General features: G+C 43.2%; 1 protein-coding gene across 2 annotated transcripts; it reads right to left on the bottom strand.

Annotated features, from left to right (window-relative positions):
* Positions 1-74570: 74570 nt before the first annotated feature.
* Positions 74571-143493, bottom strand: JAG2 (jagged canonical Notch ligand 2). Of its 2 annotated transcripts, XM_053946568.1 has the most exons (26): positions 143149-143493; positions 142542-142865; positions 117381-117435; positions 110500-110754; positions 109478-109538; positions 98734-98864; positions 98226-98345; positions 96205-96318; positions 95291-95404; positions 94621-94734; positions 94047-94093; positions 93611-93784; positions 91106-91256; positions 90658-90822; positions 90002-90115; positions 88874-88987; positions 88385-88498; positions 87331-87447; positions 86610-86637; positions 85658-85743; positions 83356-83469; positions 83046-83161; positions 81525-81770; positions 80960-81091; positions 79788-79944; positions 74571-76877 (listed from the first exon to the last, which is right to left on the bottom strand). In XM_053946568.1, the coding sequence occupies exons 1-26, from the start codon at positions 143491-143493 to the stop codon at positions 76405-76407; spliced, it is 3981 nt and encodes a 1326-aa protein (XP_053802543.1). In that variant the 3' UTR covers positions 74571-76404. The 2 variants fall into 2 exon arrangements, with proteins under 2 accessions (XP_053802543.1, XP_053802544.1); XM_053946569.1 differs by lacking the exon at positions 94621-94734 and having other exon boundaries at positions 143149-143281.
* Between the last annotated feature and the right edge of the window lie 686 nt (positions 143494-144179).

Below are 144179 nucleotides of genomic sequence, written 5' to 3'. Positions count from 1 at the left end.
TGTCCTAACACCTATATCCTTTTGAATGTGCCCTGGAGGTGTCCTAATCAACTACTGATTGAGTAAACTCCTTATCCAAGGGCAGTGCAGGATTTAGCAACAGCCTACAGTGCAGCTGGCAGCACCCAGCAGTGCTCCCCAGTGCATGGCAGCCCCTTGGTTTATGCTGCCTGGTCCCTGGCACTTGCTGCCATCAAAGGGTTTGCAGAAATCCAGATGGGAGGTGGTTGATGACACAGATCAGCAGTGCCAGGACTGATGTGCAGAAAGGCTGTCTTGGGCTCAGGCTGGCTGGAGTTCAGAAGAGATGTGCGAGTGAAAGAAGTGGGTCTCGCTGATGTGGTTTGTAACTCCTGGGCTGTGGGCTGAATTTCTCATGTTGGCATCTGATGTGTACCTAGTGAGGCTTAAAAACAAGTAACTCCAAGAACAAAGAGGGAGAGCTGAGCTGCCTGGGGTTGTGTGTCTTGTGACTGGAGACTCCAGAGTCCAATAAAACACGAGATGCAGCTGTGGCAGGGCTGTTACAACATCTGTGGGCACCCTTTGTGCCTGCTGTGGTTGAGGTCCTTTTGCTACTTTTCCCTGCAAGCTAATGAGGTTTCTCTCTCCTTAAAGCAGAGACAGGAATTCACAGAAATAATTGGAGTGCAGCATATCTGAGTGCCGTCCCCTTTGCCAAGTGTTGCAAGCAGCCAAAATGATCAAAAGTTGACCTGGAGGGGAAAAGAATGATACAGACATATTTGCAAATCCTGACTAAAGACACTGCATGAAGAAAGGCTACAAAATTGTAGCTTCTTTTTACTTAAGTAGAGTTTTAGTGAGGAGCGGCATGTATTGTGGCTAGCACATACAGAATTTGGATGTATTAAATATTTCTAAAATTATATGGCACTCTGTTGTGTGTTATTACAGGTCTATTTGGGGTTTTTACCTGCAACAGCTCTAACAATTAAGTCTGTATAATTCTTGCTAAACCATCCTGCAAGGTCAGAATTGTGGTCTGTGCTTAAGCAAAGAGAAGAGCTAAGGTTTGTGAAGAACAACTTGCCAGGCTGGAAAACATGTAGCACCTGCATTCTCCCATCACACATGGGAACACAGACACTGGTTTTCCCCACCAGAACCTTTCCTGGGCTGAAGTATCTGTACTGAATACTGTCAGCCTGTGGAAGGAGGTAACAATGTCACAGGCACTGAAGTAATTTCTAATAGCAATGGAAAGTGTCCGAAAATGGCTTCCTGCAAACACAATCTAAGTTCACCATTTCTGCTCCTGATGAGCAACATCTTAGGCAGTTCTGGATGTCTTCTTGATTTTTAAATGTGACTTGGAGTGTGTTAATGTTAATTACAAGTACCAAGAGCTTTGCAGGTTCAGCTCATTTGGATGGAAAAGCAAAGTATATCCTGTCTTGTTTCATGATTCAGCCCTGTAATTGGTAGTTTCAGTTCTGATGGCAAAAATCACCATGGTAGTAGAGATGCAAAAATAGTAAGCTGCTGTTCAGATTCCCAGCCTGATCTTTACTGTCAGAGTTGTAAATCTGAAACTTGTACAAAATAAAAGCTGTATCATCTTTCTTAGCAGACAGGGAATTTATAGGGCACGATATATAATTACCCTACAACATATATTTCTTTCTTTAGTAAGTCTGTCACTAGAACTTTCCACTAAATATGGAAAATTTACTGTAAATGTATTTAACACTTGCTAGAGAAAAACATTAGCAACTATATACCCATATATGTATATGTATACATATGTGTGTGCTTATATATATATATATATATATATATATATATATATATATATATATATATATATATTTGCCATGTATATACATATATACATACCTAAAAGCACATATACATTTTTTCATAGGTTGGCCATTTCTCACTGCAAGAATCTTCTGTTAGTGCTGGATTCAGGTATTTACCTCCTAAATATATATATATATATATATATATATATATATATATATATATATGATGTTTAGGTAATGGTTCTTATCAGTCCTGCCTGCCCATGACTGCAACTCCCCAAGTATTGCTGAGCTTTTACAACCTGCTCGAATAGCTGAAAATAAAGATCTCAGTTATGAAAAGTCAACCTGACCTGCTTGATCTTAGGCACCTTTCTTCCTGTTTTCAACCTGAAATCAGCTTTCTATCAGGCAGGGAGGAAAATCCAGGGAAAAACTGGTAAAGGATGAGGAATGCACTCAATACAGAGACCCGAAGAGAAATAAAGGCAGAGCTTGTGTTTCATCTTTAGGCATGAGGTAAGAGCATGGCCACGAAATACCTCAAATAGAGACATTATCAAAACATGAACCTTGCTTTATCTTATAACAGCCTTTGCTCAGGGAACCTGACAGAAAGGTCTAGAAATGAAAGTGATGCTGAGTAGATCCAAAAAGGGCTTTTTATATCTATAGACTCAATGCACACGATGGACAGTGAACACATACACCTGTTGGACAGCTGTAGATGTAAAAATGTTGTCAGATTTTGCACAGGTGCAATAGTGAACCATAGAAATGAGCAGGGAGTTGCCCAAGAAGCCTGTTTGGTTTCACTCAAAGAAGACTATGTGGACAATTGGTAAGTAGGCACATTTCCAGGGAAATGACGTATTCCTGCAGAGGTTTGGAGCCAGGAGGGGCTCAGGCACAGGGTGATGTAACCCCACCAGCTCGGATCAGGAAGCTGCACTGGTCCAGCACATCCAATTTCTGTGTGTGACCCCATTGCAGCACGTGTGGTTTGATCTGCACCCACGTTTACCAGTGAGAGTGTTCATTCACTGAACAAACTGGGCAGGGAGCTGCTGGTATCTGCCTCTTTGGTCTAGCTGGAAGCTTTGCTGCAGCCTCAACGTAAAGTTATAGGGCTCAGCTCAGGGCTCACTGGAAGAAACACCGTGACCTGCAGCATTCAGGAGGCTGGCCTAGGTGACCTAAGTGTCCCCTTTGGCCTTAAGCTCTATGAATACTCCTGCAAGACCAACTGCCTTAATCCCTTGCCTGAGAGGTGGGGGGATACTGATCTTCTCTCGTAAGACTTTCCATCTCTATTATGGCACACAGTCTTAAGCAGCTCACGTTCACCCATATGGCCAAGCACATACTTTGCATTTGTCTTCTGCTCTGGTGTTAATGATCCTACCAGATGCATTCACAAATTCACCCAGCACGTGCAGTCCTTTTGGAATTGTGCATCGGGTAAGAGACACCAGCTCCCAGGAGCTGAGCATGGGGAGCTCGTGTTGACTCATTCCAGCAATTTGTGGAGAACAAAAGAAATAGGTAAATTCCCTTCTTCCTCACAACGTCTCCTGCCACTGACACAAGTGTTTCTTCAAAAAAAAAAAAAAAAAAAAATTCCCCCTCCTCAGATGTTCTCAGACACTGAATTTGCAGTATCTGATAACACACATTTCCATAGCAACAAATAGTGATGACCCAAACACAGGATTATGTGACTTCACTCAGAGTTGAGCAGAATATTAACAAGGATACTGATAGCTAATACTTTCCACTCTGTGGCACCTCCCTGCAGGGGATTTCAGGGAGCTTTACGTACATCGTCCCAATTTGCAGATGGAGAAATGAAGAGAAGAAATAAGTGATCTATTCTAAGACCAAGAAAAGAAGCTGGGCTCTGAGTACCCAGAAGGGAGGGAGGGAGGAGAAGAGTCACAAAGACCAGGTCTTCTGGACTCCAAGCACCAGTGGAGCTGTCAAAGTCCTGCTCTGCCCAATTCCTGAAAGCTGCTTTCTTTGGGATAACACAACCACCTGGCTGCTTCCCATCCCCTCTCTCTGTTCTCTCTGAGGTTTCTCTGTGGTAAAATAGCATCAGTAAGTCCAGCTGCCTTCTGTTAGTATTCAGTGGGCTGGTGTTACCCCTCCCTAACAAGCCCCAAAAGCTTGGAGGTTTCCTTCACTCAAAGGGATTTTCTTCAGGTGATGGGAAGGCAGAGGCTGTTTACAAACACAGGGTGCCTCAGACCTGAAATACATGAAATGCAGCTCCAGGAGTTTAAACTTCAGCAAAGGGACATTAAAGAAGCAACTGGATGAGCAAGCATCATGCAATGCTCTGCTGGAGTCAAGGGAGGAGGGAGAGATCCCACTGTCTGAACTTGCACAACACATCGTGGAAAACAACCTGTATCTCACTGACGGCGAGTTGAAAAGACTGTTGCATCTTCAGAAACTCAAGGAGCCTTTTAATTTCAAAAGAAATTTAATGAAAATGATAAAAGGAAGTGCATCCCTATCTCTCCTCCCTCAGATAATTGGGTGTAAATACCAGCTTCTTTTCATGCATCAAACCTTTTATCTGTAATTAGAATTGGCTTCATCCAGATCCACTGGTATCCCATGCTAAGAGAGTTCTGGTGGTGGAATAAAGTGCCATGTGATTATTTATTTACTCTTACAATACGTGTCAGAACAACTTCAGGAGATTTGTCTGGGTTTGGAAATAGAGCTCTCAATGGATGCCCTAGCTGAAGCCAAGGGAGAGATCCCTCAGCCCTTCTCTTTGACACCGTGCTGCCATGGTTTTCTCTCTGTGTTAAAAGAACAGGGGGAATTCATTCAATGAAGCACTTGGGCATGAGTTTATGTCCAAGTATTGTAGAAAGTACCTTTAGAGACCAGGGGAAGTTAACCCCATGCTTAAACCATGTTTGAAAAACCTGAGGTTTTTTGGTTTGCTGTGTGTTTCGGGAAACCAATAATGCTTTAAAAAAGCAGACCAAGTAAAACATTGTTTTTCAGTTCTAGTTTTCTGTTTCACCTGGGACTACTTGAAGACTTCTTTTACTGGAAAATACAATGATAGTTCAGAGGGAAAAGGACTAGTTTTGAAGATGGTTTTGGATGTGTGGGTAGGATAGGGAGGCAGGGACTGGATGCTACCTGTATGCCACAGCCCAGTGAGTGGGATGCCCACCTACTGCATGGGAATCCCCTTTTGCTGTACTGAAGGAACCATATAAACCTTGGTTCTTCCTTCCATCCCTCTGGGCGAGTGCCCAAGCACCATTTTGCAGAGCACTGGTTGCATGAAGCCTGTTTTTCATGGTCCCTCTCAGAAGGCTGTAGCTTGCAGGGAAGTTGTCAGCTATCCATGTGATAAATGGTTTCTTAGTATTAGTAATGCTGAGCCAGATAAAATGCAAGAACTTTTCAGATCTGCAGATGTGTTGTATAGTATGAGAGCACAGAAAAAGGTGTCCTGTACTCAGTCTGCACCTTCTCACCACAAATAAGCCTCCCATCACTTTTTCTACCTCACATTTCAGAGGAGTTTGTTTTCTTTTTTTTTAAAAAGTACTTTTTGACTCTCAGGGCCTTTTAGAGGGAACTAATAATACTCTGTGACAAAAGACCTGACTGGGTTTAGGGTGGAATTTCTGAGTAGCAGACCTTGCCGAGGATTTGAGGCAATCCCATATCCAGTTGCTGTCCTGGTTCACAAAATGCTATGTATAACACAAAAAGGTGCAGGGTAAACCAGCCGAGTGTTAAAGCTCTAAGCAAGCTCATAAATTAACATCCACTATGAAAGAAAATACGTGTGTGTTACTGCACAGTTATTACACATCTCTGCTGGAGAACAGCTGCAAAATCCCTGAGCAGCTACTGGAGCCGCGGGCCACGCTGCACAACTCAGAGAGATTTTAGCTATGGCTCATGTACCCTCTAGGGAGACAGACTGGGCTTTGGGAAAAAAACTGAAACCAAACCAAACCCACAGTAAACCAGTCTTACTCTGGGCTTTCTGCATGTGACATGAGCAGTCAGCCTGTCAAATGAGAATTCCTTTAGGTTATAACTCCAAAACACATTTTCTTGTGGTTCATTCTAAAGAAGAGACATTTGCAATTCTTGAATAACATAGGGTGCTGATGATAGAATTTGCAGAACTTTTGTCCCCGTGGCTGGATAAAGTCAACAAAAAGTGCTGTGTCCAACAGGATCATGTCACATTTCTACCTGGATGCTAAAATGTCTCCAAATCTTCAAGTTAATTCAGGGAGAGAAGTATTTTGCATGGCGATCCTTTTCCTATCACCTGACACATTTTTCCTAATAGTGCCAGCCTAGAAAAAAATTAGGAATAGGGGATTTTGTATCAGTCAATGAGATGCTTAAAAACTGTAGAGCAAAGCAGAACATCTTCCCAATAAATTCAAGCCAGCAGTTAGAAGTGACTTGGAAGGCAAAGCACATTAGTTTGATGCCAAAAGCAAGCTGCAGTGCATCCTGCTGAAGTCCAGAGGGATCATCACACCCTGAGCTGACTGCAATGGCCTTGCAAACACCCACCACCAGCAGCAGATGTGTTACAAGGAAGAAGCCTGTCTGGAAATTCAAATGCATCTCTGTGTCCTCTGATACATCCAGATAAGTGGACCAAAGAAGCCATCTGAATTCCTTAACAGATGTCACCCGCATCCCCATGAATTCCACTGGGGTCTCACAGCAATCTCCATGCGTTAGGACCATGTTGGCAGACCTGTCTCTAATTGTTTTCTTCAAGTAAAAAGCAGGATATGACAGGCTGAATTTTGCCCTGAATTCTGTGGATAGGATGACTCAGAGACTGGGATATTTCAGGGGCAAAATAGATCAGTGCTTGCTGGGCAAAGGGAGGTCTTTGCAACAAGGAAGCTGATGCAATTAGCCCTTGCCTTTAGGGAGCTGACACTCAGCTGTGGTGGCAGCCACAGACTTCTCCTCACCATGTCACTGCAGACATTGCTTGAGTTAATTTGGTGAAGAAACATTGCAGGGGAAGTGACTTTGATGTTTTCTGCAGGAAAATATATATAGACCAGCCAGTGCCTTGTGCTTTACACACCTGGCCAGGTCAGGGTGGATTTCACACTCAAACACGCAAGAGTTGTAGCATAATGGACCTGTGTGTGAGGGAGGGAGGGACCAGATGCTCAGATGCTTCTTTCCCCACCCTGACCCAGTAGTGGCATGCACATATCTTGCTTCTTCTTCCTAAAGACTGTGGTAATTCCCAGCTCCATGCAGCACTTCCCAAGGGCTCAGCTCCAGGCTGCCTACCACCAGGATTCATTTCCACCACTTACATTACATAGCATATTTCTTGTTACTAGTTGTTTTGGGTTTTTTGTGTGTGTTTTTGTTTTTTTTTTTTTTTTTTTTTTTTTCAATGAGATGGAAGAAGAATTAACTTGGACCACTTAGATCTTCTGCAAAGAAAGTGCTTAATTTCTTTGCAAGTTGCTTAAGCCCTTAAGAAAAACTTAGGAGGAGTGGACTATGAAAAGAGGCTGAAAATGGAGTGAAAAGAGGGTACTTCCAAATGAAACAAATTCAAAATCTTGTTTGGCCTTTTCATCATCATCTTCAACCTCTACACCACATCCCTACACAGAATGTGTTTGCATTCAGCTGAGCCAAAACTCTGGGTAAATTCCACCTGTTTGCCTTAATAGAAACAGAAACCCCATTCAGCTCTAACACTTCAGTCAGCAGGAAGCTATAGGTACATTTTTCTTTCCTAAAGTGATTATTAAAACATTTCCCCATCAAATCCTCCCAGGAGTAGAGACTAAGGAAAGGCTCAAACATGGGCTGAGCTGTAATATCATTATTGCTCAGTGGGGAGGCTTGTCCCCAAGGTAACTTGCACTGGTAAAGTTTGTTTGCCATAAAAGTAAACAGTGCTATAGTAACCTACCCTGTGCAGAATGGCCCGTGCCAGTAAATCTAGTAATTCCTTGCATTCACAGAAGTAACTGCAGGGCAGATGCACCCAAACTGCCTTTAAATGACTCACTTTTGAGCAGCACATTGTTCAGTGCACGCTCTTGTTGGAGGCTTATGCCACTGTCTGCAGTTCTTGCCTGCACTCTGCCCCAAACAATCCCAGCAGCTCCTCTCCCAGCTCCTCATCTGGGTGTTTATGTCTTCCTCATGTTTCCCACTATTTCCTGACCTAGTAGGCAATGAAGCCCACTTTCATGCTTTTTGGAGCCTTCACCAAGACTCTGTGTTTTTCTTGCCTTGTGGTCAGTGTCAGTCTCACTGGCTTCTGCCTTGTAGCAGGGCTCTCCCTCTGACCTGCTTTGCCTCTTCATCTCTTTCTGCCACTTTACTGCCTGTTCCATCTGCCTGAACCAAGCCCTCACCATCTCCTCAGCCTCTAGAAAGGACATCTTTGCCCTGTCCCATCCCCCAGCCCTCTCTGCCAAGGGCTCCCTGCCTCTTTTCCCCATCAATCCTCTCCTCACACAGTTCTTGAGAGTCCCTGCAGCAGGGTGTTGGAGAGTTCAGACATCTCCACAAAGTCACTGCCAGATCACAACACAAGAAATTATTGAGGGCTATGTGGGTACAAGTCCTGGCCTGGGAGGTAGGAGTGCCGTATAATCCCAGAGGAAAGCAATATTCCAGAAACATGTGCATCTGCCATACTTTTGTCTTTTTACAAGCACCACAACCAGTAGGTCAAGGCCAAGAATGAGATTTCAGAGCAAGATGTGTCTGATGACTGAATTGGTAGGACATTTCTCATGTTTTGATGAATTTGTCCTCCACATTTTCCATTCCAGAGCGAACTCTCAACCCCCTGCACTCACATCAGTTGTCCACCATGTCCAGCTGAAAAGAAAAGGAACAGATCAAGCAAGTTCAACCACTGGAAAATGTTGAGGCTGCTATCAGTCTGGAGGAGGTCAGCTTGCCAAGACCTCTCCTTGGTGGGCTCATTCTTCTGTCCCAAGCACTAGTGAGAGCAGTTTTGTCCACGCTGCTGTTCCTGTCCTTGTGCTCTCCTGGTTTAGGAGGTCACTGGCATTTCCCCTTCCACTGGTCTCTCCATCTGCCACAAATTCCTACAGCACCTGCTCAGAGGGACTGAGATCTTTTGGACTCTCTCCTCCTGATTCCAGAACCACCTTTGCTGTCTTTTAGGCATCTCTAAGAAGCAGATGAGCTCTGGGGAAAGCTGTAGGATCTGTGAATGTCCTCAGTAGTGGACACTTTACTTTTACTGACCATCTTGCACAGCCCAGGTTTGTATAGCTTTTAAGACATCCCTCCACACATTTCTATAAACACAATCCTGAGCCATTGAAATTAGGAGTCATGGAGAGGCAACCAATTCCCTCCCTACCTCATGCACACAAAAAGTATCACTACGTTAGGACACCTCATAAATAAAACATATGTCAGAAGTTTTCCTTGCATCAAACACTGTAAACAAATGCATTCAGTCCTGTTTGAGTGAGGAGACATTTGTGACAAGCAGTGCTGCAGGAAATCATGTTTATACCTGCATAGAAATTGCTCAAGATCATTATGTCCTTGAGAAACTATTACATCTGTCCCCTCCCTCTCCCCCACCCTCACCACAGCCAAGGTCTGGGATAGCCAAGGCTCTTTGGGCACAGGATTGAAACTATGCAAGTGCAGCCTGCCTGGATGCCACTGGTCTGTTTGCTCAGTGACTCAGAGCACTCTTCTCATTCCTCCTTCTTCCCAGTTATTCTTGTCTCCTCTCATTTTTTCCCCATGCCCAGATTGCAGTAGGAGCCTCTTCTTCCTCGGAAAGCCTGGAGAACGCTCCAGGAGCAGAACACGGCCTTTGGGAGAGGGCAGGGAGCTGCACTCCACTCCCACCTAGCAGCTGTGTTCCTGCTGTGAGCAGCCATCACAAGAAATGTATGGAAAGGGCTGAGGAAAACACCAGGATCAGCAGTTGATCATCTTATAAAGTATCAGCAGAGAAATCCTGTCCAAACCATGTATGTTTTGGTGTACTAACCTACAGCTGCCTGAAGCAGGACCCAGTTTAAAAGCTCAGGATTTCAGTGACTGATAACAATGTCTGGGAAGTGGTAAAGATGGATGTGACAGAGAGAGACATTTGACTTCTCTCTCTTATTTCATTTTTTAGGAAATATAGCTGCCTTAATTATTTTTTTTGTTTGGGTTGGGGAGGTTTTTTTGGTTTGTTTGTTTTTGTTTTGTTTAGTTTTTTGGTCCTGATCTGAATTTGGCCATCCACAGTGAAGTATGAGTGAGACTGAGCATCATCATTTCTCCTCTGCCTCTGATTCATTGCTGAGCAACTGCTTTGCAACAAAACTTTCAGAGCAGAGACATTATAATCAGGACCTTTTTGTACCCAGAAGACACTTGTCCATGTGCACAGGAGAGCTGGAGCCAAGCCAAATCTTTGGAAAGTCTAGCAAATCAGGGGATGTGTCTCTGGAAAGAGGACACTTTGCCCAAGTGGTGCAGGTGATCAAATACTGAAGAGTCCATGAAAATGAAGAGGATGCTTTCATTATTATTTGGGAGGGAGCAGTGATGATAATCACTTCCCCTGTTCTTTTCATGGCAGAGAGCAAACGTTCATCACCAATTTATCACTTGCATAGAAACAGAGGCCAGTGTGAAGTGGGAGGACATCCATCACCTTTCCCTGGACTGCCTGTGGGAATAGTGTGAGCTGTCACAACACCTCTTTAAGTTCATATTCCAGTTGCCACTCCAGTTCCAGCTGCTGAACCCTTGCTGTGTTTAGTAGCCCCACTTGCAATTCTTGGGTAATTAAGCTGATCCATAGAATGTGTATAAGTAACACAGCTGAGTAAATGAAAAACACAGCTTGCAGGCAGCCTGTGCTGAATCTGTGAGGGAGGCTTCTGACACAGAGCTGCTAGTCAGATGGGGAACAGGTAAACAGCACATCCCTGCACACATCCCCTTTTACTGAACTCAGAACTGAACCAAAATCAATGCCTGATAAAGGGCCAGAAAGAGCTTTCTGATCATTTCCACAGGGCATGCAATTTCACTTCACTGTTCCTGAATCTGCCCTCATAATTTTTAGCTGATTTAAAGCAAGTCTTTCAAAAATTATCTGATCATGATTTACCAAATTCAAGCTTTAGGGAGTCTGTGGCACCCATTGGCAATGTCCAACAGTGAGAATTTTCCTTCTCTGATCGAGAGAAAAACTGTAGTTAACTTAGAAGCAGGATTTGTTTACTGGGAGCTGCTGGCCATCAGGTATGTATTTTGCTCTCTAATTATTTAATATTTTAAAGTTGGGCTAGGCAATTGGAAAAAAAATGGAAATAAGACAAATTCTTTCTATTAAAATCTGGAAAATTTGTAAAATCAAGCAGAAAAGTTGTTGAAACATCCTATCCCACCTTTTGAGAATAAAGTACTTTTCAATTTCCACCATAGAACAACTTCTCATTTTTATATCCTACTGTAACATGGATCATAATGTAAGAAAGTAGTTATAAAATCTAGTGCAAAATGGAAACATTGGAAAATAAAAATTAATCACATCAAAAGACTGACTTTAAATTAAACAACCTCACGTCTGTTTGTATTCTTTCCCCCAAAGGTTTCCCTTACAGGAATTTTGAAGTTTCAGGTTTTCAGTACTTCTCTGAACAAACTCTGGAAATCTTCCTGAGCCAGACCATCAACATTCAGTAGGACCTTCCAAGATTTATGTTGCTGACCCGGCTTGCATTACCAGAGGACACAGCATAGCTGTATCAGATAGAGATCCCACCATAGGTGTGTACACAGCCACATCTGGGGTCTCTGCCAGCACAGCCTCTGAAGGAGAAACTCAGCTTCCATCGCTGCTTATCCTGCCTGCTCCTGTTTAGCTTCATAGCTCCACACTGGCTTTAAAATGTCCATTTATCTAAAATAAAGTTGGAGCTTTGGATTTTACTTGGCTCGTGAAGTTTGGTCCTACCCACTTTTATTTTGTTTGATTTTTTTTTATATACACATATACATGCATATATATACATGTGCATTCACACATATACAAAAAACATATAATGGTAAAGACAGAATACAGGCTTTTTTTAATGTTTTCCAAGTGGTTTTCGGGCCCAACAGCTGAGACTCTTTTTTTTTTTTCCTTCTAAAGTACTAAGAGGATAAATATTGCCATTTAAAAAATAAACTTCCTCAAAATTGTCCTTTCTGTTCTGAAAGACCGTCTTGTTCTTTAGGTGATTTATGATATCAATCTGTAACTACACGTGTATTGTTCAGAGTGTTCAGCAAACAAGACGTGAGTGTTTGAAATACTTCAGGGCAGGAAGACGCACAAAACATTAAAACAGCCTCCCAGTTCTAGTAGGGCCACTTGAAATCCAGTGTCTTCTTTCCCGTTAATGCATCTCATGCTGTCATTGCCTCTTCATTTCCACATAAGAGAAAGGTAAGCCAGGCATTTGCTGTGCAGAGACCAAAACCAGATTAAGCTGAGTACATTCCTACTTTTTAAACACTCTTTAAAGTGTTAGACCATTGGCCAGCTAGGCCAAAATATTCTGGTTTTTTTTTTTTTTTTTTTGGTGAACAATTACTTGATGCCCAGACAAAATTTTAATGTAGGAACGTGGGCCGAGTAAAATGCAGCAGCATGATGAATGTTAGGAGATTGATGTGCCATGACCATGGAAACCACCATTTGGTAGCAGGGTTGGGCCAGCCCCTTCTCTGGCCAGTTAAATCCCAGAGGTTCCCGCCATGGACCTGCTGCCTGAGGAAACCAATTTCTGTTTCAAGGGGCTGGGATGGGATGGGATGGGATGGGAAGGTCTCCAGAGAGAAGAGCAAAAAAGTTAGCCTTAAAAGACCTGAGCCCTGAGAGTATTATGGGAATCCTAAAGTCTACAGCCTGAGGGTTTCTGGGCAAGAGGGGAGACCCATCCCCCTGCAAAACCATCCGTGTTAGGGAGAAAGCAAGACAGTGGGGGAGAGAGGGAAGAAAGAGAGGAGTAAAAAGAAGATCTGGTAATTTGCTTAGAGAACCAAGGAATAATTTAAGCTAGGAGGCACTTCTGGGACAACTCAGTCCAACTTTGAGTTGGATCAAGATCAAATTGCTCAGGGACTTGTTCAGTCCAGCCTTCAACAGCTCAGAGGATGGGAAATCCCACAGCCGCTCTGGGTGACTTGCGCTATATTTGACCACTGTCATGGTAAAAAATTTTTTGGCCTTATATCTAACTGGAATTTTCCATGTTCCAACTTGTGACATTAGAGGGCACATCCCTGCTTGCACCTTTTGTTTATGAATTTGTGTAATCCCTGGCTCTGCTGGCACTCCTTGTCTCCACAGCCTTCTAAAGCAACAAACTCCCCAACCTGAGTACCAGCTGTGCAAGGAAGGCTAATCCTCGTGGTCTAAACCAAGAATGACCTTGGGGTTGTGGCAGGGAGATGGACAACAGATACATACACCTTCATACACTTTCTTCCTGTTAAAACCCCTTGTCCCATCATAACCTATTTTCTACACTGGGGCTCTGGGACCAACAGTTCCACAAGCACTTGATTTGCCTAAAGAATATTGCAAAGGTTATGAATTTAATCAGTGACTGATTTGCATAAATTTGTTCAGCCAGCACTACAATAGCTCTTTCTGGCCAAGTCTGAATGAGTTACACATCTAATATTTTATATCTCACAAACGTTATATGTGTATTACCTACGTGCACATGTACTCACGCATACATTCATCACCTCGATACATCCTTTCATGTCAGGTATGTGAATTATTTTGTTTATAAGAAACAAAGTTCCCTCCCTGTGCCAGGATTAAGAAGGCCTGCGTTCCTTTCCTGCCTCTCCTTGGGATCCCATGTGATCTGGCCAAGTCATTTCATGTCTTTGTGCCTCTGCCTCCCGTCTGGGGAGCAGGGGCAGTGCTTGAGAAGGAACCGTGCGGTTCGCGCTCCTCGGGGCTGCATCCCAGCGATGCCGAGCGGGAAGAGCGGGGATGTGTCATTCTCTGCAGAACAATGGCAGTTCTGACATTCCTAATGCCATGGCAATATGAATATTCGAAATAGCAGAGCCTTTGTTAGAGATCCTGATGAATCAGTGATTAATATCGCTGTCATTTCCTTAGAATAACGTGTGCTATGCTCTTATCTGGAGAAAAGGGAAAGAGAGAGGGCGGAAAGATAGTGCCTGAGTGTACCGGTACGTGGACTTCAGCCCTGTCAGACAAAGCCTGGAGACTCAATTAAGAACAAACACTGGTTCCCAAACCAATCCCTATTCCTGTGACATTTACGCTGCTCAGGTTCATGTACTTAACACTCAGCTCCAGGAACCCTCTCTGATTCCCAAGTGCTGCTGGTGTAAAGTGTCAAACCCACCAAACTCCAGGATGACAATTAGACACTGCAGCTATTTTCATCTTTCTCTTGTGGACATGCCGTGCCCTCGCCTGATCCAGCTTGGCAAAACTCTCCTCTGAGCCACAGAGTACACAAAAAATCACCTTATACCTTGTTATAATATTGGTCCCTAATTAAGTTGTTTCAACAAGAGGGCATCTTTGAAGGACACGCATATTTTAGTGGAAAATTAAATTATTAAGCACTGTATTTGGGATGTTTCTATTTCACTGGAACATCTGAAGATAACTTTACCATCAAAGCAACCATATCACGTAATTGCACTCAAGCTGCTGGCCACAGTACATCTCCAGAACACCTTCTCACTCCATTATGTGGCTCAGACAGAAGAATTTTGCCCTCAGATTCTTGTTATGCACGCATATAGTGCATATTTTCCTACTAGACAAAGCTTAACTGTATACAATTCCTCTTCAATGAATTACTTCTCTAGATTTAACTACAAAGACCCATTTGGAAACCATAAATGTGGCATCGACCCCAAAGGACAAATCCTACACTTTCATCAAGGCAAAAGATAGAAACCACATAACTGTGGCAAAACATGGGCCAGAGCACTAGCAACATCTCTTCAGAAGGAGTCTCCATTTGACAGGCAGAAATATCTACTTCAACCAAGGAGCTAAGAAAAGAGTCTAGTTCAGGATCTGGAATAATTGAATGGGGTGTAAATTTCATTCATACCTAAGCTCTGTAAATTAAGAGGGATATGAAGGTGTGTGTTTCTAAGAGGACACTTAAGCAAAGATAAGGGTTTAAGTGCTCACAGCTTTGCTTGTGTCAGTGTTATCTGGAGATACTCTTTTTCCATAACATTTGGAGTGACTTTTTAATGTATAGATAATATGTTCCTTAAATGCAGCCCATATGCATGCACTGTGAATGGCACCGCCATTAATAATGTAAATTTTGCCATTTAATAAAAATATTAGCCCTTCCAGGCTTCTTCTTTCTGGTTTTGTTTGATGAAGCCTCTTTTAACATGCTGAATGTAGGATTTCAGCAATGACTTTTCCATCACTGCTGCACCAGACTGCCCTGTCTGCTGAGAAAGGTGGTGGCTCTGTTTTGGTAGCAGGGAGGGAAGTTTCTTGCCAGAAGTCTCACACTTGTAATTCTTAGAAAGGTCAGAGATGGGGACTAAATCTTAAACAGATGCAGACTTTGCTTTTCCCTGTTAAAAACAGCTAGATCCTTCTGGGTTCTCCAGGCCAGGAATGTCCTGTGGTCTGAGGGAAATTCTGATGTCCTGGTTGCTCATGTTTTTCTTTGTGAGGAATCACTATCAGCAATGGCCAAAGTTAAAGTCCCCGTTTTCACTCCCAGTCCACTCTTTTTCCATCTTCCTCCACCACACTTGGCAAAATATCCATCTACCCTGTTCTTAGTGCTCTCCTGACTGTGTTTCCTTAACTTTTACTGTAAGATCCCCTCTCTGCCAGTCACTTTTCTGTAAATTCATCCTTCAAGCCCATCCCTGCTCCATGTTCACCAGCACTGACTATTTTCTCCTTACCTGATCCTAGTTGAATGGCTCTTGCAAGCAAGGGCTAAACAAACATACATGTATTTATATCATGCACAAATAATCTTAAGTATTGCAGCAACAAAAGCAACAGTAGCATTTTTATTTCTTCATTTAATCACAGTGCTTCTAGCATCTGAAAAGTTGAACAACACCTGCAGCAAGCCCTGTATGAAGATGAGTAGATAGAGAGATATGTACCAGTTTAAGAAATTTACAAAGTACAGAAGGAGGAAAATGCACACTGCAGTGATGGGAAACTGAGAAATGGAAGAAGCACAGGCACTTATCAAGGTCACACGGGTAGCTTGTGGCAGAGCATGGCATAGACTGCACAATACTCAGGCACCAGCCCAGGCCTTTGCCAAGCAACTCTCCAGCTTTTTAAAATATTCATGGAAGAAAGACAGGCTTGTGCAACGCTCCACAAATAGAAGAAATGACAAGTCATTACCCTGTAGAAGGGCAGACTGCAGAAACTGAATCTGAGGGGTTATTATCTGCTGGTAGAAGGTTGTAGATATTGCCAAATGCTAATTTAATTTTTTTTCTGGTTTGCAGTGCTTAGGAACTGAGAGGTTTTATTCTCAGCCTTAAGCACTGCAGCAAATGCTGTCCAGTGGAGTTAAACTGGCCATGTTAGCAATCCAGAATTTATATGTCACTGTTTTATCAGATTTCCAGAGACATATAATGTCTCTTTCTCCTGCCAGTAAAACCAGATGCAGAAGTATCCTTGTGTGTTTATTTAGCCCAGGATTGTTAATGGCTGGGAGTAGCACACACTGGGGTGTGGCTTCCATGTCTTGCACAGCGAAGTCAGTGCTAAGAGACCAGAATTAAAACAGACTGAAGCAGAAGTGCAACTGACTGACCTTGGCGCCAGCAGAGTGGGAAAAACATTATGAAAATCTGGACTCAGCATCCAGGTCAAGGCTGATTTTTACCCCTTGAAATTCAAAGGTACTTGATACAAAGCATTAATATAAGTAAATTCTTTGCTTTCCGTTTCCTTAAGGAAGCAAACTTTCAGGCTGTAGGCAATCCTTTTCATCTCAGCTTGAAGGGAAGAAAGAAAATGCTTGGTTGGTCTTTTCAGCGAAGGACTTTTTGCATTATTTCATTAAGAAAAAACAAGATGGCATTGTAGATTAAAGTAAAGACTTCTGTTAAGCAGGAGGTTAAACAAGTCTGTAAACACAGCTCTTGCTTCATGTGCTAATCCTGATTTCATGACAGTTCAGTGGTATAATCTTTTCCTCTGGCTCTATTTGGCTCAGCTTGAATCTGAGCGTCCCTGTTTGAAAACAAGTCTGGCATCTGCAGTGATAACTTCAAGCAAAAAGGGGGTTCTGCTCCAATTTTGGTGAGAAAATTATGGTGTTAGTGGAGTTATCTCCTCTTTCACCCTCACCAAGTTCTTCATCAACAAAAGGCAAAGCACCCTGAGCTGTCCTGCAGCACACAGGGAGCACAGAGGACCAGTAGGAAGGCAGCCAAATTCTTTGGTAGGAAGAAACGGTGTTGTTGTTCTTAACACAACTGCACAACAATTCCAGCTTTGCTGAGAACCCAGACAGGGGTTAAAGTAAAGGTGAGGGCTGAAAAAACAGTTCCAGAGAAGGGGTAAGGCAGGGGAGCAGCTGGCCCGTCAAGGGCAGCTTTGGGTTAAAAAACCCAAACCCAAAAACTCCTGTGCACAGAAAATGCCCGTGTCCAACCAAGGCAGCATCCTTACCAGTGTTAAAGTCACATTTAAAGCAATAAAAGTCCTCACTCTGCCTCTGAAGAAGCAGCAGCAGAAATCTCTGATGAGTGGGAAGAGAGGAGAAGAGCATTTTACATTCTCATGGTTCCTTGGCTCACTCCAGCACTGTTTGATTAACTGGGAGCAAGATTTATGTGCTATAAAGTGCTCTGGGGAGGTTGCTGGTGCCAAACCTCTGCACCTGGGTTTTGAAAGCCTCTCTAAAGTTATGAGAATATCTGTATATTCTCATCTAGGAAAAGAAAGCCCCTCTGAAAACCAAAAGTAACTACTGCTTTTTGGCAAAACAGCAGAGTGCAATTTCACCTAGGAGAGAGATTTGCAAGGATACTGACAACCACTAAATGGCCTGGTCCCACAGAAACTGGATGTGAGCAAGCATTTCATGGCCATTTACCCCTGGGGAGAGGTGTCCCCTTACCCTTGATTAGTTTGGATTCTTCCATACAAGAAAGATTAAAGGAATATCCCATTAAATTATTTCAGGATTGTTATTGTTTTTCAATCTTAAATTATTCTACCCATGGGATTATTCTAGTGTAATCCCATGGAAACTTGCTTCAGAAGACAAAGGAGCGCAGTGTCTCTTAATGGTTAGTGGAGTCACATTCTTGTGTGACATCTGCCTCTAATATGATTACTTGGGAGTGAGCAGTGCAACCAGGGATGTTATCAGCCTCTCAACTGACTTGGAAATTGATTTTCATCAACTATTGTTTAAAACTATTGTGCTGAACGTTGAAATTGGCCGGTTTTACGAATAATTATGCTGTGCTGATGATGTTTTCAACCCCTTTTAGAAGCCATCAACAGTCTGCAATATTTGGGTATTGTGCAGGCTTTGTCTGGAAATGGCATCCAGCCTTCAGCAAGCTCTGACCAGGTGGAAGCTGGTCAAGGGGACCTGTCAACACCAATTTCCACCAAGCAAGGTTTCTTTCAGAAATGTGCTTCTGTTTATCACCAGTTGTTGCCACACGTGTTCAGAGCCCTCATTTGATTTGATTCTTGTTTTAGGGTTGAATGTCGTGAACTGGGACAAACTTTACAGCCTGCAAGAGCTGTGGTGCCTTCAGACCATCCATGAACAGGATGGGAGAAGAGAGAAGGTGTCCGCACTTCCAATAAAGGCGGAGAAGCAGCAGAAGCAAAACAGCCTTGAGGAGGGGAAGCTGAGGCAAACTGGATGCTCAGAGACCAAGATTTTGACAAATCTTGGAGGTAAGTGGCCTTGGGCAGAGAGAGGGAAGGGGGGAGATAATTTAAAGGAAAAGATGCAGCCCAAGGAACTTCTTTGGTCTCATGCCTCCCCACCAGTGTTCAGTGGTGCAGCTGTAGAGGCCCATGCCTGGATGGCCATGGAGCAGAGCTGAACAGGGCTCTGAGTCTCATCCTCATGCACTCCAGGAGTGAGGGTGGCAGCCAAGAAGGTGGTGGTTGAGTGGCAAAATACTGGGAGAGGAAGAGGGTTTGGAGTGTGAGAAGATGTCTTGGGAGAAGCTGAAGGCTTTGAGATTGAGGTGGGAAAAAATTGCTTTTTCAAAATCAGTTGGGGTCTCACTTCTGCCGCACAGTGAGGAACCTGCAGTGTTGGAGGCAATCCCTGCATCATTACAAAAAAAAACCTGAATAGCAACTAGCAGGACTTTTATCTTCTAGCCTTTTTGTGGCTAAGTGCTGCCATTACTTGCTGCTGATCCCTCAGACAGGCAGGCAGCAGTGCCCCCTGCACCTCCCACCTCTGTACTCACGCCAAGCCCTTCAACCACACAAAGTACAAGAACAAAATTTGCATTTAGCCTTTGAAGCAAAAGCGGTATCTCCAGGGCTTCACGTGGATTAGGTCATTAGATCTCTCCTGTTGGACAGGAGCTCCCTGAAGGAATGCAAGGAAGTAAGCACTATTTTGCCTTTGAAAGAAGTCGAGAGCCATGGATTTAACTCCCACTTGATCATTCCCATTATGCAACCTGGTTCAAATCTAGAGAGGACTCAAGGAAAAGAGACGCTATGGTTCTGTATGCAATTTGAAGACACTCTCAGTTCAAATTAAGTGGTATTTGACTCTGACAACAAGCTGGTCTGCAGGCACCCATGCTGCCTGACTTGTTTCTGGGTATCCAGGCTCCCTGGGACTTGATGTTCATGTGAACAATAAGTGCATAAATTATCCAAATGTCAGGCACTTCCTGGCACTTACATGTGCTGCATGCCCTGTACTCTCTGTTCAGTGCACAGAGCTCCCTGCTAGATGATGCTGATGCCATTGGAAATGACTGCAGCCGTCTCCAGCCTGTTCCTAAAGGCCTTGTGGTCACCTCACGTGTCATCTGAAAGCTTTTCTTGGCATGCAGGAGGAGAAAGGCAAACCAGGTTTACCTGCATTTTCTCCAGACCTTTGCAAGTTCTCCTCACAGGAGCAGAGCTAATTGGCAGCAGGATCACAAGTGCTGGTAGACCCCTGGGAAAAAATCACTCTTGCTGGCACAGGCATCTGCTTTGTTTTCTTTCCAAAGGGGTGCAGAGCACAGAGTTTGTTCAGCAGGTCTGGAAGCATCAGCCGTCCTCTTTCTGAGGCTGAAGAAAAGCTGATTTTTTAAATCTCTTATGGTGCTGCAGGTAAGCCTCAAGACCAGTTTTACAGATAAGTGGTCCATCTCATTTTGAAATGCAAAAGAGGTAACTGTACATGCTGAGGAACTTTTCCAGCTAAACAAGTAACCAGCTGATATGTTGGAGTGAAACAATCCAACACTATCCCATAACCATGAAGTGTGAGGAGTTAAATGAGCTTTAAGAGATGAATCTAGAAAAGAGATATTTCAGATGATGAGGTGATGGAGCCAGTAGTGCAGTCTGGGCCTGTGACAATCCTTTTAACATGATAGCTATAAAATTGCACCCACATCCATACACACATTTATGTATATGTGTGTATATTAATCTCCTAATTGGCATGTAAATGAGATGTTGGTATTATCTAAAAATGAGATATAGCGCACAGTAAGTAATGCCAGGATTTTATATGTGGACTTCTTTGCAAAATGCTGACATTTAAATACAATGCACTTCTAATTTTTTGTAGTCTGGATGCCCGGGTGGGGAAAAGTTGTGGTGGTGCTGCTGATGAGCTCCAGCAGCACAGATCAGCAGAGGACCCAACCCATGCAGAACAGCAGGAACATCAGTTCCTCCTGTTTCCTTGTGAAAACTGGTGTGACTCCTCTTGCTGATGAAGTGGCAAACCCGTCTTCCAGGATTCCAGCTGGCATGGTGTCAGTCTGCACACTGTTCTCCATTGATGGTAATTTATGGAATATTAACAAGAGGGGGTTTAACTGGTGCTAGAGTGCTCGATTTCTTGAACCTCAGACTGAATGTATGCAGAGAAGTCCAGCTATAAATAATTCCTGTGCTGTTTTATAAACTATTCTAAGTACCAAATATCATCTGTTAACCTTATTTGCAATTGGTACATGCAGCTAAAGGAAACAAATGAACTGCTGCTGAATTAATTCGCAGCCCATCCAGAAACTTTTTTGCACTTTGTCTGGAAAGTTTCCAGGCAGCAGAGCATCTGGCATGCAAAAAGTGGGTGGCTTCCTAGGAAAGGGGGCTGGCTTTTTTTTTTTTTTCTTATTTAATACAATTTGTTTACAAAAATATCCACCTTTGGCCAGATTTAATCCTGCCAACCTGCCTGGGAGTAGCCCATTTTAAAGAGAGTGTGTTGGTTCAGACAGGCCTTTGTTATTGATAGGAGAAGCTATAAGCCAGTGAGAAGACACAGCCCCTTCCTCTCAATAATCCTCTTAGGGTGAGAAAACCTCCTGGTGGTGTCCTCCTCTCTCCTCTGCCACAGATGGGACCAAAACAGCTCCTCTAAATGAAGCACTGAGGTTTTTCATGATCCCTGGGAGGGCAGGAAGACGGTGTGATGGTTTTGAGGGCTGCTGGTGCCTGAAGGTAAAGGAGCTCTCAGTGTGTGCCTCTCACATGGGTTAGCAGGCAGATCTCCACTGGGCTGCAGGCAGCTCCTGTCTAGGCAAGAGCTTTATAAATAATCCCTCTCTTCTAGGAACGTGCCCAATTTCTTATGTCAGTTGCCCCACTGTATTTGCAGTGAGAGAGAAACAATAAAAGGAATTTTAAAAATGCTCCTTCTCAAGAAAAAACACTTGTCCCAGAAATGCAGCTACAAAAATTCTCCTTCATCTCTTCTGCACAAGGTGGTTTTTTTTTTTTTTTGCTGTTGCATGTGTAGGTCAGGCCTCCCATGGTGTGTGCTGCTGCAGGATGTGCAGGATGTGGCCCAGAGCCCTCCTGCTTCCATGGCCCTGAGCTCACGCTTGTTCCAGCGGTAATAACAACACTGCTAATAAGGATAATGACTGCAGAGCTGGAAGAGAATATCTGATGTTTTCACAGGTGATGTAACTTTTCTTGATATGGAGATGCCTCTCAAACCCCTTCAGCTATACTTTTTATTACACTCCATTTTCTTTTATCCTTTGTTTTTTTCATCGAATACACTTTTGATTCTGGTATAAAACAGCTGATGCACTCATAGACAGGCAAGTTCCCACAAGCAATTAAATTTTGGGTGCAGACATTGGCGTCCTATAAATGACATTTCTTTTGAGGGAGGGAGGAAACACAATGAAAAATAAACTATTTTAACTTTAGAAACAACAACAATAAAAACTTGAAATAATTTCCTAGAAGATAAAATAATTTAGAGCCGAATCACTGCTTTAATTACAATATGAAGCCTTTGTCAGTAATAAAAAAATCTACCAAAATGTCTTGAAAACGCTGTAAGGCTGAAGAGACCCTTAGCTGTGGGGCTGAAGGTGGCACTGGAGGGAAGAAGGCACACTTGCCTGGTCCTCTCCCAGTGGCAAAGGACACAGTGGTGCTGCTGTTGAGGCTGTTTGGAAAAGTTTTAAGCCAAAGTGTGATCTCAGTTACTGTGTCTGGAGCAGCTCCACTAACTTCATCTCGAAATGCTACTCCGAACTGTGTCATACTTGTGGATGGTGGGAGTTTGGTCCATTTTCCCTGGAGTCACCCTGCAGGCGTGCCTTCCCCTTCCCTGCAGGAGCAGGCCCTGCACATCACCTGCTGCTGCTACAGGAGCGAGGGGAAAATTGCACTTGTAATTAATGCCCGAAGTTTTTATGGATGTTCATAAGACATCACTTTCTGTGACCACAGGAATTCAAAGCTTAGTCAAGCTATTAGATCTGAAATGTTTTCACTGAGATATTTTGCTTTTGAAAACAGAAACAAAGCAAAATCTTTATTCTTTCATCTGCTCCAAGAATTATGCTCCTGAGGAGCTACAGGAGGGTGTAAAACAGAGCAGTTCCCAGGTTCCCTTCCCATTCCAACCCAGGAGCAATGCTGAAGTTGCCGCTCTGGGGTGGCTCCTTGTCATCCTGGGATGAAGGAGAGGCTGTTTGGAGTTGCAACATGCCAAGATGTCCACCGGGAAGGCTGCCCTTGGGTACACACCTCTGGGCCTCCTCAGGGACATACCATGGAGCTTTCCAGAGCTCGCAGGGCATGTCTCCCTCTGCTTGGCTCCATTGTTAGTGCTTGCAGGAAGCACTCGAGACAGCGTGGGCAACGTGGGCTGGCACCGGAGGGAAGGCATGGCCACCATGAATGAGGCTGGAAGTTGCCCTGGCAGGCCAGGCCTGGGCACGCTGCTGGGCTGGGGCTCACTGGGGGCCATGGGGCTGGCTGGGAAAATCCATGGCAAGTGTACAACATCACATCAGGATGGACCAAAGCAGCCCCACATTCAGCCCCCACCTCAGCTTGGAGGGGGACATCCAACAGCTTCACTTAGTGCTGCGCCCACCTACCAAAGCCTGGCTTTTTGCCCAGCTCATCTGGGGCAGGGCAGCAATTACAAGTGAAGAGAAGCCACGTCCCTGCCTTGCTGCAGGACCCCCTCCCTTGGCCATCATGCCAACCCTCAGCAGCATGTGGGTGAGCATTGCTTGGATTTCACCCAGAGTAGCCAAATCTGTGCCCTGAGGGAGCCCATTGCTCCTGCCCCAGCGCTCCAGCCAGCTGAGTAACCCTGCAGGAATCAGGCACCGCGATGTCGGCCGAGCTGCCGGGCACGGGCCGCTGCCCCACCAGCACCGTGGTGTGCAGGGCCTCTCCCATCACCCAGGAGCCATGGAGAGTGTATTCCTGCCGGAGCCAAGAGCGAATACCACAGGCATGAATCCTGCCCTAACAGCTCATGGTTTGCAGAGCTAAATTAAAATGATAAAGGGCTGCAAGGCCGGGCAGGCTCGCTGGCACAGGGCTGGCGGCAGCGGCGGGGCCGTCAGCTCCGCTGGGTTCTCGCCACCGAGGCACTTGAGCCGGGCAAGGGCTGATCGCGCCCACTCCTCTGCTGCTCCTGCTGTCTTGGGAACGTGTTACCTGCCAGGACAGAGAGGAATTCACCTGGTGCTCAGGTCCCACCCCTGCCCTGAGCTCGGCTGAGCAGCTGTGGTGGGTTGAGCCCTGTTTCTGTACACACACTCATACACACACATTTGGAAGACCCACTGTGGTCTGCACCAAGGGACACCATTGCCATTTTTCTCTTCATCTTACCTTTCTCTTCAGCTTTTGATGTTGAAGGTTCAGGCTGTTTTTGTGAAGGGCAAAGCATTTGAGAGATTTGCCTTTTTCCAACACCCACCACTGCACTGACTGGAGAAATTCAGCTCATCCTTCCTTGGTCTAGGAAAGCTTCAAGATTCACCTCTTCCCTTCACCCTAACCCAATTTCAACCCATGCAGAGGTCCTACCCTTAGACACTGGTCCTCCAGGAGAGACCCTTTCCCTTCCCTTGGCTTCCACAGCCAGAGGCAGTTCTTATGAAATTTGATTATTTTCCTACATCCCAACTTAAACTGGGTTGCTGCATGTGCAAATACTTGTGTCCACACAAAATTTCCTCAAAGTAGTCCCAGGGATAAAAAACCTTTCATAGATCTGGTTATACCTCACCACCAGTGCTCCTCTTCCATCTTTCCCACAAGAGTTCCCCTCCCCTCTTGCCATCCACACCCATTTGTGGGTTGAGGTAATCAGGAGTAAATGCCATAGGAAGCATGTTCATATGGTTGGAATATCCCTATGATCCCTGAACAACTTCTCTCTTTGCTGCCTATCTGTAGGAATAAATTAATAAATGCTATTAAAATGCGAGTGGTTTTCAAAGGGCCTGAATTTTTACTCATTTTGTATCAGGATCCTTTGCTATTCTTATAATTTTTTTGCATTTCCAACATCCAGCAAGATGTCACAGGAACCACAAAAGCCTAAGATACACACATTTGTGTTTCCTGGAGCTCACTGACTGTTACAGTGCCCTGAGACATTCTCCCTGCTCTTCCTCCTCAGGGACATAGCTGAGCTGCTTCAAGGACAAATATTCCAATTATAGACGAAGCAGGGAGCTCTCAGAGGCAGGTGTTAACATTCAGCTTACTGCTCCAGCTTCTCCAGTGCCTCTTTTGAGGTTTCCAGGTGGCAAATGCAATCCCCTCTGCTTCCCTTTCTGTCCACAGCTCTTGCTGTTCTCTGAGTTCACATCACTGTTGTCTCCTGGAAAAATGGGAAACATCTGAATGGCACCTCTGCAAGAGCAGAGCAGGGATGGAGACATGAAGGTTTGTGGAGCACCCTGAGTTCACGGGAGAGCATGAGTGGTCACCCCAAAACCCACCACCAGATGAACAAAGGGGTAGGGTTGCAAAGCTGATGGCTGAGGGGAGCGGCCAAGGGACTTGGGGGTGCTGTAGACAGCACCCAGCTGGGTATGCTGGAGACATCCCTGCATCACCCACCACAGAGGAGTTGGAATAGCATGGATATATCACTTGTACCCACAGGACAGCAGTGGGATCTGTATCAAGCACTCTTGCAATGAATTCCCATCCCATCTTCTTCTATCCTAAACTACATTTCTCAGTGGAAGAAGAGAGAAAATAAAAATGGTGTCAAAGAAAACCAACCTTTTTTTCATGGACCATGGAATCCTGAGGATTAGTTCCTCTGTAATGACTGCTCCTGTAAAGGTACCAGGTAAAAATCCCCTATCATTCATTGGTAATATTCTGTTCTGCCGTATTTTTCAGTTAACTTTTTCCATCACCAGGGATAGCAGTGTCAGAACTGAATGGACAAAATACCTGACAGGGAATGGGGCATGAGGAAAAATAAATCCCAGTTTTAATGCTGCGACTTCAGGCAAATCTCTTATCTGCCCCACTGTTTATGCTTGCACACTTCGTGTGTCTTTTCTGTCCAGACTACAGGTGCTTTGGGACAGACACCATCTCCCAAGATTTGTTTGCAACAATTCCCCTGCGAGGGCAAAGAAGAACATAATAAGTGCTTAGTGTACCATAAAATTATTTAGTAAATAATAGGCATTTGTGAGTCACTGCCCTGTAACTCCATGTCTGGTTGTTGGTGAGTATTTTTATACACAACTAAGAGACATAAGGACTTATACCCTGTCTTCAAAAGGAGGAACCTAAGGGTCTTGACTCACATGAAGTTAAAAATGCAATGGCTGAGGCAGGCAGATGTCCTGCCTCTCTGAATGGGGAACCTGAAGAGGACAGCTGGGACCAGTCCCTGACTTCAGCTGTCCCCCTGTGTAGTGGCAACCATGAGTCCCTGAGCTCCCATTACCTCAATCGTTTTAGTCCCTTCTGAAAACAGCTTCATTTCTTGACACTTAAAATCTTACTGGTCTTTTGGCATGAAAATATCTGTTTATTTTGTTGTGTTTGTTTTGCCTTGGTTATCTTTTCTGGCCTTTGAGCAGGATTTTGTCAGCTGAATGATATAGTTTCATGATACAGAAAGGTTTGTTGAGGAGCAGCTGTGAATGAGTCTGCAGAGGACTTGAGAAGCATCCAGCTGTGTGGACAGTTTAATCTGTGGTCAAAGATGTGTCCCACTGCCCCTTCCTTTCCTCACCCATTGTTCAACTTCATTCAGACTTTGTGACAGATTGGTGAAAAATATTGGGTAATCATGGCAAATGCATCCCACAGGTAGTGAGTGTTTTTTACCCAAGAGCCATTTCCACACCTGATAATGTTGGTGGGTCTCAAGCTCATGTTTGCAGGTCTCTTCCAGTGGCTGTTTCAGCAGTGCAAGTAAAACTGCTGCCAGGTGGGCTGGTAACCTGAGATGGGATAAGGTGGGTTTGTCTTGGTGAACATGAAGATCTAGTGAGTGTGACAGCTGGATCAGCCAGATGTTTCACCAGGTTCTGAGGACTGTTTGAAGAAGTGAGATGTGGAACCAGCATGTTCTTTCTCTCATCAAAAAGCTTTGCATGCATCCCCACAGATAAGGGAGCAATCTGAAGCGTTTTCGTGTGATAATCTTGTCTGACCAATGAAACTGACCTCCAGATTTTGTGTCCTGTATCAAAATGAGAACATCTGTGCAATGGTGCCAGAAGGACAAATTAGAAATTGGAAATGCACAGAAACATATGTTTCCCCCAGAAAAAGTGGGGGATATTCAGGAGGGAGCTGTGTCCAGGAGAAAGCAAGTGCTTCCCAGGTCAGACCCATTCTTTATCCTCCACATATCCATGCCACCAAAGCAGCATCACAACCTGACTGGCAGGGCTGTGCTTCTATGTTGTCACCCCACAAAAACCCTTTGCAGACGAAACTAGAGGTCCCAGGCCATCAAGTGCATTTCATTCAGGCAAAAATGACAGGGCTGTTCATCCTGGGTCCCAGTGCATTCCTCCTGCCACTTCTCCTTAAAAGGCATCACCCACCTGGCCCGATTATGAACATGAACTCAGCAGCCCCACACTCACCCTTGCATAGCAACTGCTGGATAGTGACAGATTTTCAGGGAATTGGTGGTTATCTGATACATAGTTGAGCAGCCACGTTCAAGGCTATAATTGATCCTTGCTCTCTTTTCTTTGTCACAAGCCCACCTGCTAACTGCAGCTCTTTCCATCAGGTTGTCCTCTAAAAAAACCAAGGGCTTAATCTTGTGGCGTAGCTCAAATTACACAGGAGTTATTTGGCAGAATAATATCTGTGCACTGAGCTAAAGAACCAACCTGGGAGTAAAAAAATCAAACAAGGCTGTTCTCTTAATGTTAAAAACCTAGAGAGATGGTGTAACAGGCAACACAGAGGGCAGATTTGCATTTTTATTTTAATTTTGAAGGGGTTCTCTTGTGCTGTGACATGTGCTCCGGGCTAATACTGCTTTACCTTAAACTGCTCCCCTCGGGTGAATTCTAACAGCTAACAGCTCTCATGTTATTCCAGCTGTAGGCAGAATGTGTGGCACTGTGCTTTTTATTTGAAAAAGAAAGTCACACTGGTGCAAATAAACGAGACTGGAATCACTGATACTACAGATTATTTGCAGCTTGGGAAGTACATGAGGTTGAAAAAATACCTCATTTATGGGCAGGTCACTATGGAGGTTAAGACCTGAAATGGAGTCATTAGCCATGTTCTATAGCTATGTTTGGTAATGTTTCTTAAATTATTCTTTCTACAGAGATAAAATCACTGCTTTCTTTTCTCCCTTTTCTGGTTTTATGATCACAGAATGCATTAACATATATTCATTTTTTTGCACTTTTATAGTTGCCTTCAGATGTTTATGAACACAAATGAATTTAGCACAGAGGACACAGACAACGTTTCACCAGCTTAAAGGTGAGGAAAAAGACCTGGGGCTAAATAGCAGGGAAGCAGAAAGTGCCTGGAGGCAGCTGAGAATGCCAAGGAGAATCCAACATGCTTCACAAAACTGCCACCCGGATCTGCTGGTCACCAGCACGTGACCCTGAACTCGGACATCAGCACAGGGGAAATTCCTTTGGGAAGAAAGGACCATGGAAGCATAGCCTGGGAGTTGTAATTACTGCTTGACTGCCAGTTCTGCCAAACTCCGATGTCAGGACAACACAATGAAGGGAAAATCCCCCCTGGCCATGCTGCCACCTCGTGCCTCTGTCTCCCCATGTGTAGAATCCCTTTTTTCACAGGTCTCTCCAAGCATCTCAGGGAATACTCATAGGGGGAACAAGCCTGCAATAACGGTGACCCATCTATGTCACAGGGACAGTGCTTTTAGAAGAAGAAAGTGCTTTTTTTCTGACAGCCCTCCCAACAAATTCACTGCCAAAAGAGCTGTTTGTTGGACAGGAGGCTGCAAACATTAAAGCCTGACCTCAGCCACAATTACATGGGACACTGCTGCAGTTGGTGTCACCTCAGCTCATGGCAACTGGGAGGTAAATTAAACCTCTGTTTGCAGAAGGGGCTGTGCATTCATATGCCCCTATAAGCCAGGGACATATCGATTTTCCAGCTGGGGTAATTTCCAGTTTAATGAATTACTACTAAAGTGAGAAGAAAGAAGGTTTCTCCCACTCATTGCAATCACACAGGAACGCTGGGGCTCAGCTGGCCAGCCAGAATCTGTGAGATGCTGTTAAACAGAGCAGATTTCCAGTTATACAGGGAAGGTCTCCAGATTTTGAGCATTATTGCAGGTCAGCTCTTCTCAGGACAAAGCAGAAAGGTGCATGGCCTGAAAACCCAGACTGGGCACCTTATCAAACCACCTCCAGTCCACACCTCCCTGCAATGGCACATGAGCTGTGCACAGAGCTCCTTGGAAGGGGCAGAGTGACTGGACAGGCTTTAGGCAGCAGAGCACCCCCATGGCATCAAAATCCACATGGCATTAATTCCTTAGCCATAATGTGTGAATTATTTGGGGTTTATCTATGCCCATGTTCTTCCCTTCCCCCCATCCCCTAAGTTTATGAAGTAATTTATACATGTGCAGAGAGATTGACATTTAATAGGATGTTGGAAAAATGGAATTAAAAATTTCAGGAAGGAAAATCAGCTGGAAAATTACATTTGATCTTTTAATTGAGACAAATAGGGAGAAATGAAGAGATGTCAAGGGATGATATGGGGCTGACAGGGAAGTAGAGATAGAAGCACTTAAATATCACATGAAGTTCTACAGATTTGTTTTACTTTGAAAAAGAAGAAAGTACTGGAACTTTCGTCAAGTTTTAAGTAATTTTCTGATAGATTTAATACCTGATTTGGCTTTGTGATTTTTTGTAGACAATGCACCAAGGCTCCAGATAAAATATGGTCCTGATCCATGTGTTGGGTTCCCCTGTTGTCACTGCAACATCTGTCAGATCACAGAACACATCTGCTCCCTGGTCAATGACACATCTGCTCATAGCTGCTAGAAGATTGTTCTTGCTTAAAACATCCTCTCACCATTCATGAAGTATTCAAATACATGCTGGGGAGGTTTAGAGAAATAATGTCTGTAATTTTACTAAACCTGGTTTCTATTTTTTTGCTTAAAATGCCCTTTTTGCCCTAAATTTGGAATATATGTGAAAAGTTTTGGATTTTCCTAAACGTAACATTTCTTAAAAAAAAAATATCCTTTTCTGACAAGTGAAGAATTTTGATTTTTCTACTTTTTTTCCTTTCAAATTTTGGCACGTCTTTGTTTTATTCCTCCTTTTGTCCTTATAAGCCCAGTAATATGCAGTTATTGGAAAGTCACAGATGACAGGGCTTGTCACCCTCTTTCTCTGTCTCAGATTTAGATGTCCAGTGAAAGCTAAGCTCAGCCTTTTGGCCCTTCCTAGAGAGCGTGGGATAAACTGCCAGCTGGGTCTCCCTCTGCCCGCTGTAAATCGAGCCCAGAAGATGAGCCTGGGTGAGTACCTGCCTCTCAAATGGCTGAAATTGCGTCAGATGATTTGCACCCAGAGTGACTGAAGAGAAACGAGACACGGGCAAACAGATGATTGCAAGAAAGCTGAAAGAAAATGCAGATTATCACAAAATCTATGTGACGCTGAGTGACAAGTGAGGAACAAAGGGAACTGGAATGAAGACTAAAAGAGGAAAGATAAGGAAGAGAATTTCAATTTCAAGTGCTTTAATAGATCAATACCAATAGCTTAAATTATTGATGTTTTTGGGTAAAAAATTCATGATTTCTCACAAGTCTACCTTCATCATTATAGGATTTGTTTCTAGTTTTTCCCAATTTCTGATATACGTTGCAAAATAAATGAAACCCCTGCATCTACCAAAATAGATTCTGGCATTACTAACAGCTTCCTCTGTCTTTCTCTGCTTCTCCTTTCCAGCTTCAGCTGTTGTCATCTGCCTTCACACACGCTTTGTGCTGCTTTCCCTGGTTCCAGATGGCCAGAGAGAAGACAGTTAGACAGATATTACAGGCACTATGGAGGAGCAGCCCCAGCAGCCTGGAGAAGAGACAATCCATTTTTCCCTTTCTGGAATCATCCTTTTGTATGTTTCCTGACTATGAAGGATGTGGTATAGCTGATAGACTGGCCCTTATATAAGTGATTATATGGACAAGACCATCCAGCTGCTTATTCCTGCAGCATGGAGTGTGGCCCTGTGTGTTTCCATCTTCCCAGAGCTTTTCTTCAGGGCACACAGTGCAAACCCTCCATTTCAACCATTCTGACTGGTGGTAGGATGGCCTCAGTGTTGTTTTCAGCTGCAATAATAGGTACAAAATATTTGTGTTGGAGGGACCTCTCATGGGGCCCAATGAGGACCTGCTCCCAAATACTATGGAGCATGGATACAGTCAATTTTTGTCATTTGGTGCCCGCATCTCATCACTCTCACAGCCAAGAATTTCTTCCCAATGTCTAATCTGAAGCTGTCCTCTGTCAGTTTCAAGCCATTATCCCTTGTCCTATCACAACACACCCTGTAAAAAGTCCCTCTCCAGCCTTCTTGTAGCCCCCTTTAGGCACTGTAAGGCTGCTGTCACTGTAACCACTGCTTCACTGGTTCCCATTCTAGGTTTTCCTAAGGCTGTAGTAGATTTTCAGGACGTTGCATCATTTGAAAGGGTCACTGGATGGAAGGTTCAACTTGTAGATGCATATTCAAATCTGGAAGACTAAGTGCAAAGTAGACCCCTAGACCTGTAAGGGAAATGTGAGCAAGATATATATGATTTCAGGCTGCAACAAAAAATCCAATCCCTATCAGCATTATGACATGCCATCCTTGATAGTACTATGAATTTGGAAGCTGAAAGAAAAATGGGGAACTTTGGAAGTCACTAGTAGCTATTACGGGAAGTGGTATAGCTGTAGTCAAATAAATGTGTCCCACTTCCAACATTCTAATATATTTTGTCATTTTTCTGGAAGAGGCGAGAGAATATAATGGAAATTAGGTTTCATTTTCCATTATTCATTTCTAGCAGTTCTAGTAATATCTACAGAAAACCTGCTAATCCCAGCTACACACCCACAGGGAGACTCATATTAGAAGCATGTCTTAAAATATTTCAAGCCAACCCACAGGTTATATTAGCATTATGATACCTCCTACAGATGCTAAGATTGGGCACATTGGGGTAGTCCTTGAACAAGCATATGCTTAGAAACAGTGCTTGTGGCACACGACTGGCAGACCCAGCACCCAGGAGAGTGTAAAGGTGGGCAAGGATTAAGAAGCAGTGCCCAAACTGGAGTCAGACTCCTTCGAGTTCAAAGTAAAATGCATTCTAAATGCACTTTTGCTCTGGCATACTGGGCCAAGTTGCCTACTCTCTTACATTCATAAATGCTTTACGTCAGTCAGCCATAAAGCGCTTTACCCATATTTTCTTCCCTTTGAAATGGATATAAACCCAAATACCAGCGGATCCCTGCAAAGGCTCTTTGGCCATTTCTGCTGGCTTTGTGACTTCTGATGTCCCACTGAGATCAGCCATGACCAATTTGATTTGGTGCTAACATGCAGCGTTGCCATGACTCTTCCTTTTGCAAACTCTTTTCTTCTTTTCTCAAAGTCAAATATGGAAAAGCTGTGACAGCAGCATGAGCAAAAGGATATTGGAAATAATCCTCTTCATTCAGCCTGCATGCAAGATTTAGTGGTGCAGTAGCATTGCAAGGATGATTTCCACGCATCTGATAACACTGTGACACCCTATAATAAAACATATACCTTCTGTTTCATTTTATCCATTTAAGCCCTTTGAGCAACCAGCAGTTGTTGAGTTCCCCACTCCTGCTATTAATAGTCGGGGCAGACCACTCTGCCTACTTAGATTTATTACATTTTAACTAATCTTGATTGAAGTCTTCGCATGTAAGGGCTCCAGGGCAGTCACTCACCAGGGTTACACACAAAACACACACACACACAGAGTTTGCCCTAAATTAGCTCATTAGATGTCACATAATAACCATTTAATGCGAAAAAAGCAGGTTTTGGTTTCCACTTTTTCATATGAAACCTGGACAAGTAAACAGAAGGATCCCTTCTTTCACCATGATGGATGTATTCTGGACTTTTACCCATGCAAAAATCCCTCTGAAGTCTGTGGGGAGATTTCCCTGAGCCAAGAAACTTGTGCAACTCCACAAGTTTTGCCTGCAATGGATAGCCATGATTCAAAAGATATCACACACAGGGAAGCAGAGAATTTCCTCCCCAGTACTCCATATTTTTTGCTGAATATTTTCTATGATTGAGTTTGTGTTGTGGGATTTGTTAATGACATGTGAAAACCCACTCAGGGGAAAATTTGTGGTGCAGTTTCTCAGCTGCAAGATGAGATCAAACAAGCCCCATGTACATATTGTACAAGGATGATAAAAAGGGTGATGCTTTCCCCATGGCAAAGGGGGTTTGGAGGCTGCCATGTCCCTCCTTCTTCCCTCAGGACAGCATGAGCAAGCTGAGTGCCTGGCTGAGAAAGGACTTCTGAAGACACACTGAACACTTTGCTTTAAATGCAGCTTTGCAGTTCCTGTAGACAAAACATTTTGTTGAATGTCCATGTTTCGGTTTCTATTACTGTAGAAAAGTAAAAAGTCATTCATGCTCTTTTTCTATGTGATATATCAGTTTTAAATGTTTCTCTAAGATGCATCTGAAACCTTAAAGTAAAAAAAAAAAAAAACAAACAAAAAAACCCAAAAAACAACAACTTCCCATTCTGGGCAGGAACATCACCATTCTTAGATTCAAACCACCACTAGTGTTTCCAGGAATTGAATTTGCTGGTGGAAAAGCAGCACACCAGCAATGCACCCTGACTGCTCACAGCCCTCTCTAGGTGAGCTAGGCAACCTTGGGAGCTCCTGCTCCAGGAGAATAGGCTGTCATCCTTTAAAAACCCTCAAGATGCAGCTTATTTTGCCTGAAGCTGATTTTCTCTGGTGCAGGCATAGATGCCGCGGCGTCGAGGCTGGGTTAGTAAATGCTCCTATTGCAAGGATAGGATAAATCTCTTGGGTTTTTAAAGACTGGCTTCAAAGTGCCTGCAGCTGGTGATCTGCAGCTCAGACAGGGCAGTGGGTTTGTCCCAGCTGAGAACATGCAGTTGTCTGGGCAAGGTGCAGTGGGTATGGGCTGGGAAATTGCACAGTGCAGGGAGGTACAGCAGCGGGGCTGGATGCAGTCAGCTCCTGGAAAAGGCACTGTGCAGGAAATCTGATGGGTTCAGAACACATGGAACTTCCTGACCACACAGAAACCTCTTCACCACTTGTGCAGGTCTGAGGCATCCAGGGTGTATTCAATGTGTTCACCATGTGCTGCATGTACACTTGAAGGTGACCAAGGTTGGCCTGTGGGATTTGGGGGTGCTGTCAGCACTCTGCAGGCTCCTGTGAGAGTGTGCACGTGAACTGCAGAGACCTCCCCATGTGCTCCTGGAAGCTGTGAAGAAACTTGGCTATTGCCAAAATTCTGCATTTCGGGGAGGGGCAGCAAGAGGCTGATAAGAAACTGTTCTCTTGACAGTTCAGCAAAAATCCCAGGGGCAAAGATAACCAGGGAAGGGATTGTTCTGTCTGAGGTTTGGCAAGGAGTTTTGGGTCAAGCTCAAAATCCATTGGTTTGACTTTCAACCTATAAAGCCCTCCTACTGTGTGGGCCCAGCACAGAGGTGACATCTTGTTTCCTCTTGCTTTCTTCCTCTGGCACACTGGAGTTTCTGGCTTTTCACTGGAAATTTTAGATGTTGGGCACAGCCCTGATCCTGCACTGCATGGTGGTGACATGCAGGGGCAACACTGGAGAGCTGAGTGATGCTCACAGGATTGGTGGGGCTGGACTGGATGGCCCCAAAGGTCTTCCCACCCTACTTTGGGTGGTATCTTCTGCTTTGAAGAACTGCTTTGACCCACAAGTTGAAAGATGATCATTCGTGCTGCTCTGATGTGGGAAACAGGTACAAATTTCACCCTTTTACGGATCTTTCTGTCCCTGGTTGTGCAACATGCCTCTGCCTGCCTGGCCAGAGAAGGAGCCTTTCATGGAGAGCTGGTAACTGGTGGGATTTGTTGTCAAGAGCAAAGCCAAAGGGAGATGTGGGAGTCAGTGTTAGGTGTGGAAAGGTGATGTGGACACTGCTTCAATGCTTGCATGGTTGCTTTAAATAGAGCAAAGCGTGTGTGTCAGTGATGTCTGTCGGGAGTAGCACAGTGTGTTTGGTTTGTGACACTGGCACACACCACACATAGCTAAAGGGACCTCTGCATACCCACTTGAATCATAAAAACATCAGCTGCAGGGGATTTGCATCTAATGTCTTTCTTGGCACAAACAGGACCTCCCCACCCCCAGCATCCAAATAATCCATCCCCTATCAGCTTTTGCCATAATATGTAATGCAGATCAGCATTCCCATCAGGGAAACCTGAATGCTTTTATAAGCAATTTCATAAAGAGGTGCTTCTCTGTGCCCACATAATGCAGAATCTGGAACAAGAGAGACAACACAGTGATGAGTCCATCCATCCATCCATCGGCAGCAATGTGTTTGGGAAATTTTATGTCTTTTTCTGTCTCACCTATTGCAAAACTCTGTATCTTATCAGTTGCTCTAAATGGTGTCCAGATTTCCTTTGTAAATAATTTTTAATTCACAGCCATCACTTTGTGACTGTTAATGACACTATTCACAAGATATTTTTACAGTTACCAGCAGCTTGATATATGTATATATTCCAGTGAAGAAAATAGTTGAGCAGCCAAGCAAAGCACAAAGATTAAAATGTTGTTTTAAGACTATTGAGGCACAGCAGGAATGGCAGAAAGTTTTGGTGGGAGAAAGAGAGAAATCTCAGTTGATATTTTGGAGCAAAGACTTGGGGCCATGACTGTGATTTCTGCTGATTTCTGCCAGCTGGGAAACCCTCTCCTTTTCTCTGGGTGCAGATTTTCCTTAAAGATTGTGACTGCAATGTGTTTTCCCAGGGTTTTGCCTAGAAGGCACGAGCCCATGGAGCAGTGCTGGGGAGGCAGCTGCTGTTGCTGCACCCTTCCCCAGCTGATGGGGTGCCCTGGTCTGGGATGGAGCACTTACCCCCATCCCAGCCTGCAGGGACTTGCCAGCAGTGCTCAACCCACAGGAAAACCAGACCTTGCTAAGGGTTGAGTGCCGCAAGTTCATTCCTGGGCTGACCTCAGCATGAAGTTGGCCCATAGCAAGGAAATGTGTGTGGGAGAGCAGGCAGGGAAGGGAAGCATAGCTGTGAGGAAGGGGAGAGGCTGGGATGGAATATCCATGATCATCCAAAGCCCAAAGGAAAAGCTCCAGGGGTAAGCAGTGGGTACTGGGGCAGGACTGAATCCTCCAAATGCTGGGGGAAGGCTTTTGCAGTCCAGGAGAAAGAGCAATCAAGACCTGGCAGAAGTGTTTGTTCAAGCCGTACTTCTTTGATGCTGCTGTGGCCAAAGTACATTGAAAAGAAAAACCCTGATTAAAAGAAAATAAAGGGCTTAACAGAGCATATCAATTATATAATGACAATACTTATAAAACCATCTGCTGGTGTCCAAATCCTTACTTAGTCATGAGCAATTACTTGGTGCATTTTACTTTCTAAAGAGCAAGAAGTTCCCTGCAGAAAGCAAACTCAGAGCTGTTTCTTGGGAGAAGTTTCTGCGGAGTGAAGCAACATCCCAGTTGTTGAAACCCCTGCTTAAGCCAGGAAGGAAAAGGAAAAAGCATTTTACTCAGCTTTTCGTCCTGGAAAACATTTTGGAGGAAGCCTTCACCATGAAGCCAGAGTGTGCCCCCAGCTCTGTCCCACTCTTTTTAAACATCACCCCAGGCTTTGCAGCAGGCTTGGGTAGGCTCAGCCAAGCTTGGCATGACAGGAATTCCTTAAAAAATGATCTGCATGCTCCCCTTGAGCCTTCTCATGCTTGTGCTCCCCCCGCCCTGGGGAGGCAGGAGGACTTTGTGAGGCTGCCGTGGTCCAGACAGACTTGAAGCAGCCCCACAGGGGTGATTGATGGGCACTGTGGTGGTGAGAGCACTGAAAATAATCCCAACACATGTTTCCCAGCACCTGGCAGCCAACCAGAAGACAGCACTAGCATTTCCTAAATACTGGAAAAATGACTGTCACTGCAGATGCCTCGCTAAATATATCCTGGGTGATGTGGCAGCCTGTGAAAGGCTGGAGAGGGGTAGCTACCCAGGACATGGTCCAGCTCTGGTCCCATCTGAGCCCTGGCTGCCATCCCTGCACTGCAGGATCTCCAGCACTGCTCCTGGAACAGGCTTTGAAGGCACAGAGCTGATGAGGAAGTGTCACTCAAGCTGTAGGTGCCAATAAGATACTGGAAATTAGAAAGACAGAGCTATCTGAGCAAAGCACTGTCCGTGGGTGGGAGAGATGATTTAGAGTGTCTCTCCATGTTCTGGTCTCTCTGGGAAGGAAGGGTTTTTCCTCCTGTGAGGCCAGGCACTTGGGACCATGGGGTCCTCCATGGTGCCTGCACAGGACTCAGGCAAGGCTCTACAAGCTGAGAGCTGGGCAGTTTGCACACCTAAAATTTCCTGGCTCTTGTGAGTGTTGTCACAGAGCAAAGCGCAGAGCACTACCCAGTGCTGGAGTGGTGGAACACAGTGTTTGATTGTTAAAGGAGGTGGGGGTTATCCTCCTCAGTGAGCTCCTCTCCCCTTTGCCCCCTGGCCTCACCACAAGGATTGCTTTACCAGCAGAGTCCAGTGGTTCCTTGGGTGACTGCCAAGCATCAGCGCTGGGAGCTGCTCTGTACTGTGTTACAGGACAGGCCAAGGGGTAGTGCTGCCAGGGTTTGCTTTAGCAGCTTGCTGGGCCACCAGATGCATCCAAACACATGGTTCTGACTCTGATACCTGGGTCTCATTTTCCTAAGCTGGTTTTTGTAGGAGGGAGTAGAGTTGAGGGGACCTCTTGGGTCATTCATGAAATCTGGGCTCTGGGACAAGCCCTGGTCAAGGTGTTTCATGCTTCTGAGACTCAGAAGTATCACTTTAACAGCCAAAATGTTAAATAATATGCCTAGGTTTGTGCTTCTACGACAGAAGAGTTTGTTTGCAGAAGCTTCGTTTGCTCTCCAGCCTGCTGTCATCCCCCAGCAAGAAGTGTCAGCCCTGGGCTGCTCAGCTGCAGACACAGCCCTAAGGAGCTGTGTCATGAACCCTAGGTGAGAGCAGAAATCAGAGTTTTAAATGAATGGTATTTTTCTTTGCTGCTTACTCCCTCCATGGGACTCAGGAGTGACAAGAAAGGTGGTGGAGGAGAGCCTTCCAGTGTGGGAGCACAGCAAGCCCCAGTAAAGAGGAGTTTCTAGCCAAGAGCTGAAAGACTGGGTGAGGCTGCAGAGCAAGGTGGTCACTGCAAAATGTCCCATCTGCCATCATCTACCTCAGAGGAGCAATGGGGCCCTGACAGCATCCTGACCCTGCTTTCACCTGACTTGGGTCCCCAGCAGGGTTGTTCTCCTGTTACCTGTGCTTGATAAAGCATATGTCATGACATCCTTCTAGAGATGTGCTGGCAGTGTTCTAACATGTGGAAAATGCCACAAACAAGATAAAAAAATCTAAAAGTATTTTCCTGGTTTTGTACTCTAGGAAATTATGGAAATGTCTTTTGGCCTCAGTTTAATTTCAGCAATGCAGAAGGAACATCTCAGTGGGAGATCTGTTCTTCTGGATTTGGCCTTGTCACAGAATCACAGAATCTGAGCTGTGTGAGGCTGCAAGTCACCTTTTCACAGCTCTTATTCGTGAGCAAAATTAAAAAAAAAAAAAAAAAAAAAAAGAGCAGAATAGAATGAAAATGTAAACTCTGGGCTATGTCCTTTCTATCTGTTTGCAGAGTGCCTGCTAGAGCAACCTCAAGGATCCTGAAAACTTATCATCAGACAGTTAACAAAGGACAGCAAGTGAAGAAGTCCATCTCAAATCCATCACCTAATATATTGGCAGAGGGTGATTTTGGATATCACTATCTGAAGCTGCCATCTTTTAGATGCAGCACCCCATATGCAGTTCCGACCACTCTTTGGAAATTCTCACTTGTCCCCTTTTTGAAATGATTCAGGCTTCAGCCCATAGAGATGAACAATTAATTTCCAACCCAAGGGACACAGGGTTTGAGACTTGCAGGTGCTCTCTCTAATAGGAGCTGTCATAGGAACGGTTCCTACAGCAGAGTAGGTAAACAAACGGATATAGAACACAGTCCTCCAAAGGACAGCTGGCGAGAAAAGCTGTAAGGGCAGAAGTGTCATTTAAACAAAAATAGCTAATTTGGGATCTCCTGTACAGGATCCTTATGAGTTGCCAGTGTTTGACCATATTTGAGCATATGGTTATGGCTGATCCATTTTTGTCTCCAGCATTATCTGTACAATCCAGAATGCAGCGTGTGAATTTTTTGATGCAATGAAATGGGCAAAAGCAATGTCAGTACACAGATGTGCAACTTCATAAGCACCTCCTGAACTTTTGGATTTCCTTTTTTTGCCATGTGCTTCCCTCCAGCCTGGCTGGCTGTGCCCACCTGTTGCCTCTGCTCTTATGTTTCGATTGTAAGTGCTTCGGGATGGGAAGAGTTATCTTCATGTGGGGCACTTGTGCAGGGTTTTAAAGCACTGACCTTCTATGTAATGCTCTCCTATAGCACTATGGGAAGATTTAGGAGCTTTCTGGATTGATAAATCTGAAAAGCTCTGTCTGTAGGTATGTAGAAAGTTCTGCGCTCACACACAGGTGCAGACTGCCTGGTGTGGCATTTTGTGACCCCTGGAAGATGGGAAGCCTTGGGGTGTGACCAGCAGGCATGGAGCTGGATGTGGGGGCTGCTGAGCCACCTGCATCCCAGCTGGGGGAAGGGACACATCCTGTCCACACTATCATCTCCTGCCTGTCCCAGGGCTCAGCTGTGTGTCCATCCCTGGAGCTTGGTATGGTGCTCCTGGGCAGGGTCTCATGGTATGGGGCAGCAAGGGGCTGTGGGGTATGGAGCCAGCAGCTCCTGATCCAGAGGGGAGAGTAGGGCTTTTGGGAGTGAAGAACTCAGCTGAACTGTGAGTGATGAAATTCTGTCCTCTTCCCATCATTCCATAGGGTAAATCACCCTCTCAGGGCCTTGCTCCCACACTTCACGTTTGTCCTGCCATCCTCCACCTCATCTCCTGCCTGTCTGAGTCCTGCAGAGCTATTTGTGTTTCACACCCCTGTTTATGGCATGTGGTGGAGTTGGACTCGATCCTTGCAGGTCCCTTTCCACTCAGGAGACTCTGTAGTGGAGCAGTGAGCACAGAAATGGGTTCCTCAGCCCATCTTTCTGGTTCCTCCCTGCCTCCTGCACAGCTGTCCTGCAGGCAATGGCAATGGGAACAAAAGTCTCCTGGCAAATCAGCTGATCTGGGCTCTTTGAGACTTCATCACTGCAAATCTCATATCCTATAAGAAGATTTCCCAGGATTCTCCCTCCCTCACTTCAGCATGCTTGAGGATGCTCTCAAGTGGTTTTGATGAGCAACCCTCCATGACTGAGACTCACAGTTCTGGGTCCCTCTGCTTCAGCTTCCCTCCAGTGGGATGCTGGCTCCCGAGAGGCATTAGAGGGCATGAAGCAAAATCAGCTGACAAAAAAGCTCCCTTTATCTTCATACTCATGCTCTTTATGAAGGCCATTCTGTGTCTTCCCTTGCATTCAGTTTTTAGCGAAGTTAACAGGCACCTCAGGAGCCATTAGGATTTTAATATTCATCTACTTTCCTAATTGTTCGCTTCCCAGTGCCTTCTCTTCCTGCCAGGAGATGGAAATGTTCCTTGCCTAGAGCCAGATTCCTCCAGCTCCTGACTAATTTTCCTACAAATTTTGCAGCCAAAGCAGTTGACTTGTAGACTTGTTCAACACTTTAATTGTACCTAGGGTGAAATTCATCTCCCTAGCTCCAGGTGCCTCCATCTATCTGGTTACCATCTTAACCTGCTGTTGTCTTTCTAGAACCAATGGCTTCAAGAAGGATCTATCTCATGCTGAAATAGGTGCCCAAAATAATTACAGCCATCCTTTAGTCTGTGTTACATGGCTGTGGAGGGAGCTCTGAGAAGACAGCAGTGGTGTGAACATCTAAAACGCTGTGAGGTGGATCCTACTCTCGTGCCACAAGTGCTCTTCTCTGGTAATTAAAACTGCCTAAAAAGAACATAAGGAATTATGGAAAATCCCCAGCTGCACTGAGAAAAGTCATCAAAAGACTTGTCTTCTTTCTCATTGCTCTGATTGAAGAGTTTCTATTTCCTCCTAATTCCAAACATCCTCTTGAACCTCCCAATTCCACTGGCAGCCCCAAGAAATTTATGGAGTTTCTGTATCCATTTTCTGGGTGTATGCACACAGATTGTTATCTTATCTGTAATGAAGTGTCCCTTTCTCTAGCAGAACTGCAGGATTGGATGCCTGAAACAGCAGTTTTGGGGTCTGTAGCCGTGAATTTAGGGCAGGCTGATAAGCTTTGCACACCCATCTCCATACCAGGACAAACACAGGCAGAAAGGGCATCAAAGAATCACAGAATGCTTTGGGTTGAAAGGAACCTTAAAGTTCATCTAGCTCCAACACCCCTGCCATGGGCAGGGACACCTTCCACCAGACCAGATTGCTCAAAACCCCATCCAGCCTGGCCTTGAGCACTTCCATGGATGGGGTAGCCACAGCTGCTCTGGACAACCTGTGCCAGTGCTTCACCACCCTCACAGGGAAGAATTTCTTTCTAATATCTAATCTAAACCTGCCCTGTGTCAGCTTAGGGCCATTCTCCCTCGTCCCCCTTTTCCTACCACTCCATACCCTAGTTTCTCCTGAAAGCCTCCAGGTGGGGAGGAGAGAAAACTTCAGTCGTGAATCCTGCATTTTCAGTCTTCTCTGTGTCTATAAAACCTTATTGAGTCTTTAACTTAGTGGGACTTTGGCACATGTTAAAAGACAGCCACCTAGTGAACCTCCCTCCTGAATGAGACACTAAACACCCTGGGTCCTTTGAATGGAGCATTAGTGTTTATTTTAGGTTTTCAGGTTATGCTCTTGCTATTTGGCTGTCCAATGGACTGCTGACTGTGAGTCTGCAGATGCACATGTGCACAGACACACAACTGGACCCCAAACTATCAATTACAGCACTAAAAAAGAAAGTTTGATATCTGCTAGGACACCCAGCTGAAGAGGAAAAAAAATAAAAGAAAGAAAAAGGAAAAAAAAAAAGAAAAAACAAAAAGAAAATAAAAAGAATTTTTTAAAAAGCAAGCACAGAAGTGGCTAGAGAACTGTCCAGAAGTAATAAGTGAAGTTTTTAAGCTAAGTTTGAAGACTAGCTGCAACTTGCCACACAGGAAAAAACAGAAGACAAAAGCGCCATTATGCTTTCTTAAAAATGTAAGAGTACAGCACACACATTCCCTGACAAGGTCATTAAACATGGGTTCAGAGACCCACAGCAGCATATGCCCGGGTACAATGGGTGTTTACTCTCTGACTGAGCGAGGTGCTGGTATGCATGGGGGTTACTGTCACCTGAAGAATATAGTTTTTGGCCCCATGTGGATCATAACTGCTTGGTTTGGTTAGTGCACAGAAATGCAGCTAAACCCTCCCCTTCAGATATCTAATTTGTTTGGAATGACAGGCATGTCCTGACTAAAAATTAATTCTGCCAGGTGATATAACTTGTTTGAATTCGCAGGAATTTGCCATTTGGAAAAAGGAAAAAGGAAAGACATTTAATTAGGAATGGAGCTAAAGCAGCTAATTTGATCTTTCTATGGAAAAAAAAAATCCCAACTAAATTACAGGTTAAATATGAAGATTGTGCTCTGGGTGAAGCATGCTCCCTGCTTTAAGGTATGCTTTGATGAGGCTTCTCCAGCTAAGAAACACAGCACACGTTTCTGTGAAGTAATAACTTTATCTTGCTGTTTGTTGTCTTCCTGCCTCTGACTCTGAGCAGATGGCCCAGCCATGCCAGGTGTTTATCCAGGGGGCTTCACTCTGGCATTGGGTTCTTTGTGGCATGTGGCACAGCACCCACAAGGAGGGGAAAGGCAAAGCTGGCTGCCGTGGCAAGAGGAGCCCACCTGCCTCTCCAGAGCTTCCCACCCCTTGCACTGCCTCAGCTCAGCCTGTCCCCTCACCTTCCCAGGGGAAGAAGACTCCCTGCTCCCCTTCCCTGGAGCTGGGCAATCCCTTTTACCCACAGTGTTTTATCACCCCAAAACCCTGTGGCACAGCTCCTGTGACAGAAACGGTGTGGTGGGGAGTTAGAGGCAGGTGGGCACAGTGCCACCACGGTCAGGGCTGGCCCAAGCTTGGCCATGAGACCACTGCCCACAGCTTTGCTGTGCCCTGGAGAGCCCCAGGACAGCCTTGAAGGAGCATCTGTGTTTGCCACATCCTCAAGGACATCTCAGCCCCTGCTCAGATGCAGAATGAGCCTTGCAGATTGGTTTGACCTCCTGCCCACAGAAACCCAGGAAAATTTCCTGTTGACTTCCAGCACCACAGATCATTAATAGCACCAAGGACATATCCCAGCGGGAGTGGCTTTTGGGCTTCTTCCTCCTCAGGAAGGTCTAGGACTCCATTGCTCCTTCTGCCTCCCCTGGGACACCCAGTCCAGGAGCATGATTCAAGAGAGCTTCATCACCCGCCACATCGGAGTGCTTCAAACACAGATGGGCTCAGACTCACCCTTCCCCTGGCCATGAGAAAAGGGTCTAGACCACTAAAACCACATTTTCTGGAAGCAAGTTCTCAGATGGAGTCACTTCCTGACAGGGCTCTTTGTCTTTTATCAGGCAGAGTGAAATCAGGAAAAAAACTAATTATTTACTGGAGGGAGATTTTTTTTGTTTAAATATTTTCTCTTTTCTTATTAGTGTCCTTCCAGTTTATTACTCATCTGTGGCTTTTATACAAGTTGTCTTTCAGGTGAGGCGCAGTGAAGTGGTGTTACATTCCATACATGTAGGGGCTTAGCTGCAGTTTCATTGTGTATTCAACCCTGTAATTAAGACTCAGATGGAAGACTTTATGCCTCTAAAGCAAAGAAATTCTAGGTTTCTTGGCAAAACATTTGGCTGAATACATAGAGAGCGCCTTAAGTACTTAAATGGTCTCTACGTGAGGAAACCTGATGCCAGAAATGATGTACCTTAAAGGCAAGCTGTTGGGAAAAGGCAAACAAACCAGCGCTAAAACGCTTGATGTCTCAAGGTACATTCTTCCTGAGTATTATTTTTTTCTTGGAAGATGCTCTGTGAGAGGAATTGTATTCTCAAAAATGGCTTGTTGCTGGCACCGGATTAATGCGAGCCACAGAAGGTGTGGGAGTCAGCAAAAAGCACCCGGCTGGTTCTCAATAAATTATGAGGGACTCGACCGTCGCCTTCAAGAAAATCAATACAGCGCTGCTGTGGAGTGCCAGCAGCCAGGAACACCCCGTGGGAGGAAGCCAGCATCTTCCTTAGGGCATGTCCACGCATGGCTGCAGTGCCTGGTCCCTTCAAGGGGAAGGAGGAGGGCTGTGGGACTGCAGGATGAGCTGCATGGCAGGGGGGGCTGTTTCAGCGAGTGTGGGGCGTTGGCACAGGAGGGCTTTACCCAGAGAAAACCCCCAGAGGGAAAAGGGGAAGTGTGTCTCCTTCAGCCCAAAGCTCTGCATGGGACAGCCAAGGGCTGTGCTCCTGCCTGGGGACAGGCTGGGGCAGTCACAGAGGGGAGGAGACGCTCTGTATACAGTGGTGTTTTCTACCTGGGTGTGCACTCATCATCTTCCCCTGTCTCTCCTCTCTGTGTGCCACCCTACAGCTTTCCTGCATCCCCCAGGGCCTGCTGATGTGCAAACCACTGCTAGAAGAAAGGCTTTGGAGATGGGGGTCAGCACAGCAGCCCTGTAACCCATCTCTCCAATTAACCTGCTCTTTTATTTGCTGTCTCCTGCTGGAAGGCAGTGCCACTCTGTGCAGACTGAGAAGCTGCAATTGTTAGGTAGAAAGAAGGGCACAGTCATTAGACTCAGGAGTATCAGCCACCTTGTGCTCAGACTCCTGGGTAGAGCAATATGGGCTCACAGCCTTAGAAGCCACCACTGGGGTAATAAAAGGCAGCAAGAATATTAATGCTAACGCTAATGGTGTCTGATTCACACAGATCTTCCAGCAGTTGGTCTCAAAATACTACAAAAAGCGATCAATAACTTTTTTTTAATAGATGGAGAAACAGTGGCACAGAGCAGTGACCTTGTCACTGCCATCCAGCTGGCTGCCACAGAGCCAGAAGCAGAATTAAATTTTTAGCCCATGCTTTCCTCAGCCTAAAACCAACTCTGCTTTGCCAATTTGACTTTTCACAGTTCCATTCTAAAATTTGGCAGAGAAAGGTCCATGTATCCTCCACTCACCTCCCCTGTGTTTGGAGCCTATAAAATGCTAAATGAAACAGCAAAACCAGAGCAATAAAGATTTCTATCAATGGGGACCTCCCACTGCACAAGGAATGTATCTAGTTCGACCTTCACAAGTAAGCATTTTGTTAAAAGTCTGCCTGAGTTTTTTAGGGGTATCTGTGCTTTCAAGGAGATGGTCTGCATATCAGATGAGCCAGAATTTTTTGGGATGTGCAAATTACCAGAGCTTTTTTTTTTTTTTTTTATTAGGCATCAGAGTAAATAAGTATAAGCCCTACATGGAGCATCTTGTTGGGGCATACAATGTATATGCTCCAGGGCACAAATATTTTACACACCCTCCCCTTTGATTTTTTTTTTAATGGAATATGCAAATCGTGCATGTTTCAGCTGGGATTGTCTCTCTTTGATCTGACTGTTCTCCATCCTGGAAATTCTCACAGCAGGGATAAACTGAACTGAGATATGCAGCTACAGGGAATTTCACCCTGCACTTTCTCCAAGCCTATCGGGAGCAGCAAACTCACTACAGAGACCTTGGAGGGTGGCAAGAGGTTCAAAATAAAGTCTCTGCAAAGGAAAGGCCAGAGAGCACTGCTCCAGACCATTGCAAAGGATGAGCAAAAGGGCCTGGGTACCATCCATGTGAGGATTCACCAACAAATGGGGCAGTCACATGACAAAAAGCTATGATTTCCTTTGAATTGCAATACCTGTTGGCAGCATGAGGTGGTAGAGGCACTGATAGCAGGTCACGATGTGTGGAGAGCAGCATTTGACTCTTCTGCCCAAGCCAAGACCTACACCAGTCAAATCCCCGTCAGCACCTGCTCTCAGTGCTGTTATAAGTGTGTTATGTTTATGGCTGCTCAGTTTGCTGCCTTTGCCCAGACTTGGCCCCACAGGGTCTTAAAAATAATTCAGGGTGTGAACTGTCCCATGACAGCACCTTCAGGTGTCCTGCTAAGCAGGACAGGAGCTGCTCCATCCACAAGTGAGTCACAGGAAAATGGTTTTAGGAAGCACAGCAGGGGGAAAGGCTGGGGTGAGAGCCACCTGCACCCAGCCAGGAGGGCGGGCAGGGCCGCAGAGGAGAGGTCAGCTGGAGCAAGGAGCAGTGCCTTGGCTACGCTGCCAAAACAGCTCCCGCCAGGGCTTGAATTACCGCCTTTGTGCAAACACCACGCGGCCACCGCCACCAGCTCCCGTCTCTGATGGAGCAGATAGGGCTGAAAGGAAAACAGAACAAGCAGAGAAAGCAACATATGGCGATATGGGGAGATTTGCTGGGTGAAACGTGCTCCTGCTCCCGCTGCAGCCTGGGGAAGTTTTGCTTCTGACCACAGCGACAGCAAAAGTGGAGCTCAGGGGACTGGGCTGGACTGGACTGGAGTGGACTGGAAGAGTGTTTTGGCACACAACAGAAATGTGTGGTGAAGGGACATATTCATGGCCAGGATAACTATCCACCTGTATTCCAGGCTGTGCTGCAATGAAGCAAGCAGGAATATCGAAGTTTTCAGAGATAACCATTTGAGTTGTCTGCAGAAAAATCTACTTATACTGGGGAAATGAGGGAGGGAGGGAAGGAGGAAGGGAAGGAGGGAGGATGCCCTTCCTGAATTTGGAAAGCATTCCTGTTTATTTCTGCTTGCCTGTGGGGGAGAGGGAAGCTCAATGAATCATCCCAGCCACGTAAAGAGCACAACTAAGATTTTACCTGAGCGAGAAGAAAGCTTTTTCATGGCTCATAAAGGCTTATTGATTTGTCCTTTTCTATTTATGTGCCTCTGCATTTCCAGGAGCACAAGCAGAAAGAAAACATCCCTGAAAAAACTCACAACACTATTGGCAGAGGTCTGACCCTCAGCCCCTTGACAGAGATGTAGCTCCTTGCCTCCAGCGAAGGGTTTGGTCCATCCTTTGCTGACAAAAACAAACCAGCCCTGTCATGTGGAGTCCCTGGCGTGTGGAGCTCCTGGCCTGCAGCAGTGCCCTGTGCTCCCCACTGTCTTTCCCCTGCACACATTTGCCTTTCAGGCAAGCGCAGGACACTGCCAGGGGTCAGCTGGGGGGTAGCCAAGAGTTTGGCCCGCAGTGTCTTGGGGCTTATCAATGGGCTGTTGTTCAGCTTGGGATTCCTGAGCTCCTTAGTCACATCTTTGCAGGTAACTATAAATCGCCTTCTGCAAAACCTGGGGTTTTGCAATACTTGGCCCTCTGCAATTTTGCCTCTTCTGCAAATAATTTTTGCTCTGCTTCAGACAGGCCTTCTAGTTACAGACTCTGGGTTCACAAAGAATTAGCTGGGCTGATTCTGCTTCCTTGCTGAAGTTATTAAATTTCATTAAAAGCAGCTAGAAATACATTAAGTTTCTCTATGCTCTTGTTTTTCCATATAAGGAATAGTTGCCAGTGGGCTGGAAAATTGGCAAAAGCATCCATAAAAACATCACTAAACAGGCTCAGGGAAAGACTGGGATGAGATTGCATACCTGCCCAAATGTACGTGTCTGGTCCAGGCCTTTCCCCTCAGGTAGGCTCAGTGGTGGTTGCTGCTTGAGGCCCTCCAGAAGCCCCCAGTGCTGTGGCACTGATCAGTGCTGCAGAAGCAGGTGACTTCTGGGGTCTCCCTTTCACCCCACATCAGATCCCATCCACATCTACGGGTGATGGATTCCCAAAGGGCAAACCCTGCATCCACCCTCTTCCTCTGTACTTCACGCTGTGCAGTTCCACAGGGCAGCAGTTTGGCTGGCAGCAGGGCTGCACAGTTAATGTGTGTCCCAGGCAGCTTCAGCAGATGGTTTAGGAGCGCTGCAGCCATGGCAGGGCTCTGCCAGGGACAGGGGCCCTGCCACCATTCCCACGTGTGCTTCAAGACCAAGGGGATGTGCCAACCAACCATGGTGTCCAGCAGCCTTGGGTGACAGCAGTGCCACCCCATGTCTGTGGGGTTTGGCTCTGGGGCAGCTCCCCAATGGCAAAGTATTCCCACTCCCTCAGCACTGAGCAAATTAGGACAGAAACAAGTGCATTGCAGACTTTAACATTTACTGCCTCATTTTTCACACAGGCTCCTTCCCTGTCTACAAATTGGCTAAAACCATGGAAAAACCCCACGCTACTGCAGCAAACCATCAGCATGGCTGTCATGTCTCTGTGCCTGCTCTGCTCTGCCCATGGGAGCAGCTGCCGCATCGGCTGCCGAGGCTGCTCAGGGCTGGATTTATTTTTAAATTTATTTTTTATTACGGGGATAGTTTTGACTTTTCCACTTTTCGGGTTCACTCACCCTCTTGTCGGGTGTCTCTCCCTCTCTGAGCTCACTTAATAATGCATGACAAGGGCTTGCTGTGCCACAGCAGCAATAATGCAGCGCGTCCCCGCTCTGTGCGGGGTCAGGTTTCTGCCGCTCGGGAATTCGACAGATGGAAACGCTGGGATTCTTTCCATGGCCCTCCTGCCTCCCAGGCCCCCAGGATAGCAGAAGATTATCGAGGGCATATCCCAGCACAGTCACAGGCATGGGAGAGGGAGGACCCATGGCGAGGGTGGTGGGGAGGAAGAGTGGGTATGAGTCATTATCTTAATGAAACCGGTGAAGATGAGAACCTTTCCTATGCCTGGGAAGGCAGTGCACTCATAATCATATTGCTAATTAAATCAGTTTGGCTTCCTTAAACTGATTTTCTTTCACTCTCATGACTCAACTAATTAAAAAACTCAGACACAAGGCCCCCTCACCTCCATCCCCAAAATGATGGTTTCCTTTGTTTTTCCATCATCACATCAGAAGCAGTCCTCTCTTCCAAGGGAGTGTGAAGATGATGTCCAATGCCTCACCCAGCAGGGCTGAGGCCATTATTAGAAGCTCTAGTGCTTCTGCAGAACATTGTGCTGCCACCCCTGAGTCACTTCTGCTTTTAGACATCCACTCCTAGAGATGCAGGGACTGGTCCAAATGATCAGGTTCTTCCCCTGTCTATGCAGGGGATGCTGCTTTCACATCAGTCCTTTTTTTGTGCCAGTTGCCCCACACGTGCCAGCCTGATGCAGTAGAGGAGGAAAGGGAATTTCAGAGGCTGATCTGATGGTAGAGCAATGTGTACCTCATTTCCCAACCTATAATCTGTGTTGACTGTGAGAGCTGGGGTCTTCAGATGATCAAAGATAGGACAGAAAAAGGTGGATTAGGAAAAGCAAAAATGAACATGAGGTCACTGTAAAGAGGAGCAATTGGGAGGATGTCACAGCCAAAGCTAAAAAAGATCAAAAAAGACAGCTCATCTGAACAGGTTTGTCATACAAAAAGCAAAGCAATAATGGTAATTTTCTGTGTCATATGTCTTTGTTTCTTTACACTGAGAAGTACGGGTGGGAGCAGCAGCATGCAGAGAGCAGGGATATTGGGATTTAAGGATAAAGTATCAGCACATGCTTGAGTACGCACAGGTGAGGCCATCCTGAAACATGGGTTGAAACCACACTCATCCTTCAGCCCTGAGGCTGCCTCCCATCACTTCTCACTTTCATTGATATTGGGGCATGATAGTTTCTGACTTCAGCCCCAGTGCTTTCTATATGTGGAAAGAGCTGGGCTTCTTTATCCCCAGAAGTCATTTTTCCTTCCAAAAAACCAAAATCCCAACTACCTTCCAGATTTCATCCCAGATTGAATAGCTGCTTGTTTCAGCAAGAGTCATCTGGACAGTAACAAAAATACTCATCTCCATTTTAGAGCAGGAAACATTGCAAAAGCCAAAGCTGATTATACTTTATGGTTATGTCAGCTGGCTGAAGCAGTCTCACAAAAATAATGTTGCTGTCAGAAATGATTGCTGGGATATGGAAACACCAGTGCATCAGAGAGTGGAGTTTTGGGGACCATTCCATTACTTCTGCAGATGCTTTCAGTGGAGAAAGTGTTGAACAGGAACTCATTACTCAATGCCATGCAGTGCCTGTGCCTGCCTGGGATGCCCAGTCATGGCTGTGTGAGCACAAGGACAGCAGGTTGCTGCCTAGGCTGGGTGCATCCCCTCAGCCTTCTGCAGCTGCAGCTCACATTTTACCACCCAATTCTGCCCCACACAGCAACAAAGCTGCTGAACATGGAACTTAGATACGTCCACAGTGTGAATTCATTCGTTTTGGTCTTGGCCAGGACACGCACAATGCTCTGGCAGCTGTGGGAGCTGAGCATGAAGGAGCAGGAGCAGTGATGCTGTGGACACTGGCGTAGCCATGGTGCTCCATGGCCAGCAAAGCTGGGAGGAGAAGGAGGATATGTGCTGAACTTTTGCATCTTCAGGTCCCAGTCAGTACTCAGGGTGGCAGGGAGGATGTGGTGTGGCACAGCAGGGCTGTTTCAGTGCCTCTGGCTGGAGAGGGACAGCTGGCTGCTGGCAGGGACATCACCACAGGCACAGCGACCCTCCCCTCAGCTCCCGGGAGGAGAGGCAGGGTGTAAACGTAGAACATCAGGCAGCCATATCATTTGACTTTGTCCCTTTATGAGGCCACTTTGTGGTCTCTGTCAATCCTGGATGACAAGATGTGTAGATGGAAGCCAGCATTTGCTCCGTGTCTCAGTTTGCCTGCTCCAGCCAGGCTTAAAGTGCCTTGAGAACAGGGACAGAGACAGGTCCTGCACCAAAATATGTCACTGCTGGCTGACGCAATCCAGGCAAGAGACAAGGGGACTTAAGACAGCTCATGAAAAATATGCCATGAGACTCTCCTTTAAACCTTGCCTTTAGGCTTTTGGACTTAAAAATAACACACACACCGTTGGCCATTTATGTTTAGCTCACTGGGGGCTTTCTTTCCTACAGGAATGCAAGGATTAGATGGTCTCCTCTGCTTGTGCAGTGACTCCAGCAGCATCCCATGAAGTGATCATGTTCTCCTCTCCTAAAGCCCGGGCTGGATTGGCAGCAGCGGTGCAACAGCAGATGCATGAATGAGATTCCAGCGCTCCCAGTCCCGTCCCGGCGGGAAGGAGGGCACTGCTGTGCAGGACAGGCTCCAGGCCGGGCTGGAGCAGGGCCTGCGAGCCAAGGGAAGATCCAAGAGGAATGTGGGTGACATTCAGGTCTGTTTTGTAGGCAACGACCCCTCCTGATTGCAATGCTCCAATTTCTGAGGGTCAGAGCCAGCTGCCTGGCTGAAATTGGTGATGAGTTGCCAGCAGGTTAAAGTGGGAATGAAGGCAGGAAGTGGCTGCAGAGTTTTGATCATCAAGGAAGTGTTAGATAGGCAGGTTTGATTAACTGGATGCAACAAAGTCATCGGAGTAGAGAGTGTAACACTGGCTGGAATGTTGGCTGTGGCAGGGGGATGCTGGGGGCTCATAAAGCTCAGTCTGCCCTCAGAGATGAGCTCTCTTCAATACATCAAAACAGTATGTGGGGTAAAACAAGCAATGGGTCCAGTGCTGCTCCAGTTTCCTTGATTAAGCACATTTTTGGTCATGTAACAATTTGGGGGTAGTGGGGAAGATAGAAATAAAAGAGGAGTTTTAGTAGGAGAGGCCTAGAATGAGCATCCACACAACCTAAAAGCAGGTTTACATCTCAGAGCACACCCGAGATGTGGGCTCTGCATCACAGCAGAAGACAACTTGGTCACAGGGAGACACACTTGTGTTTCTATCCCTCAGATGGAAACAGATGAGTGATGCAGCAGTGTACCAGAGCAAGCCTGCCTTACCCGGAGATTGTCTTGCAAATACAGGGAGGCAAATCTTGTTCAGAAGGAATTTCATTATCAGGGGCAGTGAGGTTGGACCAGGTGCTGGCTGCCACTCTGGTTGTTGATGTGCTTTCCCTGGGTGGTACCAGCCCTGCATCCTCCCTCAGGAGCAGTCCAGCCATCCAGCCAGAGGGATGTGGCAGCAGACACTGCTGAGCTCTGGGCTGTGCCCTTCAGAAAATGATTCAGAGGACCTGGGGAAGTGGTTTAAGCCCAGGTAACAGAACACTTCCCCATCCCCCCACATCAGCTCAGGGAATCAGTGCTGCCTTTCAGGGGCTGCTGAGATTGCCATGACTTTCTCCTGTAGTTTTGGGCCTTCCTAGTGCCTCCTTCTTGTGTCAGCTCACTCATTTTGTGGTCTAGTCAAAACTCCTTCATGCTAGTGCCTCAACACATTTCACCTCCAACAGAGGTAAGAGGTGCTGCTGTTCCTTTGGGTCACAGGCCTCCTAAGGCACTGCTTTTGGAGGCTCTGTCACAGTATCACTACTACACATGGGGAATAGCCTCCTCCAGCTCACTGGACTGCTTTGAGATAAGCAGCCTTCCTCCAAACTGCTCCAGCCTCCTATGATCTTTATGGAGCAATTTGTTATGTCAAGTGTAGGACGTAGCATGGGACACCAGGGCAGTGGTCCTTAAAATGTGCTTGTTGGAGAAGGAACACTTTGCGAAGGTGAACTTGAGGTGAGAGGAACACATAGCTCAGATGTCAGATGCCATGCTGAAGAAGTGCTTGGTGATGAAATAAAGATTGGTAAACTCTGTTGTGGTGGCTGGTTCAAGAGATCAAGTATCGCCTTCAGGCTAACTGCAAAAATGTGGAGAATCTAAAGGCACATGGGGCTGGCGAAAGAGAAAAGTGGTAGATGATCATTCATGCCAATCTAATAATGCTGGAAATAATTTGAAACTAATTAGAGGAGGAAAACAAAGAGTCAAATTAAAAAAAAAACGAAGATAGGAAAGAGCAACCTGTAGGTATGGCTGATATTTCTTGTCCTGCATGAGAGAAAAATTTTCCTTGTGGATAATTGGACTCTCCAGCCAAGTAAGAATGTGTAATTGTAATTCATGTGGAGAAGAAATTGTTGGTTGTCATCATTAGTGATAATATATTAGTACTGGATGTTCTGATGAGGGCCTTCTGCAGTCAAGTAAACATGCCTGCAAGGCTTAGCAAGAGTCCCTTCCTCTGAGGGAGCACTTAATTACATCTAGAGAGACCTATTGCACCTTCAAACATGATAAATTACCATTGCTAAGCTTCTGACACTAGAGTTGCCTATCTGCTGAGCAGTGGTTGGGATCAGGAAACTCGGTAGGTGGTTCCTCAGTAAAGTAGAAATCACTGCCACCATCAGAGTCTTTCCTGAATGTGTTTTACTTTCACACACCTCCTCATCTCCTGGGTCTGAGCAGGCCAAATGACACACACAATTTTCTTCTCTTCTGACCTCCCAGCCCCTTGCCAAGGTGCAATTCCCAAGAGACAAAACACCAGGAGAAGGTCTACCACAATTTCTGACCCAGCTCTCAGGATGAAAGGAGGTGCCTCACCCAGCAGGTGTTCACAGGACTGAAGCAACCCATGGAGATTCCTGAAAAAGCCTGTGTTCAACCATTTCACCTCAGAACAGCTGCAGGGGTATTTACCAGAGAACTTTCACTGCTTCTGAGGGCAAGAGATTGTCTCTGCCTCATGAGTCCCTTGCAGAAGTCAGCTTGAAGAACAGCAGAAACCCCTATTGATCCCTCTGTATGCAAATTAGCTCTTAATGGAGGAAAAAATAACTTCAGAGTCTTTTTTCTGGTCATCTTTCTGACTTGCAAAGTGGTCCCTATTAAAACATTCCTGGGGAGCCATTGGGGTGGCACTGCTCAGGCAGGCCAGGAAGAATTCAGAGGAGGAAACCAGCTCTCCAATGCAAACGAGCCCTCTGAGATAGCTGGAAAGCTCTTTCTTGTGGGCTTTGCTAAATACCATGGTCTAATGGGCCCTTGTGTGCTCCTTTGTCCTGGCTGCACGTGCTGGATGCACACCCTGGTGTGACGCAGTGCTGTTTGTCCAGGTTGCAGGTTGGGCGCCCAAATTAAATCAGCACAGACTCACTGAGCCTGTGAAAACAAGAGGTTCATAAACCACCAGCTGAACACCGAGTCATGGGTCTTGCTTACACTCTATTTGCCTTGGTTTCATAAAGTCGTAAAATCATTAAAGCTGGGAAAAACTTTTAAGACCATCAAGTCCAACCATTAATCCAGCACTGCTAAGGCCACCACTAAAATGTCCCCAGCTGCCACATCTACATGTATTCTAAATTCCTTCTGGGATGGTGACTCCACCAGTTCCCTGGGCAGCCTGTTCCAATGCTTGAGCTCTCTTTAAGTGAAGAAATTTTCCCTAATATCCAATCTAAACTACCCCTGTGCAATTTTGAGGCCATGTCCTCTCACCCTATCACTTGTTAAATGGGAGAAGAACATTCATCTACTACATTTCAGGTTTTTGTAGGGAGCAATAATCTCCCCCTTTAGGCCTCTTTTCTTCAGGTTGACCAACCCCAGGTTCTGCAGCTGCTCCTCATCAGACTTGTGCTCTGAGTTCCTGCCTGGCTTAACCCTGATGGCTTCACTGCCATATAAACATGATAAGGATCCCAAGGTAAGAGTCTGTGTGATTACTTGAATATATAACAGTGGCACAAGAGGTCTGCTCCTAAAATCAGAGCTTTTTTCCTTCAAGTAACTGTACAGAAAAAAACAGAGAGGCACAGTCCTGAGCAGGTCTGGGGCTCTCTGCTTTAGTCTGCTGCTGGGACAGCAGCTAAGCATGCTATGAAGTACAGAAGCCCCTGTGATCACTTAAAAGGAGAGTGATGTTTTCCCTCAATGACTCAAGGGAAATTAGGCTGGTGAAACCCTGTGAGTGAGATCCAAATTCATCAAAGTCTTTCCCCACAGGTCAGCGTATGGTCTACCCTAAAATAGTAGTATCAGCCTGATAATGATGTATCTAATGTTGAGTAAGAGCATTTTCCCAGCTCAGTGCCCATGCAAATGGACAGTCCATCTCTGAGAATTCCCCAGCTTTGCTTGTCCTGAGACAGCAGGGACTGCAGTGACAGAGCTTGATACGGTTTGCCAGGCAGGTTTTTTTCCCTGGCAGCCAAAGCCCACAGCGCACATGCAAAGCTGCAGAGAGCTTTCCTGGTGGTCAGGCCATAATGGTTTGGAGCTACTTAGAGTGTGCTGGACCTCCCCAGTGGTGCAGTCATGGATTCCCGGAGGAGCTGGGGAGAGCTGATGGAGTGAAGAACGTTTGCATTGCTGTGAGCCTCAGCTCCCCTGTGGCACCCAACTACAAACTGCCGCTAGGCAAAGAGAAACTGCTGCTGTGTAATCTTAGCTGCTTTTTGTCATACTTTCCACACTGGTTCACATCCTGTTCTCTTTTCACTGTAGCTCTCCTCTCCCTGTCTCTTCCAAGCCTGATGCCCTGCCAGGATATTTCCACTGGAGACTCCCTGCCCGAGTCCCTGAGTCTGCACCCTGCCTGGGATGAGGGTACACCGTGACGTTTATTTGCCATGGGGCATCAGGGCTTGCAGCTCTGCTTTGCTCCTGCTTGCCTGCACATTCCCTCCTGGGATAACAGTATTGTCTCAAGGAGCGGCTGGCGTAGGTATGGGATCAGGAAACTTGTTTGGTCATGCTGTAATCAGAGCAGGAACTCTCTTATCTGCTCTTATCACGCAGCGCTGCCGTGCAGCTTCCCTAACACAGCGGATCCTCGGGGACCCTGCCAGCGTGGGACCAGGGACTCCGGCCCAGCATCACTACCCAGAAATGGATCAGGCTCTCCTCCCTGTGCTGACAGTCGTGTCCTGCTTCCCTGAGAATCCCATAAAAGCATGGAGAGAAGGGAGAAGTGCCAGGGAAAATCTGTGCATTCATTGCAGCTCCAAATCTGAGGCCAGGTGCTCCCTTCAAGCAGCACAGCATACAAAAACTGGACCTGGTCATGTTGCAAACCCCAGGGAAGGGGGTTTTGGCTACCCATGAGCCTGCTCAGGGAGCACCAAAATGCCTTGGTATGGTGCATTTTAGAGAGCACTCATCAGCCAGGATCTGCCTGTGTTGCCTTATCCTACAGCCAGCCTTCCTGTGCTCATGTCATCTGCTTAGGAGTGATCTTGGAGAAAGCTGAGCCAAAGTTTTGGACTGCTTTAGGAATCCAAGATAAGATACAAACTTCACCACAGTGTTTTCCACCCCTCCAAATCCTGCCTGGTGCTGCCTGCCCAGTTCCTGATCAGGAGTGAAGGCAAGTGCCGGGTCTGCTCTGTACTCAGCCCTTGTCACAGAGGGTGGCCAGTTCCAAGCACTGGCAACCAGACCTGTTCCAACCATCTGGCAGCTAATTAACCCTGGCCGTATTTGAAATAATGGCTATTCAAAACAGAGCCACCCAAGCTGGTTAATGCATGCCCCACTTTGTGGTCAGTTGTCTCCTGGTGCTCCTGGGCAGCCAGGGTTTGGTGGTGCTTCATCTGGACCTCTCATTTTCCATCTGGAGGGGTTGTGAAGGTGGAAACTCCCACTATAAGATATGCCCAGTGCTTCCCTGCTGTCAGCTCCATGCACGTGTGACATGATGAAGCAAGAAAATTAAAGAGGAGTGGGAATTTCTGATGGCATTTGAGCAGAAGGAGAGGTTGGTCTTTAGAAACCCTGGGTTCAGGCTTGTTTCTGCACAGCCTCTTCAGAAGAAATGTTTCCAGATTTTTCCAAGCCTCTTAGAAAAAAAGCTGTTGAGCTCAGCAAATGCATTTCAGTGTTTTGCCTCAGACCTTTCTCACCGTGAAATTCAAAAATACAGGGACAAGCCAGCAGTTGCAAGCTTTGTGCTCGGTCCAAGTATGGGTGAACTGACCTGGGACTGCTGCTGTCACAGCACCAATTGTATCTTCCTCCCTTTGGTACCCCTGGGGCTGCCATGGCTGACAGCATCTTTATGGACCTCCCCCAAATCCAAGAACAAACAGAGTTTTCCATCATGTGAGGACTGCTGTTATTTATTGCAGAATAATCTATTGAAAACGGGTGGAAGGACTGTCAGGATGGGGAGAGGGGGACACAATGTCCTGGACAGGGGCTGAAAACAAATGGGGCAGGAGGCTTTAGGGCAGAGCTGGGACATTGGAACAGTACAGATGCCAGGAATAAGCCTTAGGTTCAGCAGAGCAAGCTGCTGGTTTGGGCTGCAGGACTGAATCCAGTAAAATGAGCAAAATATTGCAGAGGAGCAGGCAAAGGCTGTCATGGAAAGGGAAGCACCACTGCTTGTTTGCTGTCTCTCAGTGTGCTGCAAGGACCATCAACAGCTAAGCTGCATCTCATGGGCTGGTCCTGCATCTGGGGCATTGCCAGCATCCACAGGTCCATCTTGTCTACTATTTTACAATAAATCACACTGCTCTTCCCCTGGAAACTCTCTGTTTGTTCTTGGATTTAGGGGCAGAGGCATGCTGGGGGCTGGCCGGGCCGAGATTGAATGTGTTTGCACAGTCCCTCCCCTCGTGGGATTGAATCCCTGTCAGCCCAGTGATGGATGCACTGCTGAGCCAGTGTATCTGATAACCACAATCATTAACTAAGTTGTTGGAGGGTCAGGGGTTGGAGGGCCAAACACTGTCCCCGCTCCAGCTTTTATAAGATTCCTTTGTGGCATTGTGTGTGAGCACAAGCCATGTGGGCAGGGAAAGCCACTGCCAAGCCCTGCCATCGTGGCTGAGCCACAGGAGGACATGGTGAGCAAGGGACAAGCTGTTTGCACAAAGATGGGGAGAAAATTGCAGGGCTTGAGTCGCTCAGGCACTGGATCTGCCCTATCTTTGGGAATGGATGCAGGGTTTCCCCCCACTCACAGCTTCGTTTGCCTTTCCTTTCTGCAGGAGAAAGGGCACTGTGGTTGAACTGGCTTCCACTCCTCTTCTTCACTGCCCTCCCCCTCCTCCTTCTCTGGAAAAGGTCACTCATGGGCCTCTCTTCTCGCTTCATCAGGGCCTCCCTGCAATTTCTTTCTCTCACACACATGCCCAGGATCTTTTCTGGAGAATTGCCTTCCACTGACTTACATCTGATGCACAAACACGTGCAGAGCCCAGGGAGGCAGTTACTTTCCCAGACAGATGTCTCCAAGTGTTAAAAAAATAATCAGCTGCAAGCTGGGATGCTCCTATTCATCCTGGAGGGCAAACCACAGCGGAAAGAAAGGGATGTGACTGTCCCCTGGCTCTTTATGGAGGGTCTGTTTCTTAAGAGGCTATTGAACCTGATTCAATGCACCACTGAGGCATCTAAGAGGGGATTTAGGGACTTAAAATTTGCCTGTGGGCACCAATACACACTTTGTGAACAAATGGCTGGGATCCTGAAAAGGTTATCAGGCTGACAAAAGAGGGGGAAGAAGCAATCAACTCACATTGGGGCAGAAAAGAGAGAATGAGAATAGAACAATATGGCAGCAGGATGCTCAGGTGGGCCCAAGACTGAGAGAAAAAGCCCTGTGATGAAATTCCTGAGCAGAGACATGTGCTGCCCAGCAGCTTTGGGAAATACACTGGAAAAAGTGTAGAGGGAAAATGTGTGATATTAAGTACATCCACTTCAGTGACTAAAAATACTTTTGCTCATTCTTCAGTGTCACAAGAAGACATTTTTGTCATAGCTTATTTAGACAGCTGCCTGCAAATAATCAGGTTGAGTCCTATTCTGTCAGTAACATTAAAAAAAAAAAAAAAAAAGAAAGAAAAAAAATAAGGGAAAAGAAAATGCCATTCCTTAAATAAATTCAAACTTTCTGTGGGAACATGTAGCTTTCAACCAAAAGTGACTTTGCAGGAAGTTACACTGGCTCTTTCTTGCCAAGATCAGGATATTATCTTAGCCTTTTTTAAGAGCCTTCTTATTTTCTTTTTTCTGTTTTTTTTTAAACAACTTTTCATTAATTTTTAATGCATATTCTATTATCAACAGCAGTGTACTTCAGAAAACACTAAGCCTAGAATAAGGAGCATTGATTGTATTGATGGAAAATGTTCTTCTGACATCTGAAGTCCCACTTGTACCTTTCCAAGGAGATTTCAAACTTTTTTTTTTTTAATTATGCCTTGGTTTGGAAACAATATTTCCAACTCAGATAGGTTTCAAAACCATGTAAATCTGTGTCCCTCTGCACCATCAGCAAAGGAAATTCTCGTCCTGTGTAATTTTACTCAATTCTCCCACAGACCTAGGAAATGTGTCATCACCAGCTCTGCTGCGAGGCAGAGGGACAAGGAGTGGCAGAGCTGGCAGGAGCCACTTTTGGGCCGGGAGGAATGGGAAAGCCTGAGAGAAAAAAACAAGAATCACCCACCCCCTTCATGGACATTCTTAAACTAAAAAGCCACAGGTATCCACACTGAGGACACAGGGCTCTTGTCCCTGCTGCAAATATGTCAATATCCATGTGACTTATTGTCAATGTGATTGCAGAGGGAATTCCTTGGGGAACATGTGTGAGAAGAGTGGAAGGCAGCAGGGTGCAGAGACCCTATGAGCATCCCTTGGTGAAGGGGGTGCTGCAAGCTTCTCCAAGTTTCCCCAAACAGTGCCCCAAACAGGCTGTTTGTGGTCTGGGCTCTGGCTCAGGAGGGCTGTGCTACAGGTCTGGGGCTGTATTAACCCTGCTGCTTGGGGACCTCTGACAGGAGACAACTTGGCTGCCATCCCTGGGGAGGTGCAGGCAGAAATGAAAGCAGGAGATTGCTGGAGAGTGACCCAGGGGATATCAATTTTCATGGCACAACACAACAGGGAGAAAAGAACTCCTGAAAAGCAGAATATTCAGAGATGCTTTTCTTCAGTTGCTCCTGGAGTGGCTCCACTCCCAGAAATGTCAGATTGGCACTGGGAAGTCTCACTGTAGGCTGTCCAGCACAAATTGGAAGAGAGGAGACTCTGCAGAGAGGATAACAGCTGAAGGACCAGGGCAAGCACACAGGGGAGATCAGATTAGAGGGGATCCAAATTGCTGGGCCATGGAACACTTGCCAGACAGATTCTCTCATTTGCACTTCCAAAATTTGAGGGCTTTCCATGAATATGGTGTCTGCACACAACAATGTTTGTGGAAAGCGATGCCCATGCCCAGGGCTGGCCCACGTCAGCAGCGCAGAGCTGGGGTGCTGGGCATGCTCTGAGGTCAGAGGCAGGCTGACCATCCCTCCCTCACAGCTGTCTCCAGACCCAAACACGAGCCCAGGCCTAGGGAGCAAGCCTGGGAATGTTTCTGTGTATGGGCAGACGCCAAGCAGGTGCTCTCAGAAGTTCTTATTAATTCCCTATGAAGAACTCAGCTTCTGGATAGAATGGGGAAGGCAGAAGAAAGAAGCTTCACTGCAAGCTGGCCTTATGGAGTAAGTTTTTAACACATGCTCCTCTCCTGTGCCCTTCTGTCCTGCACAGAGAGCCCTTTAGCCCTGACTCGACAGCTGGACGGTGTCCCAGTCCCACTGCAGATGTGTAGGCTCCAAATCCTCTGCACTTGACTCCCATTTGGGAAACCACTCTGAGGTCACTTGGGAAACTTGGCACCAGGAGGTTTCAAAACTGTGTCTGACTCAGAGGTGCAGAGCTGCTGCCATGAGCTTGGTTTGTGAGATGATTACACACAACATCTCTGACATGAGAGCTGATTAATGCCACCCAGGCCATTGCTGAAGTGTTTGCTGAATCATCTCTCTCCTTTACCCAAGATAGGTATTTTTTTATTATTTATTACTCATAAGGAAGACAATTTTGTCATGTTTGTAAGCTATGGGCTGTTCTATGGCATCCAAACAGCTTTGCAGGAGAAGGCTTCTTGGTCTTCTGTCTAGATTGAAAGCAACAAATATTAAATGTTTCTTCTTCTGAAGACCAAAGGATTCACACCAAGGTTAAGTGTGAGTATTCCTGTGCAAAGACTTTATATTTTAAAAGGGGAATGATTTGATAACCCAACAGATCCCACACAATGCCCCCTTTCAGTGACACTATTTTGTGGATTGGTGGATGAAATGGTGAAATGTTCTTCACTGTTCAGCCAGCTCTAAGCAGAGGATTCTTAAATTGTCACCTGAGACCCAACACTGCACAGAGGGAAACAAAACACTTCCAACCAAGCTAATAATTCCCAGGAAGGAATTTGTTTGGTGAATGTGAGCAAGGTCTCTCAGAATTCCTTGGAGTTATTGACTATGGCCTTGGGCTTTTCTTGGCAAGTTATGGGTGGAGAGATTCGTTGGGGCATTAAAAAAAAAAATTGTTTGTTTATTTTCAGAATTTCAGGTGCATTCTGATGAGAAATGCAGGATGTAGCCTAAGTGTGAACTGAAAAAAACTTCACAAAGGACCTTCATTGACACAGGACTTTCTGTAGGAGGAAGGACAATTCAGTGAGGATCAATAATTGTGTCCAGGGAATAGAAATGGGAGATGAACTGAGCTGCTAATTGTTCTGTCATAGTAGATACCAGGCCAGGCACTAGCTGGCCAGGGAACAAGGGGGCTTTTCTCCCTGTCCCTGATGCAAACCACCAGTGTTCCTGTCTCTTCTCCACCCTGGGCAAAGCCAAAGGCACAGTGAGGTGGGTGTAGCACTTGGGTTTTGCTTGGGATGGAGGGGAGCTGGAAGGTGTCTGCCCACTCTGCACACCAAACTGAACACAGAATGAAGGCTGCATGGGGGGCTTCCTTTTGGTGTTGAGCTAAGAAACACATGGAAAGGAGACCTCTTTCTCCAGTGAGCAGCACTGGCTGTCAAGTCCTACATCTTTAACTTTCTCACACCAGTCTTCCCTCAGAGATTTAGATCCTAAAAACACTGATATAACTGTGCACAAATAGTCAGATTCTAGATGGCGAGACATTGTTCCTCCAGCATTCAGGTGCTGTTGGTGTTTTTATCCTTTTCATTTTTAATGGCATTAGAAAAGCCCCTACACTAATGCTCCACCTTCAGTATTGAGTCAATACCCCTCCTTCCAGCATGGACTCAAAACACCACAGACTGCTCCCCACAGCACTGTCATCAAACCTGTCCTGGCTGGCCAGGGATAACGTCTGAGATGCCAACACCCATATCCAGAGCAGTATGGGGCCCTGAGTTGTTTCTCTGCCCCCATGTTGTATTTTCATCACATTTATCAAGTCATGCCATCTCCAAACAGCACATGGGTATTTTGTTAGGTTCCACATAGATAAAAAACTATCTTTTCTTTCCATCTTTTAAAACCCGTTGTTTGTTCTTTATTCATTTCCTTTTGCTGATTTAATCTGCTACAGAAATGAGCCCTTGCAAGGTGGATCCTCTGAGCTCCTGGAGGAACCCTGCACTTGGGTACCATCCCACAGAAACCATCAGCTCCTTGTTCAGGGTGGCCACCTCCCCTGGAGATGCTTGCCCAGCACCTGCTGCTCACAGGATCTCAGCCACAGGAGGGTCTTATCCCAAAGTTTGGTCACAGGCTCTTTCCAGAGCCTGAGGAAAGGATGAAATATCCTGAGTTTTGGAAATCATTTGGAAACCAGGTTTCTGATGCTGGTTGGCAGGGATATATGCTATCATCATGGATGTAAGAGGCAGGGGAGAAAGGCAGACCTTAGAGGCTCAGAGCCTCCTTAATTTAGCAAAGAGGATTGTGAGACAGCCTGATACATATGCTTTGAAGAGGTGAATATATTCAGTTCTTCTGGGATCTGCAACATTACCAAGGCAGAGAAGGACAAGGATTTTTGAACCAGAAGGAAAGCACATGAGTGAACAACAATGATGACCAGTTTGTGGGACAAAGAGAAAGAGGTGCCCCATCTCCCACTGGCTTCAGAGCAACAAGTGAAACAAGCTACTGGGTTCGAGTGACTGAGCTCAGTGATGTGTGTAAATCCAGATTTAGCAATTCCTTCTGGCCATAAACACTACGACCCTGCTGGTTCTCACAGTTTACCAGTGGGAAAGGGCCGAATTTGGCAAACTCAGACATACATGTCACGTGCTATATTTATACAAACCAGTGCAGCTCTCTCCTTGTAGGGGAGCAGCCTTGTCCCCATGTGGCAGCAGTCACTCATCAAAGGCCAGCAGCAAGTCTGGGATGGGGGGACAATCCCTGGGAGCGTGGCTGGAAGCTGTCCACAGCTGTCTGGTTGTAGTGGTGGTGCTGGCATCCCAGACTGGCCTCTCCACTCCCAAGGAAGCTCAGAGGCTGAGAGGGAGGGTTCTGTGCTCCCAGAAAGGCACTTGCAAGAGGTCCAGTGTTTTCAGCATCCTGGAGCACCCAGGCAGGAGCCTAACACAGAGTGCTGTTTCTGAAGACAGTAGATAAACAGCATTCACATGGCTCTGACCAGATCTGATGTTGCTCTGCGTCATCTCACATTCATATAAATGCAGTTCTTAGAAAACCCAGAGAGACCTAAGCTTTACCAGCCCACTGATCCCTGAAATAACAAAAAAATCCAAATGAGGTAAAACCCTGCAAGAAATATAAACTTTGTAACTCCCTAAACCCACTTCGATTCCAGACTGTTGCTCTCGCAAGACAGAAGAGAATTTCCAGGTTTTGTCTGGAATTCAGGTTCACCTCCTGTGCAGCAATCCCGGGCACCAGCCCGCTCTCTGATCCCTGCAGGTGCAGCCAGAAATGCTGCTAACTCACCTGAGCTCCGGCACCAGTTTTTGTGAGACTCATGGTATTAACCAGACCTCCTCTGAAGGGATCTCGATTGTGGAGGGCAATGCAGGAGCAGTGTGAAACCCATCGGGGAGAGTAACCAGAGCAGCAGCATCACTATGGCGATGGAGATAAGGGGCAGCTCTCACACCACAGCTGATGAGTGACATGATTTCTAGACCTTTCAATGCCTTGAAGTGTTTTCCTCCTTGACTCAAACTAGAAGTACCACAACTTAAAAACCATGTCCCCTTGGAGGAAAAAAAAAAAAAAAAAAAAGAAAAAGTGACAATTTTTCTTTCTATTTTTAAGTCTCACTTCACCACAATAGCTCCAATATTTCACTCCTGACTCAAAGGCAAAATCTGAGGGAGCAGGATATGCTGTAGGGTATCTCTCTTGCCACACTATTCGTGTTATTTTCAAGTTCCTCTCTCCAGGGTTGATCTTGGCAGCAGATCACAGCGCCGGCGCAGCACAATGTAAACTGGAGCCATTGTTACTCCATCTCCCGCTCCTCATCGCTGCAACAACATTTCCCCACACGCCTCCCTGCAAATTGTTGCATGTCCCGTCCTGCTTCCCACCCCCCTCCAAAATCCATTAGGCTGCTGCAGTTCAGCTATTCATCTAGCCCTCTCGGAGGCACTGAAATAAAGTGGTTTCTCTTTGCTGGCTGACATGGTGCAGGGTTTTGAGAACTGGTCTCAGTGACAGCAGTGAGTGGCTGTGCTGCTGGGCTGCCCAATGTTTCACGTCTTGTGCACCAAGCAGGCAGAAGAGGGTGGTAGGGAAGTGAGCAGCTGTCAAAATGGCCTTAAATTGATTCATTTTCTCCCATCACCTGCTGAAGGCACAGTTGTGGGTCTGGCAGGGGGCCGAGGAGGTGACCCCTCTGCATGGGATCAGCCTATGTTGCTGTCTGAGGAGAGTACCAGGGTTTGTTTTAATAGCCAGGTGGCTTTGCCTGATGGAGCCAGAACTGAGGCAACTGAGTTGCAATATCAATGAAGAGCTCAGGGCCTCAATTTTCATCACTGGGGACTGCTATATGGCAGCTGTTTCTGGGACTTTTTGGGACTCAAACTGTATATCAGTTTGAGGCCCTGATATACATAAATATGATGTAAATACATTTGTGCATCTGTGCTCACTCTGCCAACAGCACAAAGCCAAAGGGCACAGAATCAGCACGATGCTGAACCTCAGCTGACCCACATTGCTTCATGTGGGTGCTTGATACCCTGGCCCCAGCAGCTGCAGCAGAAGGAGGCTCCACCAGCAAACCCAGCCCCATCCCCAAGATGCTCTGCACAGCCACGCTCTGCCCACACTCTGCCCAGGCTGCTGGTGGATGGCACCCAAGATGGGCTGGGAGCAGTGATAAAAGTGACATCCAAGGGAGTTCACCGCCAGCTTCAGTGAAACAGGATCAAGTCTTCAGTCACTTGGCAACCTGCTTTATCAACTTGAACTTGTATCTCTCTCTGCTGCTGTTTTTTCAAGGGCTATTCATGGTTCAAAGCTGTAGACAATGCTGTTCCTTTCTTCACTCACTGCCACCTAGTTATCTCTGGCAGAGTGTTACTCTGGAGAGAAGCAATTTGAGAGAGGAAATACATTGGAGATGGAAATAGCATGGAAGATACAACAAGGACTTGACTTTCTTGTTTCTATCTTATTCAAGATTATGTTTCCTGACTGAATCCCTGAAGACATTCAAGTTGTTCTAAAAATTATGAAAGGAACAAAAGCAATTTTTTCATGCACATTGCGGAAAATCCAGAATGATTCTGCTGATTTCCAAAGTGTAGAAATGGGAAATTGGGGTTGGCATTTGGCCTTTGGCTGAAGCATGAAATATAGGGAAGGCCCAGGGGCCTGGAGTAAACAAATGTGTGTCCCAATCAGATACATACATGGGAACATTTGTTTCAGCATCCTGTTCCATAGCCCTTTGAAAAATTCATCTTGGTCTCTGCAAACATTCCATTTCATAAAAATTCAGTAGGTGGACAAAAAGTTACAGAAAGGGATAATTCTACAAATAATACTGTGACAGAACAGGGTTTTGTTGAAAGAAATGACTGATGAAACCCAAAGCCATAGGTTCCAAACCTTGGGTATGCTCCTGTTCCTTGGAAGCTTGCTGGACCAGCTCATCTGCACGCTGAGGAAATTTGTCTTCTGGTCCTGGGCTTGCCCTGAGTTTCCTAACTTTACACCGGAATTTGGCTCAGGAGCTCTCACACACTTCATTCATATAAAGGTGCAGTTAAACAAGTGCACACACCCAATACAATTTTTATAGCAAGGCTTTTGCAATCAGGACAAAACTTTCCTTAAAAGACTAAAGTTATCCTCCCATGGGTGAATCTGATTGGATTGATTTGATATTCTGAAAAAAGGTATATGTAGACACCAGTTATATGATAAGTTTGCAATGAATTAACAAAATTAATTAATTAATAATGAATAATGAACAGAATAAAAAAATTACAGAAAAGTTTTAAAAGAAATAACCTGGAGGAAAAAAATTTAAAATCCTATTTTTCCTTACTTAGCTGACCTGCAGAAATTAAGGCTAAAAGGTCACATACACCCACGTGGGATGGTGCAGTGGCTCTGCTTGGAGCAGTTCCCTGAGGATGGAGGGTGCTCAGGGAAGCATCCCATGGGCAGAGCTCCTGCCCTGCCCCACCTCCTGGGACACTTGCACTGGCCAGGACACTGGGGTACAAAGTGACACCAGGACATGAACTTATCCCCTTCATACCACCGGGGCTGTGTGTTGGAAAGCCTCACTGAGAGTTGCTCTGAAGAGATCCAGAGCTGCCAAAATGCCCAAACTGAAACTTTCTGTCTATTTTAATCTAATCCAGCATGATTGCAAAGCTTTTTCCTGCCTGATCCCAAGCGGATTTTCAGGCAGAGAAATTTATGAGAAGTAAACATCTAGAGTTAAATAAACACTTGCAGGCCTCTGGCTATCCTGGCAGGCCACTAAAAAAAAAAAAAAAAAAAAAAAAGAAACCTGACAGCAAATATTAGCAACAGATTTTTAACAGGTGGAGGAATTATCATATGTATCTAGGAAAGAAAACAAAACAGGCACTCCTAAATCACCAGCACCGATTTAAACACGAGCTTTTAAATATAGTGTGTGAGCAGCAAATGATTCTAATTGAGGAGAGCTTGTAAACAAACAGCAGCTTTCATCTGCAGCATCACGCGTGATGCGGGCCCTGAGCTGGGGCTGGACCGTGCTGCCACAGCCCAGGCCTGGCAGTGGAGATGGGAATGAGCTCTGATCTCCTTAAGGAATGTCAAGGCATCCTGGAGCAATGAGGAACAACAAACCTGGACTCAACACTTCTCAAGGTCTGGATGGGCAAAAGCAGCAATACCAGGTCAGTGGACCAGGCATGCACCAGGATCCTGATGCTGCTCCTTGTCCAGCTGCTGCAGGGACCCAGAACAACATTTGGGAGCCTGCCACGCCATGAGGGTCACTTTTCAAAGCCACCTTTGAGACACCTCATTTGTCTTGCAATAAGAGAGGTGAGGGCCCTTTCCAGCAGCTGTGTGGGCATCTGATCCGTGCCACAGTCACTCAACATCTCCTGCTCTGGAGAAAAACTGCTTCAAGATCTATCAAACACCATGAAGAGTCTGAGGAGAAATCTGGGGGCTGGCCAAAGGAGGGGACGTGGCTGGGAGCAAACCTGTGAGAGACAGCTGTGGCTGTGGTCAGAAAGGAAAGGTCTGCTGCAGCAAAGCATGCACAGTTAACACTCAGCCGGTGATGCAAGAGCGGGGCAGATGCAGCATGTCAGGAAACATCCACGCAGTGCAGATACAATCAGGCTGAAAACACACAGAGCATGCCAAGGAAGTAACCTTGAATGTCTGCTGGTATTTTTCTCTGGAAAGCAACAACAGGATATTACAAAGGGACAGAAGCATGGACATGGTTGCCAGTTCTTACCAAGATACATAAATTACCTGCCCTGGAAATGAGCATGAAAGGGAAAAGTGTTTATGCCCAGTCCCAGACCAGGGCTCCTTAAAAGGCCAGCCCTGGCTCCACTTGTAGCAGTGCCCCACTGAGCTGTCACAGTCAGCTGGAGATTTTGACAGCAGGGTGGGCACATTCAGCATTAGAACTCAGCCTTTCCACTGGGTGTGCAGGGAACAGGCCTTGGAAAACGCTCCCACTGCAAGAGGGGTGTCCTGCACCAGACACACTGTGTGTGCCAGGCATCTGCTGCTGGGAAGAAGCAGCTAGCCATATTCTGATTTTATTTCTATAAGTTTTAATCTCTCTCTGCTCCGAAAAATGATTAATTGCTCAGATGAGCTGAACCAGAAACTGGCAAATCAAAGCCACCCTTGTTTTGAAAACACATTGCCCACAAACCCCAGATTAGCACCGTGCCCCACAGCAGGAGAAACACAAACCCCAGCAGAATATAGCACCCGCAGCTCCCAACCTTTAGTACCCAAATTTAGGCATGTAGATAGAGCAGCTTAACCCCGAGGGTTGCTGGGACCCATATAGACCACCAGAGTCAATGGAGGCAGCAGGTGCTTGGAAACACTGCGAATCAAAGCACTCGTTTAGGGCACTAAATATAGAGCAAAATTCAAACACCCAGGCTGGAAAATGTCGGCCATGTGCTCCCTCCACTGCCCTGTGCTGTGGGTCCCACACACCCAAGCTGCTGCCACGCAATGCCCGTAGAAGGTGCTGGGTCTCTGCTCCCACCACCACTGCCCATTAACAGGTTTTTATCCAGGGTGACACGGTGCAAAGAGGGTTCTCCTCCTCACTTTTTCAGAGGATATTGCTGCACTTGAGATAACCTCACTGGCTTATCTGCTCTGAAAGTGATGTCAGCAGACTGTCAGAACCTCCCTGGGGACCTGCCCTGTCCGTGGAGACTTGGGACCATGCATGAGGGCTGTCCCTGTGCCACCAAGCCAGGGAGCCTCACCAGGCTGAGGGTGGCACCTGGGCACATCCCAGTGGCCCAGGGAACCCAGGCAGCACCCTTGCACTTCTGAGAGAGCAGAGCTCTTCACTGTTGAATTTTTCTCTTCTTTCTTTTTTTGGTTATAATTTAATTAAAAAAAAAAAAAAAAAAAAAAAAAAAAGACTGAAGAGAAATAGAGAGGAGAGCCTGCTGCTCCACACTCACCTTTTAACTTGCCCAAGTGTTCAACTTCAGCAGTTTCATCTCCCATTGAGAAGCTGCTGCACTCACTGTTTCTGCTTTCTTTTGGGAAGAGGGGATGAGAAAAGGCTGCAGCAGTTAAGCCTGCGGTGCCCTGTGGAGGGCCCAGCCCTGTCTGGGGGAGTTTTAGCCCCAGAGAAGGCAGAGCAGGTCAGGGATATCACCTCAGCCAGAAAAAGGGCTGGTTGGCACATTCCCTGTATGGGCTGACTGGGGGGTTCAGCACTGAACAGCCCTTTCTCCAGCCCTTTGCACTTCCTTGTAAGTAACACATGAAGGATTTTGGAGTGGAGCCCAGTCATGCAGACACACATCAGTGAGGGGACCACCAAAGAGGGAAGCACTTAGATAAGCCACATGGCAAAAGGAGAAACAGATACAAACTGTCCCATAATTTCTAACCCATGGAGAGGTGAGGCCCTGGGCCCACAGCTGGAAAGGGTACAAAAGGAGGGACAGCCCCCTTCTCCCCAACAGCTATCATACACTATTTTGAAATGATGCTACACCTACATGCGTATTTGAAACTCTCCTAGATACACAAAAGTAATTTTGAGTTGCTTTTGCAGCACTTGCAGCTATCAGGACCTATAAAAGCCCTGCAGAAGATTTCTTCTGCACCTAAAACAATGAGCTGTCTGAAGCAGTTGTCAGACACGGGTAAGCTTTTCGTAAGAGGCAGCCCAGTGATGGATCAGAGCTGATGCTGATAGACAGTGGTGGGGAGAAGGCTCCTGGGCTGCTCTCCTCACAGCTTGAGCAGCCACAGTTCTGCCCAGGGCTGGGCCCAGGGCAGTGGCCACCAGCCACCCACCCCTTCCTCCTTCTCCCTTCTGCCTCTCCAGCAGCAAACCACACGTGTGGTGGTGCAGCATTAACGTGGCCCTTTCGGCCTCGCCTGGAAGAGTGCAGGGCTCTGGGTTCACTGCTTTGGAGACAGGCTGTGCCAGCTGTGACGTGTGGCACAGCTCTTCAGCAGCAGAGAAATTGAAGAGGGGTGAACCAGTGCAACGTGGTACCTACGTAACCCTCACCTCTAGATCTTACTGATGTAGCATTCCCCAAAACACAGTCTTCCTCCACACTCACTGATACCCACATCCTTTTCAGCCTCCTTGCTGCTGGGAAGGCTGCAGGGCTCGTTCCTGAACTGCCTGGTGTGCACAAATCATTGTCATTGGCATATGCAACCCCTCCAACCTGTCCCCAAATAAGCAGGATCACAATGCTCAGGCAGGCCCACTGTGGACCCCCACACCCCAGTGCTGCTCCTTGCAGTCAGTCGTGGTATAGTGAGCTTCTTGAGGGATCCCAGCACTCAGAACAGTGGGATTCAGACAGCTTTGCTCTAACAGGAGCATGCAGAGCCAAGGCATGAAACAACCATCTCTTCTTCCTCATCAGTCTTGAAGCCAACTTGGGTCAAAAAGAAACCAGTGCACCAAGGAGGGTCAAGAAAGGATCTGAACAGAGTATAAAGCAGTGCTGGCCTTTGTGGGGTGCCCACGCATTAGATGCTGTTCAGTTTGGTCAGGCTGACTGCAAAGGGACAGAGAATAATTTGGAAGGGCACAGAGGTCATATAGGAAAACCAGCTGGAGACCTGGAACAGGCCTGCTAGTGGAAAAAGACTGTGACTTTGAACTCCAGGACTTAGAAAGTGGTGTCTGCACTGTAAATCCCAAATGTTGTCGAGATGGAGAGGGAACAACTGCTTGCTGTTTTTACATCACCTTATTGAGGAGCAGGTTCACAACAAACAGAATGAAGTGCTTTTCGTCCCAATTCATGGTGCAGTTGTGGAACTCATTGTCACATGATGTTGTGGAGGCCTAAAGCATAAAAAGGATGATATGATGCTACAGAGAAGAGGTGCCTATCAAATATGACCCTAAACTGCTGACTGAATGAGCTGGATGGATGTGAGAAGGGTTCATGCTGCAATTTGCTGCTGTCTTACACTTCCTGTAAGCATTTTCCACCGGCCACTGCAGGACAGAGGATGCTACAGTAGATGGACCTTTGATCTGCACCAGTACAGCTGTTGGCTGAGGAACTTCCACCCACAGGTGGGGCTTCAGTAATGAATAGGTGGGGTTATGCCCAGAGTTATGCCTGCAGGCAGATGGCCAAGCCTTCAAAGGGCCTTCTGGAGGCCGCTGCCACAGCAGTTTCCAAACCTGCTCCACAGCTCCCTGCCCAACCTCCTTTCACAGCCTATCAGCACAGCAAATCTGCCACAGGGAGAAGTCCCCTCCAACCCAAGCCTCCTTCAGATAGGTGGGAGAAAAGATAGGATAGCAGCTGAGAAAGACCCACAAGTTAACAAGTCTCTCCCTGCCCAACGGGGCTGAAGGACTTGCATTTGGTTGGCTGATTCTTTTTTTTTTTTTGCCAGAATATGTGAAAGCAACAGCCTCTACTGGGAACCCAAAGGTCAGAAAACATCGTGCCTCCCTAATCATGGTCTAGCATCCTTACAGAATGTCACATTTACACCTGCAAAGTGATTCTTCTGCCTTATCCACCACTGGAAACCAAGAAATCTTAGTTTGACTTCAGCAAAGCACATTCTTTCCTTGTGTCTCAGTGGTTATAGAGTAATATAGCTGGAGTACATTAATATGAGTGAAAACATGGCATCTCCTCAATATTGCATAAGTTTTCAATGTTGTTTTTTTTCCCATCTAGAAAAAAATTGAAGCAGCTTTGTTGCCAGGGAAAAAATTAAATAGAGCTTTTCTTCTGACCTTCTAAAGACTGGCTCATTGGTCCCTCAAGGTAGTTGATTTATGTACTCCTTTCATGAAGACAGTGCAAAGTATCCTTTGAGAAGGATTTCTACAAAATCATGCTGGATGTCTGCAGAAAACCCCAGATTATTAACTTTGAAGAAGGACAGGTGGGTCTCTGTTCAGCTCATTTGTAACGTACACTGCCTTGTACATTGTCTGTTTCTTCTTGCTCTAGAAATAGTAAATACAATATATAAAGGAGATTCATAGAAACCATCCAGATTTCCTAGATGGATGCAATCTAGCTTTTCCAAGGGAAAAGGTGACCCAATGAACCATGAAACGTAATGATTCTCATAAAAAACCCAAAACTTCTGACTTTGGAATATTACCTATGACATTCATTTGTAAACTTTTGATTGCAAGCACATGTTTGCAATCAAGTGGTTGAAGAAGAGACATTTTTGTACTTAGTCTAAGTCCCTGTCACACTGAAAAAATATACAGAGCATATTTATACAGAGAAAAAGCAGAGTTCCACATATTCATACAGAAGCAACAATGGACTTGAGAAGGATTTAGTCATCTGTCACTCTCAAGGGGACCTTTTGCTCCTTTACTGTTTTATAAGCCCATTCTTTACCTCACCACCTGATGAAACAACAACACAGGGCTAGTCAGGGACTGCTTTGCAGCACTGAACAGAGCAAGTCAGGGAGTCACGTAATTTTTTCTCAGTAAGAGCAATATTCTAAGCTTGATACAAGCACCAGCCTTAATGTTGAGAATGGAGGAAGAGCAAAGACAACCTTTACTCCCCATCCAAAGGACTGGGACAGCCCACCAGCACTCAATAATAATGAGACAGCTCAATTCAGTCACACATATAGTATCTCTAACACAAATTTCTCTGCAAATTTGTTACACCTCAACCCCATCCCTTTTGTCCAAGTTTCCTCACATCTAGAACTGCAGCTGATGTCCTCTGCAGCTTTCAAGGCAGTGACTGAAATGCCTTTCAACCCTCAGGTTGTTCTAGAAAAGGTATGGGCAGAGTGACTTATTTTGCTGGATACCTTCACTTGCTGTCCAAGCACAGTCTGATCTGAAGAGGAATAATTACATGGCCTGCTGGAGAACAAACCAGACAACAGTAAATGGCCAAAAAAACCCCTGAGCTCAGCAGGTGTTTCAGGTTAACATCAGGTCTTGGAAAGAGCATCAGGGAAGAAAAATTAACTCAGAACTACTCATCGCTTAGAAAAATCACAAGAGTCCATTTATTAGTTTGCTTTGTTATGTAGTTCTTGTAACAGAGAGATTCTGGCAGCACCATAATGCTTAGCACATGTGCATCAGCAAGGAGCTGAGATGCAAGAGTTCAACATCTCCTGTAAAAATAAATCAAGAGGAAACAAAACTACTGAATAAGGTGAGATGAGGCATGTGGAGACATACAAGCAATTTAAGAGCAACACAGAATAAGGCCTGCAAAAAATCGATCAAGGTTAATTTGTGCAAGTTAGAAAGTTTACTTTTTGTTTATCCTCCTAACCTTATTAATCTTGTTTCATGTATCTCAGTGTACATAACTCACTCATCACATGAAGGAGGCATCAAATAATTCTTGGTTTTGGCAGGGAAAGAGCACTATAAAATTGAACATTTGCCTGTGGTGGTTTTGTGAATCCACAGGGGAACAACTCCTGGACACAGGATCAGTCCCTTTGTTTAAACAGTGGGTGATGACCACTGGTGTGCCCCCCTTGCTACTTCAGTACTGGGAAGAAGCAAAATTAGCACCTTTGGGAGCAGTGAGCCAGCTCATAACTACAAGACAGAACAGAAGTGAACTATTCCAAACATATATAAACCTCTTATTCTCCTTTTGAGAAAGATAACAGAATTAGATTTTGAGGACTGACTCAGCTGAGAGTTGTTTCTGTCACAATGAGGACAAGCAAATACTCCAAGAAAAAGAATAAAAAAGTAGCTGTATGATGACTGGAGTAAAACCTCTGCTAGAATCTACAATTCTGCCTCAGATGCTGACAGCTACTAGCAAAAATTCAACTTTTATATTCCATATTATCTTACAGGAATTCATCTTTTACTACATAAAATATCATATACAAAGGAACTGTTACAGAAACAGGAATAGACGTCAACTGAGGTTGGAGCATGGCATGTAAAAGCTGTGAATGGCTGCACAGTAGAGAAAGGTATTGCTTCAGAATCCATCTCAATTGGGAAAGGACACCTCCTCAGGCCTCTGCCAACCCTCTTCTCACCCCAGGAAGCCAAACTCCGCTCAGAGAAGGCTTCACTGAGCCGCCAGGAGAACCACTGCAGAACAGACACGTGGAACACACCGAACATCCTGAGCTGGATGGGACCCCACAGGGATCATCCATCCAACTGCTGGCAGCTAAACACAGCCCTGGTGCTCTGCAGGGAGAGCTGGAGGTGTCTCTAAGGCACGTGGGGACAGCACCTCCTCCGCAGGCTGCCCGCGGCTCAGGAAGCGTCGGCGCTCGGTGCTGCACGCTCGGGTTACGGGAAGTAGCGGGAATTAAACCTGGACTTTCACTCCTCCTCTCTTTAGCCTGGTCACATCCGAGCTCCAAGCGCTTTGAAAGCAAACAACAATCTGAAGTATCTTACACACAATGAGGGAATCATTTTATTAGATTATGGAAGACAGCAGCATTACAGTACAAAAAGTTACAAGAGTAGCAGAAAAAAAGTGTTTTTGGTTTAAATACTCAGGATTATACTGGGGAACATGAGAAGGATAGTACCCTTTTCTAAACTAACTCCTAACCAGGTTATCAAAATAAGTTTTGAATATTTAGCACAAGTAAAAAAGTTACAACAAACATCATTATAAAATGCTTTAATAAATAGTTTCTTTTCTGAAAGGTTTTTTTTTTTAAGAACATGTCAAAAAAATGTACTAAAACAGATGATCCTGCAAAGCAAATCCTGCATTCCTGTATAAAATAACTGGTTTCAAAACATTCATGTTTACATTGTTCATGGGCCAGAGTTTACACTCTCAGACATCCATTCCTCTCAGTGGTAGGGTTAACTAGGTGTATGTAGTGTTATGCTTCTTCAGTAATTAAAATAAACTTATAGTCTGCCCAGTTAACAGCAATAATAAAAGCCTTAAAAAAAAAAAAAAAAAGAAAAAGCATAAGCCTTCCATGACATTTAACCATTTCTACTGAGGTACTCCCATCCTCTGAGCTTGCCAGCCTTTTTCCTTTAGAGCGAAAGATGAATAAAGCACAACAGAAACAAGACTGAGGAAAATATTGTTCCCTTCATTAGGCCTGTATTTAAACGCAAAAAAAAGTAATACCACATGTAATTAACATATTCACAAAAGAAAAAACAATGCCTCTCTATGTTGGTACTGTACAGTAGATGCACCCGTTAGTGTTCTTGAGATGGGCTGAACATGGGGATAAACAAACATTTCTGGATCTATTTACACGTAAGTGGTTATGTTCCTATGTAAATACAAATGACCAACAGATTCCTAACATTGATTGTATTAACATCATTTTCTAATCTGGACATAATACCAAAAAAAGTCTTATAAACTGCCATAGAACCTCCTTTTCTGCAACATAAATTAAAAGGAATGACATGTAAAAAAAAAAAAAAAAGACCAAAATATTTAACTTATTAAATCAAATATACAGAGTGATTCATTTAATATGTACATATTTACAAAAAAGCACTTTCACTATTAGAAAATAAACTGTGTCAGTTGGGGAACCTAGAGTTCTCACAATTTTACTATATTGATATGGCAGTCTTTGACAGTTGCTATAGAAAAAGTTTAATCTCAAGGCACTTGTCACATGCTTCAATACTGCAATTCTAAAATAATTCAACAGAAATAAAAAGGCCACTTTTAAACCACAGTTGAAAGATCTCTATAATTTTTTTTTGTTCGTATTACAAAGTGTGTAAGGCAAATTTGGAAAAAATATTACAGAAGCTACTAACGTAACAAGTGCAGTGAGCTGCCATTAATAGAGATTCAAAGTCAAGAAAGCAGTTTAAAGTTCACACAATTTCCTCAACCAGGAGGTTTTAAAGCCACCATTAAATTAGAGCAAGTAATAAAAAGAAATACATTCTGTAAACAGTGTACAGTCTTTTGTAATAAACTTTACACATATTGAAAATACAACCTCTCCTCTGCCACACCGAGTGTATTATAAGTAAACTTTACAAAAATAGCAACTATCAAAGATTACTCATTTTTTTTCATCTGACAGTCATTGAATAATTTATACAAGGCTAAAGAAACAAAATAAATTTTATTTATTATTTTTATTTATTTTTTTTACGCAAAATAAAGAAACTATGAACATTTGACTCCAGATATTTTTAGTCCTTGATGCAAAGTGGAGATGTCAATTTTTCCCCTCCCCAGCAAGCGCAGGCGCAGTCTGCCTACATCCCAAATACAGGTTAGTCTCTACTGCCTTCAAAGTTTGATGCATTCACATTTTTTACAGATCTGTTGTCCATTTTGCCTATTTGATGGGATTTCTTTACTGGACTGCTCTCTGATGGGTCAGACACCTTTGTCGGCAAAGGCTTTGCGAGTTTGTGAGAGAGGAATTTGTCCATTTCCTCATCTCTTTCCTCCTCTTCATCCTCCTCTTCCTCATACTCTACATACTCCTCCACTGCATCACAAGTTCTCTTTTGAGGAGATATGAAGTTTTTGCATTCATAACGAATGTCTTTGTTACTGTAAGATCTGTCTATAGGATTTCTGATAGGATTTAAAGGTGCCCACTGGTTATTGGCACCCTCTTCTCTGGGAGGACGGCTTCTCTCTCTCTCTTTTCTTCTCTTCCGAGTCCACCACACGCAGATGATTATACAAATCAGCCACACAATGCTAAATACCGCACAAAGAATTGGAACCAAATAATCTGGAGGGCAAATGGAAAGAAATAAAGTGTTGCGTTAACAGAACAAGATATATAGCACTGGACATTTGCAAGAGCAGGATCCATACTTGACTACGGGGGAGCCCCTGAACCATTTTTGGAAGAAAGGAAGTAAGATATCTTTACAGCATATTAACAACTGCCTGAATGCACCAGGTCCATCTGAAAGTGCTCTTTATTAGTTTAGTTTTACATTATTAATGATGAGGGAGGAAAGCTCCGTTTGAGATCTTTTGTCCCCTCCAATAGACAAACTGTTTTTATTAAGTAGCATCTTTCTCTAGCATCTACACAAAGTTGGCTGAGAAAACCTGAGTAATCCTGCTAGGATAAAGTTTTTCTTAGGAGAAAAACCTTATCTTAGCAGGAGGCAGACAATGGAGTACTGTGCCCCTAAGTTGCTCTAGAAGTACTGGCACTTGCACCACAAATATTATTTAGTGGTGCAAGTGCCAGTACAAAATATTATTTTGTCCTGCATTTATCATCAGAAAGAACAGTCCTTTACCATTAGTTCTACGGACACTTATGTATCAATGATCTCCAAAAACATCCAGGTTAGGGCTACATAAACAAATTGGTACTGCATTCTTTAGCAAGTTCCTGTTCTACCTCAGGATGAAATACCAGAATATTTGCCCTAGGGAGAAGAGTCCTCACTGCTCAATGAACAAACAAAAGTTGTTGAGGCAATTGCTTTTCTTCACTCTCCCAAACCAAACCTCACTATAGTGTTCTCCAAGCCACGTAGACACAGATTATTTCTCTAGGAAAATATTTCTGAAAATGTTATGTATATTTGGATTTCTTCTGCCCCCCTTCCTCAAGAGCTGTACAGCTAGGAGAGAATAACAGCTTTTTTCTGTTCTTGGTAAGCGAAAACTCACACTTGGTAAGGGGCAACAATAGATGAGGTGCTTTGTTTTTATAGAGAGCAAGGGGATTGTTCAACAGCTCTGCAGACAAATGCTGTCAACCCACCACTCTAATGCCTGATCAATACATAAGTTTCCTCAGCAGTTTTACGACATCTGCTTACAGAATAACCTGGAAATGAAATACAAAAACAACCGATGTTTCAACACCACAGTCCTTCGCTCCAACATTCAAGTGCCTCCTGAGCACATTCTTATGTGGAATGTGACACATTCTCAAACATTTCCTTTTGGTAAAGGAAGGTGAGTACACTGCCAGCATGGTTGGCCTCAAGGGATCTCAAAATGGTATTTTAACAGTTATGGGAAGGATTGTACTCACATGAGTAACTGCTATTCTCTCCTGATTTTTTATAAGCAACCTAACATTAAATCATGAATGGGAGAAACACTTCAAAGAAAAAAGAGCTCTTCATAACAACTTCTCCAAGATTAGAATGCAAAGCTTGCATTCTCACTGCTATCACATCTACTTTTTCATCATATGACCATGGATCCAAGTTCACTTAGTAACAGGTTCTTTATATAGGATTTTTGGCATACAGATTCCAAATTCAGACTACTTTTTCTTAAAACTAGAGGAAGTCAATGAAGCATCTAAATTATCAGTTCGACCTAGGCACTTGAGCATCCCACAGAAATGAGATTCTCAACACATAGGGCTTTACACCACATTTTCTGATAGGCTTTCACCCACCTCAACCAATTAAGGGGCAGCAATAAAACAAATAAAATCCAAAAACAGGGTTTGATTTGCTTCATAACAACTCCACTTAAAGAACTAAGGGCCACTGGTCAATACGGAGCACCCATATTAAAATGAGGAGTCTGGAAACCATTTTGCAAGAGAACCCAAATTAATCTACTATTTTGGGAGAATCTTTAAAGCTTATAGAGGTGGGAGGCAAAGTAATCTGCAGCCCTTTAGCCCTAGAATTTAATATGCAATCAGAAAAGCCAGAGGCTGAGGCATGCCAAAATCCCAGCTCAAATTCTTATCTTCTAGACAACTGCTGTTTAAGGCAAGCACACTCCTTCAGGAGAGCTGAGGAAGTAGCACATTTGCCAAGACTTTAACAGATGAAAGGCATTTCCTAGAAGGAAAATGCAAGGGAAGTGGAACCAGGCAATCTCCTAATTGTTTAGACTATGGATGGAAGATCTTCCAGAAGATTATGTTGAGGAGGTCTAGGAAAAAAGTTGGGAGAGCCTCCTGCGATTGTAAGATTTTCACTCTGGGGCTTAGTTGAACTTGAACCTACCAGCGGTCTTCCACAAGCCTGTCTCCTGCCTCCCCCAGGCAGGAACACAGGCATGCAAAACCTCCAATCTCTCAGTTTGGCATAGCTCTTGGAGAGCCAGCATTCAGAGATAAAGGTCTCCAATCACACCATATCCTCTGAAAGAGGAATGAATGCTAAATACATTTCAAGCCAGCTATGCAGTAGTGAGGAACACATGTTGAAAAAGAGAGCAAAGTTTTACATCATGGCCAAGTATTGGAAGAAACTGGACATCTTTAACTCTTGTTAAGGTAAATAAATAGCACACGAGCACTTCAGAAGAGATTGGTATCACACCACACTTTCCCTCTCCCCGTATTTTCATTTCCTCACAGCCTCAGCGCAGCAGCATCAAGGGCTGAGGCTGGTTTAAGGTTAATGTAGGAGAATTGGACAGAATTGGAACTGCACACAACAACTCCTGATCTTATGAAAGGTGTGCTTGGGCTATGGCAAGAGTATCTGGGCATATCACATTAGGGATGAGGTTAAGTTTAAACTAGCACACAAGCACAGAATCTTGATCTCAAAGCCGCTTTCTCTTCACTTAGCAACAGCAACTAAAAACACAACCCAGTGGATCATTTTCTCCAATGTGTAAAGAAAGATAAGAGAAGTCTGATAGCAGGGGAACAAAAAACATACCACAGAGTAGGTATGCATTGGAACCTTACCTGATGATGAATTCCCGACAACGATGGTCTCGACTTTGACTTCAGTTACTGCCAACATGACCGTGCTGTTCTGTCGCTTGGTGATGGCATTTACTATTGTATTAGCAGCATTCTGAATGAGGCTGTTATCTTGTTCATCTCGGTGTGGGACAAAGGACTAATGGGAGTTAAGGGGGAAAGCAAGAAGTTATTGCAGTCACCTAACCATGGAAACGTACTTTTTAAATCCAGCAACATCTTAATTGAGTTCACTCAGTTGAATTTGCCTGACAGTAGCTACAAACAGTTCTGTAAAAGCTTACCACAGCAACAGCATGGCTGGCTCTACCCAAACTGCAGATGCAGTGTCAGACTTGGTGGGTAGCACACCTACTTGTTAATTTAACATACCTCAAAGGATAGGCAGTGACTTCCACATTACTTAAACTGATGAGCTAAACTTAGTCATAGTTTGGAGCAGTTCAAGACATGTGGATTATCTAGATAGAAGCTTGGACTAATAACAGTCTGCTCTATTTATACCATACACTTTGCTCCCTGCATTGTGGCTCAGCATGCTCTTTACAGTACTAGCAGAGACAGACAGTCCAGCTTCTGCCTGGATAAACATTTACTATGAAGATTAACTCTCTCTTGAAAACTAAGCTATACACAGGCATGGAGTGATTGAACTGTAAATACATCTAAAATAAGTATTTAGTTCATTAGGGCAGCAGTTACTTTCATCTACTTGACTTGCACCTTCTTCCACTTCTCACATAGTATCTTATGTTTAAAGAACATCCCTGAAGCAGCCATACACTAAATGCATAGCAGAAACCCCTCCACAAGAACAATCCAGCTACCTGTAACCATATCTCCTTACTGAGAAGGTCAAGAGCCCAAGATTTCTGACAGAACAAGTAGGCACCTGTTCACTAATTTGGGCTGAACTAGTCTTTAGAGTAATTTATCATGAGCTTGTAGTAGCCATCTGTCATTAACAAAACCTGCAGTTTCAGCTCTCTGGCAGTGTAGGAAATTGTGAGATCACAAAATTGCTTTGCAGACAAGACTAGGCCACAGATTGCTCCACCTGCATTCAAGTGAAACAAGCTTGGACAACTTCTTCCCCAGTAACAATTAATAAGAAAACATATTTGTATATATATACACACACATCTTGTACTTACAATAGCAACTTCCACTGCGTTCTCTGTGGAGTAAGATGGATCACACAATATTATCAGAGTTCTGTCCCTAGAAACAGTCCTAGTAGCTGGTAAATACCGGATTTCAGAACAGATATTTTCTGTTGTAGTGCCCTGTTAGAAGCAAGGGAGATGGTGTTATTTTAGTTCAAGTAAAAAATTACATGTAAAAATAAGGATCTTCAGAGTTCTTGCAGTTGCTAAGAACTGATGAAGGCAGAAAAGAGCAGAGCAAGAAAGGGCAGAAAAGCAAAGAACAGGGTTTTGGAATGAAGGGCAAAAAACTGGGATTGCATGATTATGTTAGTACAGTCTGAGCCCATCTTGAAATGTAAATAGTTCTTCAAGACTCAAGAAGATAGAATATTCAGTACAAAGCTGAATTTTGCCTCACCCTTTAGACAATTAAAAGCAACAGGAGTCTAGTAATAAAATTTCCAAGCTTATAATAGCAAGGAGTTTCACTAGAAACCTTACTCTTGCATGCTGTGACATAGAATAGATCCCTACATATATTGCCACACTTCATTAAGAATTCCATTCTCACCTGGGGGACTTTGTCTCCATTAAAAATTAAAGTAATTCTAGCACAGTCATTGTCCAAGTACCCAGAATTAGGCAGACACTTGATATTGATAGGCAGAGGTTCAGAGGCACTGCATTCTCCCCACTCTGTGCACGGTGGCTGAAAGCATTTCATGTATTTCTCCTGGCATTCTTGACCCATGGGACACTGGTTATTGGAATTATCCCAATATTTGTGTAACAGACAAGGCTTTTTTCCACACCACACCTAGGAATTAAAAAGAATGAAGCACTGTTACAGGTAGTTGCTCTCATGCATCAAGTCCAAATAAGCAATTCAAACAGAAAAATATCTGTCTTTTGAAACTGCTATAGTTATATTAACAGATGGATCTGCTCTTCCAGGAAATGAGGACATTGAATACAGACACAAGAGTAAAAATCTGTGCAAAGATAATCTGAGAAAACACTGACTGGGCATATCTCCTTAGAAGTTTATGGATTTGTCCCAGTTAACCAAGTTATACAGAAATGTAAGTGTTTATTTTAATCTAGTCCTCTAGGCTTCTGTAATATAGAAAGAATATATATAATATAATTCTATATTATATAGAATATTCTACTATATAGAATATTCTATATAATATAGAATATTGCCACAAAGAATAATTTCTTCAATATTCATAACTGAGACCCCTGCCAGAGAATGCTGAATATGTTAAGAGCTGATGGACACTGGTGATAAGCACAACCACTCCAACCATGCTCCCAAAAGGTAACAGTTTGCTGGTACCCACAAATTACTGGGGTGCAGCCGATTTCCAAACACAGCTCCATTCCAGGAACTGGACCTGGATGATCCTTGGGGATCCCTTCCAACTCAAGATATTCTACAATTCCACGAAGCCTTTAAGATCCTACATAGTACTGTACAGCTATTAGGAACTTAGGGATTTCTTAAAGCACAACTGTCAGCAAGAAAGTGCAAGTGTTCCATTATACATGGAAGAAACCCAGTACCACACATGGATGAGTTGAATTTAAGGCACATGTTCAATCTGCTTTTAGGTCTTACTTTTCCTCAGTCACAAAATCAACATGATCTAGTTCACAATAAATATACAAAGGTTGAAAGCTGTTAATCCATAAAACTACTGAAGAACAATACAAAAAAAGCAGTTAATACCCAGTGAAAATTTTCTTCCTACATGTCCTCCCCCTTGGAACTCACATTTCACAAAATTAGGAGTTCTAAAACTGTGTTTTCAAAGCTTCAGCAGTGTGATTTATTTATCCTTTATTCCAGCTCATATTTTATTTTCTGCAACAAGCAGTCTAGAGAGCCTGTTCTAGCAGGTTGACAGCAGGACAGTAACTTATGATATTAAAGAAAATCCATAACTACTTTTACAGGAAGCCACTTAAAAAAAACCCAAAACAAACAAACAATGAAATTTAAAGAAGACAAAGACTAACTGGTGCATGAAGAACAATGAGTTTGTTTCAGCCACTAGAGTTTAAGAAAATAGGCCAAAATGCCTACCTTGGTGCAGTCAATATGTCCATCCAAACAGTGGCAGCTGTTGCACTCCTGTTCCCACCTGCTGCCATGGGGAAAGGTCATTCCTTTAAGCCAGCAAGGCTTTCCAATTCCAATCACTAAAGGAAAAAACAAAACAAAAAGCACATTCAGACACTTCATCTCTTCAAGCTATAATAAATACTGTACAAATTTAAATTAAAAATATTAGCTACTGCTCCTTACATATCGGACTACTGTAGATAAACTTTATACTGGCTACGTTGTGCCCTATTGTGTTTTGGGTAAAGGTTGATAGCAGATATAAGAATACCTTCTTGGCATCTAGGACCAATTCTTCCAGGAGGACAAGTGCATCGGTATCCATTTATTTCATCTATACAGGTGGCACCATACCCACAAGGAGAAGACTGGCACTCATCAATATCTGGACAGAAAATAGGTAAAACTCAGTGACAAGGACACAGGACATTGTAATTAATAATTTACTGAGGTGTAATCTAACAGTATCTCCTTTCTTTAAAAGCAAAGGACAGTGTGGCTACAGAATTAATCTTGTAATTAAACAGTTCTGCCATTTCAGCAATAACCAGTAACAGATTTCTCATAATTGCACTCTAATTGAAGTTCTGGTAATCAAAACAGCAGTCATATGCTGACTCATCTCACAGAGCAGAGGTGTTGGACAGCTGAAGGTGTTAGTGCCCTGTCCACATTCAGCTACAGAACAAGTCCTACATCCTGTTCTGACACTAATCTCAGACATTTAGGCTTCATACAAAAGCATGTGTTTTCATAAAGTTATCAGAGTGCAAAAGCTGAATAATGATCTTGCTCAACAATGCTCAAAGAAGCGACTTGCTGTAATACAAGTGACCAAAAGGCAGAAGAGTGACAGTTTAGTTTGTAACACACATTTGATGAACGTTAATAACCTTGAAACCGTGAGTATATTTATTTAATACATAGATACTTAGCATAAAAGCCTCTTTAACAAAACCTGCAAAGATTCAGAGGCTTAGCCACATAAACCAATGGAAAAAGGCATGGAAGCATGGTCCATTCAGATGGACAGCAATGTGTCATTTGTTATCCTGGGGAAGTGACCAATACTGATTTATGCAACAGAAACCAGTTCATCAAGTTGTGAGCCACAGGCACCAACTGCTTCATTTTCAACCAGAACCTCTCTCTTCCAAAGCATCCTTTGAAATGTTTCCTTCCACTGAGTATGAATGCCCTTTCCACCCCAGAGAAAACTGTTTAAACACCAGTTCTGGTGCAATACATGGTATCAGCTTATTTTAAAGTACAGGACTTTGAAAATGAACATGATAAATGGCAGTAGTGAGACTGCTACACTTGTAGGCAATGCAAAACAATCCAATGGTTATGTAAGAGCTTTTGGTTCTATTTTAACTTCCTTCAAAAGTGCACTAAGATCTAAACTTCAACAGGGTTTAACTACTCTTCCCTCCTGTCTTCACACTAGATAGGTTTAAGATCCTCCAGCCTGTGTATGCTGAAAAAGATGATTTAAATATTTTTCTGTATCAGCCATAAAAGGCATTTTTTTCAGAGCTACTCCTTCCATCTATACCAGTCTAAACAAGTAAAAAAATATCTGCAGCTCCATTAAAAATGCACAGTATTTGTGACATCCTAGCCTTAAGGGGAAGAGGAGCAGCAAGGAGAATTCAATATCCCTTTTTGGGTATCTGGATATAAACACACAGTGCTCTGCCATGCCTGGCTCTGTATTGAGACACCACCTAAGCTGATGCTTCCACAAGTGCTGCCCTCCAACCAGAAGTGCTGGCTTGTTTGCTCTAAGCTAGAATGAGGGTGAAGTCTCAACTTGAAAGCACATCACCATACTGATGGAGTGGAAGGACCAAGCCCAGAAGCCTTGAGCCTACAGAATAGTCGAAGTCTGATCTTCCAAAGCAGAAAGTAGAAATAAAGTATATATTCATTCAAGTTAAAATGGTAAAATTCCTTTAAAAAGACAAAATGAAAACAAAAAAAAAAACCAACCAAACAACAACCCCCCCCAGCAGCTTGTTCCAAAACACTTCAAAATACCTTTAGGGTCTGTTGTTCTCCTCCTTTTTGGCCTCTACCCTTCAGAATAATTGCAGTGTAATAGGTTTGTTTTCTAGCTTTGAAAGACTTTTATCATATTTCTGTTATTCATGTGCTAGCACTACACTCAATGTTTTTGTTTCCATTTGGAATGTCTCAGTGCATTTTGGTTTCTTACATTAAGTGGAACACATTCAGATATATGTCATCTTTACCAACAAGATGTTTATCAACAGAGAAATATTTAAAATTTAAGCTTCTACGAAGCCAGCACCCCAGAAACATCAGAATTATCCACGAGAATCCAGCAATCAAGTCTTTAAGCCAACTCATTTCAGTGCCATTTAATGAAATGAGTAACAGACCATAACCTGCTATTATTTACAAGGTATCAGTACCTGGCTAACAGGTGGCTTCTGCTTCATTATTTGGAATTCAGTTGAGCTAATGTAAAAAGGGTCACCAGGTGTTCTTTCCAATTTGTGCAGAGTGGTACAACCATCCAGGTCTTTACCCATGCAGGTACTTACTGATTCTGCAGTCAGGACCAGCAAAGCCAGGGGCGCATTCACATCGGAACCAGTTCACTCCGTCAACACAGATCCCTCCATTGTAACTGTAAATAAAAAAGTGGGGTTAACAAGCCATCTACACTGTTTCACTGGTCAATTAAAGCTTTGTTAATTAAAGCTTCTGCTGCTCTTTAGGGGGAACAATTTATTTCTATCAAGAGCAAAAGCATAATGCTAGATAAACAATATTGCTTAGCAAGTCAATAGTTAAACAGCAACATCCTACAGATGCATGAGGAAGCACATCCACAGAACTCAAGGAGGTAGAACAGCACTTTCAAAGGAATACAAAGAAAGCCCAAGGTTTTCCAAATTTGGTTTTTAATACATGAAGCACAGATGATGGCATCAGAGTGCACAACTGAGAAAGATAAGGCAGATTGTTCCATCCACAACCAGTTTTTTCCCCTCTTCAACTATAAATATCAGCCTCTGTATTTAAAATATTCCCATTTTATTTCCCAAAAATTCAGCTTTGTTTTGTAACACGTTTAAACATAGTAATTGGTCCAACAGGACATTTTTATATTATTTAAAATTATTTACTGTAAAGTAACAGGTTTTGATTTCTCATTTTTTTACTTTATCCAATTACAGATTCTTCAAATGTTATCGTATGTGATTCACTTCATACCACTGTAATTTACTGGTCAGTTCCACCATGGAGACTACACTAAAATACTTTTATTTGTTCATACATTAATCAATTCAAGATTGTTTTGTGGTCTTTGGTGCTGTCAAGAAATGTCAAGGAATACGGCACAGGCAAAAAAATGGTTATAAGATATTTTACAGAGGCTGGCTTCAATTATGTTAGAGTTCAATTAGTTCCAATCCGTAATGTAAATCTGTATTACTGTGCTCACTTGTATTTTCACAATAGGTACAGGACTGGAGTTCGTATACTTACCATGGATGAGGGTTGCAATCATTGGTGTCTAGAAAAAAGAATATTGGCTAGTGTAAATAGTGGCACAATTTATTTTCTAAAATATAAACAGAGTTTATAGTTATATAAAATTATATATACTTCTATAGTTCAGAAGCCACTATATTTGATAAGTAAAGAAAAATATACAGAACTGAATGTTTTCTTCCACACTTGCAAAAAAAGTTCTATTATCATATATATCAACAGTAGGCAGCATAAAAACAGAAATCAGATTTAGAGTTTCCCTCCCACTCCAATTTCACACCTTGGTGGAAAAAAATTAAAATCAAAGTTGCAGGCCTAACTCCACCTAACCAATTCATTGTCTTGGTATGCCAAAGTAGTTAACTGCTATCCTCAGAGAAAATGGCTTATACACTACTGCCTGCCTTTCCAGATACTCTTCATTATTAAAATTATTCCTGTGAGTATTTTTTCCTACTCTGCACACACTCCCAAAATTGTATTTTTATAGAAGGCCGAGAGTCTTATTTTGGCAGAGACTGGATGCAAAAAGCAGCGTGACAAACTCTTCATTCATTACTCGAGCGTCGTCTTCTTTACCTACCTCCCACTCTGAATGATTCAGATATTTTGGCACATGAACCCCATAAACTTGCTTTGTTTCAGTTAACAGCTCTCTGCCAGACACTCCCAATATCCCAGGGGGATGCAGGGGAAGAAAGGAGAAAAGCCTTACTCTGTGTGCATGTGCGTCCTTCCCATCCTTCTTTGCAGATGCACGAGAAGGAATCGCCGCTGCCAACACAAGTTCCACCATTCATGCAAGGGTTTAGAATACAGCTGCTGTTTTTAGCTTTGAAAACAGAAAAAGTGTCTATTAGCCCAGAAAACAAAGAGTACCTATCATCTGGATATGTCAGTGTCACAATCCTAAACAGCATTTAAATTCACAGTAAAAAACTTACAAAAAGGTAAAAAGAACTCCAGAAATACTCAATCACATGACAGTCTCTCACCCATCTTTACCATCATCCCAATTCAATTGTTTAACTGAACCATGAAATTTTATTAAAAAAGAATTATCTCTTTTCTATCCCATTTGTGTAAGCATTTTTCAAGTACTGCTAAATTAATACTTTGGCAGTGAGTTACCCAGGCTGTGAGGTGTTCTTTGCAATAAAATACTAGTATTTAAAGCTCAGGTTTTGATTAAAGGCTGCAATTGTATAAAAAATGTAGAAAAACTGTACTAAATTGTCTTCATTCAACTTCCTAATGAAAATGGAAGTTTCATTTTCAGAAAGATGCACCACAGATACTACATTCAGTCTCCAAAGGGGGGAAAAAAAAATCAAGTAGTTCCCTACAGCAGGCATTAACTCTGCAAATCTCCCAGGAAGAACCTCTTAATTTCATTATTCCTGGGTATGCCTGTTCATACATCTCATGATCACAAACCTTGGGACTCTTCAAGCCAAGCAGGGGACTAAGTTCCCAGGAAAACCTTTACACAGGGCCTCTAAATACCAAGAGAAAAGTCCAAGTTCTCTAAAACTGCTTAGGAGAGAAGCTATGGAAAAGATAATATAAGAAGCCAGAGGAGAACAGCTTCCTAAAAATCAGTATCATGTCAGGTGAGTGGAAGAAATTACTTAAATTTCAGTCACCACCCAACTGGAACAGCTTAGAACTAGCCAGCCAGAACAGTGTGTCTGTTTACTGAACATTTGATTATTTAAACACTTCTCTGCTTCTTCTGGCTTTATCTGTAGACAATTTTAAAAGCTTACCAGTGTTGCAGGTACTTCCTATCCACTCTGGAGGACATGAGCAGCGGAATGTGTCTCCATCATCATAGCATGTCCCACCATTACTGCAAGTGTTTGCATCACACTGGTATTCACCTACACACCACAAAAAAGCAGTTTTAATTTTCATTGGTCTCGCTGAGTGTTAGGAACAGGTACTTTTTAATCACAAAATTAAAGAGACTTTGTATTTAAATGCACCAGTATCAGAAACACATTGTTCCACTTGCTGTATTACAATAAACAACCCAAAGAATGGAATCTAAGAACACCTCTCACAAAACTGTTTCACTACATGAAGGAATACATTTTTTTAAATGATCCATTTTGTGACTGGGAAACTGGAAGGGGTAATGAAAGTGCACCTATTTTTTCACTGTAATTGTTTTATTTTAAATTTCAGGAACTCCAGTCCCACGAGAAGAAAATAAATCTTTGGGTAATCTAAAGATCAAAGCAAGGAACACTTACGTGAGTGACAAGTTTTGCCTTTCCAGTCATTCTTGCACTCACAATAGAAGTCATTTACCAAATCAATGCATCGGCCACCGTTGTGACAGGGGTTAGGAGAACAGTCATTGAAATCTAAAAAAAAACCAGTTATTCAAATTAGATGATCTAGCCCAGCCAAGGCCATGAGAAAACAGAAAAAAATCTCTTTTTATAAATAAAATACATTTTGTACGACCTAGGAAGACAGCAATCCTAATTATTATGAGGTTATCTTTATACAAGCAAGGAAAATACTCTGATTTAATACAGAATAATGAATTATGACTTTCTGACAGCTTAGAAGGACCATTTAGTATGGCTTCTCAGTAAGGCACCATAGTAGCTTTGTTTTTACAAACAGCTGTATTCTGAACTTTAGAAAGAACTTTCTAGTAGGGACCACAATGTCTTGAAAAGGAGCCCCAGCACAGGACATCCTGGGAAATGAGAGAGACAGTTAAGGTTCTTTTTTTCTGGTCAATTTTAAAATACAGTTACAGCTGTTAGAGGTGCTTTAACCACATACATACATATGTGCACACATTAAACACAATTATGGATTTTAGAGAAAGCTCCTTTCACTTGAGACAAACATTTTTAATAGGGGGAACATAAGTATTCCAGAACAAACTTCATCTAGACCACACAAAAGGCTCTTCTGACAGCAATAGCTGCCAAAAGCTGCTCAGAATGTATTTCACATCTTAATTGATGCATGTCCTGTAATAAGTCTCAGCAAGTCCTTGCCATCATGTTTTAGAATAGGCTCCATTCAGAGCAGAAAAAGAAACAACTGCAGTTTCCTCTGAGGTGTCTTAACCATGAACTGGCCTAATTCACTTCCTGGCCAACACTCTTGCCTATCCCCAGGACAAAAAAGTTTCTCCTCCTGAAATAAATGCTGAACTATACCAAAGAATCAGATTCTGCTCCTATTAAAGGAGCTGAGGCTTTTAGAGCAGCTACCTGAAGTTATTTCTGAAAATACTTCTGCAAACAAGACTCAATTATAGGACAGAGAAACTACCCCATTATTAAGCACATACCAACCATCTCTGTTACAACAAAGCTGCATCATTTGGCCCTGAAACACTGTGCAGTACTCACTTGTGTCACACAGCTCTCCTTCCCAGCCACTTGAACAGAAACACCTAAATGAATCAACTTCATCAATACATGTCCCACCATTCTTGCAAGGTTTCCCAAGACAGTCATTGATATCTACAACAAAAAGTCAACAATTATTCCACCTACTCAGAGGAGTGATCTACAGTTGTGTGCCTAGGAAAAGCAGCACAAAGTTATTACTGCATTTGTACATGCAAAAGAAAGGCTCAAACATCTGTTTTCAAGCCTGGTAGGGCTTCTGGCTGTATTGTCTCTCATGTAGTAAGTCAAGTCAAACCAGAGCATTATGCTTAGCTGGCAAGAATATCCAGGGGTTTAAAAACACCCAGACTAGCAATACAAGTTCTAGTCCCCTCTTGGAGAAATCTGTGTCTTTTAAGACTGTACAATAAAGGTAGTGGGTACAGACACATTTACACTGAAGTTGGACTGAAATCAGTTTTCTATCACAGAGGAAGTGTAAACCACTAAAAAGACTGCTCCAGAAGAAACAATTTCAAGCAGTACACCTGAAACAGCACCTTATGGAACTTTACTGAAATCTAATGTTTTATTTTATGTTGTAAAGCTTCATAACATTAACTTTCAAATAAACTTAGAGCAAAAGGAATAATGTTTTACAAGCTCCTACTTACTTTCATGACAGTATGTTCCAGTAAAACCTCTGTCACAGGCACAAGTGAAATTCCCTCCTGGCTGACTAATACACCGTCCATGAGGCCCACAAACATTGGATGAAATGAAACGGATTCCTTCTTGGGTAGCATTAGTGAAGACTTCTATTGTACAGCTGTCTATTACTGAAAAAGAAGTGAGAGGTCTTTAGACTAATGATCTGTATCACCAACCAGATTTTAGTTTTAAAAGAAGTTTTACAAGAATTAAAACAAATCACAATTTTGTGTTTGTTATAAGTTACCGTCGAGCTCTTCTTAAATGAGGAGCAGTTCCTCTCACTGCCTCGCTATCTTATGAAGTCCAAGTGAGTACAATAAAAACATTTGTGCATTATACTATTCCCCAAAATGCCTTTTTTTTTTAATGTACCACCATCAAGATAGATTTACGGACAACAGCAGGTACCTTTACAGGAATTGTTCTTGCAGTGGTCCTTGAGATGAGAACAATTTTTTCCATCATAGTCATCAGGGCAGGCACAGTAATAATCTCCTCCCAGATCATAACATTTAGCCCCATTCTGGCAAGGGTTAGGTTCACAGAAATCAATATCCATCTGTAAGAGAGACCACAGTTAGCAGCAGCTGCTTCATTTCCCAGGAGTAAGCAGCATTATCTGCTTTGCCAGAGATACAGATGAAGCTAATGCACAAGGAACCTCAAGTTTTAAGGTTTATGAATCATAAATATTGCATTCCCCTCTGCAAGACAGAGAAACTTCAGCTTACTTTAGTCTATCCTAACACAAAGCATTTCTGACACTGCTAAAGAAAATACTCCTTTGGAGGAGGCTGAATAAGTACATTTGCAATAACTCAGTGAATAATTACTTAAGCCATTAGGAGACACCTTACTACAACTTCTCTGGATCACTGTAAGTCAATTCTCTGTCCCTCACACCCACATACTAAGTGCCACAAGGCAAGTTAAATACCAGTGCACTTGTCAGCTTTGTGTCTGCAAGTGATTTAAAATACACAGAACCTGAACAAAATCCCATCCCCTGCAGCAAATTCTCTTCCCATCTCAATTAACACATAGAATTTATTATAAAACCATACAGCTTGGAAGGGACCTCTAGAGGTCAGCTACTCCCCACCTCCTGCTCAAAGTAAATCTAGTTAGACCCAGCTTCTCAGGACCTTATTTTAAAAAATACCATCACCGCACCAATTTACACAGTTACATGAGATGAACTTTGAACTATGAGACCATCTGATCCAGAGAGCAAAATTTAAACCTTGCCTTCATAATATGTTTAACATAGACATTGCTGTGGCAAAACAATTCTGCTGCTTTCTGCTTTAGACTGACACACAAGATCACTGATTCATGATGCCCTAAATTGGTCTCAAAATCCACAAAGCAGCCTCAAATGGATATTTTTACATAGTATATTTCCTCCAAATTATTTTTTCTTAAGGATTGCTTTTCTCCCCTCCAGTCAGTTTCTCTTTCTTCACATGTCTCTTAGGAGAAAGATAATTTCATGTCTGCAAAGTTGACAGCTAAGTCCAATAGTGGTTTTGATCCCTATTTTTAGCAGTTCAGTAGCTAAATAGGAGAAAAATGCCAAACTAGCCAAAGGAGAAGGAACACAAATGGCGTTAAGTATTTAATTCAGAAGAGCACATACAATTGCAGTCACAACAGAAAATTTTTAGCAAACCATTTCGTGCTCTCACACAGAACATTCAAAGCAAGCTATAAAAAAATAACTATGGTCTGAGAAAGATTCTCAGATCTCCTCTATCAGATGTCTCCATTTGTTTCCTTCCATTAGTGTAAATTTCCCCTTCCCAATGCAAGTTCAGTAGCTGGTACTTCAGCATCTGGAATCAATGGTAGATATTTCCTGCAGCACACAAGGCAAGCAGCCAACTCCCCCCTATTATTCAAGCACATTTGCTAAAACTTTAATTACACAGTATTGTATGAATCAGCCCAGAGTAGAGCACTGAAGTTATGATCCTTATGCAGAAACAGTTCATGAGCTATTAGGTGCTGCACCAGTTTGATTAAACTGGTTTGTATCTGCAGTCCTTTTAAATTTTGAATAAAATGAGGGCACTACTTCTTTAACGATGCAAATAACATAGAATAAAATGTTTAAGAGAGATCACTCCAATATCCTCTACAGAAAGATCTGGAGCAAATCCAACAAAATTCTAGCCTAGTGCCTCCAGTTGATACTAAGCATAACATCCAGATGAATTTGACTATCAGCAAAAGCCAGAAAGTGAATACTTAATGCAAAATAATTTTACACTGAAAAGCCTAATGTCCTCCCTAGAAAGGAGGAATATCTTCTTTACCATTAAATACTTTAGGAATTACCACTAAGACTTCAATATTTCAGATCTGAGTCCTTAAGCACTAGAATTCCATGTTCCTAAAATGATCTCAGACAAAGTTCTGAGAGCCAATACTTGTCTATCTGCCTGCCTTTAGTAATTATGTTAATCATCACCATTAAATATAACACAAATAATTGATATATAATTATTCTACTCCTACAGTAGCAGTAGGATTACTTGAAGGGTAATTCAATTATGTACCTCAGAGTTATTAGGATGAGAACCTAAAGCACTCCAGTGTAACAAAAGGACACAGGTCCTGAAAATTGCAAAAGAAAACATTTCAAGTTTAAGGAATACTTGCAGCCTTAAAACCCTTAGGAAGGCCAACACCTATTTACAACAACTTGCAGTTTATCAGGCTGCAAATTCAAGTGTTCCAGCTACTATGACAGCACTGCACAACAAATTTGCTTATTCAGAGTATCAGGTAACAGCTACGACAGGCAGTGACGCTCCAGCCTTGGGTTACTCCCATTTAAACCCAGAGATATATTTCTTTCAAGAATTCAGTCCATGACAAGCATTGCAGTAATGTCTGCACTGCCCTCACCTCGCAGAAGACTCCCGAGAATCCCTGGGAACACAGGCAAGTGAATCCATTCACCAGGTCTTTGCAGCGGCCCCCGTTCTGGCAGGGATTGCTCTCACACTCGTTGGTTTCTATCTCACAGTTTTTTCCTGTGAAACCATGAGGGCACAAGCAGTGGTAACCGTTCACTTCATCCTTTGCAGAGCAGGGAAAAGAAGGAAAAGTAGAAGGATTCGTTTATTGACAAAACTTGTACACAAAAATTCAAGTTACTTCTGGATTTGCGGGCAGCAGTAGCACCACAATTTTATTTTGTGAAATGGGTGCAAGAGTCTGCAAGAACAGTGTTACATTTTTAACATTTGAACTCATTTAACCAAACTGTAATTGCAAACTATAAAACTCATAACCCGTCAAAGATTAATTTTCAACATGGAATGTAATAAACAAGAGTTACCTTACAAGTCCCTCCATGCTGGCACTGTCCATGACAATCATTTATATCTATGGATAAAATATGCAAAGCATTAGAATTTAGACTTCAAGACTAACCTGAAAAGTATAGGTTTAGCATAAAAATGGAGAACATGTGATTTTCAAAAAGGTTTTTTTCTAGATGTTTCAAAGGAAAGGTAGGATTTTGATGTCTTAAAAGATCCCTATTTTAAAAAAATAAACAATAGGAAATGACATTCTATATTTCCACTACAGTGTACTAAAAATGAGATCTCAATATGAGTTAATTTCATATCTAACATTTTAGCTTAAAAGTATTTTAAATTGAATCAGTATATATCATTCAGAAACATGTAAGCATCAAGAGATTTATTAAAGTGTATCTCTAAGATCACTTTAATACCAATTACCTTTCAAAATAAATTTTTGAACAGTATTTTCAATTTACATTGCTAGAAGAATCCTGACAACAGGTATTTTTTTCTTGTTAAAGTACATATACTATCACTTATCATAATTTTTTTTTAAAGAACAAAGCATCCTACTGTCAACATACATACTAAAGAAATACTAACTGATATGACAATTTACTCCTGTCCATCCTGGAATGCAGTCACAGTAATATCCACCAATGAGATTTTTGCAAGAGTAAGCATTAACACAGGGTTTCCCCTCACACTCATTAGCATCTGTGAAAGAAGAGAAAATAAAGAATAGAATAAAGTACAAACCCAGAAACAGATTACCACACCACCAAGCAAAAGTGTCCATGCAATCCCAGCATCAGAAGCTCATGTTAAACATTGGTAGGGCACTAATTCACATACCACAGGATTTTAATGTACACTTGCCTACAGCAGCACATGCATGTTATCTTACTCTTCCCTTGGCCAAAATTCAAAAAGGCAATTTGTTAGTCAGGGAAAATCCTTCTCTGGCCTCCACAAGCTTAGTCACTGCTCTGCCACCATGGAGAAGGAGTTACCATCACCAATGCTACATTTTGCAACAGAAAAGTTATGGGGCATTCTAAAAGAACTATTACAAGTAAGCTTAAATTGGAGCTTAAATAGTTACAAATCCATTTGAAACTTCTGGCTTTGAGAGCTTCTGAAGAGCAGCTAAGATACCAATAACACCACACATATTCCACATTTTCTTCAATAAAAACCATGCCAGAAACACAGAATTATAAATTGTTTAGGAATAATCTCCAGTAGTCTCCAAAGCTTTAGAATTACTTACCAAGCTGGCAAGTTGCTCCAATCCACTGTTGTGGACAAATACACTCGAATGCATTGATACCATCAATGCAGGTCCCTCCTTGAGCACAGGGGTTCGATGCACACTCGTCAATATCTGCAAAGGCAAAGGGGGACTCCATTACACAGCCTAAAGCTTGGCTTAACAGCTTGTGCTTCAAAGTTAGTTTGAGATGAAGAGGGAGAATGTACAAACAAGCCTAGGCACAGGCTAACATTGCTAACCTAATTTTTACTTAGGATTTCTCACATTTTTGTGACAGAGAAGATAAGCAAACAAGAATCAGATAACCTAATAACCTACATATGATTTGCATGTTCATCGAAAGTCATATTCCTAGATTGCAACACATATTTAGCCAGTTTTGGTTCTGTGGCTGGTAATTTTCAGGGTTTTTTTGTTTGGTTTTGAGGGTTATTTTTTGAGGACAGTTGCTGTTTGAAAACAGGTAAGCCACCTGTGTTGCAAATCACAGGCAACATGCAAACCAATGACAGTCCCACAATACATTTCAACCACTTCTCTGTCCTCTGAACCAGACACTTAAGCATTTAAGTGTGCAAATCTACTTTTTTACTATTAAAAAAGGGGAGAACCTTTGACCTTCACATTTATATTTCTCAAAAGGAAGCCATTCTGTATTTTGCTTCAGAATGGCTCAGTCAGGAATTGCCAAACAAGCTTTGGCAACAGGGCATTTCTTTGGATATGGTCCAGCTATGCTTCAATACTGTGGGCTGCACAGAACCCTCCTCTTTTCACTCTGCCAATGCTCAGCTGTTAAAAGACAGGGAAAGTAAAAGACTACCACCAAATTCCAAACCCACAGAGCGTGTTATCACCAAGCATCAACCCTTCCAACCCAGCATGTCAGTCACCAGCAAGTCCATACCCACCAATAGCACATGTTGGTCCACTCCACCCCGACGGGCAGTGACACTTGAAGCCTGACGAAATTTCGTGACAAATTCCACCATTAGCACAGGGATTAGATACACAAGCATGCTCAGCTGGGGAGAAAGAAGGAAAGAAATTCTTGCTAAATACTCTTCCAGTACCAATTAAGGAGAACTTGCGGTTAAAAGTTGCATTGGCTAAAAGTAACCAAGAGAAGTAACAGTGGAGGGATACCAGTACAGAAGTTTGGAGCCTTCCTCTCCCAGCTGCTGAGAGTTAAGATTCCCAGGAGAAAAAAGAAGCAGGATTTCACTGAAGATGTTTCATCCTTCCCACCTAATGACTAAGCACAGCTTAGATTTCAATATCCCAGCAAAGTTCCCCACTAACACTCTGCTTCCAGCCATGTACTTCCAGAGCACTCCAGCACCTCTTTTAAATTCAGTGAGAAAAAACAGATATGCTGTATGCAGAGGTCTGAACAGTTGTAGTAGTTTAAGGTCTGTTTAGCTTCATTCTAGCACTGCTCCTTGCAAACAGCAGGGAATAGGGAGGTGCTTACAGGCAGTGATGCTGCTTGTCACTCCATGTAGGGCTGTAACAGTGGCAGAGGCTGCACAAAACCATCAGGTTGAGGAGGTACAAGCTTTTTTTAACTTCTTTTTGGTAACTTCCCCTCTCAGAAGCCAAGGAAGCTTTTTAGTACCAGTACCTAAAGCAGCTCACACACCAACCTACTGTTAAAAATCACTGTAGATCTCAGCAAGTATATGACTCTCTTTTTCACTGCCTCCTCACTGAAAAGACAAGCTACTCCCCCACAGCTTTCAGGGCAAGCTATGGAAAGATTTCATCCATTTTAGCCTAAACTTTGCATCACATTCTACCAGCTGAAGCAAAACTCAAGTTTTGATGGTATCTTTAATACCACACAGAGCTTTAAGAAGTTCAAAGATCTACATAGTGATTAAGTCTGAAAACCTTCTGCTAATTGTTTAGTGAACTTAAGGCCAAGCAGTGAAGTGGGAAAAAAAATGAGCTCTTTCCACCTAAAATTTTAGCTATCAAGAAACAGCAAAATTCATAGTGAAGAGTTGTGAATATCACATTTCAAAAAAAGGATTTAACAATGCATCACAACAAAGAAACAGAACACCCAACTAACCACTATATGAAGCAAAATGTGGGAGAACTAGAAACTGCACACTGTCTCCATTTACCTCCAAGGTGAGAATAATCAAGAAAAGTCTCCAGAGATCAAAACTGTCCCCAGAACATGAACATTTTGGTCTTTGTGTAACATACACAGATAGAAAAAAATCAACATGCTATCTTTGTACTGTGGTTGAGATAGGAAGTAGTTTTTCAAGACATAGATCTGTCAAACTCAAGTCAAAGCCATACGTCATCACAGATGTGGTTTAAATGCTCTTCTCCATTTTGCCAATAGGCACAAGACACTTTTTGTTCAGACTGCTCAAGGTGACTCTGTAAGAGGGTTTGAGCACATTTCCATAGTAGTTAACATTTCATTATTAATCCAAATATATTAGAAAACCCACATTAAAAGATTAAGTTTCAGTTGATCAAAAAGGATAGTCAACACATTCAGCCAACTAAAAATAGGGCCAAAGCTCCACATCGGAGTAGAAACTGAAGTGTCCATCACTTCCACCTTTCTTAGTCCCCAGCTTGCAAATGATGTATGCTTGCCAGCAAGCCAGAAGACAAGAAAATGGGCAGCAGGGAGTAAGGCAACAGGGAAAGCCACGTGTCTAACCTGTTTCATGAGACTACAGCCCAACTGCATATTTGGATTAAGGAAGAGAAGTCAAAGGTAAGAAATAGTGTCAGTCTTATCTAAAGGAAAATTGGTGCAGCATTTCTGTTGTCTTTGGTGACTTTTTGAAGAGCCAGGCTCAGGCTCCAGAAAGGAGAGATGGAGCATATCCCCACTGAAATGCAGGAGTGCCTAAGGCAGCTGCACATCTCCAAGGAGAGATGCACTATCCCAAAGTACCGATTTCGCAGTTCTTGCCCGAGTAGCCGTCGGGGCAGGCACAGCGATACTCATCCGGCTCTGTGTTCATGCAGGTTCCGCCGTTCAGGCACGGGTGGTGATTCCCACAGTAATTCAGATCTGCACAGAGAAAAGGCTCAGTCAGCAGGGAACACAGATCCCACCATTTCAGTCCCTAGTCAGACACACAGATGCCTTTCAGGCTTGAACATCCTTCACCCACATCATCCCCATATTCCAGTGGCTAGCCTGTGATCTGGTAACTATCCACAGAACAGGGAAGAATGAACAAGAGACAACTGCAGGAGTTAGAAGAGTCAGGACAATTCCAAGCCTTTTGTCTTGAACTTCCTATACTTCTGATGCCTAGGCACCATCTGCCACACAAGAATTAAGGCACAGAAACACTCGGGTAGTTGCACACTAGCAGAAAAAAAAAGAGGGGTTAATGAGTTATCAGTTAATCATGCAACTTAACTTATTTTTCCTGTACATTAATGTTAAGTACCTTTGTTACAGAGCAGGCCACCCCAGTTGGTTTCACAATTACACTGCCATGGTTCATTACAGCTCCCATGAGCACAGCCTGGGTAGCGGACACACTCATCACAGAACTGTCCTTGCCAACCATAATGACACCTAAGATGTAAGTTCACATGTTAAAAGTTAGCAACATGATGCTTCATTATCAGCATTACATGTATTTACAACACTACACTTACCGTTCTCAAGAACAAGGCCAACTGTTCAATGTGCAACAGATAACAAAACTTTATCCTGTTTAGAAGGGACACAACTAGTCCTGTTGAGCATCCTTACAGGAACTCATCCTGCTCCAATGTCTTACACACAATGGCAACAAACACCACCAAGCACTACACGTTATGAGAACCGGACATGAATTAGTTGTTTTTTCACAAGAAGTCCCATCTTCACATAATCATTTCACACTAGGACAAAACTTGTGATTGATACAAGAAAGCCAAAATTGATTTTCAGAAGGAGACTGCTGGCTTACTGCATTGAGCACCACAGTGTTTTTCTGTGAAGAGAGATTTCAAGATAATAGCTAATTTGCTCTAGAGTGCTACAGGCTTAAAAGACCAGGGCAACCACAAATGCAGCAGTCTTGACAATTTTCTCAAGGCTTGGCTTCTCAAGAAAACCTTTTTTCACAGATTTATTCTGATATATCCTCAGTGCTCTCTATTGGCACTATGGAAAAAGTACTCTTTGGAAAAAGGAGGAGTGACAACAGAAACAAAAGCCATTAATAATTCATTTGGTTTGGAGTTAAATTTTTCCCCCAAGATTTCTTCTGAGACCAGTATCTTTATGTTAATCTGTATCAGAACTCTGCTAAAACAAGCAACTGTTTATGCTACAGGGAAGTATTAAAATCCAAACTAATAAAGGGGGGGGAAGGGCATAGGCTAATATTTATATTAATATTTATATTTCACACATATTTTAAGTACCAAGAAATAGTAAGCTTGCTCTTTTGGGCCAACAAAATAAATGTTCTGTCTGTTAAGAGTGTATTTCTTATACAGAATTCAAAAAACATACTAGCAACGAGGAGATCACACTGAGTGAGAGTTGGGCACATGCACAACAGTGCAGCCCTATTGCCTAGAGGAAAAAAAGCATTAGAAATAAAACTGCATTTTTTAGATTTGACACTACCATTCTATTATCCACATGATTTAAATAGTATAAAAGAGCAGAAAATAAATTAAGTCTTTGGGGGGACAGTGAGAGAGGACAAGGAAGAGAAGTATAAATGAGGAGTCTTGGTTCCTTGTGACTCAATCCCCTTCCACTGTTTCAGTAAGCTGGATCAATCCCCAGAGGAACAGAACAAGCTGTGCTGGCAGCACAGAATTTAAATCCTTACTGTTTACATTGGCAGTAAGGAATCTAGATGCAGAATGTCTGCAAGACCATTCTTTTCATACGAAGTTCTAGAACTACTTTGAACTCCTGTCCCAGTACCTGTTCCTGCCCTGAAAAGCTCCAAGATCTCCAAGGAGAGCCTCAGCTGAGCACCCAGCTCAGAGGCCTCGACTGCTCCTCTGAGCAGGGCTGGCAGAAGCCTGGAGAACACTTGTATTTTAGAAGCCTGTTTCTTTGGCTGCAGCAGCAGCAAGAGGAAACAAATACTGCTCTTGCTAAATTTGATCTCTTCCTTCCTCCTCAAGGACAGAAAAATCTTTTCAGAGGATGGTAATAATAAAAAAAGCATTGCAACTCACTTTACTGGCCCCAACCCAAATCTTCATCCATGCCAAACCTGGCACTACTACCAGTGATTCACCATGACTATCCCAGCCAGAGCCAACTCCCCACCCACATACAACAAGCATTTTCAAGAGCTGAAAGTCTGCATCACAAAACAAATAATCACAGTAACTCAATTTATTATCTCTAGCCCATGGATAACAAATTTCTTAGTTTAACACTGCAGCAATGCTTAAGAATGCAAAGAAAAATATAGCCACCTTCTAGAACTTGAAGGCATCTTAAGCACCTACTTGAGTTTGTAAGTAGGCTTGATGACATTAAAATTACTTCAGCAGAAAAAAATTGCTGCTTTTTCATGATATTCAACACAGTCAAAGTTTACTGTTAAAGTTACCACCAAGCCTGAGGGAAACAATTTCTAGAGGCTAAAAGCAGTCCAAAAGAACACAATGTTTACAAGTCAAAAGGTTACTATGTGGTAAGCTGATCAGCCTTCAGTTTACAAGGAAGAGTAAATTAGGATTTCCTCTTGAACAGGAAGTCTGGTTGCATCCTACATTAACAGGTGCTAGAGCAGCATTAATTCCACTTCCTTCTGAAAAGATAATGCTGATATGGATCTCAGCCCACCCTGAGAGCAAGATGGGATCAATAAAGGTAAACCAACCCAGAAATGGGTATGTTCTATGTCATTATGGGTATGGATATGTCATTTATGACAAAAAATATCAAGAAAAAACCGAAGAGGGAAATTATTAATGATTCACTATGAGAAGCCCAAATGGTACAAACACAAATTCAGTATAATTTAGGGAAAAAAAAAAAAAACAAACCAAAAACTCAAACCAGAATTCTTTTTCAAGTACCAACCACTTGTGCAAAAGGAAACAGACAGTGCAGCTAATAGTGGGCTAAAGTTACTTCTTCCCTGCCATCCCATTCCAGTTGAGAATCAACTCAATTGCAATTCTAAATTTTTCACATCTGACAAAATAAGAAAGCCAAATATAGAGAATCTATAAGGATTCTCATTGTTCAACAGACAAAGAAAATTCTTATTGGAATCAAGATTCTACTTCCTCTGTCCTTCCCCTCTGCTGACTTCATCAGCTCAAAGTTGTCTTCACAATCCAGCACATGCAAAACAAAATCAGACCTGGCTTAATCTTAGCCCTTGCTGCGTTATTAGCAGTACAAAGAAGCTACCATAAATAGATTGTTACAGTTTAGTAACTTCCTGATGGAAGGCTGAAGCACAGGCATCTGCTCCCAGACTAAAGCATCTCTTTGGGTCACAACTAACACAGAGTGTAACAGGGAGAGAAGAACAATGGTTGGTTATCTTAAAACCATCATCTTGGAGAACAGATCTGGTAATTCTACAGGCACACTTGACAGCTTCCATTTTCCTTAGATGAGAGTCTGGTGGCAACAGAAAAATGAGAATTCAAACAAAAGGCTGGAATTAACATTACCAAAAATTCTAGCCAAGCCTTCAATCATCAGATTAGAAAAACAGCAACTGTGCAGAAAAAAAACATTGCTGTCATTGATAAGCAGAAAAAGCCACAATAATTCAGCTCAGTGGGGCTTCAAACAGCTAAATTTCAGGATAAAGGACTTTCTACAGTAAAACTCAGTCCATTTAAAGTAGTAAATTTAACATCAGGGAATCCTACAAAAGCAGTCATCACTACACACAACTCAAAGTCAGAACTTTGAACATGCAGGTCACAGTTACATGTGTACTCAGAGGCAGGGGAAAGTGAGGAAAAAACCCATGAAACAGAACATTTGGGGTTTTTGGTTAAAACAAAATTTATCAAATTTAATAAAAGATTTTTCTACAGAAATATGCTTTCCTTATGTTCTTCTGGAAGAGATATAATTAAGGAAAAATCTGACAGTGGCCTTTGCTTTCCTCTGAGGAAGTTTGTTCTAATTATTTAGTAAGAGCTAGATTGAAACGGAACATTTCCAAATCAGATGGAACTAATTAGATGGGTCTAACTAGACCTCCTTGGGCAAAGAGGGGACCAGATGACCCTGAAAATGTTGTCCAGACTCCATAAATTTATGTCAAATCCTACAGTGGCAATTACAGAAGTGATGTGGAAAGGTGAAGAGATGTACTCAGATCCTGATGGTCTCTCAACCATTGCCCCTCATCACCTTGAATGATTAACTCCTCCTTATCCAAAAGGTGCCTCTGCCACCACAGCAGAAAGTCAGGGTGCCCCCGAGGGTCAGCTTAAACTCAGCTCTTTTGTATTATCTTCATACATGATTTATTCTCCTGGTGAGAATGATTTGAGAGTCCTGATCCTTCTGTGCAGAAAGTTCAGCTGAGAAACTTCATATTGGACATCTCATCTAATGACTAATCTATGCTGGTTAGCCTTAAAAAAAAGCTCTGAATGAGAGGATACCTAAATTAATTCTGTTCTACACCTACTTACAGAGCTTTGTCAGCACTTCATGCATAAATACACCTAAACCACCAAACTGAAGTCAAGGCAAGAATATGGGGCCTAAAAATAAATTTTAAAAAGTTTTAGGGAGGATGTAGGCAATGTGGTTTAAACCTTTAAATATCACAGGTTACACCTTACTGATGTATTGCACATCATACAAAGAGTGAAGAGAACATCCTTGTGAGGTATTCATACACCTTTTTTTATAAGCAGACTTTTTGGAAGGAGCCTCTCCCAATCATGTTTCAAGTGGAAGCTGGGGCCACAACACTCAATACAGGAAAACAAAGCAAAAACAGTGACATTAAGAGCAGAAGCAAAATGCATCATTCAGGGGTGGGGGAGAAATAGCCCACTTAAATAGAAAACCACTAAATTTTCTAGTGACGTGAACAGGATGGTGTTGCATAGGCCAGAACAATAGCTTTATATTAGTTATTTACTTAAAATAACCATAAGAAAGTCTGTTTAAACTTTTAGGAGATTACTTGTTGCACAGCAGGCAGCAATATTGTCCAGCTGTTAGATCCTACAATTCTGAGCATCTGGATTCAATGTTAATAAGCAGTACTCATTCACTAAAACTTGTCACAGAAACACTTTGCCCACTTTCCTACCTTTGAAATAGGCAAGATAATTTTGTGAATAGCAAAGGAAAACATACTTATTAATGTGCCCAAATAATTTAATTACCTGAAAGCTTATAGTTTCCTCTCACCCCCAACATTCTTATCACACCAAAAGATACAAACCTTTCTCTCCTCTAATAAAGGAAGTTATTGAAAGCTAACAGTCTCACTCCAGTACTACATAGAGTTTTGAGAACAAGTTAAAAGAGGAGATGGTTCAAAAGTTTTTAGCCAAAACATTGCTCAGTTAACTTACATAAGTAGCTCTAAGGGTGTGCCTGTATTTGCATTAGTTCACACCAGGAACATGCTTTTTACGTGAACTGCCTGATCATTCCTGTTGATGCTGTGTTAGTTCACATCACAGAACTGTTTTGGAACAAAGGAATTGGATTCCTCTTAGGTTAAACTAAGGTAACATCAGACAATGTATGCCAGGAGCACACCCAATGTGTTCCAGCTGCAAACAGGCATTCAGGCCACAAGAACAGACTAGAGAGTCTAACATTTAAAGTTTGAAGTGTTTGGAGTGTGATGTTGAGTCCTCTGTGCTGCTTTGATCTACTGTTCTAGTTCAGCTGCACTCCCCACACTGCTGTAGACACAAGTTCAAGCACTACATGTTTTTACTTCCTTCACACCCACTCACATCTCCTGGATGCAGATCCACCTTGAGGATACGTTCTATACCCTCCAACCTACTCATGCAGAGCATGCCTCAGTTCCTTGACCAATAAAGAAGCAAAACATGAGATTCTTTGTTTAACTTAAGGTGTCTACTTGTGAAACACTTGCCAACATTCCCTAAGGGCCCACCACTAGGACACTAAAAAAAAAAAAAAAATAACAAAAGCACACTGGTTGTAACAACAGGCAAAAGAACTCAACATGATGAAAGACAGCAATGGTAAGAATTTTACAAGATCTTTGAGACCTGAAGTTGTGACAGCATATCTTACACCAAAGAAGAGACAGGAGATGTCCCAGTCCTGGTACCAAGTGCATTCCTGTGGGGCCAAACAGCAGCCTCACACTTTTTAGGGATCATGGGCAGTCCAGCATTGCTGGAATTGAAGTGGGCAGATGCCAAAGCAGCTAAGCACACTGCCCAAACAAAGTTTTTTTCTAGTTTACTGCTCAGAGCAGCCTATGAGATTTCTCAATATTCCATTCTGAAACACCTGTGGAAGATCCCCATCTCTTACTTTCTCCCAATTTTTAGAAGCAGGAATTTTATTTCCTTCTTTCTTTTAGTTCTCTATGACCTTTTGCTAGTCCTCTAAAGTTTTTCAATAACAATCTGTTTTGAAAAGCCTCACCAGCTCACTTTATACCCAAGAATTAATTTACAAGAATCCAGCTGCTGAGTTTTTTTAAATCAAAAGTTTAGACAGAGTTCCCCCAGTGTTGATGTTAAACATGTTATCCACCCAACCATGACAAAACCGCAAGTGAGACATCAGTGATACTGGATTGCCTCTGAGAAGTTCAAGATTTAACAAAGACTCTCTAGAACACTTTTTACACCACCAATACTCCTGGTAGTTGTAGCTCATTTTGCAGCTCCAGCTTTTCTACATCTCTAAAGAAAGTACTGGATAACAGTTGAGCAGGGTCTGGCCCATAAAGTGACAGATGAACGGAGCAAAACCACTTGGGAGATGCCCACAGCCCTTGCAGGCACTGCAGGACTGCTGAAGGGGAATACAAAGACTACAAAAGGCATGGCACTGGACAGAAAGCTTGAGAAAACTTTTTAAATGGGGCAAAGATAATGTACAAGTTTAAACAAAACCAACCAAACATAAAATCACCAAAACTGTAAAATTAAAATTGTCATATATAGCTCTTGAACAAGTCAGTTCAAAGCATACAAACCTTAACTTATTTTAAAAGTTCTTTTAAAAATAGTACACTTGCTTTATCCATGTTGCACAGAATTCACATTAGAGTACTATTAATGATTCCATTTCTAATTCATTTCAGTTAGTCTACACACTCTAAAGAAATTTTCTTATCAGTTGTGGAAAGTAAGACTGGCATTTCCCAGGACAAAACCTAGCTCTTACCATGGCTCCAGAACCCAAGCTGAGCAGTGTTATGGATTCAACCCCTTTTGTTTTGCTTTAGATGAGAAATCAATGTCCAAAGGCAATGGGAAAAGTAGAAAGACTTCTGAAAATACCATCATCCTGTCAGGGCTATGACAATATAAGCCAGATGAGGCGTATCTGGACCTCAACCAAAGCCATACCACTGTGGATAACAAGGAAGTGAAAGATTGAGCTGTTAAGCCTAGTGACAGTTTATGAGTGGTACCAAACATACCCAGGTCAGCAGTTTTAATCAAGGAAAGAGACTGTCACTGGTGGTTTCTTTACATTCAACTCTGCTAATTTCATGAGGTCATTGAACCCAAGCCAGATATGAGCCATTAGATCAAACTTCATTCTCCTCTAGACAGCTTAATGGAATTTAACAAAGTACTTTAAATGATGTAAAAACATACAAAAAGTACCAGCATCAAGGCTCTGCAATGTTTTGTCTTTGGTAATCCCTCCTACTTCTTTGGCCTGGTGAAATCAATTATAAAAAGACCATCTAGTCTGCCACTACAGACCAAAGTTTATTGTTTTTCTTTATGCACTGTGGGTAAAGACCGGTTTGCTTTCTCTTTAGGATGGTGGCATTCTTCCATCCTTGCAAGACTCAGCTAAGTTGCTTTTGCTTTCCTCAAGGATGTATTTTTCATCTTTATTCAGGAAATTCTTATTTTTGCTGAATTGCCTCCACAATGACAAAAACACATCGCCTGGACCCAGGTGCACCACAAAATCATTTTCTACACCAGGTCATTTTGAGACATCCCTACTTATTTTCCATTTTGATGTAAACTCAGTGGAAGAAATGGAAGAACATCTCAACACTGTAACTTTCTCAAAGCAAATGGGTGCATGAACTTGACCAATAGATGATGCACATCCAGAACCAGTGACACAGCCTTTATTAACAATCTGAGGTCATTTAGCTACTTCTGATTTTAGTGTAACTTTTAATCTGAGAATGGCTCTAAATTACATTGGAACATAAAAGCTGGAGGATAGATCTTTTCTTGAGACCTTGGTTGAAGCCTTGGAGCCTCTGTTTAAGTTACCTCCATGTTCAAGCAAATTGAAGATGAAGCCATTTTCCAGCTTTTCTATTTACTAACAGCACTGCAAGTTTCGGCAATTAAGTAGCTTTTGGCACCAGCTGGTTCCCAACTACCTCACACCCATGTTTTTTCTCACATTTTCATTTTCTTTCTGAATTAAAAAAGGACATTGTTTTCACCTGTTAAATTACAGTGGCAGCTGTCCAGAAACCAGGATGAAGGAATGTAGATTAAAATTCAATAGCACCAAACATAGCAGTTTCTTTTAAATAACAGCTTCCCTTGTACTGCTGAAGATAAAGGTCATGTCTGTAAGCCTTGTTTATTTTTAGGTCAGCATCATTTTTCTACAGAAAGCATTATCCATTTTGGTTAAAAGCAACATTTCCAATATATTCTAATAACTATGACAGAGTACAGTTTAAAGACACAATTTAAAGCTTGTCTGTGAACACACTCAAGCTACCAAATCACCATTCAACAGATAGCTAAGAACTTTCTGCAATATTACAAAGAGTGGCTACACAGAGAAAAGCCACTGTTCTTCTTCATCTTGCTGATCACAGTTCTGACTTGAGCAGGAAGGCATCAAGAAACAAGGTAAGCTGCACACAATCCACTATTCCTTCCCTCAGTACTTTCTTTCAGGTGAGAGAATCCACTCATCACAATAGTGAGATACCTGGACAGAGTTCTTCAGCAGACTCAGGGTTATTTTTGTGAGCTCAGTTTAGCTGGGCAGGTTGCAAGGGAACACCTGGATTTACAACCCCAGATGTTTCTTCCCATCATCTCCAGGCTGCAAGGAAAGGCTTTGCCATGTGAGGCACCTATTGACAGCCACCTTGAAAAAGGTAACAGCACCCAGCCTATCAGATTGAAAGGTTTTATATTCCCTTCTTGAAACCTACCTCCTCCTCTCCAGCTTCTGCCTTCTCAGATACAGCTGGTATCACAGAGAAATGGAAGTTGAAAAAGAAACTGCACCAACCCCTTGCACCCACCCACCCTCATCTAAAAAAAACCCAACCAAAGGTACTGCTATGTATTTGTTTAAATCTGCTTCTTTTACATATTTAGTTAAAGACTTTTTTGCATTCAAAAAGCAAATATTCACAGGCTCCTAGGATGCTACTTTGACACCTACAGGACACCAGAAACCCTTAGATGAATCAAAATTCATTAAAATAGGCTCTCATGGGGAACAAATGCATTCTTGGAAGGCTCAAGGGAAGGAGTGTTTCTTCTTCAGGCAGAAATGATACTGGCCCAGCTCTCAACCACAATCTCTACTTGTAACAAAAAATGCCCAACAGCAGTAGGAGCATCCAATACTTGAAATTACAAGGAAGATACTTAGTGATATGGAAAATTCACAAATAACTTTATATATAAATATTCTTACACAAAAAGGAAGCCATCATTTAAACATCTTCCTTGAAAAAAAATCTTTTATATAGCTTGAGAAGTGAAACCCCACACAAACTGAAGCGCTGCATTTGAAATTTACAGTTCTCAGTCAGACCAGAGGGCTACAACACAACAAACCTTCCAAGAAGTCAGCAGCACCTGATGGAAGTTTCAGGACAGGAAGAAACCACTCTGTGCTGCAATGATTTAAGGTTTGGCTTGTTATCTGCCATCCCTTAATGTTAAAAACATGAGGCTCTGCAGCAAGATGGGACTTGTCTGCATGTCACCTACCACAGCTCGTGAACTGGCATCTCAACCCCAGCTTAACTCTAAAAGCCCAGCTAAACTGGACTATCCGCATCCCATTTTCACCACTTCTGTGGAGGCTGTAGTAGTCAGAAGGATGAAGCCAAATTGCCTTAAACTGTCACAGCTTGTCACAACGTGGTATTTGCCAGCTCTCAGGGGTTCTGGCAGCCACAGCTCAGTTTCACATCATTCCAATCAGGCAGGTTCAACACAGCTCAATAAGGAAGCACCGTGTGAATCCACCCTTACAACGGTACATACCACTCTGACCACAAATAAACTCAACAACTTACACAGGATCCCAAACTTGCAAGTGGACCTGTCCCACTTCTTCAACAGACAGTGTAAAAATAACACCCGCTTCCCCTTGACCTACTACATTGAATGCCTGAACCTTTACAGGAAAACAATCAACTGCTCTTGCTATCACAGTCTACTTAAGCTGCATCACAAAGTTAAGGGAACATTTCTCTCTGTTCTCTCGTATTTAGGGACCAAAAAAATTTACCTGGGGTAGAAGGTTTAGGCTGGGGTTGCTACTGTATCTCTATTATTACCAAAACCCTTTTGTTCTTGGAACAGCAACATTTACTATATTTTGGTGATCAAAATGTATATTGAGTGTTCTAGGAGTGTGAGCATTTCCTCATCTAACAGTCCAAAGAGCAAGCTTTCCCTTTCCATTTGAGAGAAACATATAGAGATTAAAATTCCTAAAGATTTTGAAAATAATCATAATAAAAATATTGATTTTTCTCGTTTGATAAAGGCACAGTTTTGAACTACATTAAGCAAATCTGTTTAGTCCTATGTAGGCAAAAAATACCATAGCATCACAAAACTATGTTCAGAATATATGCAGTTCTTACACACATGACATCTACTTCAAATCCATTTCCATCCATGTTCTTGTACAGAATTTTTCCATTTTATAGTAGACTTATTGAAAAGCAGCAATATACATGGAGGACATTTGAGAGATCAATGCTTCCCCCCCAAAAAATAAGATACTCAAGCATGCAGACTTACTTGCATTCCCCAGGTACACTGCAGCCCCCATGGAGCAAATTACATCCTTGTTTACACACAGCTGTAGACACAAAAAGATTTGGGCATCAGTCTGGGCAGCCAGGTATCCATTAGTACAGCAGCAATCTGGAGCTCTTCAGGCAGGGCTCCTGTCATTTATCCTGTCTGTTATGTGTGCAAAATAGATTGCCTTCTGCTATGTTCCAATAGTTGTTCCTTCCAGACAGTTATTTCACAGAACACAGCACCATTACAGCCAAAAAGCTTTGCAGCAGGAGTATCAGCACTCAAACTTTTATGGAATACAGTTGTTTTTAAAACCTGGTATAAGACTGGTATTATGCTGGAAATCCCAAACTTTAAGTGATACGTGACCTGGTGTAAAAACAGCCCTCCCCATCATTAACAAGCTATTTACTGAAAAGGAACAGAAAACAAAACTAAAAAGCCTTCAGCTTTCCCTGAAAGAAGAGTATGTCAAATAATTTTAGCACTAATTACTGAAGACAAAATGCAGAGAGATTTGATTGAGCGGTACATTAAAAGACATGACTACACCTGAATTTCTATTCCCATTAAGAGCAATCAAAAAGCTTTCAGCTTTGCATACTTTACACTTAAAACTGTTTCATTTGCAGAAACATTGTTATAGGTGCATTTTTACAGGACTGAAGTCTACTGTGTAAGTGATGATATCACTTCAATAACATCTTACATTAACAGATGCGATGCATCATTTTGCTTTGAAGGAACTCCACCATTGAATAAAGTCAATTAGTAAAAGGATGTTTCCCTGAATACTAGATTTGTTTGGGTATGTTCACAGCACCCACCAGAAGCAACGCTGTATCCTCTGCTCCACTTTCACTGAGGATGTTTCATTTAAAGATTTGTAATGAAAGAACAAAGCCTGTAAGTCCTAAAATCAATATGTTACTGCACTGACACCACAGAAATACCTAGAGCAGTTGACACCTATTCTACATACACCGGGCCAATCCAAGACAAAGGAAGCATATTACCTTGTTTGCATTCTTCTCCCATCCAACCTTCCATGCAGGCTTTGTTTCCATTTTGATCACATGTGTAGTGACCAACAAAGTCATCTCGAGGGCCACAGAACTTGTTGCACAGAGCACTGTAGTAATTTTCATCACATTTCACCCTTATTTGCACTTCAAAGTGGGCAACAGGACCATTAATTTGTAGGGTCTTCCATCGATCTTCTGGGTTGATCATGCCAGCATGTGCCACTCGCTCTATCAACAAGTTTTCACCTTTTTGGAAAGAAAGGTAAAATTCAACAGGGTTAAAGTTTGATAGCACACAAGGACATGTGGAATCCAATCAGAAGTACTCAACTGGTTAAGGGAAAACCAAGTAAAGAAAACGTTACGAAGATAAAGATCTACTGTATAACTGAATTTTCCTTTGCTTTGCAAAGTTCATTACAGGAAGGCCAATTTAAAAAAGTGTCCCAAAGGAAATATTAAAAAACCCTGGAACATAATCCATAGGAAATAGCTTATTTTTCAAGGCAGCCAAACATACCACACCCACATGCTGACAACTAGCAGCTTTATCTTGATCTGAGGCTCTTCTTGCCTCCTTTTTGTTCTTCTAAAATTGCAAGATCTGCATAATTTCATAGCTGAGATAAAGTTCTCTGCTGCGAGTTTCATTTTAAAAATAAAGCAAAACACAATATATTCAATTTGCTGCAAAATTACTGAGCAATAGTGAATGTTCCTGTAGGCTTGCATTATATATATAAACTAGCCTGTTTCTATTTTATTATTCACTCTAAAATAAAGGCAAACGCAAAACATCTTTAACAACCATTCCATAGAACACTACACAGCTAGTGTTTGACATTTTGAGAAGAAACAAACAAGTGAACCCAGGATTGTCAAGGGCCATTCTCAGCTCTGTATCCTCACCCCCAGTGAAACTCCTGATAACTGTGAACCCTGTTGCAGCACACTCTGTGAGCATCCTGCCTTGTCCCCATGGAAAGCAGCAGCTCTGCTACTGCCAGGCTCCACTCACTGAGGCCAAACCTGCACAAAGAATTACACACCCCAGGGGACAAGAGGATTCTAGGCTGTAACACTATAGAAACTGCCAACACAAAGTATTTTCATTTACATAAATATCCATTTTGTATCTTTATCCATGTAATTCTTTGTATAGAAGCTTCAATACCAGGAGGTGAGACAATTATAGCCAGTACAATGAAAATACACAATTGCTTCAGCAAATATTGAGAACAAGCAAAGCTCAGTAGGGGGAGGGTAAGGGCAGACAGTGAGCAAGCCCAGTGGCAGGAGTTTTCTAATGGGTTCACCATTCTAATCTGGTACCATCCTGCTGGTACAGCTTTTCTAGGTGACTGCAAGTTGCATCTGGAACTACAAACACTATTTAAAGATAAGAAAAAGGTACAGAAGCTTGACTTGAACATATTAATTTCATACACATTTATGAAATAGCTAAACATTGTCAGTGCAGAGCTTCAGCACTCATTTTCTTTAAATAAAGATTCTGTAAAGTACATGTTAAAAGAAATGCATAACCAAAGACTTGCATACAGCCAGAGGCTGAGATGATAGTGAGATAAAGCCTGAAGTTCAAATTATTAATAATATAGAACATGCCAAGCTGGTAGCAAGCAATGCTAAGCTACCACCTTTAGCAAATGCATTTTACTTACCCAGGTGCTTTCTAGAACCCATTAACCTCATATGTTTAGAAAACAAAACCCAAGGAGTGACTGTTTCTCAACCAGAACATTATTGACAGTTTAGAGGAATCCTGTGCATCTCATAGCAAAGTGTTTTCAGCCACTCCAATATTAAAAAAAAGAATGCTTACAGAAGTATCAAACTCTCCAAAGTATCATGCTCTTTTGGCATCTTTTTCCAAGCTTGCTTCTATAAAGATGCTTCCTCTTGAAATTAAAAAATGCTGAACTTAAAAAGAATTCCTTTTAAGTAAGGTACTCTGGTTTTTTTTAAGACCTCCCAGTATCTCTCTGCTTTATTATTAAAACTGGTATTGCCATGTATAAGCTGTAAGTCATGCTTGCTTGGACTAGGCTGCATAAAACATTTTATGGCTGGCCAAGACACATTGAAGCTTATCCCTCTTCTTTAACTCTCATTCCTATGGCATAAACTGCTGTCATCCAGCAGCATGTGCAAGACAGAAAAGGTTACCTGAATTTTATTTTTGACCAATAGGATATTTATCTCACCAGTTATCACTGAAAGTTTAACGATTAGATAGAATCACAGAATTTTTTAGGTTGGAAAAGACATTTAAGGTCATCAAAGCCCAACAATTAAGCCAGCACTGCCAAGGCCACCACTAAGCCATATCCCCAAGTGCCACATCTACATGTCTTTCAAATACCTCCAAGGATGGAGACACCACCACTTCACTGGGCAGATCTCAGCATCCTTTAATCATCTTATTTTCCTCCACTAACTATTGAAAAACTATAAAGGAAAACATGCTGAATCACCTGATGGTCAAGGAAAATTCAACAAATAGCAAATATACATCACAGAGCTGCTTTCCTGCTATAAAAGTAACATAGGCTCCTTATAAACAGCTGCAGTAGCCACTGCTGTGAAAGTACTTCCTCAAAGTGCATCAGATGGACTGAAGAACAGGTCCTGAGATTAAAGGAGTGGCTCATATAATAAAATTCTTATCAGGTATCTTCAGGCTAATGGAGATTCATCAGACCCAGTTAACTGGAGAACAAGCATTACAGCTACTGCAAATATACCTATGCAGAACAGACCTCTTGATACCAGGGGTCAAGAACAGGGGAAATAACCCAAGAGTGCTCTTTTTATCTTTTTGAACACTCCAATTTTATCTTCACAAGCTCCTCTGAAAAGGAATGTATTCAGAGTCTTAAGGGTTTTTCCTTAAGCTTGTATCAGTATAAGTAGGGCTTAACAGCCTAAATAAGCACGCCAAATAATTTACCCTGAGCCACAAAAGGCATGAGAGAAGCAGCTCCAAGCCATTTCATCTCTACTACTAAATTCTTAAGTACCAGAGTAGGTATGAGAGTTCTATTTAACTTCAAATTTAACACTGATCCTAGGTAGAAGGTGCATCTTCCAGAGAGATCTGTAAACACAGGGAGGAACATGTTTGTCAAGGTTTCTCCTTCCTCCCCCACAATACCAAAGCACGTCTGAAGATATTCAGCCTCTCTCACCTAACTGTTTTGGTGAGACAAGTTTGCTCCCTGCATCTGACTTTGCCATAGAAGTTCACCTTAGGGGTTCACATTTATTACTTTTAGCTCTCAGTAAAGGCATAACTGAATTTCTCTGGTTATTGGTCAAAAAAGCATCATTCACTCAAACTTACATACACACAAACAGCCCCCAAAGCAATTTCCTTCATTAACAGGTTTTCCACAAGCCTCTCTAGAAAAGCAGATAGTGGTACAGATGTTTGCATAAATGGAGATGATGCCTAAAAGCTATTTCTTTAATTAATGTTCCCAGAGCATCTGATTTTTGGAAGAGAAAGCCTTATCTGAAGAGTATTTAACTGTGCAATATACAAATAAGAACACTGCCCATCAGCACCCCGACCCTTTGCAGAGGTCAGACATTCCCAACAAGCCAACAAGGCTGTACAAAAGGTGATGCTGGCAGTTGTTTGTAAGGGAACACAGAGACATCACAAGATCTTCACACCCAAAGGAGCAGGAGGTGCCCATCTCAGGAAGCACATTCTCTTCAGCATGTTTTTGAGCACTATGGACAGATGAGTCTCCTACAGATTAATGGGAGGCAGGAAAGCACCCACTGCATGTCTGCAGTAGACACAGAGTCAAATGGAAAGTTACTTCACATGTGAAGATGCCAGCCTGCTTTGTCAAGGCAGGGCTGGGCTGAGCATTGCCAAGAGCTCTGCTCAAGTCTGCCAAGTCAAGTGACTTACCTGGAAAGTGGAACTGCTGTGACAGATGACAGCGAGCAGGCCCTTTGCAGTGACTTTGTATCTAAGCCAGTTTCCTCTTCCCCTCTTCCACCCTCCAAAGCAAACAAGAGGTAACACTACACTGCCACAAGCTTACCCCCGAGCCAACCCTGCTGCACACAGGAGGAGAAAAACACACCAGCAGTTCAGGAACTGGGGGTGAAAGACCCTCTAAGAATTTGTACAGGGGAAACATTTGCTGTGGCAGACTTGCTCTTGAGATGGTACTTCACAGGTCAGCTCTGCCAGCTCCGAGTCCCCCTTCCTTCACTGAGTGCAAGAATGTAGGATGCTTGGACACAGAGGGAGGGAAGAATGACAAATGTTCTAGAACCTTCAAGTTGTTCACTGGAAGCCTCTCTTTCTAGGTTTTAGGGGAGGTTTTTTGTTTGCTTGTTGTTTTGTTTGGTTTTTGTTGTTTATTTTTGTTGTTGCTATTGTTTTGGCTTTTAATACCCACTTCAGAGTCCAAGCTGGAGCACAGACCCTACACATTTAACATTCAGCCTTATTCATCCCCATTAAAGGAAAGCAAAACCTGACTCTAGAACTAATTAATCAGCTTATAAACAGACTCTGGCAATTACTTTGATTAATCTATCTTACAGTAGCAACAGAAGCTACATGTAATCTGATCCTCAGATCAGCACAGCACTCAGGATTGACAGGGAGTTACGCTTTTCACAGACATTCACTTCACCCCTCCAGGACCAGATACTGTCTTTTCTCTGGAGGAGCTGCTGTATTCCCTTTCCTCTTCTCTAACATGTGAATTTTTACTGATCTGTGCCTGTTTGGCAGTTCAGTGGTGCTTGCAAAAATACATCTTTGAATTGAAGCATCTTTGCATCTTGACAGGTTCACAAGGCAAAACCTACTGGAGGACTCACCGCCAAGATTTCTCAAAAAAAGAGAAAACCTTCAGCATTAAGGAATTCTTCCTAGGAATCTTATATGCAAATCTAAATTGAAGCACAGCAAAGCAACACATCTCTATCACAGAAAACAGACTACAGAAACATTTAACCAAGACAAGCACTTGGCTAGTCTTCTGCCAAATTACAGGCCAAGAAAGCCTTCCTAAATTCACCTGACAAGCCTTCAAGCTTTCAGCTGCAATACAACGTTGCAGTACCTCTCTCTGGCAGCCTAAATTAAAGGGAAGTTCACTTTCCATCAGCAGTTTCTCATAGAGCTAAACTGTAATCTGACACTTATGTACTATCCCACAGTTCATAGAAACTGTTAATTTAAGGAGATGGCACATTGGGCCTCCAGAAAACACTCTATATCCTGTTGGCCTGAAGTTCAGGGAAAAAAAAGAATGCAAGTAAAGAGATTTGTTAGAGCTTGTTAAACTAAAAAGCATAACAAAGACCTAACACAAGGCTGAGATGACTGTCCTCTTATCAAGCGTATTCAAAAGAAATCTGAGGTTTAAAGTTACAGATTTGCAAGAGGATTATGCAAATTCTAAGAAATAAACGAAGTTACAATACTATTATTTATTAAGAAGCTAATTAAAAAATGAAATCCAGCACTTGAATGCATACAGCTGATTTACAGGATAGGCTGCCTCTTCGTGTTCAGTCCTTTCTACAACATCTCATGAGTTGATTTGCCCTCTGTAACAACATGAATATTCTAATATTTGTTGTACTAGCTGCCCCTAGATAAATTATTCCCAAGCTGGAAACCATTTAAATTAGTTAACATCACATAGTATATTTTAAACAAAGCATTCAAGAGGATTCCTCCAATCTGTTACTATGTAGGGTGTGTAAACATATTCAAGATTTGGGCTTACTCTGCTCAGCACGCGAGAGCTCATTTTGAATACCACGCCCAGCTTTAGGAAGTGTCATTCAAGAAGGCTGTGGACAAACTCAACTGAAGAGTTGCAGCAACATTAATCAGAGGTATAAAGAAAACAAACAGAAAAAGGCTAAAGCAGCTGTAAACAAGACAAGCTTAACTCTAACAGAAGAAGGGTTCAGGTAGCAGTTAAACTAAAAACTCAGCATTACTGATACAGAATCTTATGATGATTTTGAATGTATGTAACCTCTTCACTATCTCAATGTTCAGACACTTACCTTCCCCTACATTGATCCCAACCAGAATTAAACAGTCCATCAATAACCACAATGCAAGTCTGAGGTTCATTTTTTTTCTTGTAACCAGAAGCATTGGTTATTTTAAGACATATTTGTAAACCATTTACAAAGAGTAGGTTCAAGCTGGAGTCCAAATTTAGCAGCATTATGGCAATCAGCACCTTGATATGATTTTGAAGTATTTATAAAATAATCTTGCTTTCACTTCAGATCAACAACCCTGCCTTAACATGGAGTATTAGCATTTACAGATTGAAAATGCAAGGTAAGCTCCAGTACTTGAGGAGAAACAGAGAAGGGATCATACCATGATTTAGAGCAACAAAAACATGAAATACACTTTCCTTATGGGGAACAAGAATTGTTTAATTGCTTTAATGATCGTGGAAATTATTGCATAGCATGATCACAGGCAGACTAAGGAGAATTTGAAGTGCAGCTCTACAGATTACCTTACTTTTTTTAAAGAAAATAAAGGCATGATTTGTAAACATTTTTTTAGAGCTAATTATCAAGAGTCGTGTTAATCGTACCCTTTATTTACAGCTGTCCATTCTCTTTGCTTTTAAAATTACAGCAATAATTTTTCAGAGTTCCTAGCCCAATACTCACTGTTTGATTTGTACATGCCCTTTACTCAGACAACAGCTTTGCCTAGAGCTGATCTGGAGGGATGGCTGATTGCAGCAGGATACAATTTACCCCCTCCCCAATTTGCACATGTACAGCACAGAATAAGTACAAACTCCAAGCTTTCAATAAATACTCACCAGCTTTTGTATCATTATCCCAATCCCATGCTTCTAATATTAATGTGAACGACCTCTGAAAAAAAACAAGACACCAATTAGACAGTAAAAAAAAACTGTTATAGCCAGACAAACTGATTTGAAATAAGCAGATATTACTGCTACAAGAAAGCCAACTGAAAGCAGTAGAAAATTTCACTTCTCTGTTGTCATGTGAAAGCCATTGAAGGCATCTTCTCAAAAGCATGAAATATAACAGCATTAAAAATTGTGGGACAAGCCATGCTACCAGCAAAACAAAAACATTCCATGCACACACACACACATTGAGGACTGAATTATTATTACTCTCCTCCCAGTACACCTAATTCTCAGCTTTGCTTAGCCACAGAAATCCTTTCCAGAAGCAGCCCTAAAAAAGGTTTAAATGAAATGAGGTTCTGAACCTTGGGAAACAGCTGGGATATTTAAGATTTAAACTGAACCCCCTCCCCTAAAACAGAATGAGAGCCATCCATTAGAAAGCACATGAGAGACAAGTCTTTACCAGATTTGTTTTACAGAAAAACATATCTAAAGAAGAAATACACAATTCACCCTGCATCTATCATAAATTTAGACTTCTTTTTTATGAAAGGGTAGCATAAAAAGCAGATCTACAAAAGACACCGCATAAACAATTATTACAGTAAGCACACCTGGCACTGTACTTTTCCCTGAGGAAAGAAAAAACCCATGATTTCAGACATTTCTTAAATAATTTAGAAAAAACATGAAGCCTTTACTTCACTAAACCAAAGCTTCAGGCATTTTCCTTGGTTTATGATCAAGAATGTGGGACAGATGTAGATATTCAAATACTAAACTTACTTAGAAAAAAGTTATGTATACAGGTAATTTTAACTGCTTTGAGATGAACTGGAATAGCTGTCAAACCATTCAGCTTTGATAGCTTCCAAGTGCTACAAGTAACACGGAGATCCTCAGATACATTCAAAATCAAGGAAAACCATCAAGAACAGAAGAGAGTTATTGCACCACTAGCCTGAAGTCCTCCTATACACATCTTCATGCAGAGCCAAGCCCTAGCGTGTGCACAGTTCACAACCTAATGATCTATAAATTCACATGGCTATGGGGACATTCAGCCAAGAAATTGCAAGGACCCTCTTTGGAAGAGGATTATGTAAGAATTCAGGCACCTTTCACAGGGTCATTACGACTATTTTACTGTTACATCAAGATGTGTGTTTTTATTCTGAGATAGCTCCTTATGTGCTTTACACGCCCCTCAACTCCACACCAAGCAGGGTTGATCATAACACTGAAACCTCCCCATTTTAGAACAGCAGCAACAACAGGATCAGTGCAGCACCCCAAGCAGAAGGGCTCCCTGTTTGAGGTCTTCCATGACTACAGCAGAGATCATTCTACTCAGAAATGCACTTGAGTTCTTATTTTCCTACTGCTCAGTTACATTAACATAAAAACCACAACTCTGCCTTTGAAAATAAGTCTTTCTACTCTGTTTTCAGCTTCAGACATATACTAGGGAAGATGATTTTACGTCACTGAAACAGAAACAGGTTTAGTGGTGACTATTCAGATTAGACTAAAGAAAGGAAGGGAAAAGGGAGCTCAGCAGTGACCATACTGGACAGAGACACACTTGAGTTTGTACTGCCCTTGGAAATGGACAACTGAGAGAGATCAGCTGAGAAAGCAAAGGGCTCTACCTCTGAGTATGACAGCACAGCTCAACTCCACCCAATTTTTAAAAACAAACATTAGCAGAGCATTTTAGTAGCTTCACCCTCCAACTCCCTGCACTCCCCAGTCTCAGCACTTAGGGATGCAGACAGGAAGAGGGGTTGCAGGCAGTGCTTTCAGAGTACAGTAGAATCCTACCTGCTACCTGAAAAAAACACCCATACATTGAATAATTGAAAAAATAAGTTCTATATCATACTACCCTAACATCATCTGGCAATGGCACGTCTCCTTATTCTGTATCAAAATTATCTCCTAACTAATCCAGGCAGAATTCTGCCAATCAGTGCAAGGTCCAAAGTTACCCACATCTTCCACTTTTAACTACTTACCTTCTAACATATCCTTTAGTTTTCCTGTGTTCCATTGATTTGCATTAGAAGTATAGCCTAGTGCTCAAGTGCTTCCAGATATCCATTTACTTATGTAAGGGCAGGTCTTTCCTATTGCAAATTGGCTGTTGCATCTGACTGCCCACAAAAGGCAGCAAAAAATTTAAGATGGACTTGGTGTCTTAGGAAACAGACCAGCCATCTATGCATTCCCATCATACCATATGAAAACAGATTTGTATCTCTGCTCAGGATACTAAGGTAAAGAGTTCTATGCAATGTACTGTTCCAGCATGATCATGCTGGGCAGTGTGAATGAGGATAAATAAGCATTTTAAGATGCTTAAAACAAGAAATCCCACAGCTCTGGTGCCAAACCTCATGGTCTAAGTTGGCATAGTCTCTGGAGCAGAAAATACTACTTTACGATCTTATAAAAACTTAATAGTACATTACAAGCAGCTATGACTCTGGTGCAGAGCTGCTTGTCCAAAACGTGGAGGAGCCCACACAGCTCATGCTGCCTCCTCGTGGCTTTGCAAGCCCCAGGTCCCACAGGCCTGGTCCCCAGCATTTGCTTCAACCATCCTCCCACTGGTCACCACCAAGAGCCACAGACTACCTGTAATAAGTTTAAAGAACCTACACAGCAAAGACAAGACAAATACTTTTAAATCCTTTCACTTCCCTGTGTCTACTTTTATGGATGACCAGGCTGGCACTTGGCTGTTCACACATGAGCAAGCATTTGGAGTGTAACCTTTCAAGGAAGGCTTGCAGTCACACTTGCAGGAGATTAGAGATGTTAATCAAATGACATTACACAGCACTGATAGACAAATGAGTATTTACTGGACCGTCAGTTTCAGCTGGGACAGTTCTCAGTTGGGCAACTTCTGCTCTCTGCTGAGTTACACATTCACCCTTTAACAACTCCAAACACACACAGCAAGAATGCAACTGTAAAACTGATTTTTATATTTTACCTCTAGAGCAGATAGTTATGGTTACCAACCCAACCTGTCATCCCCTTCCTCATCTCCAGCTGGCCAATAACTTGAAAGAGCAATTCCTCCCTGTGGTAGTGCAATGGATCATCACATTACAACTACACCTCAAAAGAGAAAACTGGTCCTTAACCCATTCATTCAAAAAACCCAGTCTTGCCCACTACCACATGTACCAAGTCTTGCACTAGATCTGCTTACATGTCTTTGAATTTTGCATTTCACTGTAAAATGACAGCTGAAAACTTAAAAGCATCTGTGTTACTAAATATGTTCATAATATGCAACACTTAGAGCTTCCCAGTTATGGCTCAATTATCAGAAACATGTTTTACTACCAGAATTATTTATTAGTGAAAATTTTAACATCCATACACTCACCTTGATCATAACCTTACCTAATAACCAGAATAAGTGCTAACATTTAATAACACTAATGGATATAAATTTTAAAGGATATTTTCAGCTTCACACTGGCCACACTCATTTCATGAAAACTCTACCACCAGCTGACATTAGTCACATCTGCAATCTTCTACAGAAAGTCTTGACACAGAACAACCAACACATCCACTGACACCAGCTGCAACTAACTCATCTGTAGCAGACATTGACACCTGACATATTTCTTAAACTGTGCTTACAGAAAACAGCAACAGAACTTGCATTAATTTAGCTCTTGTCCAGAACCTAAGGACTACCTATACAGCAAGTATTTAACAACCTCACATCATCCAGCAGTGTCTTGGCTTTTTGATGTATATTTAATATGAACAGACTTGCTTAAAAGTTATTTAAGAATATGTTCTCACAGAGACTGTTGATGTAAGTGTGCTCAAGTTCATGCATAAATCTAACAAAAAACACTACACAAGTATCCTAAGAATGCCCCAAAATCATGAGTCTGACACATAATACACACACACACACCACCACACCTGCTTCTTTAACTTGTACATAACTCTTGCTGTAGGCTAACAGAACAGCAGGACATACATATTCCAGTCTGGTCTGATCTAGACAAAAAGCTTTGTGAAGTATTATCTGTTGTTCATTTCAACCAGTACAAGCAAAACATTTAGAAAATATTGTTAAAGTGACCACGGCACACATTTCAGGAGGCGGGGATGGGTCTATGGAACATACAGCACTGGAAACGGACTTGATTCTATTGACTCTGGTGATTAGGCTTGTTTTTTGAAAGAATTAAACACACAACTTCATCATTTGTGCTCATCAAATCAAAACTCAGAAGATGTTAAAGGCTACGAGTCAGAAGAGCATCAGTGCACTTCTGCAGCAGAGCACAGCTTATGCAAGAGCCACTTCGTAGGAGTTAACTAAACAAATATGCCAAGTAGCTTGGAAAGATACAAATTAAGTCTGTCGATCCTAGTGATGCTGCCTCAGTGTTTTTTTTCCTCGGGATTGATGTTGACACAAGCAACTTCAAAGCATTATTCCACTGTTTACACTAAACAAAACACTCCCCAAACTATCCCAGAGACCTCCTTTCTGGGGAGGGGGGAAACAAGACCTGTAATATTGGTTTGGCACTGTCTTTTCATGAACTGTTACTATCACCTTGATATCTGCAAATCAACATTTAAAAGGTAGGGTTTTTTTCTGGCAAACCAGTAATGTCAGAATTTTCATCCTAAGAGAGATGATCAATCTGATGACAGCATTTTCAGTCAGGTAGAGAACTTAGAGTCTCCAACCCACAGTCTGAAAAGTGCCAAAGGTGAAATCTGAGCCGAAATCAATACTTTAAGTTTTCCACATCAATAACATTCTATTGTGACTTTTATGCTAACAGAAAAAAAGTTGTTAATTTCACATGAATAAAAGGACTGATTAGATTGTCTACACAGAAAAATGTTTTAAGAATCAGCTATTAAGTAGAAAAAAAGTGTTGCTCCTAAACAAATCCCAAGCCCACCTTATCTTCCTGTTCTACAGTCACACAGTAAATGCAGTGTCTCATCTCCAGTAATTACGGTTTCTTTTCAAACCTCAATCAAGCACAGGAAACATTTGTACTCAAACATTTCAACTGTCCAAACACTGGATAGCACATCACTAGTCTTACTGCAGGTTAATTTTTGTAACTTCTGGAACAAGCCACCACTAATATTTCTTGTAGCCAAGTCCACTAAGTCTTGATCAGCACAGTCAGTTCTCACACTTGCTTTCATAAGAAACTTTGAGCCAAGTGAGACAAGCACAGGTCTGGGGGCTTGCCCCCCTTCTTGTTTCAGCACCTCTCCCCCTCCCCCAGGCACGCCTGCTTGCCATGGAAAAAGCTGACTTCAAGGCAAGCATATTCCATTTCCTTCCCCAGGAACTCTGCAGCAAGTTCATACAACTTCCTCATGAATAACCCAGAGGTAGAAAGTGAGTAAGGAAAGAATGAAGAAAGATTCTGAGAAGATCCAGGACTCACAGTCAATACAAGTTTAAGGGCAGACAGTCTGCAGGTTTATCTTTTAGAAACAGACATTATAACATCCTAAGAGGGACCTTTATTGAAAGAGTAAATCATCCCCATTTGGGGGGACCATGGGGGCTGGGGACAGGGACAGGGTAGAGGGCTTTTTCTGAAACTTGAAGGATATTTCAGCAATTTGCATGCAAGAAGCTTGTCTGTTTAATTCAGAGACCATCCACCATCCAAAATCATAAAGATGACCATCCTCTATATCTTCATTTTTCATTTAAGGAGTGAGCATAGTGACTCTTAAACAAAAACCTTCCCTTTGGAAACCAGGGCCAAACAACCCCATTTTGTTAGGAGTGGAAAGCTGGGTTAGAGTCCTGCAGACATCAGCAGCAGAAAGCAGCTGAGCAAGTTCAAGTTTTCTATTTGAGAGCAATTACTGCAGTTATACTCCTCTTGGCCCAGTCACAAAAGCAAGATGCTGTTTACAAACTCTGGAGTCCTACTGTTGTGTGAGGGGAACTCTTTGTGAATTAGCCCCACCTGACAAACTTTAGGAAGTCTGCAAAACCAGGGAGGGGTGAGAGGGGCTATTTTTTGCCATGGTTAACAGACAACAGGCTGATATCTCCACCTACATGAGTCTGAACACTCATTCCACTCCTCCACCAAACTAAGCAAAACCTAAGCTGGAGGAGTGTGTATGTGTGTGCATATGGGGGTGGCAGAGGGAAATCTAGACTATTAAGATCATTTCATTGCAAAAAGAGCACAAATAAAAACAACAGGTGAATAAGAGTCAGTCCTGGTGTTAATATATCAAATTTAACACCCAGGTAGAGACTCACTTTGGGTAAAGAAAATTACCCAGCAACTAGGTGGAGGAATCCTATCAACAACCAGCTGCATGCATCTGAAAGATAAAACAGCTTGAAGGAGGAACTCAAAGGGGTATTACAACACCTATTTGGCAGTGCCTAGTGTTTTACAAAACAGGAGTAGTGTGCTTCTCTCCAGGGGGATCAAACCACCAGGATCCTGACATAACTTGCCAGAGAACACATTTGTAAGTAAGATCTTCAGGTGAAAGTCTGAAGATACTCTGATCCTCCTGAGTGGCAGAATGCAGCAGGAGTTTCCCAGTGTGAAGTGGTCTTTATATGTCATGGGACAGCAAACATTTCAGCTGTGGAGTTCTCAAAATCATCTCAAGTCACATACTAGCTTTAGCTAATGCCTGTAGGAAACAGAGACACATTTTCACAAAAGCCCAAAATGCCATGACAGACTAGAGCTCCTCAAGGCAGGATGTTAATACAGTCACCTCAGACCACATAAAAGCAAAGTGAGAGCCCTCAGGAGATCCATCTACATGTGAGAAGCTAAACCATGGGAATAAAGACTCCATAACCTTCTTGTAACTTAGCACCCTAGACAGAAACTCAAAGCATATCTCAGCCAAGTGAACTTTGTGACAAATGGCAAGTCAGAGATGGCACATTTGGTTCAGCACTGGCCCTGACCTCTGATAGCACCTGTCAGACAGCTGCTGCAGCCAGGGCAGCAGCATCCCTGAGGGAAAAGGAAACAGGCACCCTAGGAACAGTTTGCACAGCACCAGGAGTAAGTCATTAGCTTCTCATTTAAAAAACCTGCAGGAGATGTGACCAGGCAGCAGCCACGTGAGGGTTTCACCTGAAGAAGAGTTCATCTGCTGACTTCTCTCAGATCCTAGAGGAGCCCCTCCCTATTTTCAAGCAGTGCCTTTCACCATTACACACATAGCAGTAATGCTAGTCCAAAGGAACAGCAGTAATGCTTGCCTCTGCTTTTTATAGCTGCTATTCATCCCCACCCTATCCATCCCCCTTCCCCTGATTCCAGCATGTATACATCTCTGCTGTGTTCAGGGAGATTAAGTTCCAACTATGAAGTCCAATCTGCCAACTGTGGCAACTTAAATTTCAGCAAACACCATAGGATTGACTTAGAAATTATCTGTTTTCCATATACTTTCAAAAAAAAAAACAAAAAAAAAAAAAAAAAACCAAAAAAAACCCCAAAAAACACCAACCCATCAGTGAAAATTCAGCTACTCAGGACTCCCATGATAACTTGTCTTCCTTGAGATTTTCCAGCTAGAAACAAGAACATTAATGCTTAATACCAATCCATGCTATAAGCTGTCAGTTTTCTTGAAACACTTCTATTTTACTGCAAATGCCTTCTGCCTATGCCATTTCTAGGCACCTCCTCTGTGATACAAGTCTCCACAAAAGTATTGGCTTATAAAACTAATCAATAGATCAAGGAGGAAAGATTTTTTCCCAACTGAATAAGCAAGCTTAATGCTTATGAAAAAATAATCAATTTCATCTTAGATGAATGACCAGTAACTTTATGCTAGTTACTAGAACAATGACATCCTAGGTGGTCTTTAAGCAACTTCTTAGTCTTATTCTTTTCTCTTTCCATGGTATCCTTCAGAATTCTTTGTTGAATTCTGTGTAGTAGGAGTACAGCATTGCAAATCTCATTTTAGCTTCCAACCTTGTTGAATGTAAACTAATTTTTATAGAGCCTGTCACAACCCTGGGTTAATGACACCTATGACCTTGTTCTTCTGTGCAAATGTGTACTGATAAGCAAGGTTTCACTAAACAGATCTTTTGATAACCATAACCAGCTACTCCTTCAATCCACCAAAGCCATGCAGCTTCTCCCAGATAAGCAAGTTCCCTTCACAACTCAACACAAGTTCTTTGATCACAGTAAGAGATCTGCCTCCCACTCTTATCCGTGTCTTGACTACTTAATATTTAGAAGTCTGTTGTAAAGAGCACCCTGGATAGGAAAAGAAGTTAGAGAAAAACAAAAATCTTCCAGAAGTGGGATTGTAGAAATCAAAGGTCCTGAGAAATGCAAGAAGAAGGAACAAAGAATCAAGTTATTTCCATGAAAGAAATTAAAGAATCAGCCAAAACTCCTCAGCCTGGAGAAGACACAACAGGAGTATGTGAGAAGACACAACAGGAGACAGAAGCCTAAATGCTGCAACAGACCCTGGGATGGGTCAGGAAGAGATCATCTATTTCCATGGTCTTGGCAAGAACTCAAAAGGTAAGAAAGGGAGCTAACAGGAGTCATGGCCAGAAGAAATGAAGTCAGAGAAGACGGCATTTTAGGCAGAACTTGGCAAAACACTACGCAGACGGCCCAAGGGAAAAGTGGTTCTAAGAGTTTTGTGGGCCCAAGGGCAAACTGGCACAAATACTTCGGAGAGACCAACCACAACTATTTTCTGGAAGTGCTCAGATTGAAAGCAAAGCTAGGGACAATGACAAGAAGTTTTCTATATTCTTGCCCTTGACCTTCAATGAACATTTGTTTACATTCACTGAACTCCAGTTTCAGTACAGGTGTGGTTCTGAAGCAAGTATTTCACTTTTTCTGATGGCTGACATTAAAACAAGACTGTGCTGAAATTAGTAAGACAATTACACTGTAGAATCTTGCACACCTGCCTGAGCCATTACCATCTATCCCAAGATAATCAAAATTGTGACTAAGCACTGTTTGAGGAAGAAAAGGAAGCCAGGAGAAACAAAGCACAATTCTAAATCAGATTTATAATTTTATCTAGGAACTTCTCTTTGAAAACCATGACAGAAGAAGACATAATTGAAAAATCTAATCAAGAGTCGCCTTTCTGCAACATTGAAATATCACATGAAAAGAACAAATGCAGAAAACACCAACCCATGCATGCTGTTCAGTCAGTTACCTGTTGCAGTGAATGCAACAAACGATATTCAGGTAAAAAAGTAAAGCAGAGCTAAATCTACTAACTGGGAGATCTTATTGTTTAGAATAAAGGTTTAGAGGACTGTAGGCTTCTGAAAGTTCCCCTGAGGAAAGGTAATCCAGACAGCCTTTTAATAGTGATTAAGTCAGGTGACACAAAGCAGAACATACTGTCATTCAAGGCAAGACAGCAGAGATGCTCAAATACAGCAAGCACTTATTTCACTAGAAGAAGATTGACAAGTGTCAAGTGAAATACAAAGCTTAATGATTTCATAGCAATTTTTCACACAAAAATTCATCAGCACATTTGTGACAAAAATCCTGCTTTAGCTATAAGAAAAAAAAACATCACTTGTTTTGGAGAAGACTGGTGTACCAAGGTTTACACAGAAAAATAACTGAAATAATTTCACAATTCATCTCCAAACTTTAGCTATTCTATTTACACTAGCCAAAACCAACCCCTACTGGCTTCCATGTGGCACAGATGAAGGCTAGTGCTATTCCTAATTAACCTTCCTCCACTAAGAAAGTGATTCTGCACCGTCTACGTGTGTCACTGAGCCAAGTGTCACACCAGCCACACATGTTATTCCATACCAGCTGAAGAGTAAGCAAGAAATACTTCCCCCATTAAAATCTGGGCCTCTCAGCCACTCAGGAGCCAGTCTAAGGAACAAAACAGCTTTCAAAACATCATCTTTATTCTCCAGGGAGAATTAGGGGAAGAATAGAATAGGAAAGGCAAAGATTAGTTTAGCATGACTGGCACAGAAGCTGTGAAGGCAAGAGCATCTGTTTCAGTCTGGAAATAACAGCTAAAAAAATGTTAAGACTTAAAAGATGAAAGGGAATAAAAAGTAAAAAAACTTTTTTTACTTTAACAGATTTGCTACAGGACTTCCCCTACTTGACTGAACCACCCCAAATGCAATACTACTCTCCATAAAACAAAACTTAAAATCACATATAGAATCCTTGTCATTACACAAGATACCAGACACAAGCTACTGGAAGAACCAGCCTCTTCAGAGCAAACCAGGTTAATTAGCTAGATTTCCAAAAGATGCTCCTAGATACTCTGCATGGACCCCTGGAGTACTCCTGATAAATGGAAACAGCAGATACATCCTTTCAGCCATTTGGGTGTGCCTCAATATCATTGTGCCTGACAGTTGCTACAGGCTCAGCCAGGCCTCAGACAACACAGATTTGGAATTTGAGCAGAGATCAGAATCCTTAGTGACCTCAGGAAATGTGTTTTAGATCAAAATAAACAGGAGTAGAGAAGCAGGAATTAAGACATCACAGGCCTTCTGGAGCCATACCTATGCAGAGGTAAACCAACTGCTGGTAATGTTTTTCATTTGAATTTTTTCACACTCTCCAGTAAGGAAAAAAATGCCTTTAAAGTTTTTGTCAGTAAGCACATAAGACCTTCTCCTGCAGGTTTCCAATAAGTCCTGAGAAAAGACTTGCAGAAACTCAATAGCCTTTGATAACTCCGTGAAATTGCTTTTCTTCCAGGTAAAGGAAGCCCAGCTCACCAATTCTATTCCAACCTGCAACAAAAAACATGGCAAAAGCATCTTGGAGCTGATCCTCAGATCTGCTGGGCAGAGGCTTAGCATCCCATAAAAAGCTTTAGGCATGTGGAAAACAGCCTCAAAAAAGGAGAGCTTCTCCCAGCAGCCTGAGCACAGCAATGCTCTGTTTATACATGACCACTGAGAAAGAAAAAACAACACGGTAGAGAAGAATGACATGTACACAAGGTAAAATCCACCTGAAAACAGTCTTAAACCACCCTGCTCATCACTTTGCTTTGTTTCAAGTAGTTGATAAGAGCTAATGATGAGCACAGAACACAAAACAGTTACAGAAGAACCATTAGTCATCCTTCCTACAGGCACAGCTCCCCTCAGCTAATTTACCCAAGATATCTATCTATATACACTAAACCTTTGTGTAGTGTGATTAAAAGTTAACAAATATTTGTGTTAACACATATTTTGGTATCCTTTGATATGGGTGTTACTGTGCCTGTCCCAGTGAGGTTTCTTGAAAGTATATTGGAATATAAAATAGCATTAGCAAGATATTCTTTTACACCTTAGCAGAATTTAAGTAGTAGAGAAGCCAGCCAATTACCAACACTGTTTTAAGTATAACAGCTACCAACCAGAGCAATAGGATTTGGTATGGAACACTACAACCATATAAAAGGAAGAGACAACATCCCAGCAGCCTATCTGATAACTGTCAAACAGGTATCAGAGTTTGTACTCTGCCTCCCTCTCAAACAGGAGAGCCTAGTTAACATCCCCCAGCTGCATTTCCCTTTTTGAGAGTTCTAGAGAAAAAGCAGCAGAAAGGACAATGAAATTAACTCCACGTGCATCAATCCTGAAAACACACTTGAACCTTAAATAACAGCCTTCCATCCTATTCAGGGAGAACACAAGGTGTTCATTGTTGATATTAGAAATGAAATTAAATCAAAAATTATATACAATATCAGAGTAGCAATTCCAGTAGATGTTTCTTTGCTAGTATCCAGCTTTAGGGGACAAAAAAAAAAAACAAACCAAAAAATCAGAATCCACTGGTTTAGATAGAGGATCATAGGATTAAGTGTCAACACACATTTTCCCCAATCATTATGTTACAGGAAATAATCCAGCTACATCTTAAGATACTTTCATGACTTCACAGCTAATAAGCTTCAGTCCTTTCCACCACAGCTGGAGCTGGCAGTTTCTAGAGTTTCCAGAAATCCACCCAGTTAATCCAATAGCAAAGAACAGAAGAAAGCATTGATGAAATTAGGGAACAGAGGAAAAAAAGACTTTTAGATAAAGAAACATGTGCAAGTACAGTACCAGGCAGACACTTGGGGACCATCTGAACATCACTCTATTAGATTTAAGCAGAAGCCTTCAGCCTTGCTACCACCTTTGAACTGTTTCAGACAAACTTGATATTAACCAAGTATCCACGTCCTACTCTTTTCCTAAAGCTTTGGAAGAAGTCCAAGATAAATTAAGCCCATTATACACACACTTTCTTGTTGCATTAATGAAAGTGTAGCTAGATTGTCTCTTTTGAAGTGTATGCAACAACGATGAAGATCCATTAACGGTCAGTGCAAGACTTGTTTTATGCTAATATTTAGAATTCAAAGATGAACTAGTAATTAATACTGCTCTTCCCCTCCCCTCTGCACTCCATGTGGCATGGATATTAGTGTCCTCTGGGCACTTGAAGCCATGCATCATTATAATTTCAACTTGAAGTCAAGAGGGAATTAAACTAACTATGTAATTACATACTTTAATTATTGTTCTAAACACAGAACACCTGCATGCACTCTCTTTTGTATTGGAAATATGCATACTAAGAAGGTAAGCAAATATATAAAAAACCAGATATGCCCCCAAGTTCTATGTATGCAAAGACCTCAGGAATATAGAGTAGTGTTTTAGTCTTAACCCTTTTACATAATGTTAGCTGTTGATAGCACTGCAATCTTTCCCTTTGTTTTTGAAAAAGCAAATGCCCACAGTTCCAGCTAATGAGCTTTAGATTGCCTTTGGAAGAGGAGAGGCCCACACTCAACCACTGTTCCTAAGGGAGCAGAGATTGTGGCACTGTTTTTCTAAATCCTCTTCAATTCCCTCATCAGTCCTACCCAACTGAGTCACCTCTAGAGTTCCTTGGGCAGCCGCAGCTGAAAGGGGACACGAAGCAAAGACTCCACTGGCCCACAGTGATGGCAGCAGCTGATGGCTCAAACCCTCATGCAACTCTAAACAAAACCCATTCTTTTCCTCCCATGGCTTTGGTTCTGAGTACAGGTATCACCACAGGCCTTCTCAGCAATAAGAAACACAAATACTGTGTTTCTGTTTGTCTCTGTTTTATTGCTACATTGAGTCACACAACAGTTTCAATCAATTTGAACTTCACATTTCCACAAGAGACTTCTCAGAGTGTAGAACTGCTCATGGCTAGTAACAGAAATGTCATTAATTCAAAAGAAAGGGATAACACACACCTAAGCTGTCCTTCATTTCAGCCCCCAGCAGCTCAGTTTTCAACTTCTGCACATGCTAAAGAGGCTGTCAGGGAAGCAAACAGAAATAAAACACCTTACTTTAGTTCTCTGTAAATTTACAGGAGTAAGTTGAGCAGAAAAATAAGAATCACCACTCTAAGAGTGGGTGCAAGTTCTTTCATGTAGATCAACACACACAAGGAACTTGAATAAAGGATTAAACAGGGATTATGCACACAGTTAAATAGACATGGGAGAGCCAAAGTTTAGCTGTGAAAAAAACTAAGTTTATAACACATCCCTGAAACAAATGCCTTGATCATATCCCAGCAGCAGGACTGACTCTTCTGAACAGTGCTTTGTGGCTACAGTAAATCTTTATCACATTTGCAGCACCAACCACTACACTGGATTTAATTACTATTAAAAATTAATTGCTTACAGCAGCAAAGGAACACAGCGTAAAATAGCATGTGTAGCCCACTATTCCAAGCTATTTGAATATACAATAACCAAGACACGATCAATCCCAACAAAGCAGCATCAGAACACCAATATCCAATCATCTCTTTCAGATTCATGTAAACTGGAGGGGATCTGATACAGCTTTATGTTATTACAAATCAGACAAAAACTGCAAATGGACACACCTTTGGAAGGAAAATTTTGTAACAACAGTAGCAAAGTACATGAAGCAGCCTTTGAAAGTAAGCATATGCCCTGCAATTTTACTCTAAGCATGTAAATTCAGAATGCTTCTCTATTTTTCCCCTTCTCCTCCCACTGCCATGGATCTAGAAGCTATGAAAGGGAGATTATGTCAGCAAGTCTTCAAATTTATTTCATTGCTGACCCCTAGTTACTACTCTGGTGGGTTACAGTGTTAGAGCTTTCCTCATAAGCATGAGTATCAATAGAGAACACAACAAAGCCATGGAAAGTAGGCCAACATTAAAAAAAGCCACAGTAATTTTGTAAGTCCAAAGCTGGAGCCATAAATCAAAAATATGTCCCAGTGACTACTTTACAGTTTCAGCACTTCATTTGCCACTGACTCCCTGCTGTTCCAACTTTCTCCAGATTCCTTGGCAAGCTGAAGGTTCACAGAGTACCAAATCTTTAAAATCCATCCTAATGGCTTAGGGACAAACAAATTATCACTGATAGCAAGCTGCCACAAGCCAAGACTATCTTCTATCTTTCCTGTCAGTCAAAGCTTATTTTGTTTACCTTACATTTGCAGTGATCTGGGAGTAGATATGAGCACCTTGAGAAGCTCTGGTGATATGCAACAGCTTGTACTTCTGCCTGAGCCCTGTGACAATTAACATTCTGACAGCCCTCAGTCCAAGTCCAGGACACAGAGTGTTAGATAAAGGGAATCTGCATTCTGGAAATTAACCTCTGAAGAATTGCCACCAGCTGGGTTTGGCCAACCACTTTACCTTCACCTCTTCCAGAACAAGAGATATGTGGTTTAAAGCTTGGTAGTCTCCCCACAGCCCTGAAGTTATCACAACTGAACAGCAAACATCAGAAGGCACTGCAGGAGCACCAAATATCTGACAGCCAACACCTTACACGTCTGTGCAAGTCCAAACACTTCATTTTCCCTACTTCCTTCCCTTCCTCACTTTCTGATAGGAGAAAGCACCAATACATGTGGATGAATCATGGAAAAACACTGTTCTACAAAGGTAACAGCCAAACACAACACTAAAATATTCTGGGCCTATATATAACCATACGATTTAAACAACAGTTTATAACCACCCAGAGGTGCTATCAGGTCATTGTGGTGTGCAAAAACCAGTCACTATTGAGGGGCAACACATGGATATACCTGCCCTTAACAGTTTAAGTAAGCATGGTCTGACTTTTAGACTTTGCTGATTACATGTAGCCAGTAACAGTAGAAATTCCATGTTGTGATACAAGGAAAATCATGTCATTGCCATCATGTCAGAACTATCAAAATCACCATTATTAAAAAGAAAAAAAAAAAGTAACAGTAACTAAAACTATTAAGCAGTAGCACAGGTTACCAGACAAGTGCTGTTAAAATTGTCGTCAGTCAGTAGGAAGAACACTAAATAGTACCAAAAATTGCACACCCTAAAAAACTTCTACTTCAGAAGGTTAACTGAAGATCAATAATTAAGCTATTTAAATATTTCTCAACTTACTGCTTAAAGCATATGTCAATCAAGTCTTCCAAGTATGAACAAGTTCCCTAATTAGATCTTATGCTCTCCAGCTGGAATCCAGGACCTATTACACTAAAAGTGTAGATTCTGTCTTTACAAACTAAACTGTTGAACTTTGCAATGCTATAAACAGAATCATACATATTCAGGAAAAAGCAAGAAAAAAGGAAATAACCCTATTTGATGCTTTAGTTAACTCTTAGCTCACACAACAATTCTCTCCAAGTTCTCTCATGTGAAGGGGTAAGTATCTTTTTCTACCTACCACAGGATACTGCATCATTATTAAGATTCACTAAGAGTCTGAAAATGTAAAATTTATCCAGTTTGAATGTTATATGCTTAAAATAACTTAAGATGGTATGTTCACAGTACTAGAAAGTACTGGAAAGACTAGAGACACAGTGGACTATGTGGAACTAGAAGAGGCACTGCTACAATAATTTAAATGTTATAATAATCAAATTGTGATATACTAAACAAAGCCCACCAGAACACATCCTGCTGGGAGCAAGATAAATATAATAAGGACTTTCAAGCCCAAAGCAGGATGTAAACAGATTGCAGTTTGTGTACTAATACACCAGCCTTATCTCAGATTTAAAAAAATAAACCCAACCAAAAAAACTTCATAGAATGAGCACCTGTGCATCTGTCCTAGAGGCATATAATTGGTTACTCAAGGACTATTAGGCTGTTTCTTAGCAACCTCTGCAAGCGCTAATCAAGTAAGACTAAGATTGTCATTTAGCCTTGAAATGCCTTGTCCCTTCCATCTAATGCAGCTTTCTATTGAGGAGCAAACAGTCATTGCAACCACAGATAAAATCCAGGCTTACTACATGATTCAGCTCAGAGTTCTTGTTATCAGAAGATGCTCATGTTAAATATGCTTTTCAAACTTTTTTTAGCAACTGAAACAGTAATAATAAAATGCATATTTAATTTTTCTCCTTTATATACAAATGAAAGGCTAGCTACAACTATGAAGAAAACCCTTGGGAATGGTTTAACAAATGAGCAGAAGGTATAGCTCAACTCTTAAACAACATTTTATAACTGTAAATAATTCCCCAAATTACAAGAAAAATTGTTTATAGCAAAAGCAGTGGTAGAGACATTTCAGGTAAATAGCAAGCATTTCTCTCAGAGCTGAATGGTATTTCAATCTTTGGTGATGCTGAAATGTGTCTACTACATTGTGCACATTGGACTTCTAAAATTAACTATCTTTGAGCAGAGTCTGGCCATCAGAACAGAAAAAAGAAAAAAAAAGCAAAAGCACTGGAGTAATCAAAAAATAAACTCATCTGTTCAGTCCTAGTCTAGCATCACTGCTTGTCTGCAGTATCAATGGGCACTCGGCAGACTGCTGAAGACAGCACTCAATCATTCATATAGAGTATTTTTTCCTGTTCAGTAAGCAAAGGCACCAAAAGACTGGTTACATCAGGGATGGCCACCCCTCCCTGACTCGAGGTGATCTACACCAGAGCCATCACACCGCTCTCCTCAGCTCTGTCCCTCCCTACAGATTCCTCCCCAGAGGGACACACAGAGGGGAGGGAAGGAGCAGCTCTCAGGGGGCCCCACCACCCCACGGGAGGCAGAAGGTGAGTGGTGTCTAACATGAACAGGCAGAGATGCTCTCACCTACCCACACTGGTTCATGCCCAGCCCTGAGAGCAGGGGCAGGCTACACCTCCACCTCCTGCTCCTGTGAGAGCTGAACAGCTCCAAAGCACTGAATGGATACAGCACACGACTGCCAGCAGTCATCCCTGACCGGGGATTGACCCGTTTTAGACACCCACTAACCAAAGCCAGAGCAGATTTCTAGCAAAAAGCCCATCAGAGGTTTATCACAGTGCAGGAGAGGGAGGGAATGGTGGAATTACTGCCAAGGAACAGCAGCAACTCTCCTTCAGGTAAGCAACTGGATAAGCATCAAGGAGTCAGAAGCATTGCCAGTATACCCTTACTCCTCACTCCTTGAAGCAGCCTCTCTCCTTCCCAACTGATGCTCTCAAGCTCTTTCCAGATCAGAGAATTACTGCAGCTAAAACTGGAGAGGAACAAGGGAAAGCAAATGGGTGTGCTGGCAGAAAAGGCAGGGTCACTTTCTGATGATGTCTCCTCTTCAGGTTGAGCAGCTCTGAAACAGAGCAGGCAACACAAGCAGGATCCACACAGAGTTGACAAAACACTGGCCCTGTTTTCAGAAGAGCAGGGAGGGAAGCTTTCTGGCACACAGTAACCTAAAGCTCCTGCAGATGACTAAGTATACAATGTGATCATAGCTGCTTTATGGGCTTAGGGTAGTTTTTAAAGTACACTCATAGCATGTATTTCAGAGCCAACACAAAGCAACACCTAGAGGAAAAACAAGCAAAGGAGTCAGACTACACAAAAAAAGATGAATTCCACTCACCTCACCTACATGAAGTGACTCGACAGCATTGCTCAACAGAGCAGCCACTGGCCCACAGGGGACAAAAGTAATTTTCAAAGTTAAAAAACAAAATCATTATTTACCTTGCACATCTGTCTCAAATCTCCTTTCATACAAGAAAAGCTTTCTGACAAAAATACATATTAACAAATATACTAAAAATTAATGAGACTATTTCTGGCATTTTCTAAATCCAGAAAATGTAGTAGTTCCACATTATTAATTGTTTGACAAAAGCTTAATTTTTTGCAGCTTTTGTACTGAAAAACAGTGAACCTGCAATAGTTCCCAAAGCAAGCTGCATTTGCACAAGAAATACAAGCAGTAGCCTCAAACACAGAAGGCAGCTTCTGCCACACAAAGCTCCTCAACATCTACACTCACACTTGAGCCTCACAGGATCACTCAAGCCACCTAAAATACAGTGGGGACACAGTCTAATTAGGCCAAATATCACAAGTCTGATACAACACAAACCAATTACAATTTCACCCCAACTACATTCAAGATAAACCTGATTGTTTAAAGATTAAAGCTACAAGTGGTCGTGTCTTCAGCACACTTTTCCTATGCAGACATTTTTTAATTGAGAAAACAGCATTTGGAACATCTTTAAACAGCCCAGAGACAGTGCTACAAAGCCTCTACTGCACTGCAGTGAATCAAACATGCTCTGCTTCTACCTCACATCCTCTCATGTAAGAGTAATCCTAACTACTTTAATACCTATTCCATTTTCAGTCAAAGACTTAATGCCCACACCAGCTGTGTGGCTAGGAGTGTAGCATTTCACAGATAGGCTGGCTGGAGCACCTTCTGGAATAAAGATTAGAAAGCTGACAAGAGATGTACAAGCACATTGTCAGTGGCTGGGAGGTGAGGGACTTCGTCTGCAAGTTTTGACTTCAGCCTCAGTGTTTCCAATAAATAAGCACATGTTTATTTAAGGAAACTTTCAAGGAGTATAAATAGAAGTGTTCTTTACTATCTGACCATCTCTGTGACATTCAAAAAATCCCTAGAACTTCAAGGTATAAAGTTTAAATAGTTAGCAGAATGCTGTCCTTTGAGGCATATTTATTTCAAAGACATAAGAAATTCTAGATTTAGTGACATGAATGCATGAAAGATTAAGAGCGCAAAGAGCACTTCTGCTTAAAATTAGAAGACAGATTTCCTATAGTTACATGAAACTTAAGTCTTTAGACTTTCTATTCTGGGCAAGCTGCAAATAGTTGCTGGCACACACAGCATGCCAATAATAAATCTCTTTTTCAAAGAGTGGTTCTGAAGTGGTCACCATTAAGGCCTTGGTTCTTTTTTAGAGGTGACACCTGCAGCTGCTATTGAAATCAACTGGAGTTGTCACTTCCCAGCATTGCTGAAGTCACTCTCTAAAACATCATTCCATTATCTTCTTTTAAGAAAGAGCAAAACAAAGCCTGAAAACTACCTTTTGCATTTGTGTCACTTGAGAGCAAAGGGATATCATTTTTATAATAAACCATTTCCTCAACCTTTCATTTCTGATCAAAAAGGCTTCAAGGCAAATGCAGTACTGAGCAGGTGAAAGCATATAAATTCCATTATCTACCTCCCCAAAAGTGAGGAAACATGGATCCATGTCTTCTGATTCACAGTGTATTTGTTCATGATTTGCAACAAGCAGGGGAAGGCCTTATGAGCACAAGGACTGCAGGTGTTTTGGCAAAATATGAAATATTTTGGTGTGGCAGCTATGCAGGAGGCCCAAAGTCTGCTGACAAGGCCACCAGGCAGAGGTAGCAAGCATGCACTAAGTTTGGGGAGGGAAAGTTAAGTAGAGTCAGCAAAGCCTTCCACCAGGGGAAAAAAGGCTACTGGTAAATAAGACATTAAACATTTATGTAGATCATCAATATACAGCTATCAACTAGATTATTTTTTCCATGTTGATTTCCTGAGCTAACAAGGTGCAATGCATGTACACCACAGCCCATCACAACCAGGTAAATTTTACATTTTGGCATAAGGTCTTGCTCTCACTTCTTATTCCCTGCCCTCAGGTCTTGCTTGGAACTGTGCTTTTGAAAGCACTTTCCTTAAGAAGAAGTTTCAATGGAGAAAAGAACAACTAATTACAGGTAAAGCTTGCTGTGTGTCTCCCCTGATTGTAATCTTTTTCACAAGAAAAAACATACCTACTGTTCCTCTGGTACAGCCATGCACAAGCTCTTTTCCCAGTGCTAAATGGCCTAACTTTAACCTGCCTAATTTAAGCATATCTGTCCCCATGGGTTGTCATCCAAGATGACAGGATGCATGTTTACTCTATCAGGGAGCAGAGAGTAATCTAATCCAGGATATTTTCATTACAAAGCCTCGAGATCCTGATCAGAGAGCAGTGATGGCTGTGTTGAGACAGGAGGTAGACCAACTGTGGGTCTACCAGCCAAACAAAAATAGACAATAGCATTTCCTACAGCCAGGCTATCTAGTTCCCTAGAGGCACCAAGGATCCCAGATAATGAGCTTGAAGGCTAGATGTCTTCCAGGGCCCTAAACACCTTCATCTCTCAAATTAAAAGCACTGGGAGAACTTGATGCAGAGTCCTCCAGTTAACCAGACAACGTGCGAAAGTGCCAGGCAGAATGCTGTACCCATTAAGCAATAAAAGCTGCAAGGTCAAGTATTCCTGCTCAGGTTTTGGCAGGGAAGGGGATAGGTTGCTTTCTAAGAAATTTAACATTTACTGCTGCAGCCAAGCTATCCTCTCAATAGCTTTACATATTTGATGGCTCACACTCCTGTGTATGTTTTAGATCAAGACTGAACCCCTCCAGGTATTTGGATGAGATCCACACATGGATTGCATGCATATGAAACTCACACACAGCCTGGACATTAAAATTATTGACATTTTTTATCTACCTGAGAGTTAACATTACTTCAAAAGGTTACAGAGAGGTGCTAGAATCACACTCTAAATAGGAAAAAACACTAAGACAGTGCCTAAAAAAAAAAATCAATTAGTTGCCTAATCCTAGCAGGGAAGGCACCCGTTATTAAAGCAATTTGCAAGGGCTGCCTGAACCTCTACCACCTATTCTTCAGATTGGCTACAGAGTCCTAGCTAAGCACCAAGGAAAAGGAGAGGTGAAAATGCTTATTTCTGCTTATCTCCAAGACCCTGAACACTGAAGTTCACCTGGGGAGTTCAGAGTATCCAGTACCCATGGGTGTGCTGTCAGTCACAGCAGGATCTCAAAAACAGAGGGGCTGAGAGGAGCCAATGATGCATACTGTAATACATGATTTCAGCATCCACAACTAGTCAGAACAATTCCTCTATATGACTAATTAACTGAAGTAATGGATGCCATACCAACATTTACGGTACAGGAAAAACTCTGAATTCCCTGAGGGAAAGAACAGGGTGGAGGGAAAAACCACACACAACTCCATTTCATGCCATCTTGCAAAGGAGTACAAGAAATGGTTCCACCTAACCCATCCCACAGAACAACTAACTTTAAAACACCATCTTCAGAAGCAACCTTCAATTAACCCCAAATCTAAGAGTCTGCCAATGGCTACTGATAAATATTAATGTGCCAGGTATTTGTGAAGCTTCAGTGTCTGAACAAACAGCTCTGTGCTAGGGGGAAAAAAAAAACTCAAGACTAACAAGCCTAAACTATAACTGATCAGAATCAACTTCAAAGCTACTTGAATTCTTCTCTCTTCTTTGTTTTAAAGTTGCACATAAAATTTAATTGCATCATTTGTTTGTTAACAATCTCAAACAAACATTAAGCTTCAAGTTTTACAGCAGGAGGCAAAGAAAAAAAATGTGAGGTAGGTGGGTGAAGAAGACAGCTGTATTGTTCTAGCTGTTCCTCAGCCTCTCCCACTGCCAGATTTCTGTGGATGATGTATCCCAAGGTAGCAATTTTAAAAACTTTCTGGCAGTATCCCAAGCTCCCTCTTGCAAATCAGAGATCAGACTAATGATATATAAAAAAAGGGACAGGAAATAGGAATAAGCTAGATAACTGACACTGTTTCAAATACTGGAAGTCACTGAACTCTGGTACTGCAGCTTTACAGAAGAGACAGCTGTCCAAACTGAAAAATTTTACCTCATAAAATTAAAAAGGAAAATCAGTAAAACAAAACAAATCACTTTTCAAGAATTTGCTTTACACCTACTGCTAGCTTGGGACACTGTAGTATCACATAGACTTCAAGAAACTTCCCCCTACCCTGAGTAATTTATACATTACTGCATTAGGGCCTAAGTGAGGGAGTTACCATTCAGGTGAGGTTCACCAAGAACTCTGCATGATACTCATGCTGGTTTTCATTAGCACGGAGCTTAAAAAATTCAAGCTAGAACTACTGAAATAAATCCTTTGCTTACTACCAACACCAAAGCAAATTTGTTTCATCACTGAAGGACACATTTCCAATGCTCTTTACTCTTGCTCCTTCCCATCATATAAAGGAAACAGTAACTTCATTACTGTTGTACAGCAAAAATAAAAGTCATAGGAAAAGACTATGCCCACAATGTTGTTTCTCGTTTAGAAACTTGAATAGAGAAAGAATATTATTTGAGAATAATTTTGAAATTACCCCAGGGAGTTGAAACATAACCCAGGAATTCAATCTACTTCAAAAACCCCTTGTGATAAACTGGCACTACAATTAAGCCTCTCCTTGCAAAGTCTACACAGCTCTAACAAAGATGCTGTGTTCCCCATCAATAAACTGAACAGAGTTCAAGATCTAACTACAACATACAGGAGGGACTTCATTCCATAGGTGTAGCCACAGGCTGCTGTAAGTAAAACTACTCCACAACTTATTTTTAGCACCCAGGGTGGGCTGGGAGAGTATTCAGCAAACCATCCAAAAATGAGCTAACCACCCACTAGACTGCAGTGGCACTGTTTAAATAAATTACAGCCCGCTTTGCAACAACTGCAGGGAAAAAATGGTGGAAAAAAATAAATACACTGAGTATTTCAATTCCCTCAAAATGCTGCAGCCAAAGGTATAAGAAACAGCAGCAGACAGGGCAGTGTGGGCTGGAGACACTGCATTAATTCACCTGCAAGAGGCAGGTCAAACAGGCCTTACTTAGGACTGGGTGAGCACAGAACAATATCCGGCAGCTGCAAGGTAAGAATGTGCTTATTCCAACAGAGAAAAATTCAAAGAAGGCTGGGCTAAGGGACCTGCAGTGCAAGGATTACCAAACTCTCCTTGTGTTTCAAGTAGCAATACTAGAAACTGGCAAAATAAAAGCATGAGTTAAATTACCTTTACTTCCTCATGCAGATAACATACAAAGTTTGAGGTGCTAACATTACTGAAATCTCCTACTGAAGAGTTTACGATTTCATCAAGTCTGTATTAAACTGCCAATAAAGAGGAGCAAGAATCTGAATTTTCTCTTTGATCTTATAACTTAAGAACACAGTTCTAAATACCCTGGCTTTATGGTATCGACTATACCCATTAACAGGAACATTTCCAAGTTCAAGAGGGCACAGGACCAACAAAGGCCATTAAAACACCCCAACCTGGCAACCAGAACTTAAGTGCCTCTACATGGAAAAACTTATCAGTTGTACCTTTTTTATTTTTAAACATTTAACTGCAGCAAACTCAGTCAGTCCTAAATTTGCAAGGCATGAGCATCAGAGCATGGAGGGTCCCTGGTAGCACAGAAAGTGAAATGATTTATGTAGACTGGCTTCCTTTAGCGTGAAATGCAAATGAAGCATTTTTGTCCCTAACCATTCCTAGCAGGCATTCTCCAAGTAACTGAGAACCCATGAGCTACGGTCTGAGAGGTCAGCAGGGGCCATTTCATCTGTTAGTCACCAGGTGCCAAATGCAATCCGCAGGTACCGAGGCTTCCGATACACATCTCCCCACCGAGCTGGGGCACTGCACCATCCCCATTCCTCAGCACCTCGCAACTTGCCAGCTTCCACCCCGTGGCCCACTTGGAAGGGCTGAGGGCAACAGCTGTGAAACTCCCTGCAGGATCCTACCTGCCTGCAGCCGGGCAGGGAGCCCAGCCTTCCCTCCCCTCCCTGCCGCCGCTCCCCAGCGCCGGGCACTCTCCGCACCCAGCAGCCCCAAAAGCAGAGGGATGCAGCCGGGCTCCAAGGACAAGGACGAGCACTGGCCTGCAGCCCCCGCTGATGCCCCATCCCTGGGAGCGTTCAAAGCCAGGCTGCATGGGGGGCTTTCAGCAACCCGGGCTAGCGGAACCCGTCCCTGCGCACGGCAGCGGGGTTGGAACGAGACGGTCTCTAAGGTCCCTTCCAGCCCGCACCGCTCTGCGTGCGGCGCGCAAGGTGGCGGGGACTGAGGCAACAGCGCACTGCGGGGGCGAAACGCTGAAAGCCCGAGCCGCGGAGCGGAAGGCCGGGCACGGCGGGGGCGGCCGCGGGGTCCCGCACAGGCGGACGCAGCAGGCACGCAGGCGGCGTGCGGAGCTCGGTGGCGGCGGGCCCGTGGGGCTCGGTGGCGGCGGGCCCGCGGGGCTCGGTGGCGGCGGGCGCAGCGCGGGCGGTGCCGAGGCCGCGGGCCCGGCCCAGGTGCGGGGGCCCCGCCCCGCGCAGGTGCTAGGACCCCCCCCCCCCGGCGCGCGCCCCGCCCCCGCCCCGGCCCGCGCGCTGCGCCCGCCGCCAGCGCCCCCTGCCGGGGCAGCGCCGCGCCGAGCCCCGCCGGACCGCGGCCGCGCCGTCGGGCTCCGCTGCGCGGGCGGGGACCGGGGGAAGGCGGGGGGGGGTCTCCTCGTTTTTGCGATTTTCCTGCCTTCAGCCTCCCGCAGCCCCGCCACCACCGGCCGCGGCTCCTCCCGCGGCCAGCCCGGAGCTCCCGCAGCACCCACCGCCCGCGGTAGCCCCCGCCGCGCAGCCGCCCCCGCTCCCCGCGCCGCCGGCCGTGCCCCGCAGCCCCGGGAAGCGGCAGCCGCGCCCAAGGCAGCGCCCCGGCAGCTGGCCCCGCTCAATAACGGGGGAGCGGGAGCGGCACCGACGGGAGCGGACGCGGGGGGGACGCCACACAAAAAAAGGCTGATAAGGAGAGCGCGATTAAAAACCTACCGGCCACGCGAACTGGAAGGGAATAACAATCCTGCCCGTCTCGGGAGTTCTGCCTTGGTGGGAGTATTTGTTGCTGTTTAAATAGAAAATATTTCCACCGAGAACCGGGGTAGATCCGAATCCGTAGTTGCAGGGTCCGACCGGGGTGATCTTGGCCTGATATTCCTTGAGGCAGACTTTCACGTAAGTGTCGCACTCGTCCCGGGAGCAGTCCAGGTTCTCGGGGCTTTTCATGCCATCGCAGCATTCCCCATTGAACAACTCGCCGTTTACATTCCGCACCGAGTTAAGCTGCAGCTCGAAATAGCCCGTGGACCGGGACACCTAAAAATAAAAACCGAAGGGGAGACAACCTCGTTACTACCGCGGCCGGGGGCAGCACCAGCAGCGCGGTGCTGCGGGTCCCCGTCTCCCCAAGACAACTTTGAGCGGCTGCAGGTTTAATCCCGCCGCGGCAATATCCATATGCGTACACATACATACACACACGTACATAGCACTATAGGCAAAAATATAAATAAGAAAATAGCAAGGTGCAAAGGGAGCAGGGAGAAGGCAGCCGCGGCACCCCGCGGCCGGAGCGCAGCCCCCCGCGCCCCGTCCCTACCTGCACGCAGGAGGCGAGGAGCAGCGCCAGGCCGAGCGCGGCGGCGCGGGGGACCCGGCTCGGCCAGCCGGCGCCCCGCATGCCTCCTGCTCCCGCTGCTGCTCCGCGCCGCCGCCTCAGAGGAGCCCGCCGAGCCCACCGGCCACGGACCGGCGGCCGCTCGCGGCATGGGCGGTGGGGGAGCCGCCCGCAGCGCGCCGGGGGGCGCAGGGCATGGGCTGCCGGCGGGGCCGCCCGGAGCGCTCCGCCGCCGCTCCCCTCCCGCGGGCTCCGCTCGCCCTCTGTGCGCCTCGGCTCCGCGGACACCCAACAAGTAGGTGCCGGAGTGACAGCTTCATTACCCATTCGCCGCCGCGGCCGCCGCCTTCATATTAATGAGGGGGACGGCCCGGCCCCGCGGCCGGCGGGTGGGGCCAGCGCCGCTCCCGCCGCGGCTCTTAAAGGGCGGCGGGCAGCTCTCGCTCCGCCCTGCGCTGACCGCAGCGGGGTCCGCCAGGTGCTGGAGGGGGATGAGAGATGCGGGGCACCCGCGGGTGTCGGTGGGTGTGGGCTGGACACCCAACCTACGGTGTTGGAGGAATAGCCATGGGATGCGTGCCGCCGTGGAGGAGGAGGGCGTAGGGTGGGTGCACCTCTGCTTGTGAGGGAGCAGGCGATGTGTGCGCCTAGGCTCGTGTGGAGCTGCTCAGGGAGTGTGCAGATAGGCACGGAAGGGCACACGCAGCCAGTGAATGCTTGGGGTGGGAGTACCTCAATAATACAGGAATTGGCACTCCTGTGCAGGAGTGTTTGGGGAATCGCCTACAGCTGTGCGGGAGTGCTCAGGGTGGGATCACCGACAGCTCTAAAGGAGTGCTCAAGCAGAGATCACCTACAGCTGTGGAGGAGTGCTCAGGGGGGATCACCTACAGCTGTGGAGGAGTGCTCAGGGGGGATCACCTACAGCTGTGGAGGAGTGCTCAGAGGGGATCACCTACAGCTGTGGAGGAACAATGTACGCTCAGTCAGGGATGACGGCAATGGTTGGCTGT

The sequence above is a fragment of the Vidua chalybeata genome, chromosome 6 (assembly GCF_026979565.1).
Source record: "Vidua chalybeata isolate OUT-0048 chromosome 6, bVidCha1 merged haplotype, whole genome shotgun sequence".
NCBI classification, from domain to species: Eukaryota; Metazoa; Chordata; class Aves; order Passeriformes; family Viduidae; genus Vidua; species Vidua chalybeata.
This window is presented reverse-complemented; position numbering and strand designations above follow the sequence as displayed.

Excerpts from the sequence above, each read along its gene's own strand:
- JAG2 (XM_053946568.1), bottom strand. The coding sequence starts at position 143,493 with ATGGGTAATGAAGCTGTCACTCCGGCACCTACTTGTTGGGTGTCCGCG. Across the intron at positions 110,755-117,380 it reads GGATAATGATACAAAAGCTG|GTGAAAACTTGTTGATAGAG; the intron begins GTGAGTATTTAT and ends CTTTCCAAAAAG. Across the intron at positions 83,470-85,657 it reads TGGTCCTGACTGCAGAATCA|ATATTGATGAGTGCCAGTCT; the intron begins GTAAGTACCTGC and ends TTTTCTGTCCAG.